This window comes from Ascaphus truei, chromosome 11 (genome assembly GCF_040206685.1).
Source record: "Ascaphus truei isolate aAscTru1 chromosome 11, aAscTru1.hap1, whole genome shotgun sequence".
Taxonomy (NCBI): domain Eukaryota; kingdom Metazoa; phylum Chordata; class Amphibia; order Anura; family Ascaphidae; genus Ascaphus; species Ascaphus truei.
The window spans coordinates 34998282-35142460 of NC_134493.1; the positions used below are offsets into that span (position 1 = coordinate 34998282).

At 44.7% G+C, this 144179-nt stretch overlaps 4 protein-coding genes across 13 annotated transcripts in view; 3 read left to right on the plus strand and 1 right to left on the minus strand.

Moving 5' to 3' along the window:
- SNX8 (sorting nexin 8) overlaps positions 1 to 25519 on the minus strand; it is a 27763-nt gene extending 2244 nt beyond the window's left edge. The window contains exons 1-13 of one of the 4 annotated variants that reach the window (XM_075565598.1): positions 25365 to 25519; positions 19967 to 20151; positions 18892 to 18946; positions 17365 to 17555; positions 16923 to 17040; positions 6627 to 6748; positions 6063 to 6143; positions 5113 to 5273; positions 4481 to 4613; positions 2785 to 2853; positions 2473 to 2622; positions 2011 to 2160; positions 1 to 1041 (exon numbers count right to left, since the gene is read on the minus strand). The exon at positions 1 to 1041 is cut by the window's left edge and continues 2244 nt beyond it. In XM_075565598.1, the coding sequence (XP_075421713.1) occupies positions 928 to 1041; positions 2011 to 2160; positions 2473 to 2622; positions 2785 to 2853; positions 4481 to 4613; positions 5113 to 5273; positions 6063 to 6143; positions 6627 to 6748; positions 16923 to 17040; positions 17365 to 17555; positions 18892 to 18946; positions 19967 to 19987 (1365 nt within the window). In that variant the 5' untranslated portion in view covers positions 19988 to 20151; positions 25365 to 25519 and the 3' untranslated portion in view covers positions 1 to 927. Of the gene's footprint in view, positions 1042 to 2010; positions 2161 to 2472; positions 2623 to 2784; positions 2854 to 4480; positions 4614 to 5112; positions 5274 to 6062; positions 6144 to 6626; positions 6749 to 16922; positions 17041 to 17364; positions 17556 to 17793; positions 17912 to 18891; positions 18947 to 19966; positions 20152 to 21102; positions 21139 to 25364 lie in introns of those variants that run through there. The other 3 variants (XM_075565597.1, XM_075565599.1, XM_075565600.1) reach the window with 3 other exon arrangements.
- Positions 25520 to 29678: 4159 nt separating this feature from the next.
- Positions 29679 to 42470, plus strand: EIF3B (eukaryotic translation initiation factor 3 subunit B). Its single transcript, XM_075565601.1, has 19 exons — positions 29679 to 29997; positions 33001 to 33193; positions 33674 to 33793; positions 33905 to 33962; positions 34735 to 34863; positions 35770 to 35927; positions 36204 to 36335; positions 36431 to 36497; positions 36857 to 36903; positions 37020 to 37230; positions 37411 to 37483; positions 37980 to 38102; positions 38226 to 38304; positions 38450 to 38588; positions 39917 to 40042; positions 40156 to 40233; positions 41002 to 41110; positions 41344 to 41456; positions 41929 to 42470. Exons 1-18 carry the CDS (start codon positions 29826 to 29828, stop codon positions 41439 to 41441), a joined length of 2112 nt encoding a protein of 703 aa, XP_075421716.1. The 5' UTR covers positions 29679 to 29825; the 3' UTR covers positions 41442 to 41456; positions 41929 to 42470.
- A 12620-nt stretch (positions 42471 to 55090) lies between these two features.
- Positions 55091 to 101170, plus strand: LOC142463183 (kinesin-like protein KIF19). 5 transcript variants are annotated; one of them, XM_075565602.1, is made up of 20 exons: positions 55091 to 55256; positions 58339 to 58483; positions 58825 to 58905; positions 60980 to 61090; positions 62497 to 62584; positions 63494 to 63630; positions 66446 to 66571; positions 68036 to 68230; positions 68961 to 69113; positions 70020 to 70142; positions 70510 to 70663; positions 71793 to 71967; positions 74928 to 75123; positions 76022 to 76292; positions 77279 to 77400; positions 81035 to 81174; positions 82260 to 82362; positions 92097 to 92540; positions 93255 to 93445; positions 99932 to 101170. In XM_075565602.1, the coding sequence occupies exons 2-19, from the start codon at positions 58442 to 58444 to the stop codon at positions 93357 to 93359; spliced, it is 2766 nt and encodes a 921-aa protein (XP_075421717.1). In that variant the 5' UTR covers positions 55091 to 55256; positions 58339 to 58441; the 3' UTR covers positions 93360 to 93445; positions 99932 to 101170. The 5 variants fall into 5 exon arrangements, with proteins under 5 accessions (XP_075421717.1, XP_075421721.1, XP_075421722.1 ...); XM_075565603.1 differs by lacking the exons at positions 55091 to 55256; positions 58339 to 58483; positions 58825 to 58905 and adding an exon at positions 59125 to 59227; XM_075565606.1 differs by lacking the exons at positions 55091 to 55256; positions 93255 to 93445; positions 99932 to 101170 and having other exon boundaries at positions 57987 to 58483; positions 92254 to 92534.
- A 12172-nt stretch (positions 101171 to 113342) lies between these two features.
- Positions 113343 to 131873, plus strand: CHST12 (carbohydrate sulfotransferase 12). 3 transcript variants are annotated; one of them, XM_075565609.1, is made up of 3 exons: positions 113343 to 113524; positions 118115 to 118193; positions 130109 to 131873. In XM_075565609.1, the coding sequence occupies exon 3, from the start codon at positions 130197 to 130199 to the stop codon at positions 131457 to 131459; it is 1263 nt and encodes a 420-aa protein (XP_075421724.1). In that variant the 5' UTR covers positions 113343 to 113524; positions 118115 to 118193; positions 130109 to 130196; the 3' UTR covers positions 131460 to 131873. The 3 variants fall into 3 exon arrangements, with proteins under 3 accessions (XP_075421724.1, XP_075421723.1, XP_075421725.1); XM_075565608.1 differs by lacking the exon at positions 118115 to 118193 and having other exon boundaries at positions 113344 to 113524; XM_075565610.1 differs by lacking the exons at positions 113343 to 113524; positions 118115 to 118193 and adding an exon at positions 129497 to 129779.
- The last annotated feature ends 12306 nt before the right edge of the window (positions 131874 to 144179 follow it).

The window sequence follows — 144179 nt, forward strand, 5'->3', positions numbered from 1 at the left end:
CTGTTGGTGGCCCTTGAGGACTGGGGTGGGCCAGCCCTGAGCTATAAAGAGTCTTCTGTTAGGAGACCCGGTAAAAGGAACAAATGTAGGTTAAGCAAACCAAAAAGGACAAATACATTGAGACTTTAGGAGTGTAGAAGGATGCTTGCAGAGAAGGACAATGCAGCTAACTGCCCATAGGACAATGCAGCTAACTGCCCATACGGTAATCACCAAGAAGCCTTGGGGCAAAAAAAAAAAACACATTCTTATGTCAATGAACACAGAGATTGTCCCAAGTGTGTGGAAGGACTTGTCAGTTACTACGGTCTCTCTCAACGGCGAATGGGGATAAAAGCCTCCCACCCAAACAGAATTCTTCACTCAAGCGCCTAGAAAAATTATACATTGAAATATTGGCCTTGAAGTGGAATAGTTAATACACTCGGTCCCCTAAAAAATAACCACTAATGCCTTTGTGGTCACGGCAAGAAGTTATTTTGACTCTGTGCCAGGCACACATTGTAAATCAATGACTGCAATGTTTCCCTGGCACTGAAGAAATGACCTTGAATTTTATCAAAGGGTCATGGATTTGGAGGATTGGGAGTGCGCCGATATAACCTAGGGCGCTTATTCCAAATCAGCAGAAGCTGCCGTTTTCTGATAACATTTCCCATTCTGGCTGAAATCGGCCCCACCGGCTGATCTGGAAGAAGCCCCTTAATATCGTTGCATTAAGTTTTTTTTTTCTTTTGGTGTAAAGATTTGGGTGCAAAATATTGTTCTTTTCCCCGCAAAAAAAAACCACATGAACTGCTGCTTTAAGCCCACTAAGGTATTCCAAAGTTACTCAATGCAGCATCTTAAAGAAGGAGATTGCCTTATAATGAGCCATTTCCATGTGCTCTCCACCACACGGGGCTGCACCCTGCTGAACTCACAGCCCTAGTGTGTGAAGAAGTTCCTTTCCTCGGGGGACAGAGGGGGACTGGGCAGGCTGGTGGTTCCCACGAAGAGGCAGTTCAGCTTTGGCTTCAGTTCATTCCAAACTTGGTTCATCTACACAATGAGAAGCAGAAGTAAGCCTACGACAAGAGCACTTCTCCACCGGTTAGAATTACCGCGGCATATGCCGCGTGCCCGACAAGCAGAAGATTAACGCGTTCCAATAAATTACACATAAAAGATATGTTCTTGGGTATTCACTGTTCAATTTTTGTTGCTGTCCACTATATTCTCCACTGCCCCATTTCAAAATGAATATGAAAAACTGGAAACCTTAGGTCTCCATGTTTAGCTTGGCGTTAAGTTGTGATACATATGTATATATTTATTTTTTCCCAATGAATTTTACATAAGAGTCCTATCATTTTGTTGGGCCAGTGACCTGGTTTTGTGTGCTTGTTGCTGGCCTGTTACTGCATTTTTTTCCTCTCCCTCTTTAATTTGTTTCAATGTATTAAGCTTCTTTGGGTTGTTATAGCAACCATTAAGAAAAACATAGCGCTTTCTATATTGAAATATACGGCCATATTGGTTGCCCGGGGAAGCAGCATCTTTGCCGATCAATCACCGGAGAATGGATTGATTGACAGCTTAGATAATTAGTGTCTGAAGGTATAGAACTGCTACATTTATTGATTTTATTTTTTTTAAATGAAAAATGGCAAGATGGCACCCCCCCTTTATTAAACATATTACTATATAGTCATGTTTGACTGTAGCCAACATTACTACACTTTTAGAACACTACATTGTGACTTTATATATACACACACACACAAACACACACAAATCCACGAGCGTCAAAACTACCAAAGAAAGAAACATATTCTGAATTTTCAAACAAAATATTGTGTAAGCTCTTTGAATTTTAGATAATTCTTATATACCATTTTTAATAGACATTAGCTCCTGCAAAATAACAATACTGGGGGTTTTTTTTTTTTGCAGTTTTGGAAAAGTATAAATACGATGCTGATATAAACCCTTCCCTCATTGCATGAGGAGCTTAAGACGACTACTCACCTCTTTGTGACCCTGGATCTGGGAGTTAACAAAAGCCCCCAGTATATGGGAAGTAAGAGGCAGGTAGATATGGATGAGCTGCGTCTCTTGGTGCAAACAGTACAAGGCGAAGTAATTTCTGAGCTCCATGATCATGATCGCATTCTCTTGCTGAACCAAAAAAAAAAAGAAATATCATCACACACACGACGAGAATGGATGTACGGGAACAGACATCTTTTTTTTAAACCGGCGTAAATTAAAATGGAGAGATTTTTGGCAACACCAGTGACTTTATTGGTGCATTTTAGTAAATATTTGCCAAATATAATTATTACCTTTTCACAGAAGCACAACGTTGAACAACCCAAGAGCACATGCCACCGGATATATATAGAAAATGCTACACTCATTCCAAAACTACTGGGGGATTTGGAGTGGACATACAGTATGTAAAATCGGGGAAAAAGTTAATTAACTTACCTCAACGATTCGGGATTCTAGCTGCTCCACAGACTCAGTCTCCTTGTTCTGCACAGTGGCATTCATCATCTGTTTCTTCATAAGGCTGTACTTGTGTAAGGCTTTCTGGTGCTTGTGCAAAACTCCCTTTTCATGCCTTTCACACAGGTCCTTTGCAACAGAGAAAATCGGGGGGTGGGGGGGAGAAAGTGATTTCTAAACGTTTCATACCCATCAAGGAAAAGGAGCCTCTCACCAACTCTCAGACAGTGAAAGGGTTAAATATTTAAACCACAAAACATCCACATCAAATATACCCGGGGATAAACTCACTTTATAGGCCTGAAGCAGGTCCAAGAAAAGATTCAGCTTCTCCACCACGTCTATCTCTTCCTGTTTGCCCTGAGAAATGCCAGGTAAATGATCATAATGGAATGAGACTTCTAAAAGATCATGCGGGTCGGAAGATCGCAGCAGAGAGGCTTTCCCAGCTGCACGTTGGCTAAAACAGCAAAGTGGGATATTAAAGAGGCAATCCCAGCGGCACGTTTAATATAAAAAAAATGTAAAAAAATTAAAACTTTTTTTTTGTTTTAATATATGCAGCCTTTGATTACCTCAATTTAAAACTAATTACCTAAGCTGCTGAACAATTTGTTCTCCCGTAATCAATCAGCAAATTCCTGTTTCTCAGGGTTCACTTTTTGGCTGCCTTTCAGTTTCAATTAATCCTTCAGTCAGTGTAACTCAGCAGCTACAATGTATTCTTGTATTACTACTGTAACATATATTGTTACAGTTTGCAGCTCAAACTGCTGGGAATATTGGCAACAAATGATCACAAACAGGAAAGTGTTACAAAGATCTTGCACTGCTGGGGAAGTGGCTAAAACCTGATATAGAAATTAAAGGATGCTCGGTATATTAAAAAACTCATTACAAATGGCATGAAGAGTTGAATTTTAAAATAAAAAAAAAGGGAGTATCGAATACTACAGAACCGATTTATTAATATATATATACATATATATATATATATATATATATATATATATACACATATACATATATATATAATATATATATATATATATATTGCTTGGATTGCTCCTTCAACATGTCACATCTGTAAAGCGATTGATGAGCCAATAGGTGCTTATACAGTACACAACATATCTATGAAGAAACCTCTTGTTGCTGCACTAAAATATATCACTATTTAGAAGGGAAAATATTAGGGACTCTCCCATAAATTGTACGTTTTAAGATACCGGCCATGCGGTGATCTAAACCTGGCCAAGAGAAAACAAACAATACACATAGAAATTGTCCGGTTACAAAGACCCCATTCACCACCTCCTCTAGCCCCCCCGCTAGCTGAGAAACCTCCGACCTCATTTAATCCATGGCTCTTTTCTTTAAGGTTTCCTAGCGTTTGTGCCAAGCCGTTAAGAATTGTATTAGACTTCACGACCTCTGCCGGGAGGTTGTTTCATGTATTCACTACCTCTTCAGTGGCGTATGTTCCATGTGCTCTCTGAGACTCCCACCTCCCACCATGACTTCTTCTAGTATTCCTCTCTGAAACATGCTGTCGTCTTCTTAGATACGACATTTCTTCCTTCACAAGGAGAAAAAAAAATGTCCCTCCACGGGTCCATCGGCCATCCAACCATCTCAATGACAGACGTTATACCACGAGAATCCACTCACTGGAGCCTGGGTAACATCTTCCAGCTATTGAAGCAGCGATGTAAGTGTTACCCAATTCTGCTGGGAGGGGGGGGGGGGGGTAGGGTCCCAAAAATATTTGTAACTGTTTTGTGCCTCTTTTGACACACATGCACGATCGCCAATAGAAAGCTGCAGCCTCATCCAGCTGCGGGAAGCAAGGGGTCGAGACACAGATAATACCCCGCTACAGCTGGAATGTGAAGCAAGGGGTCCCCAGAGGTCGGGAGACCAAAAACACAACTTTGCTGCTTTCAAGTATAAAGAACACGCGAGATAAAATGGTAGAGGCACTCACCTGCTGTGCCGCCTTGTCAGCCAGCAAAGCAAACTCAACAGACAACCCTTTCAGTGCCTGCTTCAATGCTCCCCATGTGCTATGGTCAAGAGCCGCCCAAGAGGGCAGCGGCGTGGTATCAGAACCCAGGGCACTAGGCAGAGATTTGGAGAGAAGAGGAAGATTTTTGTTAAACTAGACATACCACATACTTGGGGGCAAAGCCACAGTAACAAGGGACCGACTCTCCCCACGGCACCAACGCTCCGTGCAATTTTCCTTTTATATAATATATATACACACACACACACACGCACAAAAGCAACAATAATATCGTGTGCTAGTAGGAAAAAAAATTAAGATCAACAACGGTTAAATTAAATGTATACCATATTTTGCCAACAAATATCCATTCATTCTATAGATCAAGAGAATGATTAAACCCGATACACTGATACTGCTTCTCTAACGTATGCCTAGTGATTTCAGACAATGATATGCTCCGGATATGTGGTGCCTTGTGTGTGTCTAGATGGATATACATACGTGTGTGTTTATCTATATCTACGCATGTGTATGTGTGTACTGTATATGTGTAAACAAAAACAAACACACACACACACACACACTTCTAAAGCCCATTCCAGGCACACCTTAGTTCTTTTCCAAAGCCAAGGAGGTCGGTAGCATTGTCTATGGCTCGCGCTGCGATCCGCTCCGCACGATCCCGCAGTTTGTAGAAGCTGTTGAAGATGTTCCGGATAAGCTCCCGACTGGCAGCAAACTGGACCTGGATATCCGCTGGGAGGAAATCCTGGGAGTAGAATGAAAGGACATGAAAGGTTCAGCGGTTTCAGAACGCATGTAATCTATAAACACAAGGATTATCCTTTATCTGTAAAGCGCCAACATATGCTTCAGCGCAGGGAACAGGGGGGGGGGGGAACAGCGTGACAATGACAAACTGAATGACACACGGGGACAGTTCAAGGCAAACCGATACAGAAGGCAATGAGGGCCCTGATCCTGGGAGCTTACTCTCTAGAGGTAATAAGGGGCAATGTTTGAACAAAAAAGGTAGAGACTGCTCATTGTGGGGGTGGAGTATACATCAGGGTGGAGTATTGTCTATCCTCACTGCTGGATCTATTAAGGTTTGGGGTTGGGGGTGTTTGATAGCATGGAGTTTGGTCCAGCTGCACAGTTGGTACCAATAGGGTTGAAAATTAAACGATGAAAACTATTCCAATGAATGCGAAAGAATTAATTAGGGGCGGAATCACGCGGCCAACCATCATTCCGGTTATCTGTACCAATAAAGAATTATTTGTAGCCAGAAAGGCCAACAACACGAGGCGGAAAGGATCAAAGTAAAGTCATTTGCTCCATGATCAAGTGGAAAACATGAAATTACTTTCCTATGTAATATTCTAGTTAATACCTCTGGGAGTAGCACGTTCAAAACATTTATTATAAGAGCGAGGGCAACCCTAAAGCAAGAGATTACATGGGGAAGGATAAAGACAAGGACAAGTGAGGCCTGCGCGTACATTCAGGTCCTGCCAACATGAAAAGAAACTGCAAAGGGTATTATCAGCGCTACCTTGGCTTGTGCAGAGAGTTTACAAATCATATACTCGTCGCCAGCCCCACGAATGGACTCCCGCATTTTGTTCTGTACGTCCTGAAAACATCGATGACAGAAAACAGATCGTCGGAATCGCAATAAGAGAAAGCTTTCTATCCATTCATATGGGCACCTTGTCTTCAGAGAAAACCTTGTGCGGACAATGACCACTCCTGTTCTTTATACACAAACGGACCAAGAAAGCCTGCAGCTTATGTTTGTCCGTATACGTTTTATTTATATAGCCCCACAGTTTATGCAGCGCGCTGCACAATTATTATACAAGGTAAAGTACAAATAATGAGGGAAAGGGAGGCCCTGCCCCAAAGTGCTTACAATTAACTATATAAAACAAGGAGATACAAAAAAGGTACCATTTTAAACCAATAATTTGAGCAATTCTGCTTGGCAAACTGCTATTGTCAACACAAGCATTTCATAGGTGCCCCTCACCACCACTAATAGATATGCAAATGTCAAACTCAAACTGTATACGTAGCAGCAGAGTTGTGCGTCCGGAATGGTAAAAGGAGCACTTACCTGGCCGTTATAGGTTAGAAACATTTTCACGAGCAAGTCGTCCCAGAAAGAAGGGTGTCTGGCCACGAGACTGACGAATCGCTTTAGAGCCCGGCGCCGGGATTCTATAAACTCGCGGTCAGCTGAGAAGGGGAAGAACACCAAAACAGGCATGAGGACACATGGAGCCCTTCGGCAGCCAAGGGGGTAGCACAGATTTTTGGTAACTCATCCAGATAAGCCAGTGTTTATCAACTTCCCCCCCCCCCGCAGGGCACTCTTATTGAGATGATCAAATTACTGGAGCAACTTCGTCATTTTATATTAAATTGTCACACTTACAATTACAGTGTTATCGTGATGACCATTTGTAAATGTAATTGTAGCAAATGATTTTTTTTTTTAAATTAAAACAAAAAATATCACATTTGCATCTCAGACAGGTCTGCAGCCAGGGATTCTGGGAAATGACATGCAAATGAGCACACAAATGTCATTGTAAAATTCAGGCTTTTTGTTATTTCACATGTAATGCAAAATCAGTCATAAGCTATAAATTCATAAAACCTTACAGCATTAGGGTTGTTACATTAAAGCACACGCAATTATTTTATCCCCACAAGGCACCCACCCTTCAGTTTAGTCGGAGGTACCCCTCGGAGACATGGTCCTCTAGTTTAGAAAACAGAGAAGCCAATTAAAGCAGCCTTGCAGCTACATTGCCCCTTTTTATTTTCCTTATTTTTATATGTAGAGCGTGTGACAATGTATAATTCTACATTCTTACCTAAGCTGGCAATCGTTTGGTGCTCCTGTTATAAATCTGTAACAATCCTGATTGTGTGCCTAACGAAATGGCCGCCTTCTACATTTATGCTGCAGTCAGTGAAATGCTGCAGCTGAGATGCAACATTATATTAGTAAGTGTAACACATTATTGTTACACTTCCAGAGTACAGATGTCCTCGGTATCAATGTATATATATATATATATATATAGTCCTAATGCCATTTTTTTAATATATATATTTTTTTAATGTACTAATCATTCTTTGGTTGCTACAGCAACCATTTAGAAATGCAAATCCACTTCCTCTTTTGAAACAGGCTCTGACGCGCACCTTTTTGAGTTCTGCACTTTGGCAACAAAGTATCACAAACTGATCTGTTGCTGTGTTCCAAAAAGCAGATTGTCTAGTACAGCAGGTCCTCGCTTATCTGACGGATTGCTTCCCACAAACCGCCGTCGGATAACGGAATGTCGGATTGCGGGTCCATGTTAATCCGAGTCGGTGAGCGTCAGATGAGCGGTTCCGACGTCGGATATTGTGTCCAGCAGACAGCATTATACGGCGTTGGATAAGCCATCCGACGGAAAAGGGACCGTCTGATACCGAGGACACCTGTACTCTGGAAGTGTAACAATAATGTGTGTGTGTGTGTGTGTGTGTGTGTGTGTGTGTGTGTGTGTTTATATATATATATATATATATATATATATATATATATATATATATATATATATATATATATATATATATATATATATATATATATATATATATATATTACATTTAAAAAAAAGAATCATACTACAGAATTGATTTAAAAAATAAATAAAAAAGGATTTTTCACATTTAGTCGCTTTGTGTACAAATTGTTCGCTGCAATGCATAGCTTCCTCCCAGCACGGAGTTGAAGCACAGATAATTACGCTTCTGTGATCCATAAAACAAGTCATCTAAAAACTGTATATTTTTTTTTTGCTTGAAATATTGAAAAATAAACCATTCTTTCTTCAACCATTTCTCTTTCTGTAATTTGTAGCACTTACAGCTTTCTCTGCTCTCACATCAGCTACTGATCAGAAGAAAAAGATAATAGCAGTGACAGTCCCATCAAGGACATCACACGTCACACTGTTTTCATAGCCTTTCTAACAAATCTGTGCTCCTTGTGCTAGGACAAAAATAACTTCTTATCTTTTCAAAGGGTTTCATTTCACTGAGGGAAACGTGTATTATTTCAGTTCCCAAGGCCGAACCCTTCAGGCTGTGCTTTGAAAATTATATTTAGACACATTCTGACATATTGTTTACAGTTTTTGTATCTTTATTTTCTTCATTATAAAAACTGTAATCCATGGCAGAAAAATAACAAATAAAAACTCTCCTCTGCTGCAGGCACTAAAGAAAAAATACCCGTTACAGACTTTTAGGAACTTTTAATGGATATCAACCCCAAGAAATTAAGGCGCATAGATGTATTTACTAGGTTTATAGTAGGTCATTTCATACATATCCATTGCCCAGATTACACTTTCCGTGAAGGGTGGGCGGGGCTTTTTGGGGGGAGGAAAAAAAAAAAAAAAAAAAAAAAGACCATGAATGTACAATTACAGTCACCGTTAAGATTTACACATTATATTAAAGATTGAATTATTTAGACTTGTACTTGAAATTGCGGAAACAAATCCCCAGATCTGACAAGTAAACGGAATTTGAAGGATTGCCACTATATGACTATATGTGGCTGGTACTTCCTCTCCCAGAACCCTCTGCTTGTATATCATCCTATGTGTTGCCAAGTGAAGGTAGCGACATCAACATGCTGGAATTAAAGCTGCAGTTCAGTCTTTTTTTTTATTTTTATTTATTTTTTTACTTCAATAGTTTCATGTGTGCAATCTCTAATGATCTAAAGAACTGTATAGCTGCAGGTCAATGAGTTCTCCATGTATTGATAGGCAAAATTTGGTGACATAATTAGTGAAGGGATTTGTTTATATTCTGCTTCACTCCCTCAGTGGAAGCTCATGAATATTCATGAGCATTCCTGCACTGACATGTGCTAGAGGGAGGGCAGGGCTGACAAAGGGGTGTGCCAGGGCTTGTGACAGGACATGAAGGGGCAGTGCCTCAGCAAATGGCTGTTAAAATAGAATACAAGAAAATTGGTCTTTCAAAGTTGTTTTTTTAAAAACAGAAAATGCTAAAAGTTTTTTTGTTACTACAGAACTGATTTATTACAAAAAACACATGCAGGATATTGACTGAACTGCAGCTTTAAAGCCTCATACATGGCAGCAGGGATTTCTCCACAGGATTGCCTCGGTCTTAGGGAGTTTAGCAGGAAAGTCCTCACAAAACTTTTTCCCTTTTAAGAGCAGAGATTTTACCATTAAACCAGCCCCAACGGGTAGACAGACGTAGCACCCGAACGGGTAAATTTGTGCAGAACATGTAGCACAGCGCAATTTTATTTATTTATTTTCATTACAGGATTGAAGCTTGGGGGTCTCCGGCGCTGTATTGTGTTAATGTCAGCTCCGGGGACCCCATGCTTACAGAGATACTTACCTCCGTAACGGGGCGGTATCTCTGCGGAGTTTAAAGCACCCGGTCACACGGGCCAATAGGAAGCCGAACCGGATGACATCCCAGCTTCCTATCGGCCCGCGTGACATTTAAGACGCCATTATGTTAGGCACACAATTCCCTGCCTGAATAGATAAAGGCACCGCTATGGAGGTATCTCTGGAAGCAGGGGGTTCTGCTTCAATACTGTAATAAAAAAGAAAAAAAGATTGCATCTTCTGCTATTTTAAACTCCTAGCCAACTAAATGATTATAGCAATGAGCACTTTGGGGAAAAAACAAGCTTCAGGGCAGGGGTGTGCAAACGTTTCTGTTTGCGCCCCCCTTCCTGCTCTCTCCCCCTGCTCGCGCGCCCCCCCCCCCCCTTACTTGCTCTTTGGCATGGGCGGCGTCATATGACGTCATGACTGAGGTCGCGTTGTCATGGCGAAACGAAGAGCAGGTAAGAGGGACTTACAGAGATCTCACACGCTCCCCCGGCATTTAATTTAAATGTTGTGGGGAACAGCGCGGGGCGTCTGTAAGCGCCCTTTATAAGCAGAATGCATTACAGCGCTATGCAGAGCCCTTTATAATAAGCAGACAATGCATTACAGCGCTATGCAGAGCCCTTTATAATAATAAGCAGACAATGCATGAGCCCTTTATAATAAGCAGAAAATGCATTACAGCGCTATGCAGAGCCCTTTATAATAAGCAGACAATGCATTACAGCGCTATGCAGAGCCCTTTATAATATTAAGCAGACAATGCATTACAGCGCTATGCAGAGCCCTTTATAATAATAAGCAGACAATGCATTACAGCGCTATGCAGAGCCCTTTATAATAATAAGCAGACAATGCATTACAGCGCTATGCAGAGCCCTTTATAATAATAAGCAGACAATGCATTACAGCGCTATGCAGAGCCCTTTATAATATTAAGCAGACAATGCATTACAGCGCTATGCAGAGCCCTTTATAATAATAAGCAGACAATGCATTACAGCGCTATGCAGAGCCCTTTATAATAATAAGCAGACAATGCATTACAGCGCTATGCAGAGCCCTTTATAATAATAAGCAGACAATGCATTACAGCGCTATGCAGAGCCCTTTATAATAATAAGCAGACAATGCATTACAGCGCTATGCAGAACCCTTTATAATAATAAGCAGACAATGCATTACAGCGCTATGCAGAGCCCTTTATAATAATAAGCAGACAATGCATTACAGCGCTATGCAGAGCCCTTTATAATAATAAGCAGACAATGCATTACATCGCTATGCAGAGCCCTTTATAATAATAAGCAGACAATGCATTACAGCGCTATGCAGAGCCCTTTATAATAATAAGCAGACAATGCATTACAGCGCTATGCAGAGCCCTTTATAATAATAAGCAGACAATGCATTACAGCGCTATGCAGAGCCCTTTATAATAATAAGCAGACCGTGCATTACAGCGCTATGCAGAGCCCTTTATAATAATAAGCAGACAATGCATTACAGCGCTATGCAGAGCCCTTTATAATAATAAGCAGACAGTGCATTACAGCGCTATGCAGAACCCTTTATAATAATAAGCAGACAATGCATTACAGCACTATGCAGAGCCCTTTATAATAATAAGCAGACAATGCATTACAGCGCTATGCAGAACCCTTTATAATAATAAGCAGACAATGCATTACAGCCCTATGCAGAGCCCTTTATAATAATAAGCAGACAATGCATTACAGCGCTATGCAGAGCCCTTTATAATAATAAGCAGACAATGCATTACAGCGCTATGCAGAGCCCTTTATAATAATAAGCAGACAATGCATTACCGCGCTATGCAGAGCCCTTTATAATAAGCAGACAATGCATTACAGCGCTATGCAGAGCCCTTTATAATAATAAGCAGACAATGCATTACAGCGCTATGCAGAGCCCTTTATAATAATAAGCAGACAATGCATTACCGCGCTATGCAGAGCCCTTTATAATAATAAGCAGACAATGCATTACAGCGCTATGCAGAGCCCTTTATAATAATAAGCAGACAATGCATTACATCGCTATGCAGAGCCCTTTATAATAATAAGCAGACAATGCATTACAGCGCTATGCAGAGCCCTTTATAATAATAGCAGACAATGCATTACAGCGCTATGCAGAACCCTTTATAATAATAAGCAGACAATGCATTACAGCGCTATGCAGAGCCCTTTATAATAATAAGCAGACAGTGCATTACAGCGCTATGCAGAACCCTTTATAATAATAGGCAGACAATGCATTACAGCGCTATGCAGAGCCCTTTATAATAATAAGCAGACAATGCATTACAGCGCTATGCAGAGCCCTTTATAATAATAAGCAGACAATGCATTACCGCGCTATGCAGAACCCTTTATAATAAGCAGACAATGCATTACAGCGCTATGCAGAGTCCTTTATAATAATAAGCAGACAATGCATTACAGCGCTATGCAGAACCCTTTATAATAATAAGCAGACAGTGCATTACAGCGCTATGCAGAGCCCTTTATAATAATAAGCAGACAATGCATTACAGCGCTATGCAGAGCCCTTTATAATAATAAGCAGACAATGCATTACAGCGCTATGCAGAGCCCTTTATAATAAGCAGACAATGCATTACAGCGCTATGCAGAGCCCTTTATAATAATAAGCAGACAATGCATTACAGCGCTATGCAGAACCCTTTATAATAATAAGCAGACAATGCATTACCGCGCTATGCAGAGCCCTTTATAATAATAAGCAGACAATGCATTACAGCGCTATGCAGAACCCTTTATAATAATAAGCAGACAGTGCATTACAGCGCTATGCAGAGCCCTTTATAATAATAAGCAGACAGTGCATTACAGCGCTATGCAGAACCCTTTATAATAATAAGCAGACAATGCATTACAGCGCTATGCAGAACCCTTTATAATAAGCAGACAATGCATTACAGCGCTATGCAGAACCGTTTATAATAATAAGCAGACAATGCATTACCGCGCTATGCAGAGCCCTTTATAATAATAAGCAGACAATGCATTACCGCGCTATGCAGAACCCTTTATAATAAGCAGACAATGCATTACAGCGCTATGCAGAGCCCTTTATAATAATAAGCAGACAATGCATTACCGCGCTATGCAGAGCCCTTTATAATAATAAGCAGACGATGCATTACAGTGCTATGCAGAGCCCTTTATAATAATAAGCAGACAATGCATTACCGCGCTATGCAGAACCCTTTATAATAAGCAGACAATGCATTACAGCGCTATGCAGAGCCCTTTATAATAAGCAGACAATGCATTACAGCGCTATGCAGAACCCTTTATAATAAGCAGACAATGCATTACAGCGCTATGCAGAACCCTTTATAATAATAAGCAGACAGTGCATTACAGCGCTATGCAGAGCCCTTTATAATAATAAGCAGACAATGCATTACCGCGCTATGCAGAGCCCTTTATAATAATAAGCAGACAATGCATTACCGCGCTATGCAGAGCCCTTTATAATAATAAGCAGACAGTGCATTACAGCGCTATGCAGAGCCCTTTATAATAAGCAGACAATGCATTACAGCGCTATGCAGAACCCTTTATAATAATAAGCAGACAATGCATTACAGCGCTATGCAGAACCCTTTATAATAAGCAGACAATGCATTACAGCGCTATGCAGAGCCCTTTATAATAAGCAGACAATGCATTACAGCGCTATGCAGAACCCTTTATAATAAGCAGACAATGCATTACAGCGCTATGCAGAACCCTTTATAATAATAAGCAGACAGTGCATTACAGCGCTATGCAGAGCCCTTTATAATAATAAGCAGACAATGCATTACCGCGCTATGCAGAGCCCTTTATAATAATAAGCAGACAATGCATTACCGCGCTATGCAGAACCCTTTATAATAAGCAGACAATGCATTACAGCGCTATGCAGAGCCCTTTATAATAAGCAGACAATGCATTACAGCGCTATGCAGAACCCTTTATAATAAGCAGACAATGCATTACAGCGCTATGCAGAACCCTTTATAATAATAAGCAGACAGTGCATTACAGCGCTATGCAGAGCCCTTTATAATAATAAGCAGACAATGCATTACCGCGCTATGCAGAGCCCTTTATAATAAGCAGACAATGCATTACAGCGCTATGCAGAGCCCTTTATAATAATAAGCAGACAATGCATTACAGCGCTATGCAGAACCCTTTATAATAAGCAGACAATGCATTACAGCGCTATGCAGAACCCTTTATAATAATAAGCAGACAGTGCATTACAGCGCTATGCAGAGCCCTTTATAATAAGCAGACAATGCATTACAGCGCTATGCAGAGCCCTTTATAATAATAAGCAGACAACGCATTACAGCGCTATGCAGAACCCTTTATAATAATAAGCAGACAATGCATTACAGCGCTATGCAGAACCCTTTATAATAATAAGCAGACAATGCATTACAGCGCTATGCAGAGCCCTTTATAATAAGCAGACAATGCATTACAGCGCTATGCAGAGCCCTTTATAATAAGCAGACAATGCATTACAGCGCTATGCAGAACCCTTTATAATAAGCAGACAATGCATTACAGCGCTATGCAGAACCCTTTATAATAAGCAGACAATGCATTACAGCGCTATGCAGAACCCTTTATAATAATAAGCAGACAATGCATTACAGCGCTATGCAGAGCCCTTTATAATAATAAGCAGACAACGCATTACAGCGCTATGCAGAGTCCTTTATAATAATAAGCAGACAATGCATTACAGCGCTATGCAGAACCCTTTATAATAATAAGCAGACAATGCATTACAGCGCTATGCAGAGCCCTTTATAATAATAAGCAGACAGTGCATTACAGCGCTATGCAGAGCCCTTTATAATAATAAGCAGACGATGCATTACAGCACTATGCAGAGCCCTTTATAATAATAAGCAGACAATGCATTACAGCGCTATGCAGAACCCTTTATAATAATAAGCAGACAATGCATTACAGCGCTATGCAGAACCCTTTATAATAAGCAGACAATGCATTACAGCGCTATGCAGAGCCCTTTATAATAATAAGCAGACGATGCATTACAGCGCTATGCAGAGCCCTTTATAATAATAAGCAGACGATGCATTACAGCGCTATGCAGAACCCTTTATAATAATAAGCAGACGATGCATTACAGCGCTATGCAGAACCCTTTATAATAATAAGCAGACAATGCATTACAGCGCTATGCAGAGCCCTTTATAATAATAAGCAGACAATGCATTACAGCGCTATGCAGAGCCCTTTATAATTATAAGCTGACAATGCATTACAGCGCTATGCAGAGCCCTTTATAATATGCAGACAATGCATTACAGCGCTATGCAGAGCCCTTTATAATATGCAGACAATGCATTACAGCGCTATGCAGAGCCCTTTATAATAATAAGCAGACAACGCATTACAGCGCTATGCAGAGCCCTTTATAATAAGCAGACAATGCATTACAGCGCTATGCAGAGCCCTTTATAATAATAAGCTGACAATGCATTACAGCGCTATGCAGAGCCCTTTATAATAATAAGCAGACAATGCATTACAGCGCTATGCAGAACCCTTTATAATAAGCAGACAATGCATTACAGCGCTATGCAGAGCCCTTTATAATAAGTAGACAATGCATTACAGCGCTATGCAGAGCCCTTTATAATAAGCAGACAATGCATTACAGCGCTATGCAGAGCCCTTTATAATAAGCAGACACTGCATTACAGCGCTATGCAGAGCCCTTTATAATAATAAGCAGACAGTGCATTACAGCGCTATGCAGAGCCCTTTATAATAATAAGCAGACAATGCATTACAGCGCTGTGCAGAGCCCTTTATAATAATAAGCAGACAGTGCATTACAGCGCTATGCAGAGCCCTTTATAATAAGCAGACAATGCATTACAGCGCTATGCAGAACCCTTTATAATAATAAGCAGACAATCCATTACAGCGCTATGCAGAGCCCTTTATAATAAGCAGACAATGCATTACAGCGCTATGCAGAGCCCTTTATAATAATAAGCAGACAATGCATTACAGCGCTATGCAGAGCCCTTTATAATAAGCAGACAATGCATTACAGCGCTATGCAGAGCCCTTTATAATAAGCAGACCGTGCATTACAGCGCTATGCAGAGCCCTTTATAATAATAAGCAGACAGTGCATTACCGCGCTATGCAGAGCCCTTTATAATAATAAGCAGACAATGCATTACAGCGCTATGCAGAGCCCTTTATAATAATAAGCAGACAATGCATTACAGCGCTATGCAGAGCCCTTTATAATAATAAGCAGACAATGCATTACAGCGCTATGCAGAGCCCTTTATAATAAGCAGACCGTGCATTACAGCGCTATGCAGAGCCCTTTATAATAATAAGCAGACAGTGCATTACCGCGCTATGCAGAGCCCTTTATAATAATAAGCAGACAATGCATTACAGCGCTATGCAGAGCCCTTTATAATAATAAGCAGACAACGCATTACAGCGCTATGCAGAGCCCTTTATAATAAGCAGACAATGCATTACAGCGCTATGCAGAGCCCTTTATAATAATAAGCAGACAATGCATTACAGCGCTATGCAGAGCCCTTTATAATAATAAGCAGACAATGCATTACAGCGCTATGCAGAACCCTTTATAATAATAAGCAGACGATGCATTACAGCGCTATGCAGAACCCTTTATAATAATAAGCAGACAATGCATTACAGCGCTATGCAGAGCCCTTTATAATAATAAGCAGACAATGCATTACAGCGCTATGCAGAGCCCTTTATAATAATAAGCAGACAATGCATTACAGCGCTATGCAGAACCCTTTATAATAATAAGCAGACAATGCATTACAGCGCTATGCAGAGCCCTTTATAAGAAGGAAATACCTCCAAGCATTCTCTTGGGTGGAAGTGCAGGGACCATGCGATACGGATACTTCTGAAGCAACATCTCCTGGAACACCACAAAGTCATTGTATCTTCTATACACAGAAGACTTGAAGCGCTGCAGTGAAGTTGGGAATAGAGCAGAGAGGACAGACAAGGTATTAATACCACGAAGACAGACTGCGCAGCTACACAAATCCCCAGTGCTACATTTGGCTATTATGTTTCACAACTGCCTTGTAAATGGCAATTAGACCTATCCCATGATCGACAATCTGCTTATGTTTTAACCCCCTCACACATACCCCACTCGAAATCCAAGGCTAGGAACTGCCACATGTTCAGTGTTTTACGTACAGAACCATTTACTTTGTTTATGGTGAATTCTTCCCTGTCAGCTAATGGTTAATGGTACATTCTCCTTGCAAGATCCGATACTCACCTGACTGGAAACCTCATACTCCACATGCTTGAGGAACAGCCCTTTCTTCTCAGGTATGAGCTCCACCTGCACAGTATCGTGACCCAAAAGTTCCTGCAAGGTGTGCGCCAACATTAGCGCGGTCCCGCGAGCCAGCTGCATGGCGCAGCTATCAGGGTCCTTCGACTCGCTCAGCTGAGGCCTTGGCAAGTCTGCAAGAAGAAGACAGATTCCAGCGACAAACAGCAAACATTCCCTGCACACAGCAGGGAATTCCAGAAGATATCTGGGGCACAGCGGATCCAGATGAACAGCTAGATGCAGCTGAACAGGCAGATGGCTGCTACATGCTGTAGAAGTGGTTAGAGAAGTATATTAACAGCAAGGTTAACCAAGCATGAAGTAACTGCTGCGTTACCCAGATCAAAGTCTGCATCTACACACACTGACCTCCTTAAAAGCTTCTCCACATGTCCATGAGCAAGGGTCTTAAGCAGCCATAGAGAGCACCTGTGTCTACTTCTAATCACCCACATTTCTTTCTCCTTAGAGAAAATCTAACTTCTGTTCTGAACACAGAGACACCCTCCCTCCACCTGTCAGGTCGGTATTGTGTCGTCCCCTCCCACAAATGTGATTATCTATAGGAGAGACCATTTTCCAAACAAAAACACCATTAAGTGAGAACTTCAGGAGCAAAAACATTTGAACACAGCTCTGTTTTTACTATTTGCTGCAGCCGAAATGTTTCATGCAATGAGGTTGAAGATTCAACATTGAACGTTCATTTTCCACGACTGCGCTCTCAGAATTTGCACCAAAAAAAAAAAAACTACTGGTGTACAGTTCATCTTTTCTGCTCCATAAAATGTTAAGCGGCTTTCAGATTCAATCATTTGTACTTAAAATAGTTTTAATGAAAGTACCCATCTAAATTGGAGACCATTTTCTTCCTCAAAACCATTGTGGAGAATGGGGAGAGACTTCAATATCCCACAAACACATTTTATTGATGCGTACGTTGAATTGCTACGTTTATAAAATCTAGTTGCCTTTCATTTCCATGTGTCCTATCATATAAGCAGATCTATTCCAATTTTTAAAATAAAGATTGATTGATATACAGATGCAGCGGCCGTTATTCAAACATTTCACACGGTGTATACCTCGGAATACCCATGTCATGCCGCAGGATTTCTTTCCCCCGCACCGCCTTATGACGCGAGTGCAGAAAATGGCATTTTAGTGTTCTGGTTTTTAAACACCTGAAATTGACACAGTAGCACAGTACTGTACACATTACAATTCGTTCATTTCACACAAAGAAACCGAATCCGTGAAATTCAAACAAAGCAACCGCGATAAACATGGGTGCCCGGGGCGATTGGCCGCGTTAATGCCGCGTCGAGTACAGCAGCGCACACGAAAACGGCTCTGTGATTTGTTCCAATAACTGCCGCTGCATCTGTATATGCTATATACTATATACATACATATATACATATACACATACATCAATGTTGTTATAATTAAATTAATGTAAGTTACCCATTTCAGAATCCCAGGCATTCAATGTCGAGTACACACACAAAGGGTTTGTGACCTGTAACAGGAAAGATAAAACATTAAATTGCTTAAAATGTGCAAAGCGTTGCAGGGCCCCCTAGCACCAAAAGGGTTAATGTGCTATGCCCCCATTTAATTTCTCCTTTTAAATCAAATTATAGTAGCCAAGCAATTACTTCCTGCTAGAGCCATTTTATAGATGCCAGAGAAATCTATAAAACACGCCGGCAACTCTCCCTGGAGTGCTACAGCCAAACAAATAATCTTGTTTTTTAATTTATTTTTTTTAAAAGCAGAAAAATCTGGTTCTAAGAGCAACAGGTTAAACTTTCAAACAGTAAATGCATTACAAGGCTACGCTTATAGCGCCGGCGACGTCAGGCTACGGTCACTGGAAAAATCAAATTGAGATGACTTCCAGCGATCGCGACCAAGCCGTCGCGTCGCGCTTACTATAAGTGCACGCGACAGCGGCAATGCATTTGTTTTTACGTGACAAAGTGACGCTGTCGCCGGCACTATAAGCGCGGCCTAAGAAGAGTAATGAATGGCTACAATGTGAATAACTAAAATACCAAAATTGCTCTGTATTTTAGGCAGTTTATGATGCAACATAAACCAATACGGAGCATGACTATACAACGGGAACACTAACCCAGGGCTGGGCAACGCCGGCCATCAGGGCCCATTAACAGCTCGGGTTTTCAGGGTATCCCAGGTTCCGCACAGGTGGATTAATCAGTGTGCTGAAGCAGGGATATCCTGAAAACCTGAGCTGTTGGAGGCCCCTGGTGACTGGAGTTGCCCACCCCTGCTCTAACCCTTCTGGATAGTACAAGATATGAAGATATGAAGATATAACAGGGGTGGGGGTGGAATAGAGCTGGTTTATCACAATTATGGAGCAGCCAGATGAGCGAGCTATGGAAACGCACAGCAGCAGCAGCAGCAGCAGCAGCAGCAGCAGCAGCAGCAGCAGCAGCAGCAGCAGCAGCAGCAGCAGCAGCAGCAGCAGCAGCAGCGCGTAACCATCCTGGCCTTTATCATCACAACTTACAGGAAAAAAACCCAGAGACATTGCTTTCCGTTGTGGAAATGTAGCGCGGTGACGACAGATCGCTGTTTTCCCGGTTTTAGCTCCTCCGGCCTTTTAAGTCTGTGACAAACTTCAGATGTGGTCACAGTGGGTACTCTGTGCCACACACAGGGTCACTCACTTTCAGAGGGAAGTGACCGCGCTTACTGCCGGGGAAATAATTATACAATGAACAGGACCCTACTCACCATTAAATCTGGCGTTCATATAATACAGGGGAGAGCAAACTTTTTGAGCTGCGCCCCCCTACAAGCTCCCCCTTGATCTCACGCCCCCCCTTTGCTTATGTGCGACGTCAAATGACGCAGCAGGGTCACGTGACCCCGTTTCCATGGAGACGGCCGTGTGACGTCACCCTGCATGACACTGAGGTGTCATTTGACGCCGCGTTGCCATGACGACGCGTCACTGTCTGAATCAAGGTAAGTTTTATTGTTGCAGAGGCCTCACACACACACACACACACACACACAACGTAAACAAAGCAGCCCCAAAACACAACCAATATGCCAAATGATATGATTAATTTCTATATGTTTTTCCTTGTCGTAAGTAGGAGTCATTTAGTTCAACCTTTCGGCAAAAACATGTTGAGCTTCTTTGTTTTTACAGAGAGGGGCGAGAGAGGGGCGAGAGAGGGGCGAGAGAGGGGCGAAAGAGGGGCGAGAGGTCTTTAGAAAAACATACAAAAAGATCTAATATAAACTTTTTGGATGTTTTTCTAAAGACCTGGAGTGCCTGTTCTTACCAACTTGTATTACTATTGTTTTTGCAGCGTGCAACCAGACAGCCAACTTTCTATTTCGGTGGCGTGCCACTGTACGTACCTACACATAGCCATTTATTTTGCACATTAAGTTTTACCCACTGAAAAATGCATCTTCTTGCTCAACGCTGGTTTGAATTATTATTATATTATTTTTTAAATAATAAGTGTCCGGGGAAGGTTCAAATCGAGCTCTTGCCAGAGCAGTGTAAAGGTCACTATGGTATCTGCAGAAACAGTGATTTTTTTTTTAACTTAATAAAATAAAATAAAAACATTTTTATTTTTAAAAAGAGCAGGACATGCTCAGTGCACAAAATACCAACATTACAGAAGTTAACGTCAAACAGACTTCCATGCAGGGCCGCTGCAAAGAGAGAATTACAGAACAGAAAACGCATTAGCACAAAGGTTTCACATATTTGGAGATCACAAAAAGTTGGAAGCCGGCATCTCATGGCCGGTAAAGAAAAATTCTCACGGATCTGTGCATCTTCTTTATCACTTTTAAAACAGGCTGCTCAGCTAGCACTTTGAACCAACGCGTCAACGAAAAACAAATTATCCTGCAGTCTCGAGCGCATTCACGCACAACCAGTTCTGCTGCTCATCCATGAGGTAACCCTCACTGTGCCCCCTCACTACAGGCGGGCGAGAGACAAACGTGTAATTATCCCGTATGCGCTCCTGCATTTAGGGAGCGGCTGCTGCTCAGGGCCTGCGCTGCTCGCCTGAGATCTGGAGTTCTGCGTGGTGCACCCTCTCGTACCCGTTTGCAAACAATCGAACCAGTGACAGCAAAATATAGAACGGATTAACCCACTGAGTGCCAGGGAGGCAAGCGACGCTGTTTGATAGTCAAGGGGATAATTTAAAGGAATTAAAGAATCATTTAAAAAAAAAATATATATATATATATATTTTTTTTTTTTTTTTTTTTTAAAAATAGGTTTATTTGTTAACATTTTAACCCTCCCTACCCCGATCTCTCCCTTGTTGTTTGAGAGATAAAATTATATCTACATATACAGTATATCTCTATTATAAATACGCTCCAAGTTGATTCACCGGGTTCGGGTCCACTATGCAGAAATGAAACAAAGTGATACATTCACACTGTCTTCTAAATGTTTTATTATTAAAGTAACAATACCTTTCTATCATCTCAGAAAGAAGTTAGATGGCAGTGTGCACAGGATGTAAACATTAGTATTTAACCAATACAGGTAGTCCTCGTTATCCAACGTTTCACTTTACAATGAATGGCATATCCAACACTTTACAATGCAACCCTATGGGCTGTTTATCCAGCGCTCGCCGCCACTGATTAACATGGGACTCACTGTACAACGGTTTCACTATCCAACGCTGCTTCCAGAACTGATTCCGCTGGATAACCGAGGACTGTCTGTAGTACATGTGATGCCTTCACACCTAACTAGGACAAGCAGCAGACTTGTATTTTATTTTTTATTTATATAGCACCAATTATGCACCCAGCTCCTTACAGGGATAAAAGATGGCATACGGGGAGGAATAACACAAATTGATGAATACATGAAGGTAAATAGTGAGGGACACAAGTTCCGGCCTCACAGAGCTTGCAATTTAAATGGTAAATGTTTAGTTATACTCTCACAATCCAAGTAGTACACAGTTGTTGTTAAACTCTGAAACGGTTTATACCCCAGCTTAAAATGTAAAAGTATCTATGGGAAAATTATTTTTCTCTGCAAGCTTCTTCCACCAGCTTTTTGAGGCCACGACTTCGGGGGGTAATTCTACGTGGTCACAAATCGCTGTTCTCATCCAAAAATCCACAGTGACTTCGGAAAGTGTACAATAAGACCTTTAGGGTACCTGGTTTTAACAGAGTGGGTTCAAAAAGAGAACCCAAAAAAGGTCCTATATCCAGCACTCAATGTGGAAGGTAGAAGATGGGTAATTACTCCATGAGATACTAAATATCTCTACAAATGGTCCGTAAACCAGAGGCTAACCATCAGCTGACATATGTAATACATGGACATATGTCCACATACAGTAGGGCTAAAAGTGAAAAAACAATAAAGTTTTAATAAACATAAATGAAACAATTGAACATATAATGTGTAGTGTACTAACATCCTCTTAAGAGGCAGGCGCCATATTCAATGTAGTTGGTATATATATCTCATATTCAAAAGGTATAATCCCTTATACAAAAGGTAAGGTAATAGAGGTACATAGTTTATATACCAACATAAAATCAGGAAGAAATTGGTGCAGCAGCAGACAGAGATATATAGGGTGTATACCTCAAGGAAAACTGCACCAATTTATATGTTCAATTTATATGTTTATTAAAACGTTGTTTTAAAAACGACGAGTGTTTGTCCTATAGCACCCTGTTACATGTTATTATTGATGCTAGTATTAGGCTGAGCGGTATTGTCACCACAACTGGTTATCCTTAGGGTACCTGTCATTTTATGTACTGCTCCATATAGACTACTCTACAGAAGAAAAACTATTTAGGGTAATACCAATAACCATTCAAACTTGACTTATTTCAATCTATACTTGCCTACTATCCGTGTTTATAACTCTCAGCTGCAGACTAAAAAGCAGCCCTGGGATTCAAATAATACCTATATTTATACAGCCAAGCAACGGCTAATCAATCATGGTACGGCTGATCATGGTACGGCTAATCATGGTACGGCTAATCTACGCTAGAATACATGTGGAGCCCCATTTTGTCCTTGACGGATACGCAATTGTTTTCAGGGGAAATGGTCAACGCCGGTCAAGTGTCGGTCCCACCTAAAACCAGAGTGAAAGTGGCATGTGCACTACATTTAAGTGGCTTTACCGCTTTATTTATGTTATGACTAGGTATGAAACAGGGGGTCTCCGGACCTGAACCACTTTGATTTCAGCTCCTGGGACCCTCTGCTTTCCAAGATCGTGTCATCGGACAGGTGAGCGCAGCCCCGGCTGGGCACAGATGCTCCGTTTGCAAGTCTTGCGGCCCAATAGGAAGCAGCGACATCATCCCATGCAGTTCCCTCTTGGCGCGCAGGACATTTAAACAGGAGAGATACCGGCATCACCTTCACATGTAAATATCTCGGGGCACATGGCGTTCCCGGACCTGAAATTAACACGGTTCAGCATCGCAGACCCCCTGCATCCCTCATAGGGGGAACTAAATGGGGTTTTTTTTAAAGGCAATGGTCCTTTAAAGCCGCTATCCCACCACCGATATACACTTTATTCATACCAGGGAGTCCAGAGCTCCGTGCACTATTTTTTATCTGCCAAGAGATATTTAGCGGCTTTCTTGCCGCCACTCCCTCGTGCGCATTTAAACGGTCGACCAATAGGAAGCCTCAACTTCCTTCCCCTACCGACCGTGTAGCTTCCTCATGGCCCGCGAGATGTGGCAGCCATTTGAATTTCCTTAAAAAGGGAAGGAAAATCCTGGCTACTAAGCCGGTGAGTGATGCACGTAGCTTTCAAAACCTTTACAACGTGTCTGTCTCATGTATATAGTACAGTTCCAAAGTGCGGGGAAACTGTTTCAGGCCAGGAGACTCCGGCTTGTGCAGCCAACACAACATAAAAGACAAATTCCTCAAAGTGCAGGTTTCCTCTAGGACAGAGGTACAAAGCAGAGCTCTACGCACACGTTCACAAAGCAATTCTCCATTTATTGTAACAGCCAACAGGAGGAGGAACAACGTTTCAGGTCCCACACGCCTCGTGTATATCGCCTGTTACGGAGAACCCGTATTTCTCCAGGAGCGGAAAAGTTGCCAAAACAAAAATTTGGTATACAGGCCGAGCGCGACAATTCGTCCTCAGCCCGTTAGCAACGCGGCCAGACAACGCAACAACTCTTAGGGCGACCATATTTGTCCCAGCGAATTCTGGGATAATTGTCACACATGCGCGATCGGCACTTGCTGGCCACTTGTGCGCATGCGCCAGCGATCAGCACTTGGCGCACAAGTGCGGATTGCGCATGTGTGGCCACCAGGATAGTAAAACGGGACAGCACCCAAAAAAAAGACGGGACAGAGGCCGAAAGACCCGGCTAAACAGGGACATCTGTTCACCCTTTTTCTATTTTAAGCATCCAAAGCCTAATTACACCCCAACCGTCCTACTGTCCCACTTAACACCTTCGCTGCCAGGTCTGCAATGGCAGCCCCCCGGCAGCCAAGGGGTTAAAAAAAATTTGGGGGGAGTGGAGGTTGTACACTTTTTTTTTGTGGTCCAGAAACCCAAACTTTTCCTTGAGCAGCCATCTTTATTTTGCTCCCTCCAAATAATTATAAAACTGGGGTTCCTCATCCCTCCTGCCTTTGGGTTATGATGGAAATTTTTTTTTACTCGAAATCATTATTCAGTGCAGCAGCTTTGTTTATTTTCCTGCTGATGTTTTCCTCTTTAAGTGCTGAGGCTTGCAAACTAAAACAAAACACATCACCAGCACTCAAGGGGTTACAACTACATGTAGTGACGTCACCCGCTAGGCTACCCAGAGGCGGGTGCTCACGTGATGCTCCCCTCGCCGTGTCTCTCTCGAGGACACCTGGAACTCACCTGTGCTCGCGCTTATTCCCATCAGCCAGCATTGCACGCGCTGCCTCTGTCATGTGATTAAAGACTCCCCTCGCGCGCGCGCCACGTGACTTCCTTTCCCTTAGTAACGTCCCAAACATGCCTGCGGGCTTGCCAGGAGTTGTTTGCAGCGTCACTGACGTTCTTTTCCAGTACGTCGGACCTACGTGACTCACGTGAGATGGGGCGCTAATAGTGCTGTACGCATGCGCAATCAACACCAACCTAATCATTTCCCTATACAGCACTGCTGTGCTATGCACATGCATGTGTTCATACACACATTACATACATATGGATATATAGGAGAATCCAGAGAGCCAGTCTCCCGTGGTTTATAAAACCCAAAACAAGCTATGGTGACTCAAAAAAAGTGTCCACCGATGGGCAAGACGCAGAGAGTGACACTGCGTGCTCATTTGCATGTCATTACCCAGAATCCCTGGCTGCAGTGGAAGCCTTGCATGCTAAAACAGGGGTACTCAAGACAATACAACCCCCCCCCCCCCCTGATATCCCTGCTTCAGCACAGGTGGCTCAATCAGAGGCTCAGTGGAAGACTGCACCACCTGTGCTGAAGCAGGGACTGATTGAGCCACCTGTGCTGAAGGTGAGATCCTGAAAGCCTGACCTGTTGGGGCGGCTTGAGGATTGGAGTTGAGCACCCCTGTGCTAAGAGATAATGGGGAAAGGCAGGGTTGCAGACCTATCTGAGTCCTGTGAATGTGCTAACAATTTTTATTTTTATTTGCTGTATTTTATATCCCATGGAAAACTTGCTTTCTGGATTTTTTCTGTATTCGATTGCGGTCTCTTTGCAAAGGCTTTTCTTGCAGCATATTGCCAGTGGTTATATTAGAAAATATTTTGTATTGTTGTCACTGTTGTATCACTTTTATGTGAGTTTTCCGCTTGTTTCAAAATTTGAGAAAGACTTGTGTATAAGCCGAAACATTGATGATTAAATAAATTACTATTTTGTATATACTTCTAAGTTCTGTGAGTGCCTGAATGTTTCACTTTTCGGTTGTGTGTGTGTGTATATATATATATATATATATATATATATATATATATATATATATATATATATATTGGACACTGATACAAGTTGTGTTATTTAGGCTGTGTACCAAAATAAATCCAAGTTACAGTTAAATAATGAATATGGCCTTAAAGTGCAGTCTATCCGCTTTAATTTGAGGGTATTCACATCCAAATTGGAGGAAGGGTTTAGGAATTACATCTCTTTAATATGTAGCCCCCTCTTTTTCAAGGGACCAAAAGTAATTGGACAATTGACTCAAAAGCTGTTTCATGGACAGGTGTGGGCTATTCCTTCGTTATGTCATCATCAATTAAGCAGGTAAAAGGTCTGGAGTTGATTCTAGGTGTGGCGTTCGCATTTGGAAGCTGTTGCTGTGAACCCACAATATGCGGTCAAAGGAGCTCTCAATGCAAGTGAAACAGGGCATCCTTAGGCTGCAAAAAAAAAAAAATGAAAAAAATCCATCAGAGAGATAGCAGGAACATTAGGAGTGGCCAAATCAACAGTTTGGTACATTCTGAGAAAAAAAGAACGCACTGGTGAGCTCTGCAACACAAAAAGGCCTGGACGTCCACGGAAGACAACAGTGGTGGATAATCATAGGATCCTTTCCATGGTAAAGAAAATTCACTTCACAACATCCAGCCAAGTGAAGAACACTCTCCAGGAGGTAGGCATATAATTATCCAGGTCTACCATAAAGAGAAGACTTCACGAGGGCAAATACAGAGAGTTCACCGCAAGGTGCAAACCATTCATAAGCCTCAAGAATAGAAAGGCCAGATTAGACTTTGCCAAACAATATCTAAAAAAAGCCAGCCCAGTTCTGGAACAGAATTCTTTGGACAGGTGGAACTAAGATCAACCTGTACCAGAATGATGGGAAGAAAAAAGTATGGAGAAGGTTTGGAACGGCTCATGATCCAAAGCATACCACATCATCTGTAAAACACAGTGGATGCAGTGTGATGGCATGGGCATGCATAGCTTACAATCGCACTGGGTCAATGGTGTTTATTGATGATGTGACAGAAGACAGAAGCAGCCGGATGAATTCTGAAGTGTATAGGGATATATTGTCTGCTCAGATTCAGCCAAATTCAGCGAAGTTGATTGGATGGCGCTTCACTTACAGATGGACAATGACCCAAAACATACTGCGAAAGAAACCAGGAGTTTTTTAAGGCAAAGAAGTGGAATAATCTGCAATGGCTAAGTCAATCACCTGATCTCAACCCGATCGAGCATGCATTTCACTTGCTGAAGACAAAACTTAAGGCAGAAAGACCCAGGAACAAACAACAACTGAAGACAGCTGCAGTAAAGGCCTGGCAAAGCATCACAAAGGAGGAAACCCAGCGTTTGGTGATGTCCATGCGTTCCAGACTTCAAGCAGTCATTGCCTGCAAAGGATTCTCGACAAAGTATTAAAAATGAACATTTTATTTATGATTGTGTTAATTTGTTCAATTACATTTGAGCCCCTTGAAATAAGGGGGCTGTGTATGAAAATGGTTGCAATTCCTAAACGTTTAATATGATATTTTTGTTCAACCCCTTGAATTAAAGCTGAAAGTCTGCACTACTATTGCATCTCAGTTGTTTCATTTCAAATCCATTGTGGTGGCGTACAGAGCCAAAATTATGAAAATTGTGTCAGTGTCCAATTCTTTCCGGACCTAACTGTATGTGTATATATAAGGAGAAATAAATAATCTTACAAATATTCAATAACGTATTTTAATTGCTTCTTTGCTGCCAGAGGGATCCGCAGCAAATCGTGCAGAAGAAAGGGTTAATTTCTCATTAGACCTCATTATATAAACATTATTTCCTATGAAGAAAGAGGCAGCGCTTCTGTTGCATCCTGAATAAAATGTAAACCTGCATAAAGATATCTTTGGAGTGTTCTATCATAAAACATAAAAACGGGAGTCACTATTTATTTATTTATAAAATGTATTTATTTATAAAATATTTTACCAGGAAGTAATATTGAGAGTTACCTCTCGTTTTCAAGTATGTCCTGGGCACAGAGTTAAGACAAATAATACAGGGTTACAAATACAGTTACATAAGTGAACAGGGTATACATTATATACAAGACATTGCATGCACACTATGTTAAGGGCAGTGGTTGAATTGTGATGGTACCACTGCTTTTTATTTCAGACCCAACAGCACCATTACCTTTTTTATTTACCACCTCAGAGAACCACTACTTTTTTTTTCTTGCGCTCCTAAAGTTCCCATTTGAATTGAAAGAAAATGTGATGTATTTTAGGAAACCTTTTCGGTACTACAAGCAAAAATGTTCCGATCAATTGTTCTGAAATATGGTCCAAATAGTTTTCCCTCCGAGTTTTTAGATTGCGAGCTACTCGGAACCGACACCTCATTACCTGCTGTTTCCTTATGTTTTACACGTGTGCATTTTCTGTTCTTGTCCTTACCCCCACATTGTACTGCACCACACACTGTGTTGGTGCCATATAAATAAAAGATAATAATGTTTAATACATTCAGATTATTATTTTTAACGTAAAACACAGTAGCATTCGTTTTCAAAGCCACTTCAACCGCTGGTTAAGGGTGAATAAACCTTTGTAAGGAAGCCGATTACATTTAGATGTTTAAAACATTGTTTATTAGGCCTGCTACACGGGACTGGTGCTGTCTCCCCCCAAAAAGTAGATATATTTTTTATTTAAGGACAGCACATAACATTGATGTCATGCATTTTTAACATCATTCAAATGCTACAATAACATAATACTTCAACTTATTGACTTCTGTGGGGTAAAATGGCAGCCATCTTAATTTCAGGCCAACAGCTTATGATTTCAGAGACTAATATCTCTTGATTGCGACATCATAAAAATAAAATAAATATATATCTTTAAAAAAACACAAGAAACTCTGTGAAATGGCCGCATTAACAAAAAAAGATGTGCAAAAAAAAATCAATAATCAGTGGGACTGCCCCTTTAACAACATATATGGGTGATTCCTGTCAGCAATGCTATGGAGGCCCCTTCCTCCATGTTGGATCATACCATTATCTCACGGAGGGGGGTATTTCTTTATTTATAGATATATGTACGTGAAACATAGCAGATACACAGTAATGACTGCAGCGGAGGATGTGTTAATGTGTTAATGTAACATGTCTCTGCGGTTTCCCACGGATAATCCCTCGGGTGTGATGAAGTGAGGGCGCGGGGAAGGTAGACACCCCTCGGCGCTGGGTTAGTTCGCTCCTTTTCCGCTCCTGACGCCGGGTGTTTCGCACGTGGGCCTGCTAGCTGCGCGAGCCGCGGGTTCTGTGTGTGTGCACGCGCGGGGAGAAGCTGGAAGACTCCCGGATCCTGCGGGAGAGTGAGGCAGAGGGGCGGATGCGGGACACCGAGAGGATGGCGGACGGACCGGAGATAGAGGAAACCGAGGAGGCCGCGGCGGCGGCCGTGGAGCAGCAGGAGGAGGAGGAAGAAGATGAGGAGGAGGAAGAAGAGGAAGAGATGTCGTTCAGCGACCCGGAGGGCTTCGAGGATGATATCAGCGAGGAGGGTGAGGAGAGTGCGGGAGCTTCAAGGGCCCGAGAGGGGCAGAGTCTGAGTGATACAGGTGGCAGTGCAAGGCCGAGGGGGCAACGGGTAGGAGAGGGCGCAGGTCCGGGAGTGGAGGGCCCAAGGCTGTCACCGGTTGGGAGAGGGCCTAAGGCTGTCACCGGTTGGGAGAGGGCCTAAGGCTGTCACCGGTTGGGAGAGGGCCCAAGGCTGTCACCGGTTGGGAGAGGGCCCAAGGCTGTCACCGGTTGGGAGAGGGCCCAAGGCCTGGGATTGCAGGGCGCAGGTTGGTGGGAGTGGGCAGAGATGGTGTGGGCAGAGATGGTGCTGGCACCGGGAGTGGAGGGCGCTGGTTGGTGGGAGTGGGCTCAGGCAGGTATGAGATGGTGCTGGCACCGGGAGTGGAGGGCGCTGGTTGGTGGGAGTGGGCTCAGGCAGGTATGAGATGGTGCTGGCACCGGGAGTGGAGGGCGCTGGTTGGTGGGAGTGGGCTCAGGCAGGTATGAGATGGTGCTGGCACCGGGAGTGGAGGGCGCTGGTTGGTGGGAGTGGGCGCAGGCTGGTAGGAGATGGTGCTGGCACCGGGAGTGGAGGGCGCTGGTTGGTGGGAGTGGGCGCAGGCTGGTAGGAGATGGTGCTGGCACCGGGAGTGGAGGGCGCTGGTTGGTGGGAGTGGGCGCAGGCTGGTAGGAGATGGTGCTGGCACCGGGAGTGGAGGGCGCTGGTTGGTGGGAGTGGGCGCAGGCTGGTAGGAGATGGTGCTGGCACCGGGAGTGGAGGGCGCTGGTTGGTGGGAGTGGGTGCAGGCTGGTAGGAGATGGTGCTGGCACCGGGAGTGGAGGGCGCTGGTTGGTGGGAGTGGGCGCAGGCTGGTAGGAGATGGTGCTGGCACCGGGAGTGGAGGGCGCTGGTTGGTGGGAGTGGGTGCAGGCTGGTAGGAGATGGTGCTGGCACCGGGAGTGGAGGGCGCTGGTTGGTGGGAGTGGGTGCCGGCTGGCACAGGTCGGGAGAGGGCAAAGGCTGCTAGGCGAGGGCGCAGGCTTTGAATGGAGCCTGCAGCAGACACTTCACTCCTGTAATAATTGACCGAGTCTCCCAACACAGCCACCTGTTTGTAACTGGGGTATGTCCTCTTCATAACCTGTGTCCCGGACCTGCCTCCAAACCAGACTGACTCTCCATGCATTATTTCCCCCAGCTAACCTGTTTTATAAGTGGGCACCAGGAGAGGAGGCTATCAGATGGCAGGCATTGGGCATGTACCTGTAATGAGGGGGTCACAGACTGAAGACCAGCCAGGTTACCTGCTCCTTAATGTGCAGGGCCTGTACCTGCACCGCTCTGTAATAGAATGGCTCCTTAGCGCTTACAAAGTAAAGGATGTAGTTACAGGCATACCCCGGTTTCAGGACACTCACTTTAAGTACACTCGCGAGTAAGCACATATCGCCCAATAGGCAAACGGCAGCTCACGCATGCGCCTGTCAGCACATCCTGAACAGCAATACCGGCTCCTTACCTGTACCGAAGCTGTGCGCAAGCGGGGAGACTATAGAGCCTGTTACAAATGCGTTATTTACATCAGTTATTGTATTGTATGTCTTTATTTATATAGCGCCATAAATGTACATAGCGCTTCACAGTAGTAATACATATCATATAAATAACAAATAATATAAATAACAGATCATGGGAATAAGTGCTACAGACATACTGTAAAAGTAACATTAAGGAAGGAGTCCCTGCTCCGAGGAGCTTACAATCTAATTGGTTATGCACGTATATGACGATTGCAGTACAGTACATGCATCGATAAGTGGAGAAAAAAGGTAGTGCTTCACTTTAAGTACATTTTCAGTTTACATACATGCTCCGGTCCCATTGCGTACGTTAATGTGGGGTATGCCTGTACTCTGTCACGGTGCCCCTGGTGTATCAGAACTCATAGCGTGGGTAAATGCTTCATGGGCACCCAAAGGGTTAACACAAAAATGCATCATAAAACCCTACTCTGTGAGGCAGGAAATAGTACTTGTATGCACAATATAACCGCTTCATTTGTAAATTGGTTGAATCTATGCAATTTGTTTTGTACACTATCAATTTGACCCTCCATAAATAACCCCTAATGTTTTAATAGTTCACTCTTAATTTAAGGAAAGTATGTGAACCAAATATATTAAATATCTGGCTTATAGTAGTTAGAAATGTGAAATCTTGTGTAGGCTTTTGTTTGGTTTAGATACAGATTTCTGTGAGAAATCTTGAACATTGTGCTTAAAATGTCGGCTTCCTACAGCTTATTTGCTAAACTCCTGACCAACATTATTTTCTCTTTGGAGTATTTTTCTACTATGTCCGTTATGATTGAGGCAATAAATGTGACCTCCGTCGTATGCCTAAATGTCCATATAAATGCTGGAAATGTCCTCTAATTGTAAGCTCTCAGGAGTAGGGCCTTCATTTGTATCTGTTTGTGCTTGTTTGTATGTATGTAGATCTTTTTTTATATAGCGCCACCCCAGTACATAGCGCTTTAATGCAGTAATACAAGTGATATAATGATATAACACATATTGGGAATAGGTGCTTCAGACATAAAACAATAGGAAAAGTAGTCCCTGCCCAAAGAGCTTACAATCTAAGTGGTGACAGTAGGAGGACGTTCTGGTAAGTGCGTCTGCAAGGGGTCAAGGTCAGTATCAACCAGCAGAGGTGTGTTTTAAGACGGGTGCGCAAACTGGGGGAGATATTATTTTTGGGGGTGCGTGCAGGGGTTTCAGAGGCCTCGTGCTCTCCAGCGTGAGGCCTCTGTAACTCAGCTGAATTGAGCCGGCTTCAGGCAACATGGCGTCATTTGATATGGCTAATAGCTTGCAAGTTTAAATGTATATTCATGATATTTCTTTTAATGAGCACAAGTCCTATAACAGAGCATGTTTTATATACCTCTGTGTGAATAACCCGCTAACATCGGGGACCTATTTTTTTCTTTCCATTACAGAGTTGCTTGGTGATCTCCTTAAAGACTGTCCCCAGGAGGCAGATGGTATAGACTCTGTGATTGTAGTAGATAATGTCCCACAGGTTGGACCTGACCGTCTGGAGAAGTTGAAGAATGTGATCCATAAGATTTTCTCCAGCTTTGGAAAAATTACTAACGACTACTACCCAGAAAAAGATGGAGTAACAAGCGGGTGTGTATGCGAGTCTGTGTGAAGCGCCAAAAGTATTTAATAGTATTAAATATGTATTCCCAAGATAACTTGTAGTACTGGCTTATACAGGTCTCAGTGTTATTGCTTGGACGCACATACTATACAATGTATACATAGTCATTTTTGCATGTTGTAGCACATTTCCTTCTGATATTTTGTCATGTAATTGAGTGACGCACATAAACCATTCATACGGCATTATGGGGACCTCTGGGAGGTTACATGTGACTTCTTCGATGGTTTTAAAAACAGAAAAACCCTTTTTGTGAGGTTCCTGTTTCCACGTAGATGTAAGTTGCCAGACTTTCAATGTTTTCCTGCCTTTTTAGATCTTGATTCTAGAGGAACAAAGGCCCCTGCGGCTCCTTAGTATATGGCGTGACATATCTGTGGTCCCCTTTTTAAGTTGGGTTGCACGACACTGGATATAATACCAACTTGCCTTTTTGTTTGTCCCAGGTACATTTTTATAGAGTACGGGTCCCCAGCTCATGCTCAGGATGCTGTAAAAAATTCAGATGGCCACAAACTGGATAAGCAGCATACGTTCCGTGTCAATCTCTTCACCGACTTTGATAAGTAAGTGTTCTACTGTAACAGCTTGTGCTTTGCTTTCGTGGGGGGATTTGACATGTTGACGCTGAATGTCATGCTGCCCATACAGAACTGCTCTTTACGTTACTTTTGCAGATACATGGTCATTAGCGATGAGTGGGAAATCCCGGAGAAGCAGCCATTTAAAGACTTTGTAAGTTTTCTATACCATGACTATTTGTAGAATCTCCTCAGGTTATAAAGCATTACTGAATGATTCATTTCTTCTCTGTTGGGGTTCGGGGTTCCCCTAGTTCTGCTTCCCAGCGGTTTCGCTAGTAGAAAGTCTGCAAACTTCATGGGATGATGTGGCTTTCTATTGGTTGTTTGTGCTTGCCTTGCCCAGTGGCCGTTTTGTGCTGGGCTGATACCGCGGGAACCCAGTTAAGATAAAGTATACATCTCGCCGCCCTCCAAAAAAATAAAGCAGCGTAGGGATAACGCACGTGATCTTAAAGTTCACCGTGCATCTAAAATACACATCCAGGTTTAGTAAATCAATGTTTGTAGCTTTTTTATCTTGTTTTGTTATTTATTCCTTTTTTATAGCAGGCTTCAACTTCGTTTTTAATGGTAACTTATCCCTGTAGGGAAACAATTCTATCCAACAGTAGCTCATAGCTACTGTTACCATTATGCAACATGTGTAAAGAGGCATCTGGTAACAGAAGGAGCTATTTTGAAGCCAGTTCAGGTGTAAATACAGCATGCAATTTGGAGGGAGAAAAGCATGTCGCCCGCTTCTCTCCTCCGTAGTATGAAGGACATTTTATGGAGTTCCTCAAGTGGATGCACAGCCCTATCCAACATTCCTATTACATTTGTGCGTTGGCATCCTTATTGGATACCCCCCGTGTAGAAAATGTAAACAGAACATATTTATAAGTATCTTGTGTATGAGTGGTTTTGTTTCTGTGTTTTTTTAGGGAAACCTGCGATCTTGGTTAGAGGATCCAGATTGCAGAGATCAATTCAGTGTTATATTTGAATCTGGTGATCGCACCACCATATTTTGGAACGATGTTAAAGAGTCTGTTCCAGCGGAGGAGAGACCGGTAAGTGGTTATTGGGGAACCGAAGCATCAGAATCCTTTCATTTTAAATGTGCATGATTACAAGTCTCACAGACACCTTGTATTATTTTCGGCCACCTGCAAATGTTTGGCTCTGAGGAAACTGTACTTTGAGAACCAGCATTTTCTGTTTATACTATGTGTTGGCAAAAAGTATCAAATTCTACTTTGCACAGCAGCATAATCTATTTACATAGTATAGAGGTAGCTAGATTTGGTTTGCACTGTTGGAGGAACCTGCAGTATCCTGACAGTGGCATCCCCCGGCTGCGGGGGATCAATGCGAAGGTCCCATTCGGAAGAACCCTCGCAGGCGGCCGCTGCTTTTACAGTCTCTCAAGCCACTGAGTTTTGCTTTTGGTGCCTTGTGACTAGGAACAGTAAATGGAGTGATATTATCATTTTGTAGGCAGCGTTGCATGTTAATAAATACCTCATTCATTTTAAGTGCTACAATGTACAAAGCTGGTTTGTCAGATAGTTACTGTGCTGCATAAAGTATGGGGTCACCTGAGCCTGTTCTTAATAATCTGTTCTCTTGATACCTTGTTATGCAAAATGTGTGTAAAAATGTTGTCTGCCTGAAAACTCGAATACTAAAATGAACGAACACAAAGGTGCCTACCACCCACCCGCCTTTATTATATTTTTCTTGCTTGAGTGGAAAGCAATGGGTCACTGGAGATTACATTAACGTGATTCAGCTGTGGGGACCCCTTGTGTCCCACCCCTGTAAATAGAAAGCAAATACAATCCATCGGGGGGGGGGAGGGACTGCTCTTAGAAATTATTTTGTTATTAACGGTTTGGTTCTGTGCCTGTCGACCCCCTCGAGGGTTATTAAATGGCGAAGAGCCATTTTAAACACTTTTTTTTTTCTTTTTTTAGCGATGGACAGAAACGTACGTGCGCTGGTCTCCAAAAGGTAACTTCCTGGGCACGTTCCATCAGAGAGGCATCGCTCTGTGGGGAGGAGAGAAATTCAAGCAAATCCAGAGGTACAGCCACCAAGGGGTGCAGCTCATCGACTTCTCGCCATGTGAAAGGTACCCAAGCCAGCTTTATACTGGAAGAACCATTGTTTGTTTGATTCTTGTTTTATACTTCTCTTTGGTGCACATCAAAGATGCTACATTGTTATCATCGTTTATTTGTAAAGCGCCAACATATTCCGTAGCGCGGTACGAGAGATGTAAATTACATAAACCGTTACATGCCGTTTAGATGTTGAAAAGGATTATTTTTATAATCTACAATTTTTATTTTTTATTCCACCTTATTTTCGCGTTGCCCATCTATATAAATGTTTGTTTTCCCTGTAGGTATCTTGTTACTTTTAGCCCTCTAATGGACACTCAAGATGACCCCCAAGCTATCATTATTTGGGATACCCTCTCAGGACTGAAGAGGCGAGGATTTCACTGTGAAAGCTCTGCGCATTGGCCGATCTTTAAGTACGTTGACAAATTCCAAGAAAAAAATAAATGTAGAAGATGCATAAGGACTTTTTCATTCAGCCTGATTTTACAGATCTGATTTCTCTCTTCAGATGGAGTTACGACGGCAAGTTCTTTGCGCGAATGACGCCAGATACACTCAGTATTTTTGAAACGCCTGTAAGTCTGCACTGAACATGAACTCTGCGTCATCACTAACAATAAGCCTAAGGGCACAGCGTAATATTTTAGGGAGAGTGTGTTGCGTTTGAGACCTTTTTGTTCCGGAGTCCTATGTGCCATGACAAACGGGACCACTTTTCTTGCATTTGATGCTGAAACTGAAGTTTCTTAATTGCCTTGCACAGAGATAATTTATATTCATTCTAAGAGGCACTATATCATTTTTCTTGGGAATCGCAATAAAATATAGAAACTAAAGTAAATTTGTATTGCTTATGGTATACGGTTCCTCTGTAAATCAATGTGTTACCTCGGCGATATTAAATGGAGAATTATACTTTATTGTTCTTTCCTAGTCTATGGGCCTTTTGGAAAAAAAGAGTTTGAAGATCTCTGGAATAAAGTAAGTGTGTTCTTCAGTCAATTTCACTTATAATTCTTTACCTGGTTTTACTCGCTCTTTTTATTTTACTTTAAACTTCCCCATGAATTGTAAACGTGTCCCCTGCTTTTCTGTAGGGAGTTCTCATGGTCTCCCGGGGGTAACATCATTGCATTTTGGGTGCCGGAAGACAAAGACATCCCTGCCAGAGTGACTTTAATGCAGCTTCCATCAAGAGAAGAGATCAGAGTGAGGAATCTGTTCAACGTTGTGGATTGCAAGCTGCACTGGCAGAAGAACGGGGATTATCTCTGTGTCAAGGTTGACAGAACACCTAAAGGAACTCAGGTATGCGTTATCCACATTCCATCGACCTCTATCCATTTACCAATGTATTTTTTGTATTTGTCTGCGAGTGGGTTCATGTACGTATTTGCATATCTATCCGAATACTTTTGTGAAACGCATCGAGAATAATTCCATTTTGTAGTGCAACCTTTTTACGAAGGTTATTTCTTTTATGAACAGGGCATGGTGACCAACTTTGAGATCTTCAGAATGAGAGAGAAGCAGGTTCCAGTGGATGTAGTTGAAATGAAAGGCAAGTCCATCACTTGTGTCCTCTGCCTGTAATCCTTTCCGTGTTCCCTTGCATGAGTCCGGTAACGTCACTTGCATGTTAACCTCACTACATGCTTCTAGCGTGAAGTTCTTTTGGTTTAATTTTTTTGGGGGGGGGGGGGGCGCACACGGACTACTACATTCCTTTTCTGTATGAAGTAGCCAGGGCAAATAATATATTCGATCTTTTCTGGTTTTTTTAGATAGTGCTGTTCATGCATCATTCAGTGCGGAGTCCACAACTTAATGAAACGTAGGGGAAATGTTGTGACCAAAAATTATGTATTTTTGTATTGTAATGCTTCCTTGTCGGTTGGGTTAGCAACACTCTCCCTGCTGCACATAAGCAGCAAACTGCAAATCAGACTTCGTGTGAACGTTACATGGGTCGGCTCTTCCTATAGCTAGTGGGTATGAAGCATGGAGGTGTAACTACTCTTTTTCAATCATTCTCTGTGTTAATTTTCCTTCTGTAGATGGCATCATTGCCTTTGCATGGGAGCCTAATGGAAGCAAGTTTGCTGTTCTGCATGGCGAGGTCCCCCGGATATCTGTTTCTTTCTACCATGTCAAAAACAACGGGAAGATTGATCTTATAAGTAAGAATTACTATTTCTTCATTTTCTAACAACCTCCTTTTGAATTTCTAACAATCGCCCAATGTATACTTTTTTTTTAATTTTTATATATATCTTGGAGTTTTAATGACTTTCTTCTTTCAGAAACGTATGACAAACAGCAGGCTAACACGATCTTCTGGAGTCCACAGGGGCAGTTCTTGGTTCTTGCTGGTTTAAGGAGGTAGGTAGCCTCAATGCTTGGCTTGTGGTTCTTCTCTGATGTGTCATGTTGCATTTATCTAGGACTGTCTGAAAAGCAGAATCCTGGGTGTACATATACATGTGGAGTTCCATTGACGCCTAACACCGATTTTCCTGTCTTGCAGTATGAACGGCGCATTGGCCTTTGTCGATACATCAGATTGTACCATAATGAATATTGCCGAACATTATACAGCCTCTGATGTGGAATGGGATCCAACGGGTCGCTATGTTGTGACGTCCGTGTCCTGGTGGAGCCACAAGGTAAGACACAGAATCCTTTACTCTTATTCTTCCATGGAATCTATTGGTTGTACCTTTTTGGGAAAAGTATAGATTTTTTATTTTTTTGCCCTTCCTATACTTTTCTTAACAAATGGCTGACTGCATTATAGATTTCACTTGTTAAAGCTGTAAAAAATGTTACAACAAAAATTCAGTTATCGGATGAGTTTATTTCAGGTGCACACAGCGGAGACAGCTTCAAAACAAAAAGCTCTCTCCCAGATAATACGGTATGAGATACATTTATACCCTAAAAACTAAAGCTCCACCCCTTTATGGGGGGGCTTGCGCGTCACTAAATATTACATCATTTTGTAATACATAACAATACTACAACTGATGTAAGTTTGGAATACATAACAAATGATTTAAGTGTGCGTCAACTAAAATGACATAATCTTGTAATACATAACAAAAATGAAATGATACATACATTCTTTAAGGGGTTGAATGTGAGAAATGATTTCTATCTCTGAGTCCACCAGACACTCGAATGCTGAGAAGTCGGTTCTAATTCTGATCTCACTTCTCAAGACTTTACCTGGCACTTAAATGTGAGAAGTCTACTCTAATTCTAATCTCACTCCTCTAAGCTGTATGCCCCCTCCCTTCTTCTGCAGCTGGGCTGGCCAGAGCTGGTAAACACTGAGAGCGAAAAATCTTTTAACCCACTATAACTTTCATGCAGCTTTCATACAGACAGAAGACAAAATGGATGACACAAGCACAGCACATTACAACATAGATGACAGACAAGGACTAGAACAATAACAAGATGGCTGACAAAAATAGTCAGACAAAATGGCTGCTTAGACCCTAATGCTGTTTACGTCAGACCCCCTAATGTCTCAACTTCGTCACACTGGGATCTAGAGATATATATTCTCTTCCCTTTTGCTATCACTTCTCTGAATATTCATGCCCTGTCCAGTCTGAAAATTCACTTTATTAAATTAAGCATTTTTAATGTCCTTTTTTTTAAAGGAGCAATCCAAGCTGCTTCTTTAGTCTTCCTTTTTTTTTTTTTAAATCCAGCTTGGACGCGGTGTCTCTGGAGCTTGAACCCTGTTAATTTCACTCAATTTTTTTCGATGCTACTAATTTACAATATTTCCTCTTTATTTCTTGCCCTATATCCTATCTTCCCTCTAATGTCTTGTAGACCATTTCTATGAAAAGCTATGTACGCACTTGCCACCTTTTATTAATAAAAATATGAATACATGGATTTTGTTTGCAGCGCCTGCTGCTCTGAAAAGGGGTATACTCGTTCGACAGAACTTAACATCACGGCTTCTGTTTTGTAGGTGGATAACGCATACTGGTTGTGGACTTTCCAAGGCCGACTTCTTCAGAAGAACAACAAGGACAGGTTCTGTCAGCTTCTCTGGAGGCCCAGACCCCAGACTTTGCTAGGCCAAGAAGAAATAAAGGTAATAGAAGTTTGTACAACCTTGTATAAAGGGTTTGTTGTGCTAGCAAATGCACACATCTTCCAAATGAGTCATCATTATTCGGTTGTCACACTATATTTCCTTTGTTACAGACAATCAAGAAGGATTTGAAGAAATATTCAAAGATATTTGAACAGAAAGATCGTTTAAGCCAAACCAAGGCATCAAAGGTATGTAAAAATTTTTTTACACTAGTTTAAAAAGTAGTACTGTAGTGAAAACCAATTTTGTATGTGCTGCTGCAGTGTAAGGCAGAGGTGCGCAAACTGGGGGCGCGCCCCCCAGGGGAGGCGCGAGATTAACTGTGGGGACGTGGGGTTTTCTGAGGCCCCACGCGCTTTCCGAAGACACTTAAATTAAGTGCCGGGGAAGCAGCCGTGGTTCAGCCGGCGTCATGTGACGCCACGTTGCTATGACAACGTGATGTTTGACGCCCAGACGCCGGGAACCACGGTAGGGAGGGGGGCGCGCGGAGAGCAGGACAGCCGGCAAGGGGCGCAGGGGGAAAAAGATTGCACTCCCCTGGTGTAAGGTGTTGTGTAAAGCTGCAGATCGTCATCCGCTTTATTTGTATTTGTTTTTTTATCATCCCTCCCTGTGCTTCAAAACAAATCCTCCTGTTTTGAAGAAATATTGGTATTGACAAATACTGTGGACTTAACACGTCCCAGGATCTGCTTTATAATTCAGTCCTGCATCTTGGCAATCTTGTTTGCTCTGTTAAGTAAAAGCTCAGATGTAAAAAAAACGGTCCCATGGAATTACCATTAAGCTATTCAGACAAACGTTCGGACAACAATGTTAGTATCTATTAAACGCCTCCGGGAATTTATAATACAAAATGTTTTTACTTCACTGAATCTCCAATACTGGGTTTTTAAGTTCTATCAGCCTTACCTGCAGACTGTCACATGGTACTTTCTGTGTCTGGCCTGCAGGAACTTGTTGATCGGAGAAGAACCATGATGGAAGAGTACAAAAGCTACCGGGAGCTGGCAAATAAAATGTACCTGGATCAGAAGGAAGAGCGCCTGGAACTCAGAGGAGGTAACTCTAAGTTTAATATGCAGCAAATGTGTGTACTGTAACAAATTCAGCATGAGTAACGTTGTGGGGGTGGGATATGACCGCCATCCCAAAAGAAGTGGACATTTTGCAGGATTGTTTTTAACTGTGCACTTAATTGTGACCTCCCTTTACTGCCGGAGGAAAAACCCCTGTGCCGTATACAAACCATTCTCCCGTACAAAGTTGTTTTCCCTTTCTCTCCATTGCTTTTAGTGTGGATACAGACGAGTTGGACAGCAATGTGGAGGATTGGGAGGAAGAGACAATTGAGTTCTTTGTAACTGAAGAAATTATTCCTCTTGAGGAGTAGTCCGCTGAAGCTGTGGTGGGTTTCTCTTGTTTAATTTGTCATTGGAAGCTGTATATGTAATTGATTTAAATCTGTTTTACATGGCTAGAGCAGGGCACTCTGGGTTTGATGGAGAGCTATGCCTCTGTGCCAGCCAGGGATACTTATGTAAGGTATAGGCAGGAGTCGGTACTTTGATCTTTATGAACAAATGTGGGATATTGGTTACTAATTCTCACATATCGATACGTGCAATTTGTAACAAGTATTCCTATTTGTTAAAGATCGGAGTGCCGTGTACCATTTTTTGTTTTTGCAATCTGTGTAGTTCTAAAAGACAAGTCTACAAAGTGCATTAGCTGCTCTCCCTTTGCTGCACCCTTTCCTTCTGTTGCATTGTGTTTAAAGAAAAACAGATTGTGGGTTTAACATGTGCTGGTATAACCCCCCCCCCCCCCCCCCCCCAATGGTGAGATGCACCCTGATATTTCTCTCTCTCTCATTACAGAACCATCATATCTGGTAGTGAACATCTTCTCGACCAGAACACACAACTCCCCTGAGGTTATTTTGTTATCCCTTCTCCTGCTCTCGCTCTCGGGACATTAAATGAGCATCACGTCTTTCCATTCTGAAGTTGTTGTGGTACCTTTTTTAATCTTGCCGGAGGATTTTTAAAAGGGACTGCTCTTTCATTTTTGTTGACGCTCTTGTTTTCCTTGGTACCATCACTTACTGCATCATCGACTTTTCAAAAAGTGAATTATTACTCAATTGTCTTTGTTGCTGTTTATTCCCGTACCACTCAGCAGTATCATGGATCCTGCTCCTGGAGCTGTATACACATGGACGGTGGCTCGACTTGTGAAGGGCTTTTTCTACTTCCCAACTGAATGGACAGTCAGCTGTTTTGGCTGGGAAAAGAATATTAAAGTTGCACATTTTAGTGTGCTGAACCAGCACTACAGTGGGCAGTATCCTCCTCCATTCAGATTGCGACGTTGCAGGTTTAAGTTGGAATTTAAAGTAAACCTATATTGGGGAACAAAATGGTGTTGTGTTTATTTTCTTAAAGCTACTGGGATACCTTGAAACCTAAAAACCTCTGTGCAAACGAGACACAATGGTGAAGATTGTATTGTTACAGTTCCTAAACCCTGTACAAATCATTTGTACTTATCTAAAGTTGTTTTGTTCCGCACATTCACTTTCTCTGAGCATGCTTATTATTTTAAGATGTCCTTAATCTAATGCTTATTTTGCTTCTGACATTGGTGCACAATATGGAGGTTTTCACTATGTGATAAGGTGTGATAGTATTTGTATTCAACGGCTTGTATGACAGCAAATATTCTTATCGTTTGTTACGTTACAGACAGGATCTGCCCTTCTACATCTTGTGCAGAAACCAGGGCACATAACCAGTAAACTATTTAATTAAATGCCTTGCCAAACTGAGAACTTGAGGCAGATTTAAAGCATTTCCGTGTCACACAGAATAAAAACAAACGTTGTTATTTAGTACTCTACATTAGCGCTCATGGGTTTTTAGCCCAAGTGTTATAACGGTAACCGGAGATCATAGGTGTGTTCAATGGAAAATAATTTAGGATTCTCCCATCATGGTTTAGAAAAGAATTCTTTGGAAAATGATGCAACTGAAATAATTTTGTTTTTGAAACTGTCCCCAAGTACAATATTTGCTGTGCTTGTGTTACACCGCAAGCATCAAGATACAGCTGTGTTTCTCCCCACCCCCCATCATCCCCATTTCTAGAAGGAAAAAGGATCGAATTCTAATATCTTGTTCCTTAAAATCCTAAGAGCCATGCTGCTTTATTTTAGTTATCTCTATTACTCTCTGTCCATTAAAGGTGCTCATCTGTTTGTTAGGACTGGTATGTTAAAGACTTCATCCTTAGTAGCAGAAGAAATCCAAACACACAATCAAATTAGGGAAACATCTATGAAATAGACCTAATCTGTGCAAATCCCTGTTCTGCGAAAGATAGAGATCTATAGTTGAAACATCATAGTGCTGCCCCCTTCTGGCTGGCCATAGAGTTGGGTTCAGCCTCTGAAACAATCTGTTGCAAACAGCTCCTCTTCACCTTTGATCACGCCTCCCTCCATCAGAACTACACATCCCAGAATGCACCGCCAGTTGGCACGTCCGGATCCTGTTACTATGGCGATGGCTCTTGCGGTCCAACAATTGCAGTGCAGAAAATGTGCATAATAAGTGATACAATTTCATTTTCTCTGGGTAGTTAGTATTTCAGGCTTTCCCGCATGAGCTGCTGTAATATAGAGCAGGAGGGCGGGGGAGTCTGGACTGCTACTGATATTATATGTATGTATATCTTATATAGCGCCATCCAAGAACATAGCACTTTACAATACACGTGACAATATTATAACACATGGTAGGAATAAGCGCTTCAGACATAAAACAATAGGAAAGGGAGTCACTGCCCCGAAGAGCTTACAATCTAAGTGATGGTAGTAAAGAACATAATTATATGACAACAATGTCACTTAATATCATTAGACTGTTCTTGTTTCTAGTTGTTAGCAGACAGTAGTAGGCAAGTGATAATTATTAAGGGATCTGTGGGATTTAAAAAGTATACATCATGTACCATATATGGTGACACAGCTGTGCGCCTTGCTTGTTCTTGATCTGCCCACCTCTGGTGTGTGGATCGGGGGGGCTTGTGCAGTTGTGTGCACGCCCACGTGATGTCACGCCGGGGAGGGGGGGGGGTGCGGATTATGAAAGAATTTTCATTATATAAAGCTATATGTGGACACAGTGTTACTCCATGATAAAGCACCAATGGTGCGGAACATGTAGGAGGTTCTTTTTCACACCCCCTTTGGCTACTTCTGGAGTTTGGTGACCATCACAAAATCATCTCAAAAGAGACAGACTTATAATAATCATTTAAATGGTTAGAATGGTAAGGTGTGGAAGGGGTTTGGTTATCACCAGATATTTGCATCAGAATCGGCCTGTTATTTAATGTGAACAAGCGCCTGTATGGAAAAAAAAAGTGTGTGTGTGTGTGTGTGTGTGTGTGTGTGTGTGTGTGTGTGTGTGTGTGTGTGTGTGTGTGTGTGCGCATACACACACATACATACATACACTGTAAGAGACTTGTTCAGATGTACGCAATTGAGACTGTTTTTAAGGTGAAATTCAAATTAGGCTTTTTTGCGCCTGTCCCCAGCAAAACATATGAAAATAAGCCAAACAAAAACCTATCTCCGCTTTGGAGACTATCTACACATGTAGCTCAGCCCTCTCTGACTGAGTTGGTTAGCTAAGCTATTCACCAGCCCCAAAATATAAACATATACAGATACATAACAGTTCCAAAATAAAGTCTTATCTGTCTCTCTGGTAGCTGTAGTGGGGAAGGCTTCTCTCTTTCCTGGGTTGCTGCCTTTTCCTCGGGCTATATCAGCAGTCAGGCTTAGAAGTCTTGTAAGCTCCGGACATCTGTGTTCCCTCTGTGAGACTCAGGAACCTCCCCCATGTCTGTCTCCTTGTTCAGCTCACATGTGTGCTCAGGAGTCTCCTTCCTGTATTGTATTGTATGTCTTTATTTATATAGCGCCAATAATTAATGTACATAGCGCTTCACAGTAGTAATACATGTGGTAATCGAATAAATAACAGATAATATAAATAACAGATCATGGGAATAAGTGCTTTAGACAAACATAACATTTAGGAAGAGGAGTCCCTGCCCCGAGGAGCTTACAATCTAATTGGTAGGTAGGGAGAACGTACAGAGACAGTAGGAGGGAGTTCTGGTAAGTGCGTCTGCAGGGGGCCAAGCTTTATGTATCGTGTTCAGAATGTTCACAGTGCTATTCGTATGCTTTAAAAAAGTGTGTCTTAAGGTGGGTCTTAAAGGTGGATAGAGAGGGTGCTAGTCGGGTACTGAGGGGAAGGGCATTCCAGAGGTGTGGGGCAGTCAGTGAAAAATGTTTAAGGCGGGAGAGGGCTTTAGATAAAAAGGGGGTAGAAAGAAGACATCCTTGAGCAGAACGCAAGAGTCGGGGTGGTGCATAGCGAGAAATTAGGGCTGAGATGTAAGGAGGGGCAGAAGAGTGTAAAGCTTTAAAAGTGAGAAGAAGAATGGAGTGTGAGATGCGGGATTTGATTGGAAGCCAGGAGAGGGATTTCAGGAGGGGAGATGCTGAGACAAATCTAGGAAAGAGTAGAGTGATTCTGGCAGCAGCATTTAGGATAGATTGTAGGGGAGACAGGTGAGAGGTAGGAAGGCCGGACAGCAGGAGGTTACAGTAATCAAGATGGGAGAGAATGAGGGCCTGAGTCAGAGTTTTAGCAGTCGAGCAACAGAGGAAAGGGCGTATCTTTGTTATATTGCGGAGGAAAAAGCGACAAGTTTTAGAAATGTTTTGAATGTGAGGGGCGAATGTAAGAGAGGAGTCGAGTGTGACCCCTAGGCAGCGTGCTTGGGCTACTGGGTGGATGATCGTAGTTCCAACAGTAATGTGGAAGGAGGTAATAGGGCCAGGTTTGGGAGGAAGTATGAGGAGCTCTGTTTTAGCCATGTTGAGTTTAAGGCGACGGAGGGCCATCCAGGATGATATAGCAGAGAGACATTCAGAAACTTTGGTCTGTACAGCAGGTGTAAGGTCAGGGGTAGAAAAGTATATTTGTGTGTCGTCAGCATAGAGGTGATATTTAAACCCAAAAGATGTTATTAGGTCACCTAGAGAGAGTGTGTACAGAGAAAAGAGAAGAGGTCCCAGGACAGAGCCCTGGGGTACCCCCACAGAGAGATCAATAGAGGAGGAGGAGGTGTTAGCAGAAGAGACACTGAAAGTACGATGGGAGAGGTAGGATGAGATCCAGGATAGAGCTTTGTTCCGAATACCAAGAGTATGGAGAATGTGAAGGAGAAGAGGGTGGTCCACGGTGTCAAATGCTGCAGAGAGGTTGAGTAATATGAGCAGATTGTAATGACCTCTGTCTTTGGCAGCATGGAGGTCGTCAGTTATTTTAGGGAGGGCTGTTTCCGTGGAGTGAGCAGTGCGGAAGCCAGATTGTAGAGGGTCTAGCAGAGAATAGGTGTTGAGAAAATGGAGCAAGCGAGAGAATACAAGACGTTCAAGGAGTTTAGAGGCAAAAGGCAGGAGGGAGACAGGTCGATAGTTAGAAAGACAGGTAGGGTCAAGCTTGCTGTTTTTGAGTAATGGTATGACTGTTGCATGTTTGAAGGAGGATGGAAAGGTTCCAGAGCAGAGGGAGGAGTTAAAAATGTGTGTGAGCGTAGGGATTATAGTAGGAGCAAGAGGTTTTAGGATGTGGGAGGGAATGGGGTCAAGAGGGCAAGTGGTAGAGGGAGAAGTGGCGATCAACAGCGACACATCCTCCTCTGAGACAGTGGAAAAAGAGTCAAGGAAGGCAGGAGGAGAGTTAGGAAGAGGTGTAGGATGGGAAGAAGAAACGGGATGTTCTGACGTATGGATTCCACCTTTTCCTTAAAATAGTCAGCAAAGTCCTGAGCGGAGATGGAGGAAGGAGAGGCAGCTGAGGGTGGTTTGAGTAGAGTATCAAAGACAGAGAACAGTCGGCGTGGGTTAGACTTGTGCATGTTGATTAGTGCAGAAAAGTAGGCTTGTTTAGCTTGCGAGAGGGCAGAGTTGAAACAGGATGGCATAAATTTGTAGTGAAGGAAGTCTGCGAGAGTGTGAGACTTCCTCCAGAGGCGTTCAGAGGAACGAGTGGAGGAACGCAGCATGCGTGTGTGGGAATTTAGCCAGGGTCTAGGGTTAGAAGGGCGAGTGCAGCAGAGAGAAAGTGGGGCATGTAGATCAAGAGAGAAGGACAAGACAGAGTTGTAGTTCCTGACCAGATTGTCGGGGTCTGTAGCAGAGCTGAGAGAGGAGAGGGAGGAGCGTAAAGTGGACTCAAAGTCAGGTAAGTGAATAGAGCGCAGGTTTCTGCAGAACCGGGGTGTAGATGGAGGTGGAGAAGGGGAGAAGCGAGATAGAGAGAATGAGATGAGATGATGGTCAGAGAGAGGAAATGGGGAAATGGAGAAATCGGAGAGAGAGAAGTTCTTAGTGAAAACCAGGTCTAAGTAGTGGCCATCCTTGTGGGTGCTGGCGGCTGTCCACTGTTGAAGGCCAAAAGAAGAGGTTAGAGAAAGAAAGCGGGAAGCCCAAGGGAGAGAGGGGTCATCAATGTGGCAATTGAAGTCCCCAAGGAGAAGAACAGGGGAGTCTGAGGAGAGGAAGAAAGAGAGCCAGGATTCAAAGTGAGAGAGAAAGGCAGAAGGGGGATGAGAAGAGGTAGGTGGGCGATAGATGACCGCCACATGAACAGGGAGAGGAGAGAAAATCTGGACAGTGTGAGCCTCAAAGGAGGGAAAAGCAAGAGAGGGAGGAATAGGAAGGGTTCGGTAACGACAGAGAGAGGAGAGCAGGAGCCCCACGCCTCCACCCCTGCCATCAGTGCGCGCAGTGTGGGAGAAGGAAAGGCCACCGTAGGAGAGGGCAGCTTCCAGAGCAGAGTCAGACTGAGTGAGCCAGGTCTCAGTTATAGCAAATAGAAGCAGGGAGTGAGAGAGAAAGAAGTCATGCACAGAAAGGAACTTGTTAGAGAGGGAGCGAGCATTCCAAAGGGCACAGGAGAAAGGGAGAGAGGAGGGAGGGTGGCAGGGGATGGGTATGAGGTTGGAGGGGTTGACACCATAAGGAGTAGAGGTTGCAGTTGGCAGGCGAGGACGAGCGCATGTAGGAATAAGACAGGGACCAGGATTGGGAGAGATATCCCCAGAAGCAAGGAGGAGAAGCATGGATAGAAAGAGAATGTGTGAGGAGGATTTGTAGGGGTGTGTTTTAGTGCAGGGGATATAGCTGTGTGGTGTCAGAGGACGCAGGTAAGAAAGGAGTTCATGTGAACAGAGAAGTGGTGAAGGAAGGAGAGATGGAGATATATGAATGGAGTTAGAGACATACTGAGGCTGGTAAAAAGAAGTGCATAATTTGAGAAGAAGTGAAGTCACAGCAAATATAAATGGTAAAGGCAGCATCCCAGCAGTAATGATGCAGTCTGGTATTGATGATATCCTCCTTTCCAGCGTAGTTCAAATGCAGGAATCAGGGCCAGTTGGGGTGTCCACTTCTTCCTCACTTCTTTTGAACTTCCTTTTAAACTTCAGTTGTTCAGTAGTCATGCCACTTATAATGGGCCACTTCCTTTTAAACTTCAGTTGTTCAGTAGTCATGCCACTTATAATGGGCCACTTCCTTTTAAACTTCAGTTGTTCAGTAGTCATGCCACTTATAATGGGCCACTTCCTTTTAAACTTCAGTTGTTCAGTAGTCATGCCACTTATAATGGGCCACTTCCTTTTAAACTTCAGTTGTTCAGTAGTCATGCCACTTATAATGGGCCACTTCCTTTTAAACTTCAGTTGTTCAGTAGTCATGCCACTTATAATGGGCCACTTCCTTTTAAACTTCAGTTGTTCAGTAATCATGCCACTTATAATGGGCCACTTCCTTTTAAACTTCAGTTGTTCAGTAGTCATGCCACTTATAATGGGCCACTTCCTTTTAAACTTCAGTTGTTCAGTAGTCATGCCACTTATAATGGGCCACTTCCTTTTAAACTTCAGTTGTTCAGTAATCATGCCACTTATAATGGGCCACTTCCTTTTAAACTTCAGTTGTTCAGTAGTCATGCCACTTATAATGGGCCACTTCCTTTTAAACTTCAGTTGTTCAGTAGTCATGCCACTTATAATGGGCCACTTCCTTTTAAACTTCAGTTGTTCAGTAGTCATGCCACTTATAATGGGCCACTTCCTTTTAAACTTCAGTTGTTCAGTAGTCATGCCACTTATAATGGGCCACTTGGATATGGGCTGCAAGCAGACTAGCTGTTCAGACTGGGTTTATATAGGCCTAAAAAGTCACCTGACAGTGTTGTTCTGTCTGCTTAATTAGCACATCTGAGGCACATTCAAACAGGAGGAGCCTTTTCTCTAACAAACCTCCAATCAGCCAGGTGCTGGTTAATTAACCAGCACACTGCTGGATTAGAGGCAAGTTTTCTGAACAGGGATAAATCCCCTGTTACACACACGAACACACTTTTTGGGGGAAGACCATTTGTTTGTGTGTGTCTCAGCTTTTTTAGAAAAGGAGAGTAGGCCCATGATAACTGGCACACGAACACATCTTTTTAGGGGGAAGACCATTTGTTTGTGCTGTGTCATTTTACTGTAAGCGACTGCAACTTACGTGGGACTGTCCGCTTTGCAAAGCTAAATCCGCTAGTGTGTGTCTATATTTTGATCGACAAATTTGCCCACTGGTGATTCCTCATGGCTGCCCAAGCAGCACACGCGGTCCCTGCTCGCGCTGAAAGAAAAACAAAATCCCCCTACCTGATTGGTGTGACGCGATTTGGCGCGCTGCTAGGATTTTTTTTGGAGCCCGCGCATTGAAGCCCGCCATTCCTTTTCAAAAGTGATCCTGCTTGATCAAGTAAGTACACCCTTACTGCCATTGCCGCACGCCATTGCCGCTTCCCGCAGTCCCCATTGCCGCCTCTCGCAGTCCCCATGCGTCCCCCCCTTACCGGCGATGGCCCTTTATGGCTCTTATCTATGGCGGTGCTGCAATACAAAGCCATGCGGAGTGCCTCCGTCTTAAGCTGGCAACCCCCCCCCCCTCAAGTAGTTGCGTTGTGCAGGGAGTGTGCGTGTGTGTGTATACAGACACCCACCCAGTCAGTCATAGTCACACACCCAAGAGTTGGTCACCCACCTGTGTCAGTCACCCCCCCAAGTGTGTCAGTCACCCACCCCCTCACGCTCTCTCTTGTCCACGCTGTCACCCCACACTCTGTCACTCACTCTCTGTCACTCTCTCTGTCACCCACTCTCTCTGTCACCCACTCTCTCTGTCACCCACTCTCTCTGTCACCCACTCTCTCTGTCACTCACTCTCTCTGTCACTCACTCTCTCTGTCACTCACTCTCTCTGTCACCCACTCTCTCTGTCACCCACTCTCTCTTTCTCTCTTTGTGTCACCCACTCTCTGTTTCTCTCTGTCACCCACAATCTCTATGTCTGTCTCTCTCTCTGTCACCCACAGGTAAGATCCCAGGCAGGATTGCTGCTTTAGAAATTGTGAAGCGGTGGCATCCAGACACTGGTTAAGGGGTTCAGGAAACTAGTCCTTCACATCTGTCTTTTTTTCTAGATTAGTGAGGTCATCCGACATTTTCACATACACACATACACACATGCGTAACTGTAACAAGGACTAATTGTGTTAAAATATAAATGTAATACAATAAATAAACTGTTATGTCAAAAACAAATCTTGTTATTAGTTCTTACTAGGAATGTATTCAATTTCTTTTTTAAAAAGATGAGTGGGGCTAGGTGGTGAGTAGATTTTTTGGTTTGTTGAGTAGATTTTTGGTTGATTTGTCAAGCACTATATATATATATATATATATATATATATATATATATATATCTCACACTTCCTCTCCCCCAATCGCAGATAGGGACCCTGTGGGGGAATCTAGGTGTATTACCAGGTGTGGTGCTTTACCTGTCAGGCTCACAGGAGGCCTGAGTCTCTGCTGATGGGAACCTGGGTTGTATCCTGGAACGTACTTACAGCACCTCCACCTGTGCAGGATCCTAGAGTGTAGAATACCCCTGACACAGGACCCACATACACCGAGTGTATATATAAACAGTTTACAGTATATGCAGAACAGAATACAACATAACAACAACAGTACATTAGTGTCACCCTGTAACACTGGCCTCACTGGGCCGTAACCCCATACCCAAGTGTCCCAAGAGTCCCCCCACCCACCCCAGTGTGAGACAGCGCTTCCCACTATGTTGAGATGAGAGTTGGTGCACTTAGTGTATGGTGAAGGTACCTGCCGGGTGTGTCCACACCCGGGCGCGCTGGAAGGAAGACAGAGTGGATCCGCTGATCCCGCGAATCCGCCTCTGCATGGGGTGGTGTCCAGCCAGATGGTCCCACCATGAAGATAGTCTCTTATCTTGAGAGGTTGGTCTGATCCCAGACCCAATGATCAGGGCTGCGCAGCGTAGCAGCTGTGTCCCTGACTATCACTAACAACTAAAGGGGCAGGGTCCCTACCCTGTCCCTGTAGCAAGCTATGGTATGACTCAGGGCCTAGCTGGGGCCTAGGGGGGTAACCTGGCCTAGTGCAGGGGCCACCTGATCACTGCACATACAACCTCCCCCCCTACTCTGTCCCAGCGCCGACTGATTCTAAGCCCTGAGCGCGCCAAATGTATCTCTCTCTGCAGGAGATCTCTGCCACGCAATTGGCTCCCTAGTGTCACATGGATTGCAGCCCCAGTGACTGGGTCTTGTAGTCCCTTGCGGACCTCTTTAACATTGCTGCCGCTACTCTCAACTGCGCATGCGCAACCTTGGGAAGCCCCTGACGTGATCGCACCGTAGCTTCCCGACATGTCACAGGGGGTCCCCACAATGTGGCGGAGGTAAGGGGACCCATGGGGAACCCTGATATATATATATATATATATATATATATATATGTGTTCGACAATCCTATACATTTACACGCCCGGGGCAGGTGGATTTAACCCCCGGGCGAGTAACTATTGGCCCAAGCAGCACACGTGTTTTGTTTTTTTAAGGCCTCGTTCAGGGTGCCAGCTGCAGGACTCGGAGGGAGGCCGTGAGGGAGGCAGTGCTGCAGTTTGCTGGGCGATCTGTGTTTATCCCCCAGCAGACTTTTCAGCGTTGAGGAGGGGGCGGGGTTACACGCAGCAGGGTAAGTATCGAGGTTGCAGTCATGAAATCATTCTGAAGAATGATTTCATTGGCTGCCTTGGTCCTTGTGACGCTGCTGCAGCTCCAAAAAACGAAATTTTCGTTTATTGAAACTGTAGTCAGCTTCAACTCCTGGCTTCGGAGACAGGGCGGTTGCTACCCTGACAACCAGTATTCAAATTGAATACTTTGTTTCTCACGGCAGCACGCACGGTAGCACGCCCTCCCTCCGAAGCCAGCACCCTGAACGAGGCCTAAATTTTCCCTGCTCGCGCTAAATTTCCCTGCTCGCGCTAAATTTCCCTGCTCGCGCTGGCTGAAAAAAAAAAAAAACTCCCCTGTTACCTGACTGCTGATTGGCGCGCGCTCCCAGGCTTTGTGGGCGCGCGGCCAGGCTCTATATGAGCCCGCCCCCAACGAGCAGCCATTCTTTTCCCCATGGAGGATGGAGGACACAGTAAGTATTATCTGTGCCTTCCCCCACCTCCCTCCCCTCCCTGGCGCTTCCCCCCCCCCGCTTCCCCCCCGGTCCCGTATCAGAGAGCGCGGCGGGTGATGGGAGCGAGGGATGCCCCCCCATGTCCCCCGCTTCCCCCCGGTCCCGTGTCAGAGAGCGCAGCGGGTGATGGGAGCGGGGGATGCCCCCTCATGTCCCCGCTTCCCCCCGGCCCCGCGTCAGGGAGCGCGCCGGGTGATGGGAGCGGGGGATGCCCCTCATGTCCCCGCTTCCCCCGCGTCCCCCCGGTCCCGCGTCAGGGAGCGCGCCGGGTGATGGGAGCGGGGGATGCCCCCTCATGTCCCCGCTTCCCCCCCCCCCCTGCTTCCCCCCCCCCCCTGCTTCCCCCCCCCCTGCGTCCCCCCGTCAGGGAGCGCGCCGGGTGATGGGAGCGGGGGATGCCCCCTTATGTCCCCGCGGAGCAGGAGATGTGCGAGGGGGGGGGGGGGAGCGTGGTGGTGCTGGTGCTGGTCGCGGCCTTTCCAAAAGGTGTGTAGAGAGTGAGTGTGTGTGGGCATGGGAGAATGTGTGTGTGTGTATGTGTGTGTGTGTAGATATGGGTGGGGGGTGTATATATGTGTGTGTGGGAGTGTGTGTATATATGTGGGAGTGTGTGTATATATATGTGGGAGTGTGTGTATATATATATATGTGGGAGTGTGTGTATATATATGTGGGAGTGTGTGTGTGTGTGTGTGTATATGTGGGAGTGTGTGTGTGTATATGTGGGTGTGTGTGTGTGTGTGTATATGGGTGTGTGTGGGTTTTTATATATGGGAGAATGTGTATGTGTGTATGGGAGTATGTGTGACACCAGAGGTACCCCCCCAATCAGTCACCCACCCCCTGCCCCGGTCAGTCACCCACCCCTGCCCCGGTCAGTCACCCACCCCTGCCCCGGTCAGTCACCCACCCCTGCCCCGGTCAGTCACCCACCCCTGCCCCGGTCAGTCAGTCAGTCACCCCTGCCCCAGTCAGTCAGTCACCCCTGCCCCGGTCAGTCAGTCAGTCACCCCTGCCCCAGTCAGTCAGTCAGTCACCCCTGCCCCGGTCAGTCAGTCAGTCACCCCTGCCCCGGTCAGTCAGTCACCCCTGCCCCGGTCAGTCAGTCACCCCTGCCCCGGTCAGTCAGTCACCCCTGCCCCGGTCAGTCAGTCACCCCTGCCCCGGTCAGTCAGTCACCTCTGCCCCTCTCTCTCTGGTCTCCCCCGTCTCCCCTCTCTCTGGTCTCCCCCGTCTCCCCTCTCTCTGGTCTCCCCTGTCTCCCCTCTCTGGTCTCTCTTTCTCTCCCCTCTCTTTCTCTCCCCTCTCTTTCTCTCCCCTTTCTCTTTCTCTTTCCCCCCTCTGTCTCCTTCTCTCTCCTCTGTCTCTTTTTCTCTCTCTCTCCTCTGTCTCTTTTTCTCTCTCTCTCCTCTGTCTCTTTTTCTCTCTCCATCCTCTGTCTCTTTTTCTCTCCCCGCACTCTCTTTCTCTCCCCTCTCTCTTTCTCTCCCCTCTCTCTTTCTCTCCCCTCTCCCTTTCTCTCTCTCTCTCTTTCTATCCCTCTCTCTCTTTCTCTCCCTTTCTCTCCCTCTCTCTTTCTCTCCCTCTCTCTCCCCTCTCTCTTTCTCTTCCCTCTCTCTTTCTCTCCCCTCTCTCTTTCTCTCTCTCTTTCTTTCTCTCCCCCTCTTTCTCTCCCTCTCTCTTTCTCTCCCTCTCTCTCTCTCCCCCTCTCTCTCTTTCTCTCCTCTCTCTCTTTCTCTCCCCTCTCTCTTTCTCTCCCCTCTCTCTCTTTCTCTCCCTCTCTCTTTCTTTCTCTCCCTCTCTCTCCCTCTCTCTCTTTCTCTCCCTCTCTCTCTTTCTCTCCCCTCTCTCTTTCTCTCCCCTCTCTCTTTCTCTCCCCTCTCTCTTTCTCTCCCCTCTCTCTTTCTCTCTCTTTTTCTTTCTCTCCCTCTCTTTCTCTCCCCCTCCCTCTCCCTCTCTCTTTCTCTCCCTCTCCTTCTCTCCCCCCCTCTCTCTCTCTTTCTCTCTCTTTCTCTCCCTTCTCTCCCCTCTCTCTTTCTCTCCCCTCTCTCTTTCTCTCCCCTCTCCCTAATTCTCTCCCCTCTCTCTCTCCCCTCTCTCTCTCCCCTCTCTCTTTCTCTCCCCTCTCTTTCTTTCTCTCCCTCTCTCCCCCCCTCTCTCTCTCTCTCGCTCTCTCCCCCCCCCCCCTCTCTCTCTCTCTCTCTCTCTCTCTCTCTCTCTCTCTCTCTCTCTCTCCCCCTCTCTCTCTCTCTCTCTCTCCCCCTCTTTGTATCTGGATATCTTATTTACCCTATATATCTTAACTGTCCTATACTACACCAAAATAACCTATACTGCTTTCTTCCAGATCTGACTCAAGCTTCACACAGAAGACATCGGAACCCCCCCCCTAACCCAGAAGACAGGTAGGGAACACCTCCCCTCCAATGTATAACATTGCGGGAATGAGGTACCTGGACATTGAGGGACTGCGGATCAGGTAAGATCCCAGGAGGGATTGCTGCTTTAGATATTGTGAAGCGGGGACGTCCAGACACTGGTTAAGGTGTTCAGGAAACTAGTCATTCAAATGTGGCTTTTATTTCTAGATCCAACATTTACACACTTACACACTTACACACACTTACACACACTTACACACACACACACACACACACACACACACACACACACACACACACACACACACACACACACACACACACACACACACACACACACACACACACACACACACACACACACACACACACACACACACGTAACAAGGACTAATTGTAGTATAATGTAATAAATACATTTGTCAAAAACAAATGTTGTTCTGACTAGGAATTTATTAAATGTATTTTATTTATATATTTTATTTTAAAGCGGGGGTTGGGGGCGGGGTTAGGGGCGGGACTAGGTGGCGAGTAGATTTTTTGGTTGGGCGAGTAGATTTTTGGGTGATTTGTCGAACACTGTATATATATATATATAAATATATACACACACACTACCCACATCGATAATAAAAGAATAATTGTCACATTCAATGTTTGAATTCTTAATTCCCTAATGATTCATTTGTAACCAGGGTTCCCCTGAATTATATTACCCAGCGGTTTATTTACAAAGGGTGAATGTTCATGATAAAAAAAAATGAAGCAATTTTTGAGGTATGCAGCTGTTTTAGTTTCCTTGACATCTCCAAAAATGTGTGAGATTTCTGTACCCCGCTGTTCAACATGTCTATAGAAAATAGGCAGCTGATTTATATCATTCATTTATCTGTATCATTGAACATGATGGAAGTGTCCCAAGGCATACATTATCAGAGAATGTAATTGCCTTTCTCTCTCCCCTCTAGACCAGTGATTTTCAACCTTTGTTTGGTTAAGGAACTGTCACTCCGAGACGAAGCCCTATCTGTAAGGGTGAAACGCGTAGAGGGGGAGATTGCGGTGTAGCCCTTGTGTTGTGTTGAATAAAGTTTTTTCAGAAGAACATCCGGGAGCTTCATTTCTTCAGACATGCGCAGTTGCGCCGTTTCTCTTCTTCTTCCTGAACTTCGTTGACGGCGGCACGCAGTAGCTGGGGAGGAGAGCGGGTCCCAGACCAACGGTGCAGGAGAGGTAAGAGGACATCCCCCTGCACAGGTCAACTCAGTGGCCACGCATAGCTCCCTCCCATATAGCTACATTGTCTGGAGACATCCTAAGGGTGCGTCTGCCTTATAACACGGAAGCGCATGACAGTGTCACTACACAGTGGTTTTCAACCTTTGTTTGGTTAAGGAACTGTATAATTATATCGTAAAATTCTGCGGAACCCCAACCCTTTCTAATAGTGTCTGAGATCACATGCATTGTAAGGAACCCCAACCCTCTCTAATAGCGCTAGTGTGCAAAAAACCAGGCGCTTACCTCAGATTAGAAACAAAAGTGTGCTTACAGTAAAGTGGTCAATTCGACAATAGCTCTCTTACAAATACTTGGATCAAAACAGTAGGATCCCTTCAGCTTCAACCCCAGAAAAGGGTTAATCCAGAGCCCTTATAGAAACATGGGAACAAACAAACAATGGGGGAGCATGGGATTAGAAAGACATACAATAATAATGGTGATGAATATTGACAGTAGTTCCAAAGGTGGGGGGCGGGTTGTAAATATAATAATACTTACACAGCCATGTGTAAGCAACCACAATTAGTGATCACCTCCTTGAGGGCGAGCTGTGCCTCTCCCAGCTAGATATAGCTGTATGTTGATAGGGTTAGGGGAAATGATATATAATCTATAAAGCTATACTCACACGGCCCTGTGTGAGCTGGTGTAGAAATTGGTTACTTTGGGGTTAAATTTAACCCATCCACATCTATTCGTCACGTAATGGGGGTTTTCTCCAGTATCCAGGGCAGCACGAAAATCAGTGCTAACTCCCAGGCGTCAGCCAGGCTCTCCCCCCAGGTGTTATGATGCGTGGGGGGGGGGGAGGGGTTGGGTGATGAGAAAAACGAGTGAGGCACGGTTCCAGTTAAATATTCACAAGAAATCGCATTTATTAATTAAAACAGCAAAGGGACTCACATACATATAGAATGGACCCCTGGCCTCCTCACGCAGTCCAGGATCGAGTTTGAGCAGCTTTGTGCGCCCTTCCCGCGTCCGGGATGCAGGAAGAAAAACTATCCTGCTGGGCTGCAAACACTGCTCCACGGTCTGACTGCGGAAGCCTCCTTAGGTCAAAATCTTCTGGTGGTCACCGTGCCTCACTCGTTTTTCTCATCACCCAACCCCTCCCCCCCCCCCACGCATCATAACACCTGGGGGGAGAGCCTGACTGACGCCTGGGAGTTAGCACTGATTTTCGTGCTGCCCTGGATACTGGAGAAAACCCCCATTACGTGACGAATAGATGTGGATGGGTTAAATTTAACCCCAAAGTAACCAATTTCTACACCAGCTCACACAGGGCCGTGTGAGTATAGCCTTATAGATTATATATCATTTCCCCTAACCCTATCAACATACAGCTATATCTAGCTGGGAGAGGCACAGCTCGCCCTCAAGGAGGTGATCACTAATTGTGGTTGCTTACACATGGCCGTGTAAGTATTATTATATTTACAACCCGCCCCCCACCTTTGGAACTACTGTCAATATTCATCACCATTATTATTGTATGTCTTTCTAATACCATGCTCCCCCATTGTTTGTTTGTTCCCTCTCTAATAGCGCGTCTGAGATCAGGAACGTCTGTTGAAAAGGATTGATCTACACAGTGTCAGTAAATATCTCTCTTTCATTGTCAGTTTCCTACCTTTCCATCTTTCATTTTTTGCCTCAAGCACCTTTTCTACCCCAGTTGTGATTGCATTATGCTGCTGTGCCACCACCCTCCTCCATGTGCCCGTGTCCTTGTCTTCCCCAGTTTGTCTCCCCGTACTTAGCTGCCACTGTATCTGTTGATGTAATAATGCCAAGGAGATTGGCCGTGTGTCCCAACAGATAAGGGCGTGCTCAGGAGGGAAGCCTGCTAAATGCAAGGTACCCGGCTTCTGCATTTTATTTCATTTCCAGGCGACCATAGAAATGCTGCCCTGTATGTCACCAAGACCTAACTGTCCTCTGGGGTAAAGCTAACAACTGAAGAATAGAAGTTAGGAGCTCACACTCCAGGGCGATGAAGGACCAAGATGGAAAACCTCAATACCCGCAGTTCACAGTAAGTGCCTCTATCAACATCTGAAAAAGCCCACATTGTTTTGTCAGAGACAGGGACACAATGCATGTAACCGGTGTGACTCTTATTCTTTTTATACATAGCCTATGCTTTCCTTTATGTAGTGACAAAGGAGGGGTGATACCTTTTATTGGACCATCCTCACGAGGGTCCTTTCCATTATGAAAAAGGTGTTGGGAAAGGTCATGTTTTTTATAGGTGAACGGTTGTAAAATAACTGTTTTACATATTTTATTGAAGTTTTGTTTGACATCAGGATAAATATTTAACTTTTGATTATCGATGTATTTTTCAATCCATGTGCCTTTGGGAATCTTTTCCAGGTTGCGCTTCGTATTCGCCCAATTAACGAGGCAGAACTAGACGAGGAGGCCGCTATCATAGCACACAAAGTGGGGGAACAGGTAAGAAAGTGGCAATATTTCCTTTGGTGGGATTGCTTCTTTTATTTCCTTCTGTGTTGCAAATATATTATTTTCTGTGTGGGTTGTTGTAAATAATACATTATTTCTTAAAGCAGCAGTCCAAGTTGCCTTCCCTCTACCCCCCCTTTAATATGTGCATCAATACAATCCACACAATGATAAGTAATTAGCTAAGTTTCCAATCGATCCGTTCTCCTATGATCGAACGGCGAAGATTCGGCTTCGGGGTTCACTAAATGTCTGTCAGTGCAGCAGAAGAGGACCAAAGATGCAAAGTTCCGTGGGGAAGATCATGTGACTGGTGAGTCACTAGATACAATTGTTGCACTACTAGAGAGAGGGCAGGGCTCAAAAAGGGGTGTGCCCGAGCCTGTTTCAGAAGAGGAAGGGGATGTGACTTTGTAAAAGGCGCTATAGAAACAAAAACTGCTTGTTACATAATACATTAAAAATATTATTCAGAATTGTTTAAAAAAATGCAACAAGTATTTTATCATACTACAGACCTGATTTATTATATATATAAAAATAAAAAAAAACACATGTAGGATATTGCTTGGTCTGCAGCTTTAAGTGATGGGAATGCAATACTGGAGGAGTTGGTTACAAAAAAAGAAGCACAAAATCCTGTTTTCTGTTTTTAGTGTTCCATACAGAAGAAATATAACATGAAATATGCAGAGCAATCTGATAAATGTGACTCTATGCAAGTAGTTTGTCAATCTTACTAAATAACAAGCCTTTATGCTTTATACATTAAACTGCAGACCTGTATATGTTTTATACATTTTTTTTAAATAAAAGGGGTTAGTGATTAATACACCTTAAAAGTAACCATTGTTACATTTTTTTCATGCTGTACTCAGTACATTAAGAGCAGGGGTGCGCAAGGTTTTTTTTGGGGGTCGGGGGGGTGCGGTGCTTACAGATCCCCCGCGCCCTTCCTCAAAGCATTTAAAATAAATGCCGGGAGAACGCACAAGGCCTCTGTAACTCACTTACCTTGACTCAACCGGCTTTGGGCGACGCGTTGTCATAGCAACCCGGGCCACGTGACATCACATGACTCCTGCGACGACATTTGACGCTTGAGGCAAGGTAAGGGAGTGGGCGCGAGCAGTGAGGGAGAGCAGGCAGGGGGGCGCAGGGCAAAAAGTTTACGCACCCCTGCGTTAAGGAACAAAAATACTTGAAAATAATGACTCAGAGTTGCCAGTTGAAACAATGAATTGCTTTATACTGATGTCTTATTTTTGACACTGTAGCTCCTTGCACTTGTTAGGCATGGCCCGGAGGGAGATGGCTTGAGGGCCCGGAGGGAGATGGCTTGAGGGCCTGAGAGGGAGATGTCTCTCTGGGGCTCATTTTCTTGTAGCAATGATGTAGTCATCACGTGCTATTTGCACACAAATGACTTCATCTGGTTTCTGAAAAGCCCCATTTACCCCAGAGGAGAGTTAGCAGTGTGTGTACTGTATTGAATAGCAGGTTTCTTGCATTTCCTTTTGGATATTGAAGAGAACAACATTTTTGTAGACCATTTGCTGGCTTTTCTAAGTTAATTATTTGTGTTTCTCCAGTGATTTCTGAAATTGAGTCAAACAGGCATTTGCTATGTAAAAATCATCCATTAACCCTGTTTTGTCCGCCCCTTGTGCACAATATTCTAAGAAAGAACAAAGACATTAGGAATAAAAAAAATAAATTTGGTCACTTCCAACCAATACCTTTTATTGCTTTGTTGTTTTTTTTAAGTTCAAAGTATTTTCCCTGATATTTTTGCATGTGCCTATCTCAATGTCATTTTCATTAGCAATATTTCTGTTGTTAAGAATTGCATTCATTCATTTTTTTACTTGTCGGTTTTAATAATCAATATGATTAATTAGAATTATTTGTGACATTTCTGTAGATGTTTTCAAAATGAATCATTATTATTAATATAATACTATCCAACTTTATAAAACGTTTGTCAGCAAGCTCGCGCTGGAGTTTGTAGGATGTGCAATAGTCTGCCATTAGCAGAATGTTTCTTGCTAAGCTTTCTTTATAGATGGTAGTTTTGATGGACCCAACAGAAGATCCAGACGACATCCTGCGAGCAAATCGGTCCCGAGAGAAAACATTCATATTTGATATGGTTTTTGATAAGCAAGCTACTCAGGTAATATTTCTATCTTCATTCCAGACACAAACACAGCGCGGCAGGCGTAAGCTTATGGGGATCCATGTTAAAATGGATAAGAATGCAAAAGTGACACATTGTCAGTGCTCATTTGCATGTCATTACCCAGAATCCCTAGCTGCAGTGGAAGCACTGTATGCCAAGAGATAATGGGGAAAGGCGGGGTCGTGGACCTGTCTGAGACATGTGAATGTGCTCACAAGTGGGATTTACATTCTCAAATCCTAAACATTTGGGCCCACGAGGTTTTCATTAAGTTACAAGAAAGAACTGATGGCAGATGCAAAGCTATGCTAATAATTTAAACACACTGACGACACAAAGACACAGTTTAGATATGAAGATGTATTGTAGCTTTAGGATGCTGTTGTAGATTAGTTACTATCGGTATATTATTTAAAATGCATGATTAACTGGTAAGGGTCGGGCATCCTTACTCGCCTGCGTTCACATACAGGCATACCCCACATTAACGTATGCAATGGGACCGGAGCATGTATGTAAAGCGAAAATGTACTTAAAGTGAAGCACCACGTTTTCCCCACTTATCGATGCATGTACTGTACTGCAATCGTCATATACGTGCATAACTGATGTAAATAACGCATTTGTAACAGGCTCTATAGTCTCCCCGCTTGCGCACAGCTTCGGTACAGGCAGGGAGCCGAAATTGCTGTTCAGGACGTGCTGACAGGCGCATGCGTGATATGCCGTTTGCCTATTGGGCGATATGTACTTACTCGCGAGTGTACTTAAAGTGAGTGTCCTTAAACCGGGGTATGTCTGTACAGTGTGTAGATCACACAATGGCATTCATTGTGTAATGCAGTGGTGCGCAAATGGGGGGGGGGGGGCGCAAAATATATTCGGGGGGGGCGCGGCGCTTATAGAGGCCCAGCACTCTTCCCCACAACATTTAAATTAAATGCCGGGGGGAGCGCGTAAGCCTCTGTACATCCCTTACCTTGTCTCCGGAGGCTTCTGGCGAGGCGTCGTCAAATGACATCGTGATGTCAGAAAACACCAGTAAAAAAAGGTAAGGGGGGGGGGGCGAGGGGGAGAACAGGCGGGGGGCGCAGACAAAAAGGTTTGCGCAACCCTGGTCTAATGTAAGGAGACTAGAATCAACGCTTTGTATTGCTATGGGGCTTATTCAACGCAAACGGATCGCCTTACTGTATAAATTAGCCACTTCTTTCCTGAAGTGATATGGTTAATATCGAAAAGAGTTCAATTTCTTTATCACCCTGAAAGAGTAGATTCACATTCATTAGGATATATATATATATAACATTTATTTTAAAACTCTGCAATGCCTTTCCCCCCCCCACTTGTTTCTGACCATGTAAGCAGAAATAATATTGACTGTATATATGTATTTTCAGGAGGAGGTGTATACATCTACAACAAAAAACCTGATTGAAGGTGTCATTTCGGGATACAATGCCACTGTATTTGCATACGGCCCTACAGGTTTTGTTCCATTATATTTGCTAATTTATCATTTGGTTTATATAGTGTGCATATATAGTGTATGGTGTGCAAATGGTCTAGGGAATTCGGTCGCGGGCGTTTTGCCGCAACCCAGTGACTGCCGGTGATTAGCTGCAAGTGACTTCGCCGCAGGGACATTTAGCCGCCGGCCTAACCCCTAACATTAACCCCGTACTCTAAAACTTATTGTGGAAGCGGCGGAGTGTGCAGCGGGTCCCACTGCAGCCAAACGCCAGCGGGGACGTTGTCGCGGCGAGACGGACCCTCGCAAATGTCCCATTCCAGTATGCAAAGGCCCATATACATGGCCATATAGGATGTATTGCATCCACAAGTATCTCATTGCCAAACAATTACAGAATGCCAGTTTTGGTGTCAGAAGGGATCTCTGAAATGATTTCTTGGCACCAAATACATTTCTCTCATTTTGTGAGACCTGACAGACTTTAATTGTCACACCGATGAACTTTGTAACATGATAACTATAATAAAGATCAGGGGTGGCCAACTCCAGTCCTCAAGAGCTTCCAACAGGTCGGGTTTTCAGGATACCCCTGCTTCAGCACAGGTGGCGCAGTCAAAGACTGAACTACTGATTGAGCAACCTGTGCTGAAGCAGGGATATCCTGAAAACCCGACCAGTTGGAAGCTCTTGAGGACTGGAGTTGGCCACTGATGGTATTTTAGGACGAATTACTTATTGTCTGTTACTATATACTTCTTATTGTCTGTGCTGTTCCTATACCGCCACCACTGGCATATACACAGACCCATGCAATCCCATTGTGTAGCTTCCTACTGCAACGTTTAATAATAACCCTGTAGTATTTTACTAGGCAAGCGAATCGTCGCTGCTCATCTTCGCATTTGCATTCTGATTTGCAACAGGTACCGGTAAAACGTACACCATGTTAGGAATGGATTGTGAGCCAGGGATCTACCTCCGAACCCTGACCGACCTCTTCCACGCCATCGAGGCGACCAGGGAGAACATGGATTACTCCGTGTCTATGTCATACGTGGAGGTGAACCTCTTAGTTGTATCTGACATGCTTCCACAGCTCTTCTGAAGTGTTTTTGTAAGTGTGATATATGCCGAGAGAGCCTACATTACTGGGGTTTTGCTGGGGCTTATAGTAAGTAAATACTTGTATTCCTTTACATCCAACCACTCATTTCGATACGCGGTTGGATGAGGTTTCTTTCTTACTCAAGCAGTGGTTATTTACTAGCCCTTAATGATCGGTACCGGTCTTATCGTGTGGTATGGGCTTTATTTATTTCGTGAGTAAACCTCACCGATCAATGCAAGGAAATGTGTACGTGAATCTCTTTATTTTGATTTGCTTTATTAGCATGGATTTAGACCAGTGGCGGCCAACTCCAGTCTTCAAGGGCCACCAACAGGCCAGGTATTAAGGATATCCCTGCTTCAGCACAGGTGGCTCAATCAGGGGCTCAGTCATTCTGTTTGAGCCACCTGTGCTGAAGCAGGGATATCCTTAAAGCCTGGCCTGTTGGTGGCCCTTTTGGACTGGAGTTGGCCGCCCCTGATCTTAGAGCAAGTTAAAAATATTCACATAACTTCCTTGTTGCACGAAGAAACAATACTTCATTTAGTTCATTCCCAATCCCCGTTCATGGCGGTGGCAGCTAGAGGGCAGACAGAATGAAACACCTGGAGGGAAGGCTGCTCCCATCACCTGCAGACCATCTTATTCTCTCTTGCAACCGAGAACAGGTTGTTTGTTGTGTTAGAAGGGCTCCCCTGGGCTGCACACAGCGCAGTTCATGCCAGGGCACGTTCCCAGCCTCTCTTTTCCCCTGAAGCCCCGATGTCGCAGCTGCCGGGGCAACGTGTGGGCGATGTAAGTGGGTGTGACGGGGTGACCTCTCAGCCGGGAGGAGCATTTTGGGAGCACAAGTGAAGGCGCACCGGAAGCAGGAAGGGCCAAAACCGGAGTGTCATCCAACACCTTGGAGTGGCACGAAACGCAGACAACAGGCACCGGTGTTTTAAAGCTGCAGACTAAGCAATATCCTACATGTGTGTTTTTATAAATAAATCAATTCTGTACTATGAGAAATTACTTGTAGCATTTTTTTAAACAACTCTGAATGACATTTTTTTATGTATTATAACGTAACAAGCCGTTTTTGTTTCTATAGCAACCATTTACAAAGTCAGATCCCCCTTCCTTTTCTGAAACAGGCTCTGGCACACCCCTTTTTGACCCCTGCCCTCTCTCTAGCAGTGCACCAATTGTATCTAGTGACTGCCTGGTCACATGATCTCCCCCACAGCACTTTGCATCTTTGGTTATCTGCTGCACTGACAGCCATTTAGTGAACCCCTGAGTCCAATCTTCCCTGATCGATCGGAAACTTAGCTAATTACTTATCATTGTGTGGATTGTATTGATACAGCAAGGCGGCTGGTTAGCTTCCATTCATCTCTAAGACACCTATCTGCAAATACCACTTGGCAGAAAAACATCAAAAGTTACTCAGGATTTGTCCTCAAAACTGGGCAACATTTCTATCATCTGCTGTTGTGGTGGAGTTTCTTTAGAAAGGTTTTCATAGAGGACTGAGTTGAAGTTCCTTACAAGTCTAGGTGTTGCACATAAACTACATAAGGTACCATCTTGGGACTTGTCCTTAGTTTAAGGGCCCATGACAAATAACTGTTTGGACCATTGGAGCAAGTTTCACTAAAATTGTTAACCTGGAATCGGTCTTCTTGGTGGCCATTACACCAAGGCACAATTTATTAGTCACATCTGCAATGTGTAAAACATGTGGTCCCCGTTGTTTGTGGTAACAAACATATATAGCCAGATAAAATAGAAGGATCACGGTAAGCAATGAACATATAGGTTTAAGTCCTATCAGTAGTTGTAATGCGTTCCAGTAGCGTTACACTGTTGCTACAAATAGCGCTATTTGTAGCAACAGTGTAACGCTACTGGAATGCATTACTATATATGTTTGATACCACAAACAACGGGGACCACATGTTTACATATATATATATATACCCCAGCTTATCACCACGCTGCTGCTCAACTACAGGGATTTTAAATATCACTGTACTGTAAATAATAATCATTCACTGTGTATTTTTTTTTTTATGTAATAAAGTTTTATTTTATTTTAATAGTAGCTGACCCTTGGTTTTGATACCAGCCCTGTGGGGATAATTTATCTCACAGACACAGTCCTAATCACATTTTTTGAGGGCTCTTTTTGGATCTCATCTTGGATCCACCTTATCAATAATATATATATATATATATTTCCCTCTATGCACCTTGCGGACCAACAGATATAAAATGAAGGATAATACAGGGTGAGCGGTCCGGTCAACCGTTGTTCTATTGCTTGGTCCCACTAGTTGCCGCCGCCATGAACAAGAATCGGGAAAATCTGTAGTCCGCTTTCCATCATTTTCCTTTCCCAGAGTCCGGTCTTGTCGGTGGTTATATCCTTTCCTTTATTCATTACTTTCTCTAGTCTTTGTTTTTTTAAAAGGTGCTTCAGCACAGGTGGCTCAGTCGAGGACTGAGCCACTGATTGAGCCACCTGTGCCGAAGCAAGCTCTTTGACTCAGCTACCTGTGCTGACGCAGGGATTTTCTTAAAACCTGACCTGTTGGGGGTCTTGAGGACTAGAGTTGAGAACCCCTGCCTACCTCCTGATGTTTTCTTCTGTCCTACCTCGACAAAAAGATGCAGAGCTACCCACAAGTTGCAACCAACAGAGATCAGGGAAATAAAACTTCAGTAAGCTGATTTTCCCAATTTGCAAGCAGTGATACATCTCCCTTAAAACTTTCAGATCTATAACGAGATCATCCGTGACCTCTTAAACCCTTCTTCAGGAGTTCTGGAACTTAGAGAGGACTCTAAAGGCACCATCCAGATTGCAGGAGTCACCGAATTCTCCACTAGAAATGCAGAAGAGGTAAATCCATTCCACTGAGAGGCTTACATAAAACAGCTAGTGGAGGCAGTCTCTGTCAGTTTATAAAGAAAATCCTTTTGTAAAAGAACTTAAATGTCATCTAACTTTTTCGGGGTTTATTGTACATTAAGGACATTTTTCTTCTCTATGGGGACCTTGAAAAGGATAGCAGTGTCAATCAATTGTTTCTTCCTCCCTCTTCCCATATCCTCTCTGCCAGAGGAAATGCTTGTAGTGCTGGGAAGGTGTTTTGCCTGTGCTAGGTCTCAATGTGCAGTGACATCCAAAAAGGGCAGCAGCTAGAGCAGTGTTTTTCAACTGGGGTTCATAGGAGCTAGTGGGTTCCCCAGACATCCCTAACTAAAGGGTTTCCTGCAATTTTCAGGTCATTATAAAATGGTACCAAATAGAACAATTTACAATGCATCTGATCTCAGACGCGCTATTAGAGAGGGTTGGGGATCCTTACACTGCATCTGATCTCAGACGCGCTATTAGAGAGGGTTTGGGTTCCTTACACTGCATCTGATCTCAGACGCGCTATTAGAGAGGGTTGGGGATCCTTACACTGCATCTGATCTCAGATGCGCTATTAGAGAGGGTTGGGGTTCCTAACAATGCATCTGATCCCAGACGCGCTATTAGAGAGGGTTGGGGTTCCTTACAATGCATCTGATCTCAGACGCGCTATTAGAGAGGGTTGGGGATCCTTACAATGCATCTGATCTCAGACGCGCTATTAGAGAGGGTTGGGGTTCCTTACACTGCATCTGATCTCAGAAGCGCTATTAGAGAGGGTTGGGGTTCCTTACACTGCATCTGATCTCAGAAGCGCTATTAGAGAGGGTTGGGGTTCCTTACAATGCATCTGATCTCAGACGCGCTATTAGAGAGGGTTGGGGTTCCTTACAATGCATCTGATCTCAGATGCGCTATTAGAGAGGGTTGGGGTTCCTTACAATGCATCTGATCTCAGACGCTATTAGAGAGGGTTGGGGATCCTTACAATGCATCTGATCTCAGATGCGCTATTAGAGAGCGTTGGGGTTCCTTACAATGCATCTGATCCCAGACGCACTATTAGAGAGGGTTGGGGTTCCTTACAATGCATCTGATGTCAGACGCGCTATTAGAGAGGGTTGGGGTTCCTTACAATGCATCTGATCTCAGACGTGCTTAGCCAAAAAATGGTTTAAAAAACACTGAGCTAGAGGAAATCAGAACCCTGTCAAATTTGCCAACTAAATTTAAAATAAATGATGTAAAAAAACATGGTTTGTAGGTGCCTGATTTACAAATATATATATATATATATATATATATATATATATATATATATATATATATATATATGTCACCAGGATTTTAACCTATACAACCTATCATTCTTATTAGTTTACTTTGGTCATATGTGGGACTGCACGCTTCAAATGGCCGTATGTGGTAATTGGTATGTTCATGCAGATTATGCAATTGTTGAGAAAAGGGAACAAGCAGCGCACGGAAGAGCCAACGGCAGCCAACAAGACATCGTCCCGGTCCCACGCGGTGGTGGAGGTCACCGTGAAACAGAAAAGCAGAGTGAAAAGTATCAGCGCAGAAGTGCGCGTAGGCAGGCTGTTCATGATAGACCTGGCAGGATCAGAGAGAGCATCCCAGGTGAGTCTTCGTCCAGACTGCATTTTGTTATCTCTAATAGGCAAAATGAAAAGATGAAACTGTATTACTATTATTTACAAAGCTGAAAACATGGAGCGATATCGTCTTAAGGACTTCATTGGATACATGTTCAGCGAAGGAAGGAGGTGTCCTTCAAAGTGAACATGCTGCACTATATCTCTGAGGCCTTCCCAAAGCTGCTCTCCACAATAATTTAAGGAGCAGGGTGCTGCCTTCCTTATTCCTCTGCATGGGTGCTGTGTTCTATAACTGTTGTTGATCCCTATTAGGGTATGCTAGGTGTTCAGTATTGAACCGGACTGTCTTGTATTTGGACACTCTGTCCAGTAAAGATTAGTGGTAATACTGGACATGTATGTGTATACCGGTATTACCTCTCTGGACATAGTGACATTACGGGCTTGAGGGGCCGCGGGATTTCCCTGAGCAGGGAGAGAGCTGTTGCTAGGGTGCTGGGCAGCTTCCTCCAACCTGATTGGCTGTTGCTGAGTAATGCAGCCAACAAAAAAGGAGTCAGGAGCCTGAGGGTGTGGCCAAGGAGAGGAGGAAACAGCATGGACCAGAGAGAGGTGAGAGGGGTGTGTGTCTCGAGTGGGTTGCATCTTTCACCATTGTGTCCAGTATTTTTGGAGAAGCCGCATGACAACCCTATCCCTATGAGATATTCTATGGCAGTTCTATCACCATCACCTCTTCATCTGTTTCTCAGACTCAAACCCACGGAAAGAGGATGAAGGAAGGCGCTCACATTAACCGCTCACTTTTGGCCCTGGGAAACTGCATTACTGCGCTAAGCGAGAAAGGGGGCAATCGTTCCCACCATGTTAACTTCCGAGACAGCAAACTCACACGTCTGTTAAAGGTACCTCTCTGGTTAACCCTCTTTACCTCCGAGTACCGTAACGAAGGAACGTGGGGATATTGAATTCCCCTTAGGAGGCAGTGCTTCCTCGTAGAGTTACCTTAAGGACTATTTGTTAAATGTTTATTCTCTTCAATGCATGACATACATCCAGTAAAACAGAGCACAAAAGGTAGCGCTCCAAAATAGTGGTCAAGTTGTGAGTATTTATTCACCTTGAAAAAGGTCTGCTGTGTTGGACCGAAACGTTGGAGGACTAAAAACTGACCACTATTTTGGTGGGCTACTGTTTTCGCTTCATTTCTACAGGATTTCACCGTTGAGTTTCAGCACCCGCAAGTCTCTTTAAATTTTGAGTGCACGTATACCTTTATATCAGGCGTTCTCAAGCCCCCCCAACAGGTCAGGTTTTGAGGATATCCCAGCTTCAGCAGAGGTGGCTGAAGCAGGGACTGATTGAGAGCCACCTGTGCTGAAGCAGGGACTGATTGAGCCACCTGTGCTGAAGCTGGGACATCCTCAAAACCTGACCGGACCTGGCCCCCGTCTCGAGGACTGGAGTTGAGAACCCCTGCTTTATATATTTTGGATACATCCTGCAACAACATGTTAAAGGTGCAATTCATTGCACGTCTGTCTGGCAGTAAGAGGTTCGGCGTGTTGTGGTATGACTTACCTAGACGTAAATCCCAGAGCTCTCATTCCAACTGTTTGATTAAGAAAATTAATTGTTCATTTTCTTAAGGTGAATTAGGCACGAAAGCTGGGAGTTGTTGTCAATTATAACAGCCGTGGTTCTGTAATTGAATGGAAGCTGTAATATAATAGATCTTTTAATTTCCTATTACAAGGACTAATGTGAAGATGCCGTGTTCTCCCAGATAACCAAGGCGCTCTGTTGTGCAGGATTCGTTAAGTGGGAACAGCAGGGCCGTTATGATTGCGCACATCAGCCCGGCCGGCTCCTCCTTCGAGGAATCCCGCGCCACCCTGATCTACGCTTACAGAGCAAAGAACATCAAAACAAGGGTAAGGTTCTGCAGCAAGAACGAACAAAATATAATATGTATTGGAGCTGGAACTGATTTTAGATATCCTATGCTATGACGGTAAAGGCCCATGTCTTCATAGCACCACTTAGTAAATGTTGTGCTTTAACCACATTTTGGTTCTTTTATTGCAAGAGATATTTGCTGTTTTTATGCAGAGCTTCTGGAGTGTTCAGCCTTTTAGTAAGAGATACGTGCAGGAGATGGAGTCTGCTGAAAGCCACTGGGAGCTTGTTTTTGCTTTGAGTTCCTATTCACACATCACTGACTAACTCCTTTCATCCCCTCCCTCCCCCCTTGCTGAATCTCTGTTTCTGACCTGCTGACACTGCATTCTGGCCCACCAGGTGAAAAGGAATCTGCATAATGTGTCCTATCACATAGCTCAGTACTCCAGCAGCATAGCCGATCTACGCAGAGAGATAGAGCGTCTGGAAGAAAAGGTTGAGCAGCAAGAAAAAGAGAAGAGCACAAGCAGACCTGATATCCGAGGTGTACCAGGTATTCTTTTCATATCTCTATTTTATTTTTTCCACTGCTTCCAGGTATTGGACACCGCTTGTGGCACTTTGGCCTGCACACTTAGGTGCAAATGCTCTTCCGGACCCTCCAGCACGGCAGGAAATAAAAACCATTTCATTTGTATAAACACACAATTTCCTAATGTTTTTTTCTAAACCTTTGGATCATATCCTCTTCTTCTTCAACGTGTACTAAGCTCTTTGGAAGAATGTTATAAAGAACTTCAGTGCAAAGTGTTTGCAACACAATGCAAAGCGGAATAATGTGCCCTCTGAGACTGTTCGTATAGTGAGTGAACCCCCTTCCACAGAGTCAGACCTGGCACACTAGAGGTGAAATAAACAAAGTAATGGTCAATCCAATAAAAGCAGTGCCTCCGGCAAGATGGTCGAGAGTCTCTCCATACGCAAGAATCATGCAAACAAAATACAAGAGCAAGCTGCGCACTAATGCAAAAAAAGATTTCATCGCACACAAATAGACAAGACATATTACCACCAATGTGTCAGTCCTACATCTGGGCTTAAGCCCTGAGGAATGTCCAACTGTAAGACCGGAACGCTGGTGGTAATATATCGTGGCTATTTTTGTGCCATTAAAGCTAAAATAAAGATATTTTTAATATACTATAATGTAACAAGCGGTTTTTGTTTCTATAGCAACCATTTACAAAGTCACATCCCCTTCCTCTTCTGAAACAGGCTCTGGCACACCCCTTTTTGAGCCATGCCCTCTCACTAACAGTGCACCAATTGTATCTAGTGACTGCCTGGTCACATGATCTTCCCCACAGAACTTTGCATCTTTGGTCCTCTACTGCTGCACCGACAGCAATTTAGTAAACCCCCCCCGAGCCGAATCTTCGCTGATCGATCACAGGAGAACGGATCGATCGGCAACTTAGCTAATTACTTATCATTGTGCGGATTGTATTGATGCGCATATTACAGGGAAAAAAATAAAATGATAAAAACAACGGCAGCTTGGACGGCTGCTTTAAACCTTTTTTGCATTGGTGCGCAGCCTGCTCTTGTAGTTTGATTACAGTTACGTTTGTAGATCAGACGCAGTCCCTGCAGTGACCGTGTTTCTCTACTCCATTCATTAGCGGAGGTGCAGGAGAAGTCAAGTTCATACAGCCGTCAAGAGATGAACAACCTGCGAGATCAACTCGTCGGTGCATTTACCGAGCAAATGGAGATGCGCCAGAGTCTGGTGGAGCTGGAGAATACCAACATAGAATTGCACATCGATACTTCTAGACATCTCCTTACAATTGCTGAGTAAGTATCAAACACTTCAAAGTCTCTGTGATGCCCAGGTTGCTTTTTTCTATACCTATCACTTATCATATTACTAATTGTACAAACACCTGCACGCTGAGCTTTATCCGTAAAGCTAAACCATCTCCTGATTTCTCTACTCCGCCTCCTCTTCTGCTCAGCGTTGATCTTCAGACATGGAGCTACCAGTTTGTTTTGGTCTTTTGTGCTCCCTCTAGTGGGTTACATGGGATACGCTGGGATATTCTGTGTAATTATGGGACATGTTGGGATATTCTGTGTTATAATGGGACATGTTGGGAAATTCTGTGTAATAATGGGATATGTTGGGATATTTGGTGTAATAATTGGACATGTTGGGATATTCGGTGTAATTATGGGACATGTTGGGATATTCTGTGTAATTATGGGACATGGGATATTCTGTGTAATAATGGGACATGTTGGGATATTCTGTGTAATAATGGGACATGTTCGGATATTCGGTGTAATAATGGGATATGTTGGGATATTCTGTGTAATAATGGGATATGTTGGGATATTCTGTGTAATAATGGGATATGTTGGGATATTCGGTGTAATAATGGGATATGTTCAGATATTCTGTGTAATAATGGGACATGTTGGGATATTCTGTGTAATAATGGGACATGTTCGGATAGTCGGTGTAATAATGGGATATGTTCAGATATTCTGTGTCTAGAGGGCGGCGCATGCCATACAGAGAGACATCAGGGAAACAAGGCATGGGTAGAGAATACGCCACAAGGGAGTGTGAAACTTGACCCGCAGCTGGAGGGCGGCGCACGCCGTCACGTGTACGCGCCACGTGTCACGCGTGAGAGAATACGTGACGCGACCGGGGGTGGCCGGGCTCCGAGGTACAAGTAGGGAACCGTGGTTGTGTGCATGCTCTAAGGAGAGCGGGAACTGAGATGCGGCAAGTAAGGAGGGAGCACGCCGCATGGGGCGTGTTCCCCGATTCCTTACAGATATGTTCGGATATTTGGTGTAATAATGGGATATGTTCAGATATTTGGTGTAATAATGGGATATGTTCAGATATTTGGTGTAATAATGGGATATGTTCAGATATTTGGTGTAATAATGGGATATGTTCGGATATTTGGTGTAATAATCGGACATGTTGGGATATTCTGCTTAATAATGGGTTATGTTGTGTTATTAGCACAACTGTAATGTGTTGATATAAATGTACAAATATAGACATCTGGAGAGAGAGAATAGGATCCAAGTACTGATTTCAGGCAGTTCCATAGATCAATAATACCGTCTCTTTAGTATTGTTGTTACATTGATGCAAAATATTGGAAACCTTTAGAATAACATCATCTTGTATGTATTCTACGATAATAGGAACACGTGCCTCACGTATATCCATCTACCCAATATTCCTGCTGAATATTATTGAAACATAATAAACCACCATTAGCAGACCCCCCCCCCCCCCCCCCACCCCCACTGTCTCTTTAAGTTCTCCCTATTTACCACTTTGATTGTAAGCTCTCCGGGGCAGGAAACTCTTTTTTCCTAAAATTTACTTTTATGTATGAAGCGCTTATTCCCATTGTGTGGTACTGCTGGGAAGCGCTAGGTACACGTGTGATACTCATGTGAAGCGCTATGTACACATGTGATACTCATGTGAAGCGCTATGTACACGTGTGATACTCATGTGAAGCGCTATGTACACGTGTGATACTCATGTGAAGCGCTAGGTACACGTGTGATACTCATGTGAAGCGCTATGTACACGTGTGATACTCATGTGAAGCGCTATGTACACGTGTGATACTCATGTGAAGCGCTAGGTACACGTGTGATACTCATGTGAAGCGCTAGGTACACGTGTGATACTCATGTGAAGCGCTATGTACACGTGTGGTACTGCTGGGAAGCGCTATGTACACGTGTGATACTCATGTGAAGCGCTATGTACACGTGTGATACTCATGTGAAGCGCTATGTACACGTGTGGTACTGCTGGGAAGCGCTATGTACACGTGTGATACTCATGTGAAGCGCTATGTACACGTGTGATACTCATGTGAAGCGCTATGTACACGTGTGATACTCATGTGAAGCGCTAGGTACACGTGTGATACTCATGTGAAGCGCTATGTACACGTGTGATACTCATGTGAAGCGCTATGTACACGTGTGATACTCATGTGAAGCGCTAGGTACACGTGTGATACTCATGTGAAGCGCTATGTACACGTGTGATACTCATGTGAAGCGCTATGTACACGTGTGATACTCATGTGAAGCGCTAGGTACACGTGTGATACTCATGTGAAGCGCTATGTACACGTGTGGTACTGCTGGGAAGCGCTATGTACACGTGTGATACTCATGTGAAGCGCTATGTACACGTGTGATACTCATGTGAAGCGCTATGTACACGTGTGGTACTGCTGGGAAGCGCTATGTACACGTGTGATACTCATGTGAAGCGCTAGGTACACGTGTGATACTCATGTGAAGCGCTATGTACACGTGTGGTACTGCTGGGAAGCGCTATGTACACGTGTGGTACTCATGTGAAGCGCTATGTACACGTGTGATACTCATGTGAAGCGCTATGTACACGTGTGGTACTGCTGGGAAGCGCTATGTACATGGATGGCGCTATATAAAGATATACATACATCAGCTTACATCAGAAATTCTCAACTCCAGTCCTCAAGACCCCCCAACAGGTCAGGTTTTAGGGATATCCCTGATTCAGCACAGGTGGCTCAATCAGTCCCTGCTTCAGCACAGGTGGCGCAGTCTTTGACTGAGCCTCTGATTGAGCCACCTGTGCTGAAGCAGGGATATCCTGAAAACCTGACCTGTCGGGGGGTGTTGATTACTGAGGCTGGGAACCCCTGCCAGATATGCCTAATTTCCGCAAGAGCTTCCGGCACGTGATCATTTTACCCTCTGTAATGCAGCTGGGAGCGGGACAAAGCGCGGTGCGCGAAGAAGCCTCGGCAGAAGGCGATGAGTGATCGGGGAGATGAGGATGGGGGGATGGATACAGCCGACGAGGAAGAGGACATGGATACCCCTGAGCCGCATGAGGTCGTGGTTGCACGAGAAGAGGTTCACATGCTCGTTGCTGAGCAGCGCAAAACTGCCGCGCTAAAGGTACAAGAGGGAACCCAACACCTGTGCAAATGGGCTGGTACCCCTGAAACCAATACTCATTTATAGTAAAGATGCAATACAAAGAAATCAGTCTTTTGCTGTTCAGTTTTCCTTTGTACAGAGATCCAGGCTAGTAACACCATGTCAGAATAAAGTATTCCTTTATTTGCCAACTACAGTATTCCAGTTTTATAGGAGTCAATGGGCCTTATTCATTCATCTGCTGTAGTGACGATCACTTGAATCGCACTTTAATAATAATAATACTTGTTTTTTTTTCTTGTATAGCGCTGACAGTGTACACAGCGGTGTACGTAGAACATTTGTAGGCACGCGTCCCTGCCCCATAGAGCTTACAATCTATGGATTTTCTGCCTGAGGCACAGGGAGATAAAGTGACTTGTACAAGGTCACAAGGAGCTGACACCGGGTATTGCACCGGGCTCCCCTGCGTCACACTTGGTATCATTGTTTACAGAGGCAGCGCCTTTACTCACTGTGCCGCTCCTTTAGCCCGCGATCTCACTCAGATGTAGCGCAGCTTTAATGAGTAAGGCCTCGTTTGTAGTGGCAGCGAACATGCGCGCTGTGCCACGCGCTGCCAAAACAAATAAATATTGTCCATTGAGCGAGCACATAGTGTGTCCAAGCGCTCAAATTTTGAACAGACATTTTCAATTGTTTTTGCTGCGGGATGGCCGCGTCTTGTGAGCAATTCAGCCAATGAGGTCGAACCGCTCACGTGACGTCACGGCCGTGCCTCCGCCACGCCTCCCGGTTGCCTCCTGGTGCCTGCAGTGCGTGACGTCACTCGCATGTTGCGCGCGCACTGACGCCGCAACTATAAACGAGGCCTAAGGCCCAATAAGTTCTCCCTAACTCTCTTTTTCCCCTGCAGGCAGAACTGGAACACAGGTTGGCAAACACAAAAGTGAAAGCATTGCAGCTGCAGCATCTGCTCCCCAAGCAGATCAGTACTGAGGATCAGCGGGAGGTGTTGAGTTTGCTTTGTAAAGTACATGAGCTTGAGGTCGGGAACACAGAGTTACAAGCCAAGGCCCTGTGCAAAGAGAACCTCCTTTGCCAGAAAGACTTTGTGATTCTGCGCTACCAGCAGCACATGTCCCTCTGCGAAGAAGTCATTCGACAGCAACGGACACTGATAGCAGGTGCGATGTTCCGAGCCTCTTTAATTTGGTTAAGACACAGCAATGTGACATGCAGCTGGTTTAAACCATTGGGATCTCATTGTAATGAACTTGGTAGCTTTAATTGACAGCTGAGCTTATTCCCATTCCCATATGCAGATGACTGTAACAGGTTTTGCTGGGCACATAGGGAGAGGTATTTGATGATGCATTCTCACTCCCAGGACCCCAAAGCTTCAACATTAAACGCTTGTCAGATCGGCTGTGCTGAATTTGTGTGTTTCCTGCCACAATTGCCATCTAACTCAGAAAAATAAGGAAGTAAATAAGTCAGATACAGCAGGTGTGGGCAACTTTTTCCCCCGCATCCCCCTGCCTGCTCTCCCCCTCTGCTCTTGCCCGCCCCTCCCTCCCCTTACCTTGTCTCTGGCGTCAAATGACGCTGCTTTGCCCTGGCGACACGCCGTCAGAGACAAGGTAAGAGAATTTACATAGGCCTTGCGCGGTCCCCCAGCATTTAATTTAAATGCTTTGGGGAAGAGCGCGGAGCCTCTGTAAGCGCTGCATCACACGCCCCAGAAAATCTCGTGCCCCCCAGTTTGCGCACCCCTGAGCTACAGGATGGTACTTTTGACAAAAACAACGTTTCCTTCATAGGTGTTAAAATGGAATTGGGAAGCATTGGTACTGGAGATATCTATAATTGTTGTAGCTACATTTTGTATCAAGTGTAACACTTTTCCAGATGAAAGTAAGTATTAATCTGAGAAACTCTGCAGTGCCTTGCAGGCCTCACCTGCTTGGAGGAAGTTAAACATTTCTGTGCATGAACAGGGGTACTGACACTGCATAGAGACACCCACCTGTTCATATGCACCCATCTTAAACTCGTAAACAAAATGTATTTAGAAGACCATAGAAAATACTTGCATCCAAATACTACATATAAATATTATTTTTATTCTCTTATCCTTATTTAGTGTTTGTTTTCCCCCTTTGTGTTGTAGATTATAAGATTCAGGTACCAGAGCAGCTTGACAAGCTTTACCAGGTGTGCTTTCAGGAGATGGAGGGAGGATCATTAAACCGACAGCTACAGTTTCACTCGCATCTGTCCAGTGCTCTCAGGGTATGGTCAAGAGGGTATTTATTTATAAAAGTACAGAACCCTTGGGAACTAGCCAATGTGGTGTTTCTATGAGTCACACACTACTGTGCATGCAATGTCTTGTATATAATGTATACCCTGTTCATTGATGTAACTGTACTTGTAACCATGTATTATTTGTCTTAACTCTGTGCCCAGGACATACTTGAAAACGAGAGGTAACTCTCAATGTATTACTTCCTGGTAAAATATTTTATAAATAAATAAATAAATGTTCTGCGATATCCAAAGAAAGACATACAATTTATCTGGGTACATGGATAAACGCATTAGAACAGAGAAGTACACTTTTATTACAGCAGCCCAAATTATTCTATAATGTCACAGGCTCCTCTTCCTGTACAAGAGATCATTCTGATTTCTGAAGCGCTGTACCTTTACATCTATGAAGAACTCTCTTTTTCGGTCCATTAAAAGTATCCCAGCATACACTTCTCCAGAACCAATACAGTTACTCGCAATTTGCGCTGCACACATCGAAGGTGTTAGATTGAAAAGTTTGTTAAAGCGTCCAGTACTAGATATTTGTGTAAGCTTTGATTTCTACATGTTTTGCACAACCAAACGCAAATATACATGAATGCATGATTTTGTCCTGCAAATCAGAATATACCTCTCCTAGTACAAATGTTTTGAAAACCTGTAGCGCAGTGTTTTTGAACTAGGGTTTCCAGGACATCCGTAAAGGGTTCCCTGCAATTTTCAGGTCATTTGAAAATTGTACCAAGTACAGAAGAATTTACAATGCATCTGATCTCAGATGCACTATTAGAAAGGGTTGCGGTTTGGGTTCCTTACAATGCATCTGATCTCAGCTGTGCTATTAGAGAGATGTTGGGGTTCCTTACAATGCATCTGATCTCAGGCGCGCTATTGGAGAGGGTTGGGGTTCCTTACAATGCATCTGATCTCAGACGCACTATTAGAGAGGGTTTGGGTTCCTTACAATGCATCTGATCTCAGCCGCGCTATTAGAGAGGGTTGGGGATCCTTACAATGCATCTGATCTCAGATGCACTATTAGAGAGGGTTGGGGTTCCTTACAATGCATCTGATCTCAGACGCGCTATTAGAGAGGGTTGGGGTTCTGCAGAATTCCACATAGGGTTCTTAACCAAACAAAGGTTGGAAATCACTGCTGTAGCGCGAGAAGCTTTGTGGTTCCTGTTTTCTCATAAGAAAACTATTGTGTGTTTGCTATTATAACAAGCTCATTGAAACAACAAATTAGAACAAATTTTCCCTATGGGCTAAAAAGCAACCAATCTATTACGCAAGGGAGTCATTTAAACAGAGAGGTGCAAATGCAGTGAGGCTGAAAATGTTCCTGTATCTTTAGCATCAATGCATGCACCACGTATCCACTAGGAGGTTTAATACTATGGAATATGTATTATGTTATGGGTTTGATATTGCTAGCTGCGTATGCAATGTTTAACATGTTTGTTTTGTTGCTCATGCTTGGATAAAGCTGCAGTTCATGCTGTCGTTTAAAAAAATAAAGAAATGAATTCAATATATGCATCAATACACTCTACACACTGACAAGTGATTAGCTAAGTTGCTGATCGATCCGTTCTCCTGCAATCGATCGCTGAAATTCGACTGGGGGTTCACTAAATGCATCTTGGGTAATGTTCTGCTGCACTGACAGCCAAAGTTCTGTGAGGGAGATCATGTGACCAGGCAGGCACTTGATTCAATTGGTTCATTGCTAGAGAGGGCAGGGCTCAAAAAGGTGATGCTGTTTCAGAAGGAAAGGGGATGTGACTTTGTAAATGGTTGCTATAGGAACAAAAATGCTTGTTACATTAGCATACATTAAAATGTCTTTTAAAATGTTTAATTTGTAAAAATTTTTAAATGCTACAAGTATTTTCTCAGTACAGAACTGATTTAAAAAAAAAAAAAAACACATGTAGGATATTGCTTGAACTGCAGCTTTAAATATATGTAGTTAAAACTAAATTGGATTAGTACAGAGGTTAAATCAGGGGTGGCTGGAAAATGTGGAGCCGGGGGCAAGTCACACTGACTGGCCCAGGAATCAGGCATCCCACACGCACACATGCCATACACGCCCACCTACACACATACACACATGCACGCACGCACACACACACAGGCCATACACGCACACATATACACAAACATATACATACACACGCACAAATATGCACATATACATGCACATACACACACATTCACACACATGGGCCATACACGCACACATACACACACGCGCGTGTCATACACGCCATACACACAGTCCTCTTATTTTGTCCAAACCCTATTTATTGGTTAGGCTGCGCTTATAGAGCCTTGCGACGGCGACACGACGTCGCTCCAAAACAAATTAATTTACTCCGTCGCAAGTGCTTATAGTAAGCGCGATGGTGACGGAGCGACGTCGCGTCTAAAAATTTGGAAGCCGGGTAAATTTGATTTTGGCCAAAACATTGTAACCCTTTGGCCAAAGGGTTAAACTAAATGACCCTTTTTCAAGAGAATATATAAGTATTTTACTGTGTATTTCTGTCATGTTGGATGCAGCATTGGGCTTCTCTGTCTGTTGTATACATATGCCACGCTCAATAGCACTCCTTTTTGACACTTATATACATATATATTTTGTGGGGCTCAGGGGTCCCCAAAAAAGAGCTTGCTGGGGTTTTGTGTGCTTTCTACTAGTTGACCACGCGTTCTATTTCTAAAATTATTGAATGTTTCGAAGATTTATATTTTGGGGGAATAAATGGATACGGCGGTTGCATGTCTTATTTTAACTTTTAAGGGAGAAGAGTGAACTCACAAAATCTGTAGCAATGTGGATTTATTGCATAGTGCAAGACTGTAGCAATGTGGATTTATTGCATAGTGCAAGACTGTAGTGAGGCTTCTTCACCCCAATGGAGATGCATTTTGGGACAGACTGTCTTTTCCTCGGGCGGTGACACATACTGCATTTAACTCCTATTCTGCCAGAGGGGCCACAGCAGTCACATTTTGCATTGAATGTGTTAAACTCTTCATACAGTGGACACATTAAAGCTGCAGACCCAGCAATATCCTACATGTGTGTTTTTTTTTAAAATAAATCAGTTCTGTACTATGAGAAAATACTTGCAGCATTTGTTTAACAACTCGGATTTACATTTTTAATGTATTATAATGTAACAAGCATGTTTTGTTTCTATAGCAACCATTTACAAAGTCACATCCCCTTCCTCTTCTGAAACAGACTCTGGCACACCCCTTTTTGAGCCCTGCCCTCTCTCTAGCAGTGCACCAATTGTATTTAGTGACTGCCTGGTCACATGATCTTCCCCACAGAACTTTGCATCTCTTGTGCTGCAGTGACAGTCATTTAGTGAACCCCCGAGCTGAATCTTCGCTGATCGATCGGCAATTTGTGTGGATTATATTGATGCACATATGAAGGGGGATACATTTTATTTTATTTTTAAACGGCAGCTTGGACTGCTGCTTTAAAATTATACCAAGATTTGTGATAATTAACTGTGCCTGTATTTTGCATCATGCATTTCTTTTTCATACTCCATTGTCGTGTCAATCTTCATGTAATCCTTCCCAGAATGATTGTGTGCTAAAGTTGGGGGAGTCTCTCCTTCATCTAGATCTGGACCACTTTGAAAAAGCAGTATCCGACAACAGAAAAGGCGTTCTTTCTCGAGCAAGATTTGAACTTCCGCCAATCATCTTTGAGTCAGACAGGTAGCAAATTAATGAATGATTTCAAATTGCAGCATCATCTAAAGAAGGGGTGGTCAACGCCAGTCCTCAAGGGTCACCAACAGGTCAGGTTTTCAGGATATCCCTGCTTCAGCACAGGTGGTGCAGCCGTTGACTGAACCACTGATTGAGCCACCTGTGCTGAAGCCGGGATATCCTGAAAGCCTGTCCTGTTGGTGGTCTTTGAGGACTGGAGTTGGCCGCCCTCTTGATCTAAAGTTAGAAGGGCAATAATGCCATGACATTTGATGGGAAAAAGTGGTATTTGGAGGGGAATTACTTTCCACATTTTTCATATGTTTACTAAAATTAGCTACTTTTAGTCACAGTATTAAGCTACGCTTGGCTTTAAAGTAGCACTTTCTCTCTCCGTTACATCTAAGAGCTTATTTTGCAACCATGCATTATTATTTTACGTGATGTCTTTACCTATAATAAATGCATACTTTACCGGGTGTCCACCAAAAGAAGTTACACGTGCGACTGAGCTGTAACCAATTGCAATAAGGGATAGTAAGGTGCTCTTGGTTTAGTGCTATAGGTTGGCTAATGGTGCCTATAACATACAGTAACTAGAAACACATATAGGCAGTGATTGGTGAAGAGTTACCACACCCACACTCATCTGGAATGAAATAAAACAACTTTTAGTTTAAATTGGTTTGGGATGAATCCTTTCAGTGTCACCTCTAGCCACTGCACGCTCCGGCACTTCCTGATCATGTGATCACTCCTGAGCTGTGCCGGCCATCTTGACGTACACTGTATACACCGTACATCCATAGGGCACTGAAGGGGTTAACCGATATTTGTGTGAAAGGGTAGAAATCAAATTCACATATCTACAGTAGGCCACAAATATACACACACACACAATGCCAGATAATATTTCAATCCAAATGAGAAAATGTTAATTACTGTTGTATATCAATAAATAGTGATATTTGCAGATATATATTGTTTTAGACACGCACAGAGAGAGAGAGAGAGACAAAGAAAGATGTGCATTGTCCATTCAAGTGTTAATGTTGCGTTGTGATTTAAGTGTGCAAACATTATCATTACAGTGACAGTAAAACTTCCATGTCCAGCCCGGCTTTGATTCAGACAAGGCAGAATTCCAGTGTCGGTCTTACAGCTCTTCACCGTTTCAGAACTCGGACACGACAGGTTAGTAGAGCCGACAGGTTAGTAGAGAGGTGGGTTACATAATAACTCTGTTCTGTACTGGGTACAGTCATGTTATCATACAGTGTATGATTGACGATCACTCAATCATTTTAAAATGTGTCTCTAAAAAGCCAGGATTCACAATTCAGTTTGACAAATGCACATTTTAGCAGCTGTTTATTTTCATATTTTGAGATTGGGAAAAATGTTTTTGTTTTTCTTTTCCCCCCTCAATATTGTGACATCGTACAGTACATTAAGAACCCTGTCACGAACGGCATACCTGTGAGCACGTGACTTGTGTATGTGACATGGGTTAATACACAGCTATCTAGCTGACACATTTATCTCCCCGCAGGGTCCCTTAAATTAGTAATATCTCACCTCAATCTGTCATCATACACTGTATATCTTTAATCGCTGCCACCACCTAGGACAGGGGGGCGCAAACTTTTTCCCTGCGCCCCACTGTCGGCAGTACCCTCACTCCCACGCCCCCCCCTAACTCCCACTTACCTGCGCTCCGGCGTCATGACGGCACGTTGCCATAGCAACGTGACATCACATGACCTCGTGGCGGCATTTTGACGCCACGTTGCCATGGCGACGCAGGAAGGAAGCCGCCGGAGCCTAGGTAAGCAAGGTTTACGGAGGCCCTGCAGCTCCCCCGGCACTTAATTTAAGTGCCTTCGGGAAGCGCGCGGGGCCTCTGTAAACCCCGCGCCCTCCCGCCGGCTGTCTCGCGCCCCCCCTGGGGGTCACGCCCCCCAGTTTGTGCACCGCTGACCTAGGATACAGAAAAATGTAATCGCTGGGGTCCATGGACCCTGTTTTCTTTTTTTTTTTTTTAAACATTGTTTTTATTAGTTTTTGTGCATACACGTCAAGGAATGCAGGATGTTGTCAATTGTATCAGGTATACACCTAACTTACAGGGAAACTTTACAAGTAACGGACGAACATTGGGGGGACCACAGGACAGGACGCAGACAGACTGACAACATCTAAGGACAAGGAAAAAGAGGGGGGGGGGGGAGCGGCCTGGTAGTAGCGCTGATTCCACGTTTCGCCGGGGTCTTTCACCAATGCTGCCTTTGTTCTGCTCCAGTTCGCCTCTCAGAGGAGCTCAGATCCGGAACACATCAGGATTTCATGAGTCGGAGAATCTCTTCACCACTGTACCTCGGAGGGAGCCCTACTGTCCGATCGTCCCGTCCGACTCCCAACCCAACATCCAAGGAGAACCCATCTATCTCTATCAGAGCCATATTGTGGCCTCATTCATCCCCTGAATATCAGTCTGGGCAAGCCATAATGACCATACTTTCTCAAATTTATCGGCTGAGTCGTTAACTAAACTCGTTAACTTCTCCATTCTACAAATGAACCAAATTCTGTTTCTAATTTTATCAATAGACGGAATTGCGTTCTGATTCCACAGTGCTGCGGTCTCGCATCTCATAGCGGTAGCAAAATGTGCTATCAGCTTGTTACCCGATCTAGATACCTCGTTTGTAGGTTTACCTAATAAAAATAGCCACGGGTCCAGCTGTATTGTGAGCCCTAAAAAGATCCTCTGCAGCCAATCGCGGATCTGGGTCCAGACCGGCACTAATCTTGGGCAAGACCACAGCATGTGCACCAGATCCCCCTGTTCCCCGCACCGCCTGGGGCAGAGCGGGGAAGCCCCCCGGACAAATTTAGCTAATCTGATTGGGGTGAGATACCACCTTAATAATACCTTATATGAGTTCTCCTTCAATGTCGTGCATATGGAGCTCGAGGCCGCAGCTTTGAACACCGCAGCCCAGTCCTCGTCCTCTAATTGTGTCTGGAGATCCTCTTCCCATTGTGTCATAAAACTGGGTTTGACTGTCCTGTCTGAGTCAGTATTCACCACCTCTCTGTACAACGCAGAGATTAGTCCCCGCGTGTCGGCTCCGCGCACGCAGAGCTGTTCGAATTTGGTCAGCGGTGGTCTCACCGGGTGTGCGTTATAAAATGCCCGGACCTGGAGGTACCTCATAAAATCAGTGTTAGGTACGCCCGTTTCTGACTGTAATAGTTCAAAAGATTTGATCTTGCCTTTATCCTCCAGGTCCTTCAACCGACTAATCCCTAATTGCCGCCAGCGCGGGAAGCATTTTTCCGCCAGCCCAGGAGCAAAGTCCGGATTGCCAAATAAAGGAGCCATCAGTGTGTGTTTGGAGGTCAGAGAGCAGCTAGTTTTAGAAGCCTCCCAGACCGAGAGTGAGTTGAGCACAGAGGATAGTGGGATGAGCTTATCCTTCACCCGTGTCCTCGGGTACCAGATTAGGTCCCTGAGCTCAAGCGGGGCGCACACCTCCTTCTCCAGTGCCACCCACCTCCTGAGCCCCGGGTCCCCATGCCACTGCGTGATTTGACACAATTGTGCCGCTTTATAGTAGGATAAGACGCTCGGGACTGCCAGGCCACCAGCTTCCTTGGATTTTTGCATAATTTTCCCTTTAATCCGTGGTTTTTTATCTTTCCAAATAAATTGGGAAATAGCCTTTTGGAGCCCTGCGATGTCTGCTCTAACCACGGCAACCGGGAGAGTTTGGAACAGGTATAGAATTCGGGGAAGGATGTTCATCTTGACACTATAGATCCTCCCCAACCAAGAAATACCATATGCCTTCCAGTCCTGCAGCTCTTTTTTGAGAGTCCTCAGCAGTCTGGGATAGTTCGCCGAATATAAGGAGCTCGCCTTTTTTGTGATCTGCACTCCTAGGTATTTCATGGCGGATGGACGCCATCTGAACTCAAAGTTGAGTTCTATCAGCTTCTCCATTTCTTTTGGCAGGTGTAGGCTTAAGGCCTCTGATTTAGTTTGATTTATTTTGAAGCCAGAGATCTGGGCAAAACGCTCTAGAAGCTCGAACAGATTAGGCAGCGAGATAAGCGGCTTGGCAAGGGTTAGAATGATATCATCCGCGTACAGAGCCACTTTGTGCTCCTGCGAATGGATCTGTACCCCAGCGATATCAGCGTTACTCCGAATTTGTGCTGCGAGTGGTTCGATGCATAAGGCGAATAGCAGGGGCGAAAGCGGACATCCCTGCCTCGTCCCACTTTTAATTGGGAATAGTTCAGAGGGGAATCCCTGGTGAACTACTCTGGCTGACGGTGCCGTATATAGTGCTTTGACAGCCTGTTGGAATTTGCCTCCAAACCCAAATGCGCCAAGCGTGGACTCCAGGTATGGCCAATCAATCCTGTCAAAGGCCTTTTCCGCGTCTAAGCTTAGGGCCACACCCCGAATCTCGTTGGCTCCCATGAAATCTATTATATCAACAATTCTTCTAGTGTTGTCGGCCGCTTGTCTACCTCTAATGAAGCCAACTTGATCCGGGTGGATGAGCCCCGGCAGGATTACATTTAATCTATTGGCCAGCAATTTAGCGTAGATTTTTACATCTGTGTTAATTAATGATATTGGCCGGTAACTTTGGCAGCTAGTGGGATCCTTGTCCTCTTTATGAATTACCGAGATTGACGCCTGGAGCATCTGTCCCGGAAAGGGCTCTCCTGCTAATACTCCATTAAACAGCTGGAGCATGTGTGGAGCTAAGACTCCGATAAATTTTTTGTAATACAGATTGGAGAACCCATCCGGGCCTGGGGCTTTTGATGCTTTTAAGTTTTTTACAACCGCCTCTAGTTCTTCCCTTGTGAAGTCTCGTTGCAGAGCCTCTCGCTCCTTTCTGTTTACTTGTGGCAAGGCTGCGTCTGCTAGGAATTTCTGTAGATTACTACTTGTCCTAGCATTGTGAACTACCTTCTCTCCATTATACAGCTGTTCGTAGAATTTCGCAAACTCCCCTACTATGACTTTAGGGTTTGAGGAACTCTGGCCTCCTGCGGTCGTAATAGAATGAATGTTAAAATTTTGTTTCCTATTACGGAGTCTGGTGGCTAGCATAGTGTCCGGTTTGTTAGCTTTCTCATAGAACTTCCTCTGTGTCCAACTCATGTTTTTCTCCGCTCGGGAAGTAAGGAGGAGGTTTAGCTGAATTCTAACATCCTTCAACTCCCTCAGATCAACATCTCTACCTGTCTGGTTATGTAGAGTAGAGAGCTCATGTAACCTGTGATAAAGCTGGGCTAATTTGGCTTCCTTTTTCTTTTTCCTATTTGCCGCTATACCGATTAAAACCCCCCTAATCGTGGCCTTATGAGCCTCCCATAGCAGTGATTGGGATTCTACACTGCCACTATTTATCCGGAAATACTCTGATATTTCAGACTTCACTTTGTTTTGGGTCTCCGGGATTTTGATTATTGATTCATTTAGCTTCCAGTTTGCTCCCGGGCTGGCATTACTCAATTGGGTGCATCTTAGCTCTACCGATGCATGGTCCGACCAAGTAATATCATGTATGCTTGTGTCGGAAATTTGTGGGACCATTCTGCCCGATACAAAGAAGTGGTCAATCCTACTGTAGCTGTCATGTGGGTGGGAATAGAATGAATAACTGCGGTCTCCCTGGTGCTGCTCTCTCCATATGTCCACCAGGCTAGTCTGTTTAAGGCCTTTCAGTAATGAGCTATTCCCTTCTTTCTTATTATTTTTTTGGGACGTAGATCTGTCTATCTTTGCATTCATGACTGTGTTACAGTCGCCCCCTAGAATTATTTGTCCCTCAGCCCATACCTGCAGCTTCTGGAAGAATGTGTTGTAGAAGTCTAGCTGACCCTCGTTTGGAGCGTATATACACGCTAATGTCATTCTGACCTGTTTAAGGAGCCCGACCAGCACCAGATACCTTCCCTTTGGGTCCCTTTTAATCTTTTCAACCTGGAAGGGGGTGTGATTTTGGAATAGGATAGCTACACCTTTCTTTTTCTCTGCCCCTGATGCTAAAAAGAACTTACGAAAGCTAGAGTCAAGAAATTTCGGATTATTACGCGAGCTGAAGTGAGTCTCCTGTAGGAAGACCACGTCAGCCCCTCTCCTCTTGAATTCAGTGAAAGCGACTCTCCGCTTACGTGGACTGTTGAGCCCTTTGGCGTTTTGCGAGATGAAAATTACCTCCATTTTATGTAGTAGTGTCTGTGTGGACCTAGAATGTAAGCCGGTCTGATCTTACCCCTGACCCTGGACATGTTCTGTTCATGGACTCTGTGGTGTAGACTCCGGAAGCGCCTATTCAACCCACCGCCTGTTGGGACTGGAGAAGGAAAGGGAAAAAACATGAGGGAAGAATACACACATAAAACACCTAAATACATCATGAGAACCGTATTGGTCTTAAAAGACCTCGGGTTCAATGCCCGGAGGAGAGATTTTCTCCCTGGACCCTCCTCCCCCTTGGTCCCTCTCTGTGGCTTCCAGAACTCGCCACAGATCTCCGGGTCAGAACCAGGTAGGTGGGATATGACCCCCCTCCTGGCGAAGACGCACATGCCTGCAGGCAGAGTGGTGGCTGCCCCCCTCCCCGCCGGCCGCTCTGTGCGTTACAAAACCTAACAACTAACTTCTCTTCTATCTATTTTATTAACTCTTATTAATCCAAACGTAAGCGTTTAACTACCTTGAGCTCGAATCATGAGCTCTTCCTTTTATCTAAAACTGTAACTACAACTTTTCACCCTGTTCTCTGCCTGCCCTTTTAACCGCTGACCGTTTCTACCTCCCCTCATGCATTCTTCCCTGCTTCCGGGCTCGGGTGCTCTCCCTCTTTCCCCCTCCCTCTAGGATCCTGCCGGGTCCCTCGTTGCCGCATTTCTGTTATCTCTCCTGGGAGACCTCCGCTTGCGCCGCTCCAGTACCCCTATGTTCTCACTCATGTTCTTTTGTCCGCTATCTACTCTATGCTATTCTTGCTCAGTACATGATACTTTGCCCCTGTACTCTGCTTTGTTTATGGCTATTAGGCTTGTCTATGCTGTCTTCCCCCCTTTGTCTCCTGTCCCTGATGGGGGCCTGTGCTACCTCTTCCCCCCCACCTCCCCCCCCCTCCCCCCTCCCGCCCGTGCATGTCCCCTCCTCGAGCAGCCAGGCAACCTCCTTCTGCACCACTGAGTCTTTTCTGCGGGACTCCGCCTGTCCTGTGATCGCCTCCCCAGCGGAGGAGCTCGCGTGCCCCCGCCAGAGGAGATCGCTGTACTCCTAGCCGGTCGCATCGCATCTGACGTCATCCTGGCGTCCGCCCGGGCTCTTCACCGCGCCTCTCCTCCAACTCTCGTGATAGCGGGATCCATGACGTCACCGGTGTGGGCGTGTTGATCTCATTCCGCGGTGGACTGCTGAGACGAGAGGGCTGGATCGGGGGAGGCTCCCTGGGCGGGTCCATCCGGCAGAGCAGATCTTCCCGCCGAAACCCCCGCCGCCATTGGAGATCTCGCGCCCTTCCGTCCTTCTTCCTCACCATTAGGTGCATATCCGCCATTTTGGGGACCCATGCGCTGCGGCCATCTGCTGAATGCCGTCATCTTTGGACTCGGGACAACTCCGGAACCTCGGCAGTCTCACGGTAGGGGGATGTCTGGTGTAGCCTGTGTGGCAGGGTGTGTTTAAACTGCGCAACGGGCGCAACTGCAGCTCTTGAACTTTATAGAGTCTCTCCTTTACGGGCTTTTCTCTCTGCCCCCCTCCTTGCTGATTCTCCTCTCCGGCGTGGGAGAGGTGCCCTGCTTTCCTGTCGGGGAGTCCGTCCTCTTCCCCTGCTGGGCTCCCTCCGCTCCATTGTCCTGTGATCCCCGCACACCCAGTTTTTTAAGGAAGGCTGCCCCTTCTGAGGGGTGCTTGAGCACCTGCGGTCTGCCGTTTTTGATGGCTACTAGGGCGAATGGGAATGCCCAACGGTAGCGCACCTCATTGTCCCTTAGGGCCTTAGTTATGTGCCCCACAGCTCTCCGTCTGGCCAGTGTCAGCGGGGACAGATCCTGGAAGATCAACAGGGTAATCCCCTCGAAGGTAATGTGTGGGGTGGCACGGGCTATTCTGCTCACCTCTTCTTTGACAGAGAAGTAGTGGAGCCGGAGGATCACATCCCTAGGGGGGTTGGAGGGCACGGGTCTGGATCGTAAGGCCCTATGGCATCTGTCCATCCTAAAGTCTGAGGCCGGGCTGCCTGGTAATATTGAGGCCATCCAGCGGGAGAGTAAAGCTTCTGGATCCAGAATTTCTTCTGGGATCCCCCTCACTCTGAGGTTATTTCTTCGATCTCTATTCTCCCCGTCCTCTTGTCTGGCTTCCAACTCTGCCACTCTCTGTTCCAGCGCTTGTACCCGGGAGTTTGTCTCCTTGTGGGCAGTTGAGCTAACGTCCATGCGCTCCTCCAGGTCGTTGGTCCTCGTCCCTATCTGTACCAGATCATGTCTGAGCCCCTCCACCTCTCCTCTGAAGAAAGATTTGAGATCAATTAATAGTCTTGATATTTCTTTTTTGATGACTTTTGTTTGTTCTGCTGCCGCTCTGGAGCCCTCTGCATCCTGGGCTGAGTCTGAGTCAGATACTGCTGACATCTCTGCAGTCCCTGCCTTGCTTTGGCCGGTGAAGTAGGCCCTGACATCTGACTTTCGGCGAGTCTTTTGTCTTGTAGCTGCCATCCTTTTTTGGGGTGTATTATCTTAACTGGGAAGGGTTTAGGCAGCCGTCGCTATGTTTTTTTTCTCAAAAATGCTGGTTTTGCTATTGTTTAATTGCTTTATTGTGCCGGCGGTTGGAGGAGCTGTGTGTCTATGCAGCCATCCTCAACCAGCCGCGCATGCGCATCTCCATGGACCCTGTTTTCTAAGCAAAACATGGATTTAGCACACAAAAAGTTCAGTTAGAGCCCGACATACTTATTAAATCTAAAATGTAATGTACAAAAATAGTACAGTGCTTAGGTTACATAAAAAGATTATTACAAGGACATAGAGTATAATAAATGCAGACCGTTTCATGAAATACAAAGGAGTAAAACAGATTTATGTAATTATGTTACTGCATAACATCATCAGATTCCTTCAGAGAGGCTTGAAGTTGGAAATATGGAAATCCACGTGTGTAATAGACAAACACGCCCCTCTATGTTTAATTTCTCATTTCATATCTCCGTTGCAGGGTCTTTATCCTAAAACCCTTCTACAGAGAGCACAGCGTAAACCCACCTTCTGGGCGTCTCCGTAACTCTCCCAATCTGCAGCCAGTTACATTTTTATGGCTTGGGCTTTGGGGAGGGGGGGGTGAGGGGGGAGGAAAGGCTTTCTTTTGAATAACACTCTCATAACTGTGTTTCTATATTACTTAGAACTAGAACAACGCCATCTTCACTGCTGTCTGCATAATTAAAATACACGCGTGAATATCAATCTTGATGTTTTTAATGCCATGTTTGAGTGACAAATGGAGATCTTACAGCAGCAAAACATGAAATCTTATATATTTTTTTAAATAAATCAGTTTTGTAGTATTAGATAATAGTGACTGTTTTTTTGTTTTTTTCTGCAACTCTTAATGCCCTTTTAATGAGTTTGAACGCATCCTTCCCACCTCCCCAGCAGTGCAAAATATTTGCAACACTTTCCTGTTTCGGATAATTGGTTGCAAATATTCCCAGCAGTTTGAGCTGCAAACTGTAACAATACATAATGTTCCCTTAATAATATACGAATACGTTATAGCTTCTGAGTTACACTGACTGAAGGATTGATTTAAACTCAAAGGCGGCCATTTAGTGAACCCTTGGAAGCAGGATCTTTGCTGATTGATCACGGGAGAACAAATCGATTGGCGGCTTAGATAATTAGTTTTCAATTAAGGTAGCTGCTGAGTTACAGTGACTGAAGCAGCCACTCAGTTAGGCACACAATCAGGATTGTTACAGGATTTATAACAGGTGCACCAAACGATTGGCAGCTTAGGTATGCATGTAGAATTATACATTGTCACACGCTTTACATATACAAATATTATTATTTTTTTAAGGTGGAAAGTAGCATTGCTGCTTTATCTAGACTAGCATTTTTAGGCTCGATTGAAACCGCTGAACGTGCTGGTTAAAAATGTATTTTTTGTATTCTTCTGCATCACATGAGATAGAAGATATCTTTTATTTTTAGTACAGACCTTAAACTAAATGGTGACCTGTTAGTCACCTCTCTCACCCCACAGGACCTACGGTGGTTCTGGGTACTGTCACCAGACCTCCATAATAAACACATTTCATTTTAGTGCGACATCAATGATAACCCCAGGCAACGCTCTGGTACTCAGGGTACTGTTACTCAGGGTACTGTTACTCAGGGTACTGTTACTCTGGGTACTGTTACTCTGGGTACTGTTACTCTGGGTACTGTTGCTCTGGGTACTGCTGCTCTGGGTACTGCTACTCTGGGTACTGCTACTCTGGGTACTGTTACTCTGGGTACTGTTGCATGTCGCCCTCATCTAAACATCTCCTTGTTTTGCGGGCCAATAAATTCGTTATTTCAATTTTGTCTTACAAATAATAAAAATAGGTCTTTTAAAAATGCTCGTTAACCCTTTGTCCCAGATTATTAAAATACAGAATATTTTAGAGGTATTATCATGACATACCCTTTGCATGAATTTTTGTTATCAAATATATATTGGGAAATCTCTCTTGTGTGTCAGATTGTGTCAGATTGGTTATGTGTCGCAGTGCAGTGATACAATAGTTCCTAGTTTTGCTTTATGAAACCACCCAACCACACGGTAGACTTGAACAATTTTATTGTTTCAATTTAATTGCTGACAGAAACAGGATGATCCATCAACTGAGAAATTCATACCAACGCTTCTTTCTCCCAATACACTGGGCACAGAAAGGAGACACTCAATATCACTTCCCCAGCTGAGCCCACAGGTCTTAGAAGAGATCGCTGTTGGAACCAAAAGCATTTCTTTGGTTGCAGCCAGAAGACGGAGCAGAGTCATTGGGCCAGAATCCTCGTTCTTCGTGGACAAAGGGAACAGCATCACATCACTGCAGTTATTGGAGAGGGACGTCACGAGGCCAAGGGATTTGCAGCCCATCTACATTAGTCGCCAACATATGAAAAAAGCTATGAGCATCGAGAATCTTCCAACACAGGCTCGAAGGAAGGCGCCCAAATTAAACAAAGAGCTAATGAACGAGGGGCTAATGGAAAGGAAATCCAGGCAGGAACGGTCACACTCTTTGGAAGCTTACACTCAAGAGGTAACTGCTGTTCATACTAGAATCATCCATTGCTGTCAATTATTTTCATATTTATAGCAAGGCATTACTACAGAGCAGGGGGGCTCAACTCCTGTCCTCAAGCCCCCCAACAGGTCAGGTTTTCAAGATATCCCAGCTTCAGCACAGGTGGCTCAATCAGAGGCTCAGTCAAAGACTGAGCCTCTGATTGAGCCACCTGTGCTGATGCAGGGACTGATTGAGCCAGCTGTGCTGAAGCTGGGATGTCTTGATAACCTGACCTGTTGGTGGGGCTTGAGGACTGGAGTTCAGCACGCCTGCTACAGAGCAGGGGGCGCGCAAAAGATTGTGAGTTTTTAAAAACTTCACAGGTTCTTCAAATGTGCACCCACCAAGTAACATAAATCTGCACTGATTCAGGAGCAATGCAACTACTAGATCACTGAATTACAACAACAATTACCAGGAACAGCAGCAATTTGGCAGTATTTCCATAATATAGGACAATGCTAATGAAAGATTGTACAGTATGGGTTTTTTGTTTGCCTTCCTCTGGATCAATAAGGAAGTATAAATATAGGATAAAGTATCTGTCGTCTAAATTTAGCATAGGTTGAGCTTGATGGACGCACGTCTTTGTTCAACCTCATCTACTATGCAACTATGTAACTATGTAACTACTGTATGTTCACTCTTCCTGTAGTCTGCTAATCTGAGAAAGTGTTGGTCTTTCAGCTACCTAAGGTGAAGCCTCAAAATGTTTACAGCCGTAGCCCTGATCGCATCTATTATCTCAAAGGGGCACATACTGTACTGCATATAACTCCAAGATATGCCTGAGACCGAAAGCCAATGGAAACATCCCCAGTAGCACCCCACCTGCGACAATGGTCAAGTATTCAAGTATTCACCTGGTCAACAAGCAGGTATGGCTTTCTTAAAGTATGTGTTGATCTTAAGTGGCACTCAGAACCGGGTAGATGCGCAGTGACAATAACAGTTGTGCATGCCACTTTATAGATCATTGGTGAGACCTCCCCTAGAGTTCTGTGTTATATTCTGGAGACCAGATCTCCGGAAGGAAGTATATAAATTGGAGCTGGTGCAAAAGAGGGCTACTAAGATGGTGCATGATCTACAGCAGGGGAGCGCAATTTTTTTCCCCTGCGCCTCCATGACGGCTGTCCTGCTCTCCGCGCGCCCCCCTCACTCCTCCTTACCGTGGTTCCCGGCGTCTGGGCGTCATGACGTCATCACGTTGCCATAGCAACATGATATCACATGACCCAGCGGCGTCATTTGACGCCGCGTTGCCATGGCGAAGCGTTTCCAGATGCCGGATTAACTACGGTAAGTAAGGTTTATGCAGGCCTTTGCCGCTTCCCCGGCACTTAATTTAAGTGCCTTCGGGAAGCACGCGGGGCCTCTGTAAATCCTGCGCCACCCGCAGCTAATCTTGCACGCCCCCCAGATCTACAGCATAAGACTTATCAGGGAAGATTACAGGACTTTAATATGTGCAGCTTAGAGGAGAGAAGGGAGAGGGAAGATATAATATAAACTTTCAAAAGGGATTTAACAAAGTACAAGAGGGAAGCATATTGCAAAGAAAGAGGAGTGGTTCGTGCGCTGTGGCTGGAGGGGAAATATGAGGAAGTACTTTGTGGGCGGACGCTCACAGAGGTATGCAAGGGAGACTCATTATTGTGAAATTAAATAAGGCTTTTTTATTGCGCCTGTTTCCTTAACATCAGGAAGCCATCCAAACAAGGGGTAAACAAAGCTTCTATTCACTTGGGAGTATTTCTAGTGAAATACTATGCAGTTCACAACTCCCTTAGATAAGCATGTCTCCCAGCCCCAAAACATATAGCATGAAATAAGCAGATTTAAGAAGTCTCTTAAATGAAAGTCTTATCTGTTCCTTGTGATTTGGAGGGAAAATCTTCTCTGTCCCTGGTTCAGCTCCCCTTTTCCTCAGGGTGTGGCAGCATTCAGGTTTAGAAGTTTACCCTGTGTCTTGAAAGCAGCTATGCTGTGTCTTCTGGCAGAGCTCAAGACAAGTTGTGAGAGTCAAAGACAATCTCTGCTCTGTCTCCAAGTTCAGCTCAGGTATGAGCTAAGGAGTCTCACTTCCTGTCTCAAAAGACAGGCTTTTGTAAGCAATCTAATCAGGCAGGTGGTGTTTGTTAATTGACTACCAGCAGTTAACCACCACACTGCTGGATTAGAGGCACATTACTTGAACAGGGATAACTCCCCGGTTACATACTTCTTCACAAAAAGGGTGGAAGATCCATGGCACCGCCTCCCAGCAGACGTGGTACGGGCTAATAGTGAGGGAATTCAAATATCCTTGGGGTAAACACAAGTTTAAATCCTAAATACGGCAGGAAGCAGATAGGAAAATGGGCAGACAAAATGCGGTCTAGGAGATTTTTGTGGGCAGTAAGGCCGTTTAACCGCTACTCAGCCGCCGGACGTTACGCCACTAACGTAAGTCCCTAATCTTACCCTAAAACCCCCTAATGTTAACCCCTAATACTAACGCTACCCTTACCCTACAACCCGCTAATGTTATCCCCCAATGCTAAAACTTGCCTTATCATAGAAGCGGCATAGGGTCCACGGCGGAGATTGCCTCTGCGGCCAAACATGGTCGCGCCGAAATGTCCCGTTCCAGACAAAACGGTTCTTATCTGCTGTCAAATTGTGTGTTTTTTTCTCAAACATTTTTATTAGGCAAAAATAGTCAGACAACATGACAAGATATATACATAGCCTAAAATAACATTTTCTTTTTTAGAGCCTCGCCGGGAATGGTGAGGCCTCTAGACCACTTAGTGGACCTCGACTGATAAGGGGAAGGGGGAGAGGTGGGGGGGGGTTAAAGTGTTTACTCGACTTTATATCTTTAGAGTACAAATATCGTGGTAGGGGGGGAGGCGGGGGGAAAGATATAGGGAGCCCAGTCGAGAAAGAGGCAGGAGAAAGAACAGGAGAAAAGAAGAAAAAAAGAGATGGCGGGGGGGGGGGGGGGGGGGATAAGGTAACGTCACCACTCAACCGCCAGGCACCCAAGCTTGAGTGTCAGTGAACAAGGTGGCTAGATCTAGATAGTTTCTGCCGACGGATAGTCCCATACCTAGGCTCTGAGCATTAGCCACGGCTCCCATGTTTGGTAAAAGTCCAGTAAGGACTGTTTTAGAAACGTGGTCAGTTTTTCCATCAGCATGACCTCGTTGATTCGCCTTTTTACCGTTTGTTTGGCAGGCAAAGACACCTTCTTCCAGAAGGCCACTATCGCACATCTAGCTGCTGTAAGAATGAAGCAAATTGTGTGTTTTAATCTGAAAGTAACAAATCATTTTATTTTAGGAGGTATGCATTAGACTTTTGATTTATTCTGCACTTTGGTATTACCTCTATGTTTTCATGTTCTGCTGCACAAGAAAAGAACAACAAAGGGATGATGACGTTTATAACTGTTGGGCCTCAAATAACATTGAGTAAATCCGCCGGTTTACTGTATTGCACACATAATCAAGTTAAGCGAAAGGGCATAGCATCTATTTCATTTTCTGCATGAAAGAGAGCTTTTTCGTATTTTAGTCCCAGTGTTTGAGGAAATATATTTGCTACATGCATTAAAAAAAAAAAAAAAAAAAAAAAGTACTGTAGAGTACTAGATCAACCAGTAGCAGCACATATCATACAAGCGGGGCACAGTATCAGCCAGTTGAGGGTACAAGTTATTGAACATGTACCTAAACCTCGCAGGGGTGGTAACAGAATTAAGCTTCTCAAGAGGAGGGAGGCCTTTTGGATACATGAGTTAGATACCATTTATCCAAGGGGCCTCAACAGGGAGTATGATCTGTCCGGCCTCTAAATCTCCTGATAGGATGGGCCTTATTGCTATTGGTGGCTGTGATCCCTAGACTCTAAGGACCATGGGTAGACGCAGGGGGACCATCTACCCTCATGGATCTCTTCCTATGTTGGATCTGTGTTTTTGAGTCCATATATGCAGGCCACCATCCTCTATGTGGTGGTTAAGCTATACACCAGTAGGAGTGAGAGGTTGGTTTTGAATTAAGAATGAGAGATATATGTACACACACACACACACACACAAATATAAAAATATATATGTATACATGCATGTGTATTTGTATCTGTATACATCCCTATATGCGAGGACGCTGCTTCCCTCTGTTTCTGGCTGATGTTCTTCTACACACTGTATGTTGCCCTTTTAGTGAAAGTGCTGCACTGATATCTGTTGGATATATATGTGTACATATATATCTCTCTCAGCTAGCTGACTTACATATGTAATGTAGATTTGGATATCTTTTTTTGGGATAAACCGTGTGAGGTTTGGAAAAGGTCGTTAGGCTAAGGTCCCGCTTCGTGCACATGGCGTCGCGTGCACAGCGCTTCACCGCGATCTGCGGCCTGTAGGCAGCTTTTTTGGCGTGGGGTGGTGGCCAAAACGGGTCGGGTGAGCGCGGCCATGAACTTGCTAGGCTGCCATTGGTTACTAGAAAAAGTTTTTGAGTATCTCAATACATCTTCACCAGGACACGTAGGAAGACCTTGATACTCAGGATTGTTACCTTTTTTGAACCATAGACATGTCATCATGTCTGACTTCACACAATAGGTACAATTGAATGCGTCTTAATAGCTACTATACGAGTTTGGCTACAATTATATCTGTAAAGCACTCAAAATATGCTGCTTGAGAAGCTAAACCGGCGAGTTATTTTCCCACGGCTGATAATGACTACAAATGAATGTGTCTAAATAAACTGCCATAAGAGCAGAGTTGCATCTGTGCAGTTGTGTGAAAAGAAAGTACACCCTCTTTGAATTGTATGGTTTTACAGTACTGGAGGGAGACACAGCACAAGACACCTTGTTTGGGGAACAGACTCACATACTGTATGGCCGTGTGAGTCCTTTGATATTTGTCTAGTTTCCCTTGCATTTTTTGGGCTTCTGAGTCCCATGACACGGTGCTAGAGGGCATGGGGTGTTCTATGTCGCATGTATTGCATTGACCCCCACTCATTCCTATTCCACTGAGTCATTACTACATGTCTGATTGAGTTGTTTAGTAGTTATGACAGTTTCTTGTCTGTACTAATCAGTGCTGTATCTCTAGTTTTTTGTATATCTTTTTGCGCTCCCCTACTTCTTTCCTTTGTACCGGTTGAGGATCGCGGGACGAACCTCCTTGGGTCGAGCTGCATCTTTCACCGGGCCAGTATTGTATTTTATTTATTGTATTTAATCTATTTATTTCTGGCCTAACCACGCTACATTATTGTGAGTCCCATTGGAGCGCCCTAGTCTTCTCCTACTCAGTCTTACACTTAAATGTGGGTGGGTCTAATTGCTTTGTTTGGCTTCACTGTGTCACTATAAATGTCAGTGGCTGTAACACTGCTCTCTAGAGCAGCGGTGCGAAAAACTGGGGGGGGCGCAAGATTATTTAGGGGGGCGCAAGATTATTTAGGGAGGGGCGCAGGCGGCGTGCGGTGAAACCTTGGGGCGGGCAGATGCTGTGCACAGGTGGCCAAGAAGCAAAAGCTCCGTGCTGCTGCTTCTCTGTGCTGCGGCTTGCTGCGGGGGCAGGGCCTTCCCTGCACACAGACATCCCCTCCTTCTCCTCCTGTCTGTTACCCGCCCCAGTTTTCAGCAGCACACGGAAGGACCGGAGCATGCTTAGTACACCTCCCCCCTAGGTGAAAGTGTGTGACTGTTATGATTGTGTGTGTGTTGTGTCTGTGTTGATTGTGATTGAGTGTGTGGGTGTTGTGTCTGTGTTGGTTGTGATTGTGTGTGTTGTGTTGTTTGTGATTGAGTGTGTGTGTGTGCTGTGTGGGGGTTATTATTGAGTGTGTGTTGTGTCTGTGTTGGTTGTGATTGAGTATGTGTGTGTGTGTTGTGTCTGTTGGTTGTGATTGAGAATGTGTGGCTGTTGTGATTGAGTGTTTGTGTTTGTGTGCGTGTGCTGTGACTGTGTGTGATTGAGTGTGTTGTGTGTGGTGTGTTGGTTGTGATTAAGTGTGTGTTGTGATTTTGTGTGTGTTGTCTGTGTGTGTGTGTTTGTTGTGTCTGTGTTGGCTGTGATATGAGTGTATGTTGTCTGTGTGTGTTGTGATTGAGTATGTGTGCTGTGTCTGTGTTGTGATTGTGTGGGTGTTGTGATTGAATGCAGTGATGTGCAAACTGGGGGGCACAAGATTATTTAGGGGGGGCGCAGGCGGCGTGTGGCGAAACCTGGGTGCGCGGACCGGCAGCCACTGTGCGCGGGAGGGTGAAAAAGCTGTGTGCAGGCGGCCAAGAAGATGCGGGCAGGCAGCCAAAGGTGTGCACAGGCGGCCAAGAAGCTGTGCGCGGGCGGGCAGCCGAAGATGTGCGCAGGCGGCCAAACAGGATAGTGCAGGTGGCGACCACATGATGGTGTGTGTGCACGCGCGGGGGCTGCGGAGGTAGGGAGGAGGAGCAACCCCAGCGCTGTGATGTCAAACGCCCCTCCTTCCGGTGTCTGCCCTGCAATTGTGCTGTGTTTCTGCTCTCACACACACACACATATATATATAGTCATATGTCATGACCAAGCCTGATGAATTATAAATGAAAACAGAAAAACAATGAGGAAGATTGTTGGAAGCATTTGTGCCTGGAAGCCTTTTTCCTTACAGTCTTCTATCTCTGCAACCTCTTCCCGTCACACGACATTAGGCACCTTTTCTTCTACTGTTAAACGCACAACTCCGCAAGGTATCATTTCCACATTCTTTGTGTTGCCACTTTTCCATTAGCGTATTTCTCTTTGTATTGTCATTATACTGATTTATATAGCGCCAGCCAGTGTGGTCACAGCACTTTCCAAACACATTATACACGGCATAATACAACTACAATTAGTGATAAGTACATAATACATGAAAGTACACATTGGGGGAACGGAGTCCTTAACTCGAAGAGCATACAATCTAAGTCAGGGGCGGCCAACTGCAGTCCTCAAGGGCCACCAACAGGTCAGATTTTCAGGATATCCCTGGGCCGCCAACAGGGTGGAACAGCCGGGACAGGTGTCCCGAGCCCGGTGTCTGCAGGAGGCCCGGCAGATGCTGCAAGTTGGGCCTGATCTCTGGCCAGGCTCGGCGGCTCTCCCTCAGCTGCTGTCCACTTCTCTGTCCCACGCTGAGCTTCCAACACCGGCACGTGACGGAAGTGATATCAGCACGCCGGAAGTAAGCTTGGCTGAGCTTCCGGCATGCGCGCCTGCGTTGGAAGCACATGGGACAGAGGCCTAATGAGTCATTTCTCATCATTGTGCAAGTCCTACGCATGTTTTGAAGTTATCCTCTGTCCTTGTTCTTTCCGTTTAGGAGAAGATGTGACCAGCCAATCCACTCCCGCTTTTCCTGGAAACTTACGGAAACGTTCAAATGTGGGCATTCATAATCAACCAAAACCCGAAAATAGGAAGAGAAAGTGAGGGTCACAGCTCCAGTAGCACAGAAAATCATTGGCAAGGACAGAGTTCTCACGCATTACTCATTCCCGAATGTTACCTGCATCCAAATTTACTACCAAAGATACCACACTCTTTGAATAAAGAGCTAATGAAGCCTTTGACATTAGAAGTTGAAACAAAGACAAATGTATTACACCAAGAAGGTGTACATTTATAGCTTGTAGATCAACAGCTTTGGGTATATATTAGTACAAATCAATGCATTTGGAATGTTTTTCAAAGGGTTTCTGCAAGAACGGGTATTTTTCAGACTGCCTTAATGCTTAAGAGACTTGTGAGAGTCTTTACAAATGTCAGGAAGTCGGATAAATACTGGAATGAAAAAAAAATGGACAAGTGGAATGCAAATGAGTGAAAGGAGCTTGTGCATTGTTTTATTGGCTTTCCCGTGGATATTGGAAAGTACTGGCTCAGAAAAACTAGAATATAACAAACAAAGAGCACCGTTAATAGGATGTACGAACGTGGCATGCAAGAGAAAAACACATTGGCATTTGAATAATGAGTCAAAGTAAATCCTGCCGAATGACTTGCGATTAGACAGAGATTCTGTATAAAGACTGAGAAGTCAGGTCCTGTATCCACTACACGGATCACACTCTCTTCAAATCAATGGTGCTCAAACCTCTCCTCAGGACATAACAAGATTCAAGAATAACCAAGTATTTGCACACAGGTGAACGCTCCAAATTTTTATAAGCACAGGACATTGGTTGGTTGGCCAAGAACCTGGTTTGGCTCAGGGCCCTTTGGGGAGCATTGCATGCATCTCAAATGTTGGGATGGTAAATGGTCAAACCAAAGCAATTCTCAATCCTGGACAGTGTTGTAATATTTTTTGTATTCAGATTCTTTTACATAGATACATTTATTACGGCAGTATAACAAAACAATGTTTATGATGTATGTTTTGTTTATAAGACATTTTGTGTCTTTTTAATGGAACAATTCCTCCAACTAATAGATCAGTAATCTTCCATTAATAGGGAATGTTCTTTGTTATACTGTATCTACTCACAGCTCATCATCATTTATGTCAATAAATGGCCAGAAGAATAAACTATACTATACCTGTATTTGGTCTTTCATAATGTAGACAATAAATGTATAAACAAATATACTTCATTGTTTGTGATCTATAGGCCACCTTTTTAGCATCCACGATTAGCATCACCAGCTGCTACACTGGAAATGAATGTGGGAAGGGCAGATACTCTAAACTACAGCTTCAAGCTCTATTGTTTCATATGTTAAATACAGCTCTATATGGTATAAAGGCATCATTGGAACGCTAAAAAAATCCATTAGAATGTAGCAAAACGGCACAGAAATTGCAATTGGGCTTCCTCCTTAACTTATCTGTCATGACACTGGAATATGTTCAAAAGAAACATAGCAACCACATACTTTGTTATGCAGCCACAGAAGTAGTAACCCTGCCAATGTGTCTCTAATGCAGCACTTGTTCATTGTATGTCCCGAAATTACAGGTTTGTAGAATATTGGAGTCTAAACCCCAGTGTGCAAAGTATTCAGTATCCTGAATGCTTTACTAGCAGGCCCCTCTGTGACAGTCCCCAGGTCGATACTCCGCACATCTAAAAGAGACCAAGCAGGTGGCACTGCAGCTTTACAAAAAACATCTAGAAGCCAATGTATGCTTCCTTGAAAATGTTTTACTATGTGAGCCAGAAAAGAACCTCCCACAGATGTGAGGCACATTCCAGCTGTACACGCAATGCAAATAAATCATGGAAAATCTTACAGAGGTGGCTAAAACATCCAGCTCTTTCTAACCAATCCAATGTGAAACCCTACACCCAGAGCATCGCTGCTAAAGGAATGTGTGAGATATACTAGGACTATTTAAGATAAATGCACACAAACGTCCCAGCAGGAAGGGTGAGGCATTGCTTTTTAATTAAAGAAACCCTTCTCCAAATCCTTAACAGCATATACACATTATTTCCCCGACTGGTTTAGTCTAAAGAAAGTTCTCCAATTTTTAGGCATTTGTGAAATTGGGCCTAGAAGAGAGAGAACCATATAACATCTGTTAATTATACAATATTGGTGAAATGGAAAATATTAAGTCTTTTATTTTCCCTAGTGTGTTATGAACTTTTAAGTCATTTCAAGAGAGAGAGAGAGGGGATAGAGAAACCACTGCAGTCCTTTTGCAATGTGTCAGGTCTCTACAGCACTAATGCTCTGTTGCAGCCACAAATTACTATTATTTGATTGGGTTGCTGAGGCACCGGGAAATAAGGTGGCATGCCCAAGGTCACAAATTGACCTTGGAATTTCATCTTGGCTCATCTGCTTCAAAGTCAGAATGATTTGTTTTTAGACTTTAACCACTGAGTCCCTCCTTCAGCCCAACTAATACTATGTCACTGGGTACCACATGAACGTGGTGCTTACAGTATATTCAGACAAAAGGACCCGTGAGATCAAGCAATGGCATTTTTTATGGAAAACTCATTATTGTTTTCTTTTATCAGTGACACTCCACTGAAGTGTATGGGGCCGCTTATGATAGAGAACAGTGGGACTGATCCAAAATGACTGAGACTCACGGTAAATCAGAGCGTTTTTGACTTGTCTTTATATTTAGAAGACGTTTTAAAAAAATCTAATGTTTTTACCCATTTACTGATTGTCAATGAGTTGCAGGCTCCTCTGTGAGCAAATCATTTCAAGTAAAACAATTGAAAATTCCATGTAAACATCAAATTGTCTAAAATGTATTGTTTAAACGTTGAGTCTTAATGCAAAGACACTAAAAATATTCTTCATTCCTGCAATATTCATAGGGATATAAAATAACAGTTTTAAATGTAAAAATGAAACCGATTGTTGAATTAGTATACTGATTTCAGGACCATAGTATTTTATTGTACTGCAATGTTATTTTGTCCATAGTGTCAGTTTTGCTATGGATAAAGGCACATTTAATACGCTGGGTGACATGAGCGTCCCATTTATAGCTGGTTTATTTCAATCACCGCTGGGTATTTTAATTGATAAGTTCACGTATTGGAAAGTCTGTTCTTTCTTTTGCCTCACATACAGAATGGAAGAAGCAAGGCAAATGCTTTTTATAGAGTCTACAATTTAATCTATAAAACCATAAATGCTGGAAATCTTATTACTATTGTGAGCACAAAACACATTTGGGATGTTCCATGTGCGCAGATCCCAATATCTCAAATATCTTTTATAATTAAAGCGCAGGTATCAATATTATAATAAACATAATCACACCCTCTCCCAATGCTGCCCACAATTTTCAATTTGGCCCAGTATCTGAAGAGGAGATTACACAAGCGCTCCTCAAATTAAACCTAAGCAGCCAATGTGAACCTGACCTACTGCAATCTAAGGCCTCGGTCCCGCTGCGCTCGGTGGCGCGGGCGGCCACACGCGCGTTCCCGACCAGCAGGGGGAATCTTGCGGAGCCGGTCCCGGTCCCCCCTGGCTGCACAGCTTACTACACGCAGTGGCGCGTCAGCCGCTATGGGATACAAGAGAATGGTGTTCCCTAGCGTTGACGCGTCACGTGGTGTGGCTGTGAGCCAATGGGGAGAGGAGGCTTCGGGAGGAGGAAAGGCTTCGGGGAGCGGGGAGGAGTGTGGAGAGAAAGCAGCGTGAGTGCCTGTCTGTGTGTGTATGTGTGTGTCTGAGTGCCTGTCTGTGTGTGTGTATGTGTGTGTGTCTGTGTGCCTGTCTGTGTGTGCCTGAGTGCGCCTGAGTGCGTGAGTGCCTGCCTCTGTCTGTGTGTGTGTGTGCCTGTCTGTGTGTATGTGTGTGCCTGAGTGCGTGAGTGCCTGCCTCTGTCTGTGTGTGTGTTGCTTTACTTACCCGAGCCGTGGAGGGAGGGGGGGGGGGGAGAGTAGCGGGTCCCTCCGCTCAAGCCACGCCCCCCTCCCTGTCAAGCCTCCCACTCCCGCCCACCTCCCGCTCCCTACAGACCGCATATCGCGGTCTGTGTATGTCAGCGCCCCGCCTGTCTGCAGTGCGGGCGCGCTTACTCTGGGAGCGGGGCCTTAGCCTAAGGCCGCGGCCAGGGTGTAGAGACATGTGCGTTCGCACTCGCGCTCGGCACGTTTAAATACCTTGTTCCTGATAGACGCGTCCTAGGTGCGGTTGCGTGCAGGCGCGCGCGCATGTGTGCTTGGACCGGAGTTGTGCTTGGGGAGACAGTTTGTTTTTCCAGCGCGATGGCACGTCACGTGACCAGGTAAGAGCCAATGACAGAACAGCAGTCACAAACACCAATCAGATGGAGCTGAGTATGTGACGTCACGCCCCACTCCAGTCAGTAATGCCCCACTCCCGTCTGTGGCAACCCGCCTTCCCCCACGCGAGCATGCAGTGAGCAGGGCACTCAATCGCTCTGGCTCGGGCAGACCGTGACCTCACGCCTCCTGAGCGTGAATGAGCGTCTTCACCCAGGCCGCAGCCTAAGTTCCTACAACTCGGTGCCCCGGCCATTGCCAAACCGCATGCTTCCCTAATCAACTCTATTTTGTCATATAACCAAAAACCTGGAAAACTGCCAGAGTTTCCCCAATCTTCAAAAGTGGGGACAAAATCACTTTCTCCAACTACAGGCCAATCTCTCTTCTCCCAATACTATCCAAATCATGGGAAAATGTGTCCACTCCCAATTAAGCAATTATTATATCAAGACAAATTTCCTTAGCCACCTCCAGTCTGGCTTTCGACCCAAATACTCCCCTCCTAAAAGTTTGCAATGAGATCCAGTGTGAAATGGGTGGAACTGGGACAACTCACTGGTGCAATATTCACAGATTTTGCATAGGCTTTCGATACTGTTGATCACGTTATCTGTCTAAACAAGCTTCCGTGCTCTGGCATAGGGAAACCTGCTTTAACCTGGTTTCACTCCTATGCATCAGGTAGATTCCAACATGTGAAAAGATTCTACAGACGTGTTGAAAAAGCATGGATCTCCGAGGCATGACCGTGCTGGATATCTATTAATAAACTGCTTAGTTACAAGGGTGTCAATCCCTGATTAGTTCTACATTTAAAGCAGCCGTCCTGCCGGAAAAATACATTGCTTTTGTGATTGGATACTCCAGTGATACTTACTGGTAAAGTTCCCGTTGTTCTTGCTGGGAAATTAAATGCACGCCCAATAGGAATTTGCAATGAATAACCATGTGAGTGCCTATTGGCCCGTGGCACCTGCGAGATTTGGTGGCCATTTTGATTCGCATCCATGGAGTAAGAACACCCGTAACTCCACCGGTGAGTATCTTGAGAATGGTGGGGTCCCCAGTGCTGAAAATAATGTGGTTCAACTCTGGAGGACCCCCCAGTATCCATCCTTTAAATAAGAAACAACCAAAACCGGCAACACTTTTCTCTTGTACCCTCAACAACTTGGTGTTCAATTCAGAGTAATATATGGTATGCCCAGAACACATTGTAATAGAGAGCACTCCTCCACAATGTACATTACAGCCGGTCCTCGCTTATCCGATGTAATGCATCCCGCAAACCGCCGTCGGATTGCGGTCCATGTTAATCCGCGGCGGTGAGCGTCGGATAAGCGGTTCTGACGTCGACTAATGCATCCAGCGGACTGCATTACGCGGCGTCGGATAAGGCATTTGACGGAAAATGGGCCGTCGGATACCGAGGACACCCCGTATAGCACTGCACTGAGAGTGATATTACACTGCACAGATAGTGATATTAGCACTGCACTGATAGTGATATTAGCACTGCACTGATAGCGATATTAGCACTGCACTGATAGTGATATTAGCACTGCACAGATAGTGATATTAGCACTGCACTGATAGTGATATTAGCACTGCACAGATAGTGATATTAGCACTGCACTGATAGTGATATTAGCACTGCACTGATAGTGATATTAGCACTGCACTGATAGTGATATTAGCACTGCACTGATAGTGATATTAGCACTGCACAGTAGTGATATTAGCACTGCACAGATAGTGATATTAGCACTGCACTGACAGTTAGCCAGATAGGTTAACCTTTGCAGTTCTGCCATGCCGAGTACCAAGTGCCGCTGGACAGCCGGCATCTCAGATCCTGTGATGGCGCCAGCAGCGATCACATGACTGGGGTTTCACTTCCGTTTTGATTAAACTGAGCGTTTGGCCCGATCGTCCCCTAGGGAACGAGCCTGTGTGCCGTAGTGTATTCGGAATTTTTAAATGCTATTTAATGAGCCAAAAACGTAGGGACGTTTCGACCAGAGCGCTCTTTTCCAAGTGGTGAGTGGCTTAAACTAAAGTGTCTCATAGAGTCTTATATACCTGTATACATCCCCACAATGCTCGTGGTTGATAACAAATGACACCTGCGGTGGTATGCAAACACTGAGGTGCAGGTATAAAACACCCCAGTGTCAGTCTCTATTGGAGAGTAGGTGAATGTACGAGGCTGCCAGAAAGAAATGTGTGCAAGTTTTATTATATTCACACCAGGGGAATTTGTGCTCCCGCCGTTTACCTTACAGTAAGGGCAACTATGATACTGGCTTTGGCCAGATTTTAATTGCACGACTCACATAGGCTTATGCTTTATTTAACCCCTTCAGGGCTTGCTCACATTTTTCACCAGTCCATGGAACAATAATTACATATATTCAGTGTAGGTACCTGCATTCGGTTACGCCTTGACGTTGGCTGCAGGCTTATAACACTTTGGCCAAAGGATTTAACTAAATAACCCTTATTCGTGAGATCACTATTTTATTTTAGCCTAATTGGTAGGAGCGCAGGAATCGTTCTTTTTGTTCACCAACAGGTAAGGTTTTAAGAATACCTGTTTCAGCACAGGTGACTCATTCAGGGGCTCCGTTGAAGTTGCCCTTGAGGACTGGTTCTTACCCCTAAGAACCACTTAACCCACCTTGTCTGCCCATTTTGATACCTGCTGTAAAACCTCGGACCCTATCTGATCCTTACTTAGCTTTCAGTATGTCAATAATCAAGCCACTTTAGGCTGCTATTATACATAAAAACGCCTGTGGTGTTGCCCGTAGCGACACCGCGCGGCGCAAAATCAAGTTTGATACGTGAAAACTGGCTATACCAAATGTGACGGTCTCCCCGCTTGCTACTGCAAAGCGGGAGACAGTTGGAGCGTTTTCAAAATTTGTTTTCGGGTTGCGACTGCTGCGTCACGTGATGCGGCTGTCCAATAAAAAAACAGATTTCAGCCAGCGGCCGTGCGTGCACAAGAATGTGCTTGTGCACATGCCGCTCTGCGATGTCTCTATTGTGACATCACAGATGCGCGCGCTCGCCCTACAGTTCGGCTGTATAATCGCAGCCTTAATGGGCAGGGCCGTCTTAACAGCATTATCGGCCCCCGGGCAAAGCAGTGCACTGGGCCCTGCCAACTCTCCGCTACAAGTCGTAATTTTTCTCCTTCTACCGAGTTAGCGGGAGATTTGAATGTTGAGGCGGGTGATCGGAAAATTAGTGTTAAATTCTGGTCTGTGCATAGATTAGCATGGGGCCCCTATGCTCATGGGGCCCGGGGCAACTACCCAGGGTGCCCATGTGTTAAGATGGCACTGTTAATGGGTGAAAATGAGTTGTTCATCGCTGTGTTTAAAAACTCTCAGTGTCTCGCCATGAGAAAGACGGAGTCTTTTTTTTTCAATCTCAACTGAATTTGGAATGTATGGATTATCTTGAAGGCTCATATAGGTAAGGCCTCCCCAGAACCCCCCGGCCCTCCGCAAAGTGACACCTTTCGCTGTCAGAGAAGGCCCGTCCGGCAGCGAAAAGGGTTAAATCAAGTTACCGTACAGTGTTGTATTATAGGAAGACGAAGTAACCTTCAATATTCACATGCAATTAAAAATACCAATAGACGCGGGCTACTTATTTCTGAATGCACGGGAACAAATACCTGACCGTATTTTATAAACACAAGAAATAAATATGTACTTGATTCTATAGGGGAAAAGCACTACATTTAGACAACATTGATAAGAGAGATGAAATGGTGTAATGGAAACCTAAGTGTTCCTTCAGTCTGTACAATGACTGAGCCACTGATTGAGCCACCTGTGCTGAAGCAGGAATATCCTAAAAACATGACCTGTTGGTGGCACTCAAGGACTGGAGTAGGCCGCCCCTGCTGCACAGGACGAGTGAGCAGAAGGATGTTACTAAGCTGCATTGGATCTGTGGGCTGTACAGTGCTCTAAGACTGTGTCTATTTGATACTTTGTTTCTGATAAGGGAAGTACTATAGTTGCTTTCAACTGGTGGGAACGGCCCTGAAGAAGGGGTTAGTCCTCGAAACGTTGCCCCCCTTAGTATTTTTCTTTAATTATTTTTTTTTTTAAACTCCTTGTTTGTTTGTTTTTTTCCCCTTTCTGATTCACTACTTAAGAATTGTACTGTTCACTTTTTGTACAGTCACTCATTTTTCTGGTGTTTTTGTGTGTAACTTACCATACTTTAGCATTTTGTGCCAGTCCTGTTTTTCTTTTGATGTGCATATTCCTGTTAAATAGCTGTGGATAAGTATTATCTTATTCCTTGCATATCTTGTGCATAATAACCCAGTACTGCCCTGTACCATGTATCTGCTACTATATGCATTGTGTATATGTGCTATACATTAAGTCAGCGGTGCGCAAACTGGCTGGCGCAAGATTTGCTGGGGGGGGGCGCCGGTTACAGAGGCCTCGCGCCATTCCCCAAGGCATTTAAAGTAAATGCCGGGGGAGGCGTGATGTCTCTGTAACATCACTTTCCTGCTGCAAGCCGGGTCTTCCGTGACGCGTCACCATGGCAATGTGGCGCCAAATTACACTGGGGGGTCATGTAACGTGACTCGTCGCATGACAACGCACGTCAAATGATGCGACCTGGTCACGTGACGTCACATGACCTGCGACGTCATTTGATGCCGGGTTCTTACAGAGGGGGTGGCGCGAAAGCTGGGACTCCCAGGCACGGGGGCGCACACAAAAAACTTTGCGCATCCCTGCATTAAGTAACACCTCACTTGTCTTTATTTTTCTGAGTCTCTTTCTAGAATAAATAATTCACATTGAGTGCTGGAAACCATATTTACTTCACTGCAGAAAAACATAAAGTACAAAGTTTCTTCTTGGTTAAATTATAATGCCCACGCAAAATCCCGGCAAGCTCAAGAAACCCCAAAACATACCACATTATATATATATAAATATATATATATTTATATATATATATATATAAGTGTCAAAAGGAGTGCTACTGAGCGTGGCTAAATGTATACAACAAAAGACAGAAAAACCCAATGCTACATCTAATATGACAAAAATACACAGTGAGTTACGTATATATTCTCTTAAAAAAGGGTCATTTAGTTAAACCTTTTGGTCAAAGCGTTATAAGCCTGCAAGCCACATCAAGGCATGACCGTTAACAGGTCCTAACACTACCTGGTTAAAATTCTCATTTACCTCTATTTGGAGGGAGAATTACCACATTGGATCTGTCCAAACCTAGTAACATGAAACGCTTCCTCAGGGGATTTAAAGGGAGGACGGCAGCTAGATATATATATACCACTTCCTCCGTGATGTCAGACCAATTAAAAGCGAGCAGCGCAGTACTGAAGTACCTGCTTGATAATCAATATGAGTGGTAGTTCACAGCTGATGGGCTACCCGGCACACCATGGGAAGCAGGAATGAATCCTCCCATAATGTCTGTGTTTAGAGACAGAACAAATGTTATTATATTTTTTATATATGTAGCCCTGGGTAGTTTTTGGCTATAGGTCTGCCCTCCTTCTGGCAGTTATACCTGGTAAGGGCAGGTTTGCCAGGAGCAATCATGGGTTTTCCCCCACACATGCAGTGCAGTGATTCAGTGAAGGTAGTGTCATCTGGCCTTGTGTCCAAATAGAGACACGGTGGTGCTTACTGGAGCTGTACTTAATGCACTGTACTTCCTGATTTAGTGAGTCTGTCTCTACGGTGAGAGGTGCAAGGTTTACCCAACTAAGCTGTTAGGGCTCTGGCAGGCTTGAGGTCCTCCCTCCGGGGAGCGGTGAGGGAAACCAGTACCTCCTATCCCACAAGGGTATAGGGGAAGAGCTAGGACCACTCTCTGTGCCCTTAGCTGGGAGTAGGATCCAGGGACATCCTCAGGGTGGATACCCTAACAACTAATTGCTGTGATCTGAGACTGCTGAATCAAGGAAGAACCAATAAAGAATCCTGTGCTTTTACCTATACCTTCCTGGTCTGAGATTGAAGTCTATTAGGAGGAGGGGGACGAGAGTTATTTTGCAGAGACTTCACCCCATACATCTGGGGGGCTGCACAAGATGGAGGCGCTGCACCTGTGAGTAGAATTTGGGCAAGATCCCAGAAGCCTGTCTTGTTATTCATCTTTACCACCATGCGGGAGACCCAGGGCCCCCTGTTACCAGCAGGTATGCACCACACAGCGCCATGTAACCAGAGTAGCATTTCCCCTCTGAGACCCTATGTGAGATTGGGTGGGGGAATCAGGGTTACATATATATATATATATATATATATATATATGTGAACTACCACTCATATTGATTATCAAGCCGACTGTTTCATTTCTGCAATGCTAACTTTTTACTGGTCTGATGTCACGGAGGAGGCGGTATATATGTATATCTCACTGCCGTCCTCCCTTTAAGCCCCACGAGGAAGATTTACAGCGAAACGTGCGTCGGGGCTGTCTGAGTCCTCTCCCGGAACCTCTCCACTTCTGCCATATTTACCGGATCCGCGGTTGGCGCATGTCTCTTCCAGCAGCTGAATTTGGTCCCATTAGATTCCAACTGCAGCTAAGTATCTGTCAGCCGTTTATATGCAAACTTGCATATGTGGGACTTTGCTTTGCTCACCTACTTTTTAGTGAGATTATGAGAACTTTCCATCTGATTTTGCATCCGTGGGGCTATTACATTACTGCCTCTATACAATTGGTTCTATTTTCATGTGTGTCTATGCATTAACACAGGGGTGCCCAAACTGGGGGATGCGGCGGTTGCAGAGGCCCCGCGCTCTTCCCCGAGGCATTTAAATTAAATGCCGGGGGACCGCGTGAGGCATCTGCAACCTCAACTTACCGGGATTCAGCTGGTTTCTGGTCACGTCGCCATGACAACGCTGCGTCAAATGATGCTGCGGGTCATGTGACGTGACGCATCATCATGGTAACGCACGTCAAATGACGCGGCGGGGTCCCGTGATGTCACGTGACCCGTGTCATCCTTTCACACCAGGTCACAGGAGAAGGGGGGCGCAAGCGCTGGGGCTGGCACACAGAGGGGGCACAGCTCCAAAACTTTGCGCACCCCTGCATTAACACATCATGTGCATTTAGGCACTAGCCCAATATTGTGCTGTTGTTCAGGTGAGGGATATGTTGTTCCACCATAGAGTTTTTTTCTTGACCGACCGGTCCAGGTGATGTGAGGCTAAATACTGCCTCACCTCTCCCTGCTTTCACACAGTGATCACAATTATAGTGTTATTCATGTGTTACCCAGACATTACCTTTGTCCCTGATAGTTTTATAGTTAGGAGAGGTGCATGCCTATCATTCAGGCACATGAACCCCCTCTGGCAAGGGACAGGAATAAACTTTTGCTGCAACTAGAAGCAAAAATAATATTCAAACTTGGGACTATGTCGCCCAGAGGCCTAAATGAGGACCTCAATTGGGGATGTTTTTTGTAATTGGATCCATGACTGTGCCCTTTACATTTTTCATTGACGTCATTTTTTGACATAACCTTTATCAGACTCATCTTGAATTCACATTCCTGGTTCCTGCTTGCCGATGAGTGTTTTTGTATTAATGTGTTACAGTGTGTTTTATTGTGCCTTTTGGTCCACTATTTTGCTCGTTTTTTTCATGAGCTTATCCTCCTTTGTACCTATATTTATGTACCCGCACTGTGGATTCACCGTTTTTCACTTCCCTGGTGTTATGTATGGTCCGCATCTGTTGTTCTCTGTAGTCTCTCCACAGAAGTTGCTGGCCATGTCACAGTATTGCACTGTTCGCATAGGCATTACGGATTGCCATGACGACCTGGGACGCTATGCTCGCTCAGCTGCTATAACAAGCAGCTGACCCGCGTTCCCGAGTGTTTACCTCAGATACGACCAATTCAAAATGGCCGACGGCTGAAGTTCAGATAGATCGAAGTTGCTGGCCGTGACATTACAGTATTGCGCTGTACGCATGCGCACAACGGATTGCCATAACGACCCAGGATGCTGTGCTCATTCAGCAGTTGCAACCAGCAGCTGGCGCGCGTTCCTGAGCATTTACACTAGTTACAGCTGATCCAAAATGGCCGACGGCTGCAGTTCGGAGAGATCAGGAGGGACATCATGTGGTTTCAATTGATTTTTTAATTGATTGTTGGTGATTGGTGCACGTGTATATTTGGAATATAGTCACTAAGGGAAGAAGCTTCATTGCACAACCCCAAGAAGAAGATCCCTCTGTGGGATCGAAACGTCGCCGTTTTGTGTCTGTTTATAATACACCTTTTTGGATACTTACCTTTGATTGCTGTCTTTTCTTTGCTGTTCTGCTGCCCTGCTGGATGGTAAGGTACTATATATATATATATATATATATATATATACCTACACACACATAAAACCCATCTTAAAACACACCTCCTTATCGACGCATATGATTAGCTCCGTGGCTGATAATTTACACCTCATACACTGAATTTGATCCTTTGCAGACGCACTTACCAGAACTCCCTCCTACTGTCTCTGTACGTTCTTCCTATTTACCAATTAGATTGTAAGCTCTTCGGGGCAGGGACTCCTTTTCCTAATGTTTCTTTTATGTCTGAAGCACTTCTTCCCATTGTGTTATTTATATGATTGTCACATGTATTACTGCTGTGAAGTGCTATGTACATTAATGGTGCTATATATATATATATATATATATATATATATATATATATATATATATATATATATATATATATATATATATATATATATATATATATATATATATATATATATATATATATATATATATATATATATATATATATATATATATATATATATATATATAATTTTTTTTTCTTTCCTCTCTTTCTCCAGATATGCAATATTCCCAACTAAAAAAAAAATCATGCTTCTCCCAGGACCTGCCCTTACTGCCCAAATCAAAGATGGCCGCCGCTGACTTCAGCGCGTAGTCACGTGCTTAGCACCTCCTCCCCGGTCCCTGCTCAGCACAGGGATGGGACTGTTGAGTCCGGGCGCTCAGTGTCAGGAGAGCTCGCTGTGTCTCCCGGGGGCTTCATGTCTGACGAGGGGTGAGCCACAGCCGCCGCCCAGCATGGAACCTCTGTCGCGATAGGAGGGCTTGCCAGACAGGTAATGTGCATAATCGCGATAAGAGCGAGGGGCTGCATCGCGACTGAGCCCTCTCTGCGCGCGGTAGGGGCCTGGAGAGCATAGCTTTGCCATACAATGTATCAGGCGCTGCACAGCGGTGACATGCACTGTGCCGTGTATTAGGCTCTGCACAGTAGTGACATGCACAGTGCCGTGTATCAGGCTGCACAGCAGTGACATGCACAGTGCCGTGTATCAGGCTGCACAGCAGTGACATGCACAGTGCCGTGTATCAGGCTGCACAGCAGTGACATGCACAGTGCCGTGTATCAGGCTGCACAGCAGTGACATGCACAGTGCAGTGTATCAGGCTCTGCACAGCGGTGACATGCACAGTGCCGTGTATCAGGCTGCACAGCAGTGACATGCACAGTGCCGTGTATCAGGCTGCACAGCAGTGACATGCACAGTGCCGTGTATCAGGCTGCACAGCAGTGACATGCACAGTGCAGTGTATCAGGCTGCACAGCGGTGACATGCACAGTGCAGTGTATCAGGCTGCACAACAGTGACATGCACAGTGCCGTGTATCAGGCTCTGCACAGTAGTGACATGCACAGTGCCGTGTATCAGGCTGCACAGCAGTGACATGCACAGTGCCGTGTATCAGGCTCTGCACAGTAGTGACATGCACAGTGCAGTGTATCAGGCTCTGCACAGTAGTGACATGCACAGTGCAGTGTATCAGGCTGCACAGTAGTGACATGCACAGTGCAGTGTATCAGGCTGCACAGTAGTGACATGCACAGTGCAGTGTATCAGGCTGCACAGCAGTGACATGCACAGTGCCGTGTATCAGGCTGCACAGCAGTGACATGCACAGTGCAGTGTATCAGGCTCTGCACAGCAGTGACATGCACAGTGCCGTGTATCAGGCTGCACAGCAGTGACATGCACAGTGCAGTGTATCAGGCTGCACAGCAGTGACATGCACAGTGCTGTGTATCACTGCGGCTCTGTAGTGTGAGGGGGACTATCTCCTGCAAATCTGCCTGTCTAGTGCTGGAGTTAATTTAATATATTCCAAAAACTGCTTTTCAAGTTATATTTCTGTAGCCTTGCAGGTTCCAGCAATATTAATAACCAAAGGTAAGGACGCGGCGCCCTAAAGCATCTTAAGGTTTCTACGTGATCATGGGTTTATAGGATGAGAAGCTATAGGCCACCCAGCACTGACGGGGTTAACACGAAAGGTGTCACAACTTCATGTTCTTCCCTATGTGGCCCTGAAAGAGTTTTTCTCTTCTGTGTGGTCCACTGAAAGGGTTAATCTGATCGGAATCGCTCGCTGCGTTCGCTTTTGTTGTTTCGAAGTGAGAGATGGCGCGTACTATGAAAAGAAATGAATATATCGCAACCAGCACTCAAATGGTTGAGGACAATAAAGGGGCTTAAAAGAAATGGGAATTCCACAAAACTGGGGAAAGGGGTGGTTAAAAATGTTGTGTTTTTAATTAAAATGAAAGAATAATACAAAAGGATCCTTCTGGGAGCCGGAAAACCCTGCAACTTTTAGGAAAGCCTTACTTTCATTTAACCCATTGATCTCACTGCTGGGTGACCTGACACCACAGTTATCACACCCTTCAACTTTGCTGTGCATCAGATGATGTGGCAGAGAGATAGTGTGTGTGTTTTTTAGAACTAACATTGCAAAGGGTTAATGATTTTCTGCACTCTATAAACCAGGAGTGGACAACTCCGGCCCCTCGAGCGACCAACAGGTTAGGGTTTCAGGATATCCCTGCTTCAGCACAGGTGGCTCAGTCTTGAGCCATCTGTGCTGAAGCAGGGATATCCTGAACACCTGACCTGTTGGTAGCACTTGAGGGCTGGAGTTTGCTACCCCTGCTATAAACCGTACAGAGGATCAGTGTTATGACCTCACGTGGCACGAGGTTTAAAAGCTGTGGATGGGGCGAGATGTTACTCGGACACGTTGTAATAACTGGGGCAGGTCACAGAAATGGGATGTGCTGGAGGATACAGAGGGGATTGTGTAGTCATCTCAAATGCTAAATATTGAGCAGAAAAGTGGAAGTTGCCCTCCGTTTAACTTAATTTCTATAACAAGTTGTGACCTGTTCAGTGGTTAAAACATTTTTTTTTTAGCATTAAGGTTTTTCCGTTCAGTTCCAATTGTGTTATGTACAGTAGAACCAACCACGTGCACAGCTGTGTGTGTAATTATATGCAGTCGGTTAGAAATACACAGCACAACCGTTACATAGTAGATGAGGTTAAAAAAAGACATACGTCCATCAAGTTCAACCTATGATAAATTTAGACAACAGATACTTTATCCTATATCTGTACTGATTGATCCAGAGGAAGGCAAACAAAAAACCCCAGTGACATATCATCCAATGATATCTCATAAGGGGAAAAATAAATTCCTTCCTGACTCCAAGAATTGGCAATCGGATTAATCCCTGGATCAACATCCTTCCAATGTATACTTATTTGTTATATCCCTGCATACTTTTCCTTTCTAAAAAGATGTCGAACTTTTTTTGAACAAATCTATTGTATCTGCCATCATAGTCTCCATAGGCAATGAATTCCACATTTTAACTGCCCTTACTGTAAAGAACCCTTTCCTTTGTTGCTGGTGAAATCGCCTTTCCTCCAACCTTAAGGGATTGCCCGAGTCCTTTGTACTGCCTGTGGGATCAATAGTTATTTTGAAAGCTCCTTGTATTGTCCCTGAATATATTTGTATATAGTTATCATATCCCCTCTTAGACGCCTCTTTTCTAACGTAAATCTAATTTAGCTAGCCTCTCCTCATGAGTTAGAATGTCCATCCCCTTTATTAATTTGGTGGCTCTTCTCTGCACTCTCTCTAGTTCCATAATGTCTTTTCTAAGGAGTGGTGCCCAAAATTGTACTCCATATTCAAGGTGTGGTCTTACTAATGCTTTGTAAAGGGGCATAATTATGTTTACTTCCCTTCCATCCATTGCCCGTTTAATGCAGGATAAGATCTTGTTTGCCTTTGCAGCTACTGCATGACTTTGGGCACTATTGCTAAGCCTGCTGTCTACAAGCACTCCTAAATCCTTCTCCATCAAGGATTCCCCCAATTTATCCCCATTGAATTGGCAAGTCGCTTGTTTCTTCTTGCATCCTAAATGCATAACCTTACATTTATCTGTATTAAACCTCATCTGCCATTTACCTGCCCACGTTTCCAGTCTCTCCAAGTCCTTCTGAAGAGAATTTACATCCTGCTCTGATTCTACCACCTTACACAATTTAGTATCATCAGCAAAGATGGAGACTTTGCTCTCGATCCCAACCTCAAGGTCACTAATAAACAAGTTAAAAAGCAGGGGTCCCAGTACCGATCCCTGAGGTACTCCACTCACGACTTTAGCCCAACCTGAAAAAGTTCCATTTATGACAACCCTCTGTTGTCTGTCCTTTAACCAGTTTTCAATCCAGGTGCATATATTATTACTAAGTCCGTTATTACAAATAAACGGAAGGATTCCTGTCCCAAAGAGCTCACAGTCTATTTAATATGACAACATGGGGAGGCAGGAAGAATATGCAAGTGCCTTTGGGATCTAAATAGCGGGGTCAGTGCAGTGATAACTTTTAGGGGATCAGCATTTTGGATCTCCATAGGTGAATGTATAGTGTGCAGAGCTTTCAAAACCTCACAGGTTTTTTTTCTTCTTGTACTGTGTATTGCAGTATAATAATATTTCTTTCCTCATATAGCGCTGACAGAATTTTGCAGGCACAATGAGTCACTGCCCCGCAGAGCTTACAATCTTATGGTGGTGCCTGGGAGATAAAGCTCACAAGCAGCTAACACTAATAATTTGAAGCAGGCTCCTACTGCTTCAGCGAGATTGTTCCCGGAGTCTGTGGCGCTCCAGGCCTATGAAACCAGGTCCTTTTTAGTGCTGAGACTCCGCGTGTCATTTCTTGCTGATTCATAGTTTATTTTTTATTCAATTATACGTGTGCTCTCATATTAACCCTTTGAGTGCCAAAAATAGAACAAGCAATGACAATCATTAACAGAACTAGTGCTGCTGGGCACAAGGATAAAGAAGGCCTATACCTTTAAAAAAAAGTTGTGATTACGTGTAAATTGAGTTTATAGAATATAAATTTAACCCTTGTGACGCGTGGTCCCAGTAGAAGAAAAGGTTAATGAATAAAGACAGGAAGTTGCTACAAAGAAAGGACAGGAGACCCAGTTAGGGGAAGAGGAAGCTTGGATTACAGTTACAAAATCCCCACAGTTTCATTACATACAGTTGAGCAAAGTTCTTGAATATTTATGTTGTCTACAAAGAAAGTTGCAACAATAACTCAGAAATAATAACAGTTTATAATGAATACAGAAATGTACTGCGGTGGATTGTCGTAATTCAATTAGCCCGGAGGGGATAAGAGCAGCTAGTAAGTCGTCCTGGAAAAGACAAGTCCGTATTTGAAGAAGGTTGGATTTGAACTCACAGCCGTTCCGTGTTGGGAAACAAAAATCCCCCAATTGTAATGAAGTCCCACTAATAATATTTTTCTGTCTCCTCTCACCACTGTGAATAGTGCCTTGCAAAATGATGCCAGGATCCCACACCAGTGGTGGCTGCACGCATGCCCTGAAGTATTGTTGCAAAGCCCTTTGGTAAAGATACTTTTATATAAATGAAGTAGAAACTATTCAAGAAAGCTACTTTATGGTTTTTTTGTTGCAATTCCCTTTCTTATAACTAAAGAATTATACTCCGATGTAGAGCGTTTAAGAACCCCATCTCAGAACCCCACATTCCACGCACCGTCCGTAAATCAGTCCCAATCTGCAAAGAACCGTTGGGATTTACAGGAAAGCTATTGGGATGGAAGTAACAAGGTGAACAAGCGCAGAACTGGATGGCTAGATCCGGAGGCCGCGCGTTCAACCCCTGGAGTAGCAGCAGGGACTGCAATGCGTTTAGCGGAATATGAGGCATCTCTGAACAAGAAAGGCTCTGCTGCTTCCTCCATTGGCTCACTTTCAATTCCCCTCTCAGACTTATTTCTAACTCTTGTTGTAACACGTACTTAAAAAATGAAGGCAACGTTCAAAATAAAACCATTACATCTGCTGCTCATTAATACAATGTCTCTCTCTCCCCCCACCCCCCAAAAAACATTTAGCAAACAACTTAATAATGTAATTAACATACTCTAATACATATAATTGTGCTTAAGGCAAAAGTTTGGTGTCTTTGGAAATTAACCCTTTGACAGTCAAAATGTCTGGTGCCTGAGTACCAGGTCTCAGCACTCTAGTTCAGGGGGGCTCAACTCCAGTCCTCAAGCCCCCCCAACAGGTCAAGTTTTCAGTATATCCCCGCTTCAGCACAGGTGGCTCAATCAGAGGTTCAGTCTTTGACTGAGCCTATGATTGAGCCATCTGCTCTGAAGCATGGACCAATGGAGCCACATGTGCTGAAGATGGGATAGCCTGAAAACCTGACCTGTTGGGAGGGGGAGGGGAGCTTGAGCACCCCTGGCATAAGGGACTAAATGGGAGGGATCTTGTCAATCAAGTGTTTCCTCTAGCCATGAGCAGAATCTGCCCCCTGCCAGAGACCCCATCGGCATGCACCTTGATAAAGAGCTCCGGCGTGAAACGCGTAGGTGCGTTCGTGTAGTCCTATTGTTACTGAAGCCTGCAATAAACTGATCTGTTTATTTGCAGTTTGCCCTGGATTTTTACATCTTCTATTAAGTTTGTTCGTCATTTGGCTGTGCTCTGTTACACATCATAACCTTGCCGGTGAAGGAGGAGAGGGCTGGGCACTTTCCTTGGGCAAAATTCGTCATTAACGACGCCGCGATTACGTGATCGCAAAGTCTCGGAGAAGGCTCTCAAAGGGTATTTTTTCACCATAACAATGTATTGCGACTGCGTGGACCCCACCCCAGCAACACTATGTAACTAAAATGTCTCTCGTTGTAACAGGCTCCCTTTTTCTGAATACGCAAATGCCTTCCTACCATATATCCGATTTAGGCAACATGGCAAACGTAACTTATTTTTAATATGCACTGTGTGTATATGGATGTATGTTATATGTATATATAGGTGTGTCTCTGTGTCTCTCCATCTTTCCATCTCTCTACGTACTGATGAATCTTTATTTTAATTTTTTTTTAACATTTTGTTTATTTATTAAAACAAGAGACAGGGGGTGCCCAACGCTGCATCCAATTGACAAAACACATAGAGTAAAATATTTCAATAATAATAAAATACTTGGTTATTTAGTTAACCCTTTGGCCAAAGGCGTCATAAGCCTGCATACCAACGTCAAGGTATAACCAAGATAATGCATGTCCTACACTACACTGTGAACCCTTCCCCTTACCTCTGTGAGAGGGGAACCATAATGGGTCTTGTTCCTGCAGCAAGTGAAATGACCTTCCAACTTAAAGGGTGAAGGGGGAGGAGTGAGCTCTGGGAGGAGGTGCCATAGCCTCCAAAAGAGACATAGGTTAACACAGATTCCCAGCAAGCTCAAACTCCCACACCCACCACAAAGTGAATATATATTTATGTCAACCAGAGCGCTATTGAGCGTGGCAATTGTATATAACAAGAGACAGGGGGTGGGTTCACAGTGTAGTGTAGGACCTGCATTATCTTGGTTATACCTTGACGTTGGTATGCAGGCTTATGACGCCTTTGGCCAAAGGGTTAACTAAATAACCAAGTATTTTATTATTATTGAAGTATTTTACTCTATGTGTTTATTTATTAAAGAAATGCTACCAGGCAAAAATATTTTGAGTTACCTCTCGTTTTCAGGTATGTACTGGGCACAAAATAAGTTGATAACATTACAAGTTAGTTGCAAACCTGTTTAACCCCTTAGTGACGTGGCTCCTCCCGACAAAGCGCTGTCACATGACTGCAGGGGGCCGGAGACGGAAGAGCAGCGGGCAGTACTGTATTTATCAGCGCAGGAGAGGACCGGGCAGTACTGTACTTATCAGCGCAGGAGAGGAGCGGGCAGGAGCTTGACCCTACCTGTCTTTTTAACTATCGTCCTGTCACCCTTCTGCCTTTTGCTTCTAAACTCCTTGTCTTGTATTCTCTCGCTTACTCCATTTTCTCAAAACCTATTCTCTCCTAAACCCACTACAATCTGGCTTCCACACTGCTTACTCCACTGAAACAGCCCTCACTAAAATAACTAATGACCTCTATGCTGCCAAAGACAGAGGTCATTACACTCTGCTCATATTACTCGACCTCTCTGCAGCATTTGATACTATGGACCACCCTCTTTTCCTTCACATTCTCCATACTTTTGGTATTCGTAACAAAGATCTATACTGGATCTCCTCTTACCTCTACCACCGTACTTTCCATGTCTCTTTTGCCAACACCACCTCCTCCTCTATCGATCTCTCTGTGGGGGTACCCCAGAGCTCTGTCTTGGGACCTCTTCTCTTTTCTCTTTACACACTCTCCCTAGGTGACCTAATCACATCTATTGGGTTCAAATATCACCTCTATGCTGATGACACACAAATGTAATTTTCAACCCCTGACCTTACACCTGCTGTACAGACTAAAGGTTCTGAATGTCTTCCTGCTATATCATCCTGGATGGCCCTCCACCGACTTAAACTTAACATGGCAAAAACAGAGCTCCTCATACTTCCTCCCAAACCTGGCCCTACTATCTCCTTCCACATTACTGTTGGAAGTACTATCATTCACCTAGTAGCAGAGGCCTAGGGGGTCACACTCAACTCCTCTCTCACATTCTCCTCTCATATTCAAAAGGTAACTAAAACCAGTTGTTTTTTTCCTCCGCAATATTACAAAGATACGCCCTTTCCTCTGTTGCTCGACTGCTAAAACTCTGACACAGACTCTCAATCTCTCCTCTCTCGATTACTGTAACCTCCTGCTGTCAGGCCTTCCTGCCTCTCACCTGTCTCCCGTCCAATCTATCCTAAACGCTGCTGCCAGTATCACTCTACTCTTTCCTAAATCTGTCTCAGCGTCTCCCCTGCTGAAATCCCTCTTCTGGCTTCCTATCAAATCCTGTATCACACACTCAATTCTCCTCCTCACTTTTAAAGCTTTACACTCTTCTGCTCCTCCTTACATCTCAGCCCTAATTTCTCGCTTTACATCATCCCGACTCTTGCGTTCCGCTCAAGGATGTCTTCTCACTACCCCTTTTGTATCTAAAGCCCTCTCCCGCCTTAAACCTTTCTCACTGACTGCCCCACACCGCTGGAATGCCCTTCCCCTCAGTACCCGGCTAGCACCCTCTCTATTCACCTTTAAGACCCACCTTAAGACACACTTGCTTAAATAAGCATATGAGTAGCTCTGTGGCTGATAATTTACACCTCCTATATAAACCTTAACCCCTTCCAGATGCACTTACCAGAACGCCCTCCTACTGTATCTGTATGTTCCTCCTACCAATTAGATTGTAAGCTCTTCAGAGCAGGGACTCCTTTTCCTAAATGTTACTTTTGTCTGAAGCACTTCTTCTCGTGTTATTTGTATTATTTATATGATTGTCACATGTATTACTGCTGTAAAGGGTTATGTACATTAATGGCGCTAAGGAAATAAAGACATACATACATAGTACAGTATTTATCATCCAGGAGAGGAGCGGGCAGTACTGTATTTATCAGCGCAGGAGCGGGGCAGTACTGTATTTATCAGCACAGGAGAGGAGCGGGCAGTACTGTATTTATCAGCGCAGGAGAGGAGCGGGCAGTACTGTATTTATCAGCACAGGAGAGGAGTGAGCAGTACTGTATTTATCAGCGCAGGAGAGGAGCGGCCAGTACTGTATTTATCAGCACAGGAGAGGAGCGGGCAGTACTGTATTTATCAGCGCAGGAGAGGAGCGGGCAGTACTGTATGTATCAGCGCAGGAGAGGAGCGGGCAGTACTGTATTTATCAGCGCAGGAGAGGAGCGGGCAGTACTGTATTTATCAGCACAGGAGAGGAGCGGGCAGTACTGTATTTATCAGCGCAGGAGAGGAGCGGGCAGTACTGTATTTATCAGCACAGGAGAGGAGCGGGCAGTGCTGTATTTATCAGCGCAGGAGAGGAGCGGGCAGTACTGTATTTATCAGCGCAGGAGAGGAGCGGGCAGTACAGTATTTATCAGTGCAGGAGAGGAGCGGGGCAGTACTGTATTTATCAGCGCTGGAGAGGAGCGGGCAGTACTGTATTTATCAGCGCAGGAGAGGAGCGGGCAGTACAGTATTTATCAGCGCAGGAGAGGAGCGGGCAGTACTGTATTTATCAGCGCTGGAGAGGAGCGGGCAGTACTGTATTTATCAGCACAGGAGGGGAGCGGGCAGTACTGTATTTATCAGCGCAGGAGAGGAGCGGGCAGTACTGTATTTATCAGCACAGGAGAGGATCGGGCAGTACTGTATTTATCAGCGCAGGAGAGGAGCGGGCAGTACTGTATTTATCAGCGCAGGAGAGGAGCGGGCAGTACTGTATTTATCAGCGCAGGAGAGGAGCGGGCAGTACAGTATTTATCAGCGCTGGAGAGGAGCGGGCAGTACTGTATTTATCAGCACAGGAGAGGAGCGGGCAGAACTATTTATCAGCGCAGGAGAGGAGCGGGCAGTACTGTATGTATCAGCGCAGGAGAGGAGCGGGCAGTACTGTATTTATCAGTACAGGAGAGGAGCGGGCAGTACTGTATGTATCGGCGCAGGAGAGGAGCGGGCAGTACTGTATTTATCAGCGCAGGAGAGGAGCGGGGCAGTACTGTATTTATCAGCGCAGGAGAGGAGCGGGCAGTACTGTATTTATCAGCGCAGGAGAGGAGCGGGCAGTACTGTATTTATCAGCCAGGAGAGGGCGGGCAGTACTGTATTTATCAGCGCAGGAGAGGAGCGGCAGTACTGTATTTATCAGCGCAGGAGAGGAGCGGGCAGTACTGTATTTATCAGCGCAGGAGAGGAGCGGGCAGTACTGTATTTATCAGCCAGGAGAGGGCGGGCAGTACTGTATTTATCAGCGCAGGAGAGGAGCGGGCAGTACTGTATTTATCAGCGCTGGAGAGGAGCGGGCAGTACTGTATTTATCAGCGCAGGAGAGGAGCGGGCAGTACAGTATTTATCAGCGCAGGAGAGGAGCGGGCAGTACTGTATTTATCAGCGCTGGAGAGGAGCGGGCAGTACTGTATGTATCAGCACAGGAGGGGAGCGGGCAGTACTGTATTTATCAGCGCAGGAGAGGAGCGGGCAGTACTGTATTTATCAGCACAGGAGAGGATCGGGCAGTACTGTATTTATCAGCGCAGGAGAGGAGCGGGCAGTACTGTATTTATCAGCGCTGGAGAGGAGCGGGCAGTACTGTATTTATCAGCACAGGAGAGGAGCGGGCAGTACTGTATTTATCAGCGCAGGAGAGGAGCGGGCAGTACTGTATTTATCAGCGCAGGAGAGGAGCGGGCAGTACTGTATTTATCAGCGCAGGAGAGGAGCGGGCAGTACTGTATTTATCAGTGCAGGAGAGGAGCGGGCAGTACTGTATTTATCAGCGCAGGAGAGGAGCGGGCAGTACTGTATTTATCAGCGCAGGAGAGGAGCGGGCAGTACTGTATGTATCAGCCAGGAGAGGGCGGGCAGTACTGTATTTATCAGCGCAGGAGAGGAGCGGCAGTACTGTATGTATCAGCGCAGGAGAGGAGCGGGCAGTACTGTATTTATCAGCGCTGGAGAGGAGCGGGCAGTACTGTATTTATCAGCACAGGAGAGGAGCGGGCAGTACTGTATGTATCAGCGCAGGAGAGGAGCGGGCAGTACTGTATGTATCAGCGCAGGAGAGGAGCGGGCAGTACTGTATTTATCAGCGCAGGAGAGGAGCGGGCAGTACTGTATTTATCAGCGCAGGAGAGGAGCGGGCAGTACTGTATTTATCAGCGCAGGAGAGGAGCGGGCAGTGCTGTATTTATCAGCGCAGGAGAGGAGCGGGCAGTACTGTATTTATCAGCGCAGGAGAGGAGCGGGCAGTGCTGTATTTATCAGCACAGGAGGGGAGCGGGCAGTACTGTATTTATCAGCGCAGGAGAGGAGCGGGCAGTACTGTATGTATCAGCACAGGAGAGGATCGGGCAGTACAGTATTTATCAGTGCAGGAGAGGAGCGGGGCAGTACTGTATTTATCAGCGCAGGAGAGGAGCGGGCAGTACTGTATTTATCAGCACAGGAGAGGAGCGGGCAGTACTGTATTTATCAGCACAGGAGAGGAGCGGGCAGTACTGTATTTATCAGCGCAGGAGAGGAGCGGCAGTACTGTATTTATCAGCGCAGGAGAGGAGCGGGCAGTACAGTATTTATCAGTGCAGGAGAGGAGCGGGGCAGTACTGTATTTATCAGCGCTGGAGAGGAGCGGGCAGTACTGTATTTATCAGCGCAGGAGAGGAGCGGGCAGTACTGTATTTATCAGCGCAGGAGAGGAGCGGGCAGTACTGTATTTATCAGCGCAGGAGAGGAGCGGGCAGTACAGTATTTATCAGCGCAGGAGAGGAGCGGGCAGTACTGTATTTATCAGCGCTGGAGAGGAGCGGGCAGTACTGTATTTATCAGCACAGGAGGGGAGCGGGCAGTACTGTATTTATCAGCGCAGGAGAGGAGCGGGCAGTACTGTATTTATCAGCGCTGGAGAGGAGCGGGCAGTACTGTATTTATCAGCGCAGGAGAGGAGCGGGCAGTACTGTATTTATCAGCGCAGGAGAGGAGCGGGCAGTACTGTATTAGCCAGGAGAGGGCGGGCAGTACTGTATTTATCAGCGCAGGAGAGGAGCGGCAGTACTGTATGTATCAGCGCAGGAGAGGAGCGGGCAGTACTGTATTTATCAGCGCAGGAGAGGAGCGGGCAGTACTGTATTTATCAGCGCAGGAGAGGAGCGGGCAGTACTGTATTTATCAGCGCTGGAGAGGAGCGGGCAGTACTGTATTTATCAGCACAGGAGAGGAGCGAGCAGTACTGTATTTATCAGCACAGGAGAGGAGCGGGCAGTACTGTATTTATCAGCGCAGGAGAGGGGCGGGCAGTACTGTATGTATCAGCACAGGAGAGGAGCGGGCAGTACTGTATTTATCAGCACAGGAGAGGGCGGGCAGTACTGTATGTATCAGCACAGGAGAGGAGCGGGCAGTACTGTATGTATCAACACAGGAGAGGAGCGGGCAGTACTGTATGTATCAGCGCAGGAGAGGGGCGGGCAGTACTGTATTTATCAGCACAGGAGAGGAGCGGGCAGTACTGTATTTATCAGCACAGGAGAGGAGCGGGCAGTACTGTATTTATCAGCACAGGAGAGGAGCGGGCAGTACTGTATTTATCAGCGCAGGAGCGGGGCAGTACTGTATTTATCAGCGCAGGAGAGGGGCGGGCAGTACTGTATTTATCGGCACAGGAGAGGAGCGGCAGTACTTTATGTATCAGCGCAGGAGAGGAGCGGGCAGTACTGTATTTATCGGCACAGGAGAGGAGCGGGCAGTACTGTATTTATCAGCGCAGGAGAGGAGCGGGCAGTACTGTATTTATCAGCGCAGGAGAGGAGCGGGCAGTACTGTATTTATCAGCGCAGGAGAGGAGCGGGACAGTACTGTATATATCAGCGCAGGAGAGGAGCGGGCAGTACTGTATTTATCAGCGCAGGAGAGGAGCGGGCAGTACTGTATTTATCAGCACAGGAGAGGAGCGAGCAGTACTGTATTTATCAGCGCAGGAGAGGAGCGGGCAGTACTGTATGTATCAGCACAGGAGAGGAGCGGGCAGTACTGTATTTATCAGCGCAGGAGAGGAGCGGGCAGTACTGTATTTATCAGCACAGGAGAGGAGCGGGCAGTACTGTATGTATCAGCGCAGGAGAGGAGCGGGCAGTACTGTATGTATCAGCACAGGAGAGGAGCGGGCAGTACTGTATCAGCGCAGGAGAGGAGCGGGCAGTACTGTATTTATCAGCACAGGAGAGGAGCGGGCAGTACTGTATCAGCGCAGGAGAGGAGCGGGCAGTACTGTATGTATCAGCGCAGGAGAGGAGCGGGCAGTACTGTATTTATCAGCGCAGGAGAGGAGCGGGCAGTACTGTATTTATCAGCGCAGGAGGGGAGCGGGCAGTATAGTATTTATCAGCACAGGAGAGGAGCGGGCAGTATAGTATTTATCAGCACAGGAGAGGAGCAGGCAGTATAGTATGTATCAGCGCAGGAGAGGAGCGGGCAGTACTGTATTTATCAGCGCAGGAGGGGAGCGGGCAGTACTGTATTTATCAGCGCAGGAGGGGAGCGGGCAGTATAGTATTTATCAGCGCAGGAGGAGCGGGGCAGTACTGTATTAGCGCAGGAGGAGTGGGCAGTACTGTATGTATCAGCACAGGAGAGGAGCGGGCAGTACTGTATTAGCACAGGAGAGGAGCGGGCAGTACTGTATTTATCAGCGTGGGAGAGGAGCGGGCAGTACAGTATTTATCAGCGCACTGTCATTAAGCAGCTGAGTGAGTGGGGAGAAGCTACAGTTTGCACAGGCAACATCTCTACACCTTCTGTACTGGGGGGGTGGGGGAGGGTAAGAGGAGAGGGGGGGGAGGAGGGAGAGGAGAGAGGGAGAGAGACAGCTCCTGGGGTGGCCAGCAGCTGAGGACTGCAGGTGAAGACACAGAGGGCCGCCTGTTGCCCACTGATGTCATATATGACTTAATACGTAACTAAATAACATTTAATAATTGCAGTAAGTAATGAAGTTCTTACATGGAAACAACTACATAATGCATTTTCTTATACAGTCTCTGTATGTCTTCTACCAGCAATTAGATTGTAAGCTCTATAGAACTGGGATGCCTGCCCCCCAATACTTACTTTTTATATATTATACACTGATTTGTATTATTCGCCCCTGAGTTATACCTTGAATATTATCTCTGTGACATGCTGTGTACTAGTTTGCTCTATATAAATAAGAATACACTGATGATGTGACAGTGAACTAGAGTGTAGTATTCTGAAAGCATAACAGGGTTACAATGAGGATCGTTTCTCCTAAACCCTCTACAATCTGGCTCGCTTCAGTATGCAGCCTTCCCTGTGCTTGAGAAGAGTTTAGCTCTGGCTAAATGAATGGGAATAAAATCTTCTCCAGCACAGGAAAGCAGCTTCACCGCAAATGGAATTGGGGACCTATGGCTTAACATCCTTTTGCCCCATCCGTCCCAAAAAGGCCAGCAGCGTAGTGCAAGGAGGTGCTTTACAGGCGCTACAGCACTGGAGGGGTTAAGTTAATGTTGACGCAGCTTTTTAAACTTTTATTTCGTTTTTCTGAAGGTATCGATGATGGTCCAGTTAATAAAACAATGTCTGGCCGGATATATTAACCCAATGTTATCTGATACATGGACACATTCAATCTTTATTTTTCTCCTGCTGCCTCCACAAACGTGTAGCTATTCTTCATTTCGGCTAGTTTGACTTTGAGTGAACATGATGAATTTCAGTCACCACTGCGGAATATGGCAAGTCAATCAGGATTCCCATCATTTTGCTTGGACACATACTGATGTAGGCTTCCACAGGTTTATAACAAACCGTTAGCTGTGTCTTTTGTAGGACAAAGAGTCTTATAGATTGTCCATACCTTTAGCTTATTCCAAGCAGGAAACATCTCAAATGAATTTTTTTTGTGTTCCTGTGAACATAGAACACAGAAACGAAAAACATAACACTATTTACTCGGATTAAAAACTGGCATCTTCTGGGCTCCCAATTAATACCTTTGCCCATATAACTTCAGTTTGGGAATAACTGTAGCATTATTACATTTTTAGGTTTGATTTCTATTTTTTTACCAGCTCCTTTTCTCCTGCCTGCAGCAGTGCTTTCCAACTTTTTGTGGGTTAAGAAACCCTGTGTGAAATTCTGAGGAACCCCCAACCCCTCTAACAGCGCATCTGACAGATGCATTGTGAGGATCCTCAACCCTCTCTAATAGCGTATCAGAGATCAGATGCATTGTAAGGAACCCCAACCCTCTCTAATAGTGTGTCAGATCAGATGCATTGTAAGGAACCCCAACCCTCTCTAATAGTGCGTCAGAGATCAGATGCATTGTAAGGAACCCCAACCCTCTCTAATAATGCGTCAGAGATCAGATGCATTGTAAGGAACCCCAACCCTCTCTAATAGTGTGTCAGATCAGATGCATTGTAAGGAACCCCAACCCTCTCTAATAGTGCGTCAGAGATCAGATGCATTGTAAGGAACCCCAACCCTCTCTAATAATGCGTCAGAGATCAGATGCATTGTAAGGAACCCCAACCCTCTCTAATAGCGCGTCGGAGATCAGATGCATTGTAAATTCTTCTGTATTTGGTACGATTTTAAAATTACCTAAAAATTGCAGGGAACCCTTTAGAGATGCCTGGGGAACCCAAGGGTTCCTAGGAACCCTGGTTGAAAAACACTGGTCTGGAGACTGTCTGATAGAGATTCTGCGCTGTTTGCCCACTGCTCGTAGAAAAGACAGCCACGGGTTCACAAACACATCGCTCTTTATTTTATTTTTTTCTGAATTCACTTGGCATGTGTTGTGAATCTTACTGTTCCTCCCTAAGACAGAGCCCAAAATCCACCCCAAGCTGCCTGCTGATCAGTCGGCTTATGAATAAATTCTTCACCAAAAGATATATCTCCGTTTCAGAGACTCTATTTTCCTGGAATCATGAATTTAAGCAATTGGATTTATTAAAATAAAAGGAGATTACAGACAAACCTCCCTCAAATGCTGCTCAGGAAGTCCCAAGTGCAGAAATCTTATATGATGCCAAAAGACACAATCTGGGAATACTTTGTTTCATTTATCCCTCATCGCATATATAAATGAATAAAAATACATCCTCCTTTGTTGCTCCTACCTTTTTGTCCCGTGAAACAAAGAATCACCGCACGCAGGATATCGCCAACAGGGATGCCCGATTTTTCTGTTTTCACATTCTTACAGTGCAGAGCGGTGCACGCAAGGTTTTGGGGAAAGGGACTTAGCTGATGAGAGGGGTAACCCCCCTGAAACATCTGCGCCTTTCTCTGCACTTAAGGAACGTGAATAAAGAAAGCAGACCTTGCCCTGTTGGCGCTATCCTTTGTGCAGTGATTCTTTATTTCAAGCGATATGATTGGGAGGTGGCAGAATGCAGGACGTCGCCAGGCGATTAAAAGGTACGTGAGAAAGTGGTCATGCAGTGCTGTGTAATTAGACTGGAGCTTATTAACAAAGTATCTACCTGTAAACTGTGATAACTCATTGGAGTGAACAGGATAATTAAGTGTAGCGACACTACTGCTGTTCTGTGAGCTTGCCCATTTTGGTCTCTTCATGCTCTTGCTCTCAAAGCCCACATCTAGTTATCAGGTTTATAGAGGCTGGCAGAAAGGGACAAAACTGAAGTCCACTAGCTATCCTTTCACATGCGTAAATGACATCAAAGTGGGGGATACACAGAAAAGCAGAGATGCAGTAATAATCATTTTTATTTGTATTATTTTAGGCTTCTTGTAGCAGCATCAAAATGGAGCACAGGAGCCAGTGTGTGAGGTTGAAGTGAGCAGAGGAGAAAATAAAGACTAAGGAACAGAATGACTAAATCACGACTCTTCTGCTTGCTGGTGGTGCTGGGCTCTGTCTTCATGATCCTTTTCATCATTGTATATTGGGACAATGTCGGGACAGCTAATTTTAACCTTCACACTTCATTCTCCAAGTCTCTTCCTCCTCACTCCATTGGAGAGCATCCAACTTCTGTCCCAACTACAGGGAACAATTTTGTTTCAGACGTAGATGAGTTTTTAGATGGCTTTTTTAATTTAGGTGCAACAAAGAGTGGGTTCCAGAGCACAAAAGTTGTGAAGTTACCGCTACGAGGTTCAAGCAGCCTGGAGGAAACCGTGAGGGGCTACGACTGGTCCACCAAAGGTAAACTGGAAGAGGGGATTCTAGATCAGGAAATGCTACAGCAGGAAAGAAAAATGAATTTGCGCAAGTTCTGTGCCAATTCTAGCTTCAGTTTTCCATCCAAGGAACGTTCTTTTGATGATATCCCTAACCGGGAGCTGGATCACTTAATAGTGGATGATCGCCATGGGATTATTTACTGTTACGTGCCAAAAGTTGCCTGCACCAATTGGAAGCGGGTGATGATTGTGTTGAGTGAGAGCCTACTGGACAGAAAGGGAGCCCCATACCAGGACCCTCTACAGATCCCCCGTGAGGATGTTCACAATTCTAGCAGTCATCTGACTTTCAACAAATTTTGGCGCCGTTATGGAAAGTTCTCCCGGCACATGATGAAGATCAAGTTGAAGAAGTACACCAAGTTTCTCTTTGTTCGCGATCCCTTTGTCCGTCTTATATCTGCCTTCCGTAGCAAGTTTGAGCTGGAAAATGAAAACTTCTATCGCAGCTTTGCCGTGCCTATCTTGACTCTCTACTCCAACCGGACCAACGTTCCAACCTCTGTAGGTGAAGCCTTCTCCTCTGGCACCAAGCCGTCTTTCCCACAGTTTATCCAGTACCTCCTGGATGCACGGACAGAAGAGCAGAAACCATTCAACGAGCATTGGAGACAGGTGTACCGCCTGTGTCACCCGTGTCAGATTGAGTATGATTTTATAGGCAAATTGGAGAGTCTTGATGAGGATACAGCTCACCTTCTGCAACATTTAAATGTAGACTCGCTCTTCCAGTTCCCTCCCAGCTACAGAAACAGGACTGCAAGTAGTTGGGAGGAGGACTGGTTTTCAAAAATCCCTGTAGATTGGAGACAGAAACTGTACAAATTATATGAAGCCGACTTTGTACTTTTTGGCTACCCCAAACCAGATAACATTTTGGGAGTGTGAAATAGTAACACAGAATACAAACGACTTTCTGCCTTCCATGAAGATCTCGAGGGCTGGTACAATTTTTAATACATATTCCCCCCTCCCCCTCTATTTTCATTTTTTTTTTTTTGTGAAATTAAGGATTAAATGTCAAACAGTTAATGGAAAATAGGATTTTTTTTTTGTTGCAATCTTGGAACAATAATTTAAAAAAAAGTCCTTTATTCTATAGCCTGTTTGAAGAAAAATAATCCTTGCTTTCCTGCCTGCTCAGGATCAGTTCTCTTAAATGCTTTTTACTACTATTGTTTTTTTTTTTTTTTTTAAATTAATATATTATTTAAACTATTTAATACAGTGTGTTGAGAACCTGACATTTGAGTAAAGGGCTTGCTGGAAAACCTGGTGTCCTTTTTTTTTAAATTTTATTTTCATTCACACGCAGGCTCTTAATCAGTGAGAATGCCACCCGGTGGCATCTGTTCCTTGTTTTTAAACAAGATGGATTCATGCAAACTGTAATTCTTCCACCCCCGTAATCTGCTTTTATCCTTCAATCGTAGAAAACATTTTGTTGGGGGAAAAATAAAGGCAGTTTATGCTGATAATGACTACAAAGTATTTTGAAAGCCACGCATATATGCTCTACTACAGGGCTGGCCAACTCCAGTCCTCAGGGGCCACCAACAGGTCAGGATATCCCTGCTTCAGCACAGGTGGCTGTCAAAGACCGAGCCACCTGTGCTGAAGCAGGGACTGATTGAGCCACCTGTGCTGAAGCAGGGATATCCTGAAAACCTGACCTGTTGGTGGCCCTTGAGGATTGGAGTTTGCCCACCCCTGCTCTACTACCTATTCTGTTGTTACCCAAAGCTGCGTGGTAGGAATGCGTTCTCCTTCCCACAGGCGCCTCTCTGGAAGAGCGTTCGTTCTCAGTTTATATATTTGGTTATTTTTAGATTTGCAAGTTTACGTACATTCCCTGTAAGCAGCTGGTTGTATACGCAACACCATTTATTATTTACAGGTATGTATTACACATTCATAATGTATTCAGTTCTTATTTGCATCGCAGTGGAACTGCTGGGGCCCCAGTGGCATAAAAGGGCTTAAAGTATTCGCCCCTCCTTCGATGAAAGGGACTGATGGGAGAGTGACCCGTTTAATAGGTTAAATGGAGCTGATTGACGACACCCTTTTAAAAAAAAAAAAAAAAAAAAACAAGGCGGAGAGATATACGTGTTATTTAACTGTAACTTTTCCGTGTCTAACAAATACTGGCGGCTTTTGTTTTGTATTTCAGCACAGCGAGTGAACCTTGCAATATATTCATAGTTATACATCCTTTGCTTGAAGGAGTGATCAAAGCAATATCCTATGTGTGTGTGCTTAAATTAATCAGTTCTGTAGTATTGGATAATACTTACTACCTTCTTTTCTTTTTCTCTCTCGATGCTATTTTTTTTTTAATATACTCGGCATCTCTTGATTTCTATAGCAGGTTTAGTACACCTCCGCAGCAGTGCAAGAGCTTTGTAACACTTTCCTGTTTGTGATCATTTGCTCCCGATATTCCCAGCAGTTTGAGCTGCAACCGGTGACAATAGATCATGTCACCGTAGTAATATAAGAATACATTGTAGTTGCTGAGTTACACTGACTGAAGGATTGATTGAAACGGAAAAGCGGCCATTTAGTGAACCCTGGGAAGCAGGATCTTTGCTGATCGGTCATGGGAGAACAAATCAATTGGCAGCTTCGGTAGTTACTTTTCAATAAAGGTAAATCAAATGCTGCACATATTAAAACAAAGGTATGTATGGGCCGCTTGGATTGGCTCTTTGCCTGAGTTACAAAATTGTTGCTGGATTTTAAATGAGGCTGTTCCACTTCAGAGGCCAGTATCTAAAGGGATTAGGGGAACTTCCATGGTTTAGTAGTGTGGGATAAAGCAGGAAAACAGAATTAGGCGACCTCAAACCTAGCCATACACACCTCAAGGTCACGGGGAGTAACTCTTACTACATCGGTATAACGAAAAGGAACCGGTGATATAGAGCGCTATGTATCATGGGGGCGTGGGCGCTGACGCAGTGGTGTCAAAGTTGGCCTTTTGTTCCTGTTTGAAATGTGACATTATGGTATATTTCACGGTTTTAGAACTTGGCGCATCCTGCGTTGGTATTTTGTGCTGCAAAAATGACTTGCGCCATCTATAAGGTGATGGAAGAGAGAAATAGGAGTGAAACGCCCCAGGCGATGCTTTGCAGGGGTAAATTCCAGCGTGTGTATCATTGCAGAAATAAATCCCGGAACGGTATAGTATACAGAGAATGTGAATCACAGACACACTTGGGAATAACTGGATCCTTTTAACATGTATCTTATTCTCAAAGCTTACACTTAGCCAGCAGGTCAACCGGCCTATTCCACAAGGCACCAAATATGTTAACCTGTGCTGTACTGTGTGGGCTGGTGTTGGAGAAAGTAACACAGGTGAGCAATTGAGATAAATATGTACTCAGTTGGAAGTCTTTGTGTTAAACCGTCGGTGTGCTTCAGTCTTTCAGGCTGTCCATGTAGCCAGGGTGTATAAGGCCATGCATATAGAGCCTGCGATGGGCGAAGGCGATGCGACGCCGCCCAAAAACAAATACTTGTAGTAAGCGCGACGGCAGCAATGCGACGTCGCGGACTTTGGAAGCCGGGAATATTTGATTTTTCAAAGGGCTGTCGCCTCATGTGACAGCCCCTGAACAAATCAGGTGCCCGGAAGCCCGCGGCGCAATTGGTCGTACATTTATGGAAACCCAATGCAAAAACCCTGCGCTTCTTCTTTCCGGATTGGTTTGCAAGTTATTAGTGATATTCAGCAGGCACCATCCGTGAAACGCGCCGGCTCACGGTCACCATAGATGCTGCTCTGTGCGCACGTCTATACAGGATATTAACTCCATGTCCGCGGGTCGCTACACTAAGGTCAGATTTCTTGTCTTGTGGGCTAAACGGCTTTACTATTATAAGAGAAGGTAGCAAGCTAAGGCTGCGCTTATAGTGCCGGTGTCGCGGCAAAACAAATGTATTGCCGCCGTTGCGTGTGCTTATAGTAAGCGCGATGCGACTGGAGTGACGCTGGTGGCGCGAATTCTGAAGCCGGTCAAATTTTGATTTTTCAGAGGCTGTACCAATCAAATCTGAACCAATCAAAGACCTGGTTGCCCGTGATGTCGCCGGAAAGCGAATTACAACTTTTGCTAGCGGTGACTGGTGACGTCATCCGTCGCACGCACTATAAGTGTGGCCTAAGACTGAACAGGGGAACACGTGCAAGTGACCAAAGGGTTAAATGAATGAAGTCTTTATGCTATCGGGGATTCAGTGCAATTAAAACTGGCAGAAACCAGGAATAACACACACACACACACACACACACACACACACACACACACACACACACACACACACACACACACACACACACACACACACACACACCCCTAACCCCTCCCCCCCCCCCCATCCCCTGTAGAAAGGGAACTTCAAACCATTATATTGTACATGTGTTTATATTTACATATATATGTACATGTGTATATTTATAGTGCATTTGCTAATGGAGAATTGGCAAACAACTTAAACCTGAAAGGAACGGCCAAAAAATGATTTTTTTTTTTAGCAAAACAATTCGAGCTCAAACCTACCTCTGTAACAAAATGCATCAGGACCACTATATATCTTTCAATGCTTTGGGAGTGCTGCTAGGTACAGATAATTGGCCATTCAGTTCAGGAACACAAATACAAAACTGCTACTGAGATCATTAAGCAGGCTTAAATCATCCTTTAGATCAAAAGATGCAGCCAAATGATTCCTTTGTTAAAAGACTTGGGCTCAAAAATGCATAATTTCATTAATAAATTGCAAGCCAATTTGGAAATGAGTGCAGGTTTTTGTCTAGTTTTTTCATAAATGGGCGGGGAGAATGGAGCATGACCGTTATACCGAGGAGTCAGTCTTGGGAATTAAATTGCCTGCATTTTAGTCGAACATCTGGGTTCAGTTCCAGATGTTTAAAGCTTTGTCACTGCCAAACTCCAGAGCGCTGTGTGTCTGTGTTTCATTTTCCACACTTGGCTGGGCTGAGCCAGGAAGTGATAATATCCCTTTGATTTATGTGTGTTTTTTTTTTTTTTTAGTTTAACATAAGAATTATTTTTGTGTGCAGTGAGTTGGATAATACTGTATCTACCTTCGTGCAATGATGCCTCTGGTATAACTTTGTTGGCTGCAATTCAGATCCACCAATTTGTCAAAATCCTGATAAGAGCATAATGTTGCTATTAGGAGCCTACATCTCTGATAAAGCTGCAATATAAATTGATGAGTGCATTTAGGAAGTAGGACTGATCGTTTTTTTTCTAAACATAGGGGCTGTATGGGAATCCTTTTTACACGCTTGCATAACGAGTTGATTTATGAGATCTATGGGTATAGTTGGGATTTAATACACTTGTCTGTACTACAAACGCTATGCATAGCGACTGAGGTTAAACTATCATTGTGAGACAGAGGGGTATATACGATTGTTGACCAACTGTACATATATGCTCCTTATACACCTAATTATAGGTAAGGTTGATGCTATAGAATTAAGCATTCAGGATACCAGTGAGATATTTGGTCTATTTTGTTTATACTGTTGGGTCCTAACTTATTTCCACATGTTGATAGAATTTATCTACTGCAATCATTTTGGGGTCTTGTATGTGATTGTGTATCTATACAACAGCAAGACTCAGCACATGATCATCTGGCTGTATATCAGGACTGTTCGATATATATGTATCTGGTTGGAGTATTGAAGCATAATTTGCTGCGTGCTAGAATTGCATATGGATTAGGTAATTCTATCCTATAGTTGTACCCATATATAGTGTGGATAATTACATGCGTACCTGAATTACCCACCACAATTGATAGGTGGAGGGTTACTATTATATAGAACACAAGCGCCAGTATATGATTCCACACAGGTGCTATTAGGATCTTATGTATACTAAGCCATTACAGGACCCAACCGATCATGGGTTAATTATAACTACCCCTGTGGTTGTTGAATTTCAAAATACAAGTAAGCGTGATTACCCACCTACTTTTTATGTGGGATATATTTATTTTATAGCACTGTATATAAGTACCGTATCACTATTTCGTCGTTATCAATTTAATAAAACTATTATTTTTGGCCAATTGGCTTTTATTACTATATTGCTGTCCTACTATGTGAAGAGCATTTACTGCTCGTCGCCTATATATTTTGTAATACGTACTTACAATTGGACTATTGAGACGTACGTGTATCTTTGTGATTAGACAGGGTGCAGCAAACGGGAACCTTGGGGTGATTTTTTTTATCATCCCTTTTTGCTCTCATGACTGCATTTGTGGACAGTTGGAAAGTGAGTGAAATTACTTTAACACTTCTGTAATGGCAGATGCTGGCCACCACTGCACATACTGTAACTCAGGCCTTGCACCACTTTGTGTAGTCAGCGTCTCTGGCGTGCACATTGTCAGCTTATCTGATGCTGCACACGCGCTCCTTGTGAGCAGGGTGATGATGATACAGGTCTGACTTATTACACTAGTAAAGCAACGGAGTAGCAAACGGAATCGGACATTTGGTCCAAAGTCTCCGCTGGTGTTTGGTTGCCGGGGGAGACTCCACCACCAGGTATTTTTAGGGTAAGCTTAGGGCTTACCTTAGCGGCAAAGTGGCTGGCGGAGAGAAGTCCCGGCAGTGCAGTGAGTGGCGGCTAAATGCCGGCAGAGATTTGGTCGCGGCAAAACGGCCGCAACCAAATGTTCTAGACTGAGTAGCAAAGGCAATGCAGAACAAGATCGTTATCACACAGTTGGTCAGGTGCAGTGGTGTGCAATGATTTTTTTTTTACTTAAGGAACCTATAATTATATTGTGAATTTCTGTGGAACCCCAACCCTCTCTAATAGTGCGGATGAGATCAGATGCATTGTAAGGAACCCCAACCCTCTCTAATAGCGCGGCTGAGATCAGATGCATTGTAAGGATCCCCAACCCTCTCTAATAGCGCGGCTGAGATCAGATGCATTGTAAGGATCCCCAACCCACTCTAATAGCGCGTCTGAGATCAGATGCATTGTAAGGAACCCCAACCCTCTCTAATAGCGCGTCTGAGATCAGATGCATTGTAAGGATCCCCAACTCTCTCTTATAGCGCGTCTGAGATCAGATGCCTTGTACATTCTTCTGTATTTAGTAACCTTTTCAAATTGCAGGGATGCCTGGGGTACCCAAATGTTCCTAGGAGCCCTTGTGGAAAAACACTGGTCTGTAGTTGGTTTTGTTCAGTTTTCTGACCTAAAAGTAATAATGTAGCCTCGCCTATCAGACCTGCGACGCTGTTTTGGCTCACACTGGAACGTTTTAACTTTTACTCTCAAAAAAAAAAAAAAAATCAAAATAATAATCTGTTGGAACGAAGCAATATTTTTGGATTGTCTTATGGAAAAAATGGGAAGAAATGTGTAATGGAAGCCAACACCAACACCGACACAGCCAAAAAGTACAGAATTGTGCAGCTGGAAGGCATTGGGAAACTTATACTTGGAAAAGCTGCTGTGAAAAGATTTTAAGCGGCCAGGAAATGAAGAAAAAAAAAAATGAAATCTGATTTTTATCATAGCACGCAGCCATATATATATATGTTTAGGTTGGATATATACGGGTTACTTTCAGCAACAACAACCAAAAAAAAGCACAGGACCTCAGTAACTTCATTATCTTTTTAAGGTCACTGGCGCCAAGTAATTTTGCCGCTGTTATTAGGTAATTTCAGCCTCCAAGTGAATGCATCCTTTTCTTGTATTATTTTAACAGTGAGTTATGCTTTGCACACTTACAAACACCTAACTCTTCGGTGCTAAAGGGTAATGCTCCCCCCTCCCCACCCCACACCCTCCTCCCCACCCCCTACCCTCCTCTCCCCCCCTGGAGAATATAAACCAACACATTAAGGGCACTCCAGAAGATAAATCCTGCACACCCCTAATGTAATCTAGCCCCATCCAAACAGCGACAAAGCTGATCTAAGTTATGGACCATAACTAGGGCTGGGTGAGCAAGACAGCTGCCCCGGTGCTCACCCCGACCGAGGGGGGGGGGGGAGGGGAGAGCAGATGTGTCTCTACCCCTGCTCAGGAATGCCGACAGCAAGTGGGGAGCCTGAAGGACCCCTCGTGCCCTCAGAAGACACCGGAATGATTTTGCCCAGGCTCCACAAATTGGGTGAGGGGCAGCTGGTGGAACCCACCCCGGGTACTGAAACACCACTGGGTTGGGCAATTAAGGTTGCCAGGTGTCCTGTATTGAACCGGACAGTCCTGTATTTGGACACACTGGCCAGTAAAAAAATTAGGTAATACTAGGTATGTATGTGTCCGGTGTTACCTCTCTGGACATAGTGACCTGACGGGCTGCAGGATTTCCCCGAGCAGGGCTGTTGCTAGGTGGCTGGGCAGCTTCATCCATCCTGATTGGCTGCTGCGTAATGCAGCCAATCAGGAGGAGGTGTCAGGAGCCTGAAGGTGCGGCTAAGGAGAGGAGCAAACAGCATGGAGCAGAGAGGGGTGGTGTCTCGAGCGCCTCAAAACTTTCACCATCGTGTCCAGTATTTTTGGAGACGCCGCCTGGCAACCCTAGCTAAGACTCTTGGATATCACTGTGTGGTAGAGCAGTGGGGATTCTGGTTAGCCCAGCAGTGTGCACTGTTGCCCTCCCACACACTGAATAGGTTAATTGCATCTGCAGTGGCAACATACTGTATGTCAGACTGTTAGCAATGTAACTCCTCACAATGAAACTCTGTAGATACTAAGGATTTCTCTCTTGAGTAAAAAGCTTGTGAGAAAATCCTCCCTGAATAGTGCCTTGTGTTCGCACCGCTGCCAGCAGAGCTAGGCCGGGCTCCGGGCAGTGGCATTCATGGAAAAGTACAGTCGGGTTGTGTAAGGAACATCCAGGTCCAGCATCAAGGTACCATTTGTTTAACTGTTTTTGTTCAGCTTTGCAGGGGGAAGAAAATTGGGAGCAGGAGTGGAAAAAACGGCCACAGTCGTGAGCAGGCGTTTCGCTGCCACGGGGGCTGGCTCCTTGGGCTGTGTTTTACATACAAAGCACAGCTTGTGTGAGCCACATGGGCTGATCCAGACAAGCCAATCCCGGGTTGTTTGTTTTTTACAGCTACCCCCACTCCACTTTTGGAGAAATCACCAAAATTCTGTTATCTGAAATACATGGGCACTGATTTTTATAGCAGCTCCCTATTCTGTTTCCAATGTATTGCTGTATTGCATTCTATAAACTGGGCCACTCCATCCAAACCAGGTATTGCCTATGGCAGGGGGAGCTCAACTGCAGTCCTCATCCCCCCCCCCCCCGCCCAACAGGTCAGGTTTTCAGGATTTCCCAGCTTCAGCACAGGTGGATCAATCAGAGGCTCGGTTGAAGACTGAAGCTGAGACTGATTGAGCCACCCATGCTGAAGCAGGGATTGATTAAACCACCTGTGCTGAAGCTGGGATATCCTGGAAACCTGACCTGTTGGGGGGGGGGGGGGAGGCTTGAGGACTGGAGTTGAGCCCCCCTGTTCTATAACATACTGCGGGGCGGGGGGGGGGCGCCCTGGTTTCCTAGATCCTTTCCAGGGTTGTTGCTGCGGATTTAAATGGCCGTCCAATAGGATGCCGCCACGGATTACTTTGCAGCTTCTATTGGCCCATGAAACCCGCGCGGTATGGCAGCCATTTTAATTTCCCCCCAGGGAGCCAGAGCAGCCACAATTACACTGCTGAAAAGCACGCAGTTCAGCGCCAGCAGAACCATCCTGTGAAATAAATAAAATGTCGGGGTCGGAACCGCTGCTTTCAAATGTGATGGGATTTATGTTCCCTGAGAAGAGGTCCTATAACTGAGGTGCTCAACTCCAGTCCTCAGCCCCCCTCCCCTTATGGGACCCCCTTCTGTATTTAGTGCGCAAGGAAAACGAGCAAGTTTGTCCCATGTAACTGCAGTCCTCAAGGGCCACCAACAGGTCAGGTTTTAAGTATATCCCTGCTTCAGCACAGCTGGTGCAGTCATTGACTGAACCACTAATTGAGTCACCTGTGCAGAAGCAGGGATATCCTTAATGAAAAAACAGTACTGTAAGGCACCTAAAGTGAACTAATTGAATAATTACTATATGTGGTGATATTACTAAATTAATAGTACTAAACATGGCCGCCAACAGGGGGGGGTCTGCCGGTGTTGGCGTCCCGGGCTCCGTGAGTCTACTATTAAATACTAACCAAAAAAACAGTGTTAGACCAAACAGTGTTAGGCTAAGGCCCCGCTCCCAGAGTCAGCGTGCCCGCACTGCAGACAGGCGGGGCGCTGACATACACAGACCACGATATGCGGTCTGTAGGGAGCGGGAGGTGGGCGGGAGTGGGAGGTTTGAGCGGGAGGGGGGGCGTGGCTTGAGCGGAGGGACCCGCTACTCTCCCCCCCTCCCTCCACGGCTCGGGTAAGTAAAGCAACACACACACACACACAGACACAGACAGAGGCAGGCACTCATGCACTCAGGCACACACAGACAGGCACTCACGCTGCTTTCTCTCCACACTCCTACCCGCTCCCCGAAGCCTCTCCTCCTCCCGAAGCCTCCCCTCCCCATTGGCTCACAGCCACACCACGTGACGCGTCGACGCTAGGGAACACCATTCTCTTGTATCCCATAGCGGCTGACGCGCCACAGCGTGTAGTAAGCTGTGCAGCCAGGGGGGTCCGGGACCGGCTCCGCAGGATTCCCCTGCTGGTGGGGAACTTGCGTGTGGCCGCCCGCACCACCGAGTGCAGCGGGACCGAGGCCTTAGACCAAACAGTGTTAGACCGAATACAACCGTGAACAGCGTCCTTGAGTGATAGTGCAAATTACTCCATTGTTGGTTGATGGATCCAGATAGGACTGTCAGGAATCCACTCCTGGGTTTGGCTGGAGCCCATCCATCCGGAGCTTTGCAGGTTCCAGACAAACTATTCCCTGCTTCTGCAATCCCCTGCCTCCTGCTGCCTCTTGTGCAGCTCTGGCCTGGTTGGCCTCCTGTGCTATTTAGTGCCTGCCCGCCCTCAGGAAGTTGCTGGACATAGACTTTGCAATCCAAGTTGCAAGTGTCTCTGCTTGTCACAGACGCTGTTTGGCCTGCTAGGCCTCCTTGTGCCTGGTATCCTGCTTCCAGTCCCCTGCTTCACAAGGCCTTCTTGCTTAGCAGCCCCGGCGCTGCTTTCCTTATTCCTGGCAGACTTTGCTGCAGCGCTGAAGCGGCTACGCTGGTGTCCCCAGTGTTTCCTGTGGCGTGTCTGCACCCCTGGTTCCTGTGGCCTTCCTGTTGGCAGTTCCTGTTCCCAGTGGTCTCCACGACTCTTGGCTGTACCCGGCTAGGGGGTGCCGTTTTGTGCTGTAGCACTGGATTCTGCAGTTCCTGTTCCCAGTGGTCTCCACCACTCTCGGCTGTACCCGGCTAGGGGGTGACGTTCTGTGCTGAAGCACTGGATTTCCACTTCTTGTTCCTATAGCTGAAGTACCTTCACCCAAGATTTCCTGTTGATGACCTCGGCTTGTTTCCTCGACCACCGCTCCTGTGCCGCCTGCTTGACCCCAGACCGGATAACGTTAACCCTACTTTCTCCAATCCTGACCTGGCTATGTCTGATTATGGAATCCGCACTCCGGACCTGACTCCGTGGCCTAAGGTCGGTGCTTATACATCCCCACCTCAGCCCCGCGGTCCGGTACCAGTTTGTGGCAAGCACGTACGTTACAGGGACTCGGCATATGGAAAGAAAAAAACATAACAACATAGTGTAATACTGTAAAAAAGAGCAGAATCAACCTAATGATTAAGGAATTATAAGTTCCTCAGAGAGAGGAAAAAATCGAGCAGATAAGGTTTATTAAATGTACCTTTTTTACAACAAAAACAAGTGCAACTTCCACAGTTGAATCCTCTCCTCACGCCAGGCGAAAATTGAAATCCTACTTACAGAAGTTAGGTAGGAAATGCGCATTCAGCGATATTCTTTATGGGGAGTACTGTAGCTGCTTTCCTCGCTGGCAGGCACCTTTTGGAGTCCCATCTACGTCTCGTCCTCACCTGCTGGTGCGTGTGGGTAATCCTTTTGGCCGCTGGGATGTTGGCAAAGCTCTTTTCCTCTCCGTCTGGGACACCGGTAACCCGGAAATCAGCTCTCGCGAGAGCAGTTGGAAAAAGCCGGTTCCGGATTTACTGCAATGTACTCAGAGCGTCCTTCAAGAGAATAAAGTGCACGCTAGTGTTTGCGATGGCGTTAGGTTTGGTAACTCCACCCTACGCGTTTCACGGATTACTCTGCTTCGTCAGGGTTTTCTGCATCAATAACCCACTGGGAGTACTTTATTACAGGGGCGGCCAACTCCAGTCCTCATGGGCCACCAGCTGGCGTCTCCGTCTGCTCGTGGATGTGACTCGTCAAGCAGGAACTCCTGCAGCACGCCGGGAAGGGCGTCCGGATGGATGGTAAACAGCAGCAGCTGATTCGGCACGCCGTCGGCAACGGGAACTAGTCAGTTAGTGGCGCACACAGATTCGCCAATGCGTGGGGATACTGACACCAATGTGCTGGGTATTAAAATCGCCACCCAATATAGGCACCCACGGAAACTATCTTTTGTCCATACTGTTATCCTGACCAGGGGGTCAGGTTTTGTGTCCCAGGCAGCCCCTTATATATTGTAAATTATTTCATATAAGGTACTAGTTACTACAGTACATCTCTTGCGGTTAGCGCTACCTGTTTTGTTGTTTATACTCCCAGTGTGTACCTCACTCCTGGTTTGCTGCAATAATTAGCCAAAGAAATAGAGCGAAAAGAACAAATAATTACCAGGTAAGAGTAGAATGAAATAGGCCTGAAAGAAATAGAAACATACTGTATGCAAGAAGTAATTACGTGAAAATGCAACTTTTAGGGTGTGTGAATCTTTGTAGGAAATCCAATTACATTGATAAGCGGTTTAAATAATGGCTTTGTGCTGAGTGGGACTGCCCAATTAAATGTATGCACATCATTATTTATATAGCTGTACCTAGCACTTTACAAGAGACTATACAATACAGGGCGTTATAATACAATAACTGCAACAAATAAGTTCAGACAATAGGAAAGGAAATCCCTGCCCCGGAGAGCTTACAATCGAAGTGGTGCAGTTTTCAGGACAGAAAGTGAAATTCTACTCGCTTAGGATCTTGATCCCTATAAAATATTCATTTTGCTGCTTTTTGTCAGTAAGAATAATTTTGCATGGAATGGGTTTTGCCGCTCTTCCCCCTCCCCCCCCCTTATTTTATAAGGCAGAATGCTTCTTTTGTTGTCATTGTAATGTTTAACTCAAACACGTGTTTTTTGATTAGTACCAGTGAGTGAGGCATTTCTGAACTCTGGCTCTTTTACGCTGCGTTAGTTTAAACAAAAATGCCTTTCTTTTGATCTCTATATTGCAGTCTGTTTCAGCTTGTCTTTTAAAGCAGCCGTGCAAGCAGCAGTTTCTTTTTATTTATTTATCCCACCCCCCGTTAATATGCGCATCAACACAATCCACACAATGATAAGTAATTAGCC

Bases quoted from the DNA above. Each gene is read 5' to 3' on its own strand.
- CHST12 (XM_075565609.1), top strand. From the start codon at position 130,197: ATGACTAAATCACGACTCTTCTGCTTGCTGGTGGTGCTGGGCTCTGTC.
- LOC142463183 (XM_075565602.1), top strand. From the start codon at position 58,442: ATGAAGGACCAAGATGGAAAACCTCAATACCCGCAGTTCACA. The intron at 68,231-68,960 runs GTGAGTCTTCGT...TCTGTTTCTCAG, and splicing joins GATCAGAGAGAGCATCCCAG to ACTCAAACCCACGGAAAGAG. The intron at 82,363-92,096 runs GTTAGTAGAGCC...AATTGCTGACAG, and splicing joins TCAGAACTCGGACACGACAG to AAACAGGATGATCCATCAAC.
- EIF3B (XM_075565601.1), top strand. From the start codon at position 29,826: ATGCGGGACACCGAGAGGATGGCGGACGGACCGGAGATAGAGGAAACC. The intron at 36,336-36,430 runs GTACGTTGACAA...TTCTCTCTTCAG, and splicing joins GCGCATTGGCCGATCTTTAA to ATGGAGTTACGACGGCAAGT. The intron at 36,904-37,019 runs GTAAGTGTGTTC...GCTTTTCTGTAG, and splicing joins TTGAAGATCTCTGGAATAAA to GGAGTTCTCATGGTCTCCCG.